The 138908-nt window shown below is 32.6% G+C and overlaps 1 protein-coding gene and 3 long non-coding RNA genes across 6 annotated transcripts; 3 read left to right on the forward strand and 1 right to left on the reverse strand.

The window, feature by feature from the left end:
- Nucleotides 1-16381: 16381 nt before the first annotated feature.
- On the forward strand, nt 16382-120923 carry LOC127700311 (C-Maf-inducing protein-like). 3 transcript variants are annotated; one of them, XM_052203724.1, is made up of 19 exons: nt 16382-16992; nt 40152-40292; nt 59134-59184; nt 65399-65470; nt 84788-84877; nt 93664-93771; nt 97575-97655; nt 99952-100055; nt 102493-102594; nt 104410-104499; nt 105468-105533; nt 106518-106544; nt 107808-107964; nt 108865-108978; nt 109568-109708; nt 112722-112916; nt 114170-114275; nt 114728-114798; nt 115355-120923. In XM_052203724.1, the coding sequence occupies exons 1-19, from the start codon at nt 16591-16593 to the stop codon at nt 115406-115408; spliced, it is 2172 nt and encodes a 723-aa protein (XP_052059684.1). In that variant the 5' UTR covers nt 16382-16590; the 3' UTR covers nt 115409-120923. The 3 variants fall into 3 exon arrangements, with proteins under 3 accessions (XP_052059684.1, XP_052059685.1, XP_052059686.1); XM_052203725.1 differs by having other exon boundaries at nt 112728-112916; XM_052203726.1 differs by having other exon boundaries at nt 40152-40280.
- LOC127700322 (uncharacterized) lies at nt 42395-55639 on the forward strand. The gene is made up of 2 exons (XR_007981550.1): nt 42395-42637; nt 55383-55639. It is a non-coding gene; the product is annotated as an uncharacterized LOC127700322 (long non-coding RNA).
- LOC127700319 (uncharacterized) lies at nt 66508-77222 on the forward strand. Its single transcript, XR_007981541.1, has 2 exons — nt 66508-66653; nt 75673-77222. It is a non-coding gene; the product is annotated as an uncharacterized LOC127700319 (long non-coding RNA).
- LOC127700323 (uncharacterized) lies at nt 67956-82506 on the reverse strand. Its single transcript, XR_007981551.1, has 2 exons — nt 82456-82506; nt 67956-68893 (listed from the first exon to the last, which is right to left on the reverse strand). It is a non-coding gene; the product is annotated as an uncharacterized LOC127700323 (long non-coding RNA).
- Nucleotides 120924-138908: the final 17985 nt, after the last annotated feature.

The following is a 138908-nucleotide window of genomic DNA, read 5'->3' on the forward strand; positions in this document are numbered from 1 at the left end:
TAAGTCGAAGAAAAACTGACAATGCCATGTTATCATACACTTAACAGATTTCATTAGACTAATTAGTTTACCGTTTGAGCTATTCTTTTAAGGTCTCGTTTGGTCATTGAGTTTTTCAAGTATTTATACGTCTCTGGTTTTCAAATGTTTAGTGTTGGGCATTCCTGACGAAGGTCATTCAAGAACATGCTTCGGTCGCACCAAATTTATAAATGATTTACTTTTTTAGTTTTGAGCAGTTTGACACTTGACCCCTTAATTCACTTGTGAACTTATGTTAAAAGGGCAACAATCTGTCAGATATCAGATTTCTGTCTTACATATTTGCAAAAATGCAAACCTGAAAACTTGTCAAAAGGGCATCATATTTAGCTCACTGTTATTAAAAGGTCCATGTGAGTTATTAGTTATTGGCATCACTTGTCGTCCGTCATCAGCGTAAACTTTATTTTTCAAATATCATCAGAATAAGAACCATTTTCTTATTGTAGACATTGCCCTTAACTGACGATGTATATCCGTTTTTGGGTGTTCTGGGTAATCATCTTGAAAACTAATATAGTTATAGAGAAAAATGTAACAGGAAAAATTATCAGCAAAATAAGACTCACAAGTAAAACATAACCGAAATTGACAATCGAGTCTCATATACGAGTTATTGTCCTTAAAGGAGGATAAGCTACAATTTTGACAAAAAATGAAGTATGATTTTCTTTGTTTCAAACATTAGTAAAAACGGGATAATGAAATAATAATTCGCTATAAGCATGCAGCCACTTAATCCTATTTGGTGAAAATAAGCTCATAAACATCGCTGCTATGCGATCAAGACAATGATTCGACCTTGTTTGGGTCCGTTTGCATGCAAACTTTAATTTTACTCTTAATTTTAGATGGATTGTGCATGTGATCCGCATGTTCAGTTATTATATTTAAAGGTAAGAATGTCAAAATTGAAAAGTGAGAAAAGGGAGCCATCAGGAAGAGCCATTTCGTTGACTGATTTGGCCCACATATACAAATCTTATACAGGTAAACGATTGATTGGCATATTTATTTAATCCATGACATCATATCGAACTGACCTAGACAAATCGTGATTGCTTGTCTAGTCTTAAAATACGCGATATACGCACGAGATACTGATACGATGTCATGCAGTCTATTGTTTCCTATAAACATTTTGTATAAAGTGGTAAATATTTTAGTATGTTGAAAATGAAATATAAGAGACTTGGTCAATTCAGTGGTAATGAATTTGGCATCTAATGTCTCCTTAAAACGACGATTTTAGCATTTTTGGCTATAACCTTGGTAATTACAATAAGTAGAGAGAAACTGTAAACAGCAAAAGTTACCAGCAAGACAAGATCTGCATTAAGAACAAAAGGTGATGGAAGTCGTCAATTGACTTCTTATTGAGTGTTAAACCATTGTCGTGACGTCAGCTTATTCATTTACCGTGGATTCTTTTTCTAGAATCAACGCTTCCTAAATCTGTCGTTGTACGACTTTGCCCCCAGCAGAGCTATAGAAAAACAGTACATTAACTGGTGTTACACGGACACTTTTTAGTTGTTACACGGACACTTTTTATGAATAGAATCACTCGTGCATGATCAGTGAGTTCATGGGCACTTTAAATTTCAATTAGATTTGAATTTTTTTTATTCACCGACATATTTCCTGTCTTTTTTATTAAAAAAATTACGTTGGCATCAATAACTATATTTTTTTCAAACAATTCCAGTATATTACTATTCATATCAGTACACTAAGGGATTGACCATTTAACTTCAAAAAGGGGTTATGGTTTTTTTCCTAACAAATATTCTGATCCCCAATTGTTATGAGAAAAAATATATTGGGTCAAGCAGATTACAAAATAAGGTTTTGATTCTTGATTTTCCGAATACCGTATATAATAGTGCTAATTTCGAAAAAAAAAATATTTGGGTGAAAGCGTTGAAAAACTATATAATTTTCTTACTCAGACAAAAACATACCCCCCCCCCCCCCCTTTGAAGGTAAATGGTCGGTCCGTAAATGTATATTTTTTTTTCAATATATGGACATGAATAGTATTCTGAACAATGCTGAAAGTAAAGAAATGCTGGTACCGACGTTTATATTTTAATAAAAAAGACAGGAAATATATACAAAAAATCAAATCTAATCAAAAGATAAAATCCCTATCAACTCACCAATGCACGATTGATCCTATAAATAAAAAGTGTCCGTGTAATACATGTTCAAATAGGCTGCAAATCTTGAAGAAAATCATTCAACTAATGTCACCAATTTTAGACGGTAAGCTGCGATTGGATCATATTGTGACACGTGTTTAATCCTGACCAACACTATTAGAGACATATAAAAACCTATAAGCATGAAAAATTAAAAAAAAAAATCCAAAATATATGCCTTTATATATCTAATAACAAGACAAAACACATTTTTATAACATTTCATTCACTAATGAAATAGGAAATTAATTCTTTTGATACATTTATAGTGTTGTTTGAATTCATATATATTGAATTCATATATTTGGGAGCAAACGCACGGTTTTGATTATTTTTTTAAAGGGGAAAGGGGGGATGGAATGACACATCCTGCATTTTTTCAACAAAAAAAGGATTAAGCCTGTTTATTTTTAATTTATTTTAACCCCTCCCCTTTTCCGTTTTTCCCCAAAAATATCAAATGTTAGATTGCTTACATCTGAAATCTTTTTTATACATTACTTACTTGCGAAGTTACATTTTAAAAAGTCGCAAATGTGTTCGGCATTCATCTTTTACTTGACAAGTTTTTTTTTTACAAAATTATAAGATTCTTGAATTTCTTGAGAAAAAACTCTCGGCTGAAGGGAAGTGAAAAAAAAATTTGTTTAAATTATAACTTACATTTATTTAACTGGTATATGGTCATTTAAGTTTCTAATCTGTTTAATTTTGCTATCTCTTCTAAATGCAAAATGTACCACTTCTTTCTTGAAACATCGTACAAGTTAGATACAAAACAAAGGTAACAAAAAACAGGCCGGAAACAAACTGCCGTATATGTTTTCTGCACTTGTAGTCAGGTCAAGGTCCTCGGCTATCGCCTCGGACCTTCACCTGACTACTCGTGCGGAAAAACTATTCGGCAACGGTTGTTACCGGCCTGTTTCTTTGTTACCTTTATATTGTATCTAATACTTAAAATGGACTCACCAAATTATATACAATTGTTTGTGTGTGTAATTTCATTAAGTTTGAATTGGCTAATTAACTGATTTCTGTTCACTAATGGAATTGATTTAACAAGTTGCTTTTTAAATAAAATAAGTCAATACGTGAACCTTAGAACTTTTTTATGCTAATTATCATTTCAACTGAATTGTAAATTATATCTCAGTATTTTCATTACCACGTGTGTGGAGGATAATATTCTTTTTTTTTATTGTAAATCAGGACAATCATGGCATGTTGAGAGTGGTGTTAAATATAAAGTAAGGAGATAAAGAATGTTTTTATTTCAATAGTTCATTTCTGGATGGTGTTAGCTTTCATTTTTACCAGTGTGAAAGGTCGAACTACTACCAATGGATGACACTTCTAGGGTGTTTATTGGTAGAGGTAATATTTCACATAGAATCCCTCAGTAATTTTATATATTTTTCTTTTTAAAATACATATTTCAGAGCAAGTACTATATTTTGTTTCATAAACTGTGAAAGTTTTATTCCTACCAAATAAGACAAAATCTACTTGCTTACCATCTTATTTTGTGCCGTAATATCCTGTTCCACCTTAGAAGTGGGTTTGGATCCAGCTAACACATTCGATTTTCTGCTTATACATGTATACTTAATAAACCTGTCCAAATCTGGAGACTTTTTTTTTTGTTTGCTTATTATCGTGTCTGTTTTTCGTTTTTTTTTTTAATTGTATAAAAATATTGCCATTGATTTATATCTTGTACAACACTGGTCAATTTGATGTCATTTAGCTCGCTTTGCTAAGACTCAACATTCAACGCCATATGTTTATTGAAAAGTTCTCTCACTGGCAAGCACAGTTTACCAAATATTATATAATCATATCAGTCGCAGGATAATTCGATTATTATGAAATGCGGTTCCTTCAATCAACATACGTAATAAATCTCAAAACTTAACAATGTTTTTTGCTAACTTATGTTTGTTGCCTATAATTCAGAAATTTAACAGTGTTTTGGGATTTTTTGCTTAAAGTTAACTTTTGAAGCATGGGTCCCTTTTCAAAAGTCTCCCAACTAATACCTCATATGTGATCTTAAGTATAGGGGAAATTTTGTTCGCTATGTTAAAGAAATCTTCAACTTGCTCTATTTTGCCTGTGAAGACCATTAAACCGTCATCTTTAAATTTACAGTGTAATTTGATGTTTTCTTTCCATTTGAACTTATCTAAGATATCTATTAATAGGACAGACAGATGCAGATATGTGCATGATGGTGAAAATATACCACCTTGGAGGGGGTGCTCCTATAACTTGTTTCTATAACTTTAAACTCAAATTTATTGTTTCTTAGAATTAATTAAACAAATGCAGTTTAATCTTTTTTGTTGAGAATCTATAAAGGATATTTGTTTGTGTCAATTAATTCTTCTGCATTGATAACTGTTTCTTTTAAATTGTCAATGATCATATTTGTGTACATTTACGTTTCATCGTAGGCAATAAGAATGCATTCCCTGTTTACCTCGTGTGTTTTATTAATGAAATCTTATGCCTCTTCAGAAATGGTTTTATATTAGATCATTTAATCTCTCAATGCGTCTCGTGGGAGAGTTAAACTTATTGATGATCAGTCATAAGGAACATTAATTAATGTCTCCTACTAGTTGACCATTTCGCAATGCCTCATTAATTATTTCTAGATTAATTTAATGACATTTTGAAAGACTGAGGTACATGTGTCCATGTTTTGAATCATTATTATTCATTAAGAATTATACGTATATATGGGAATCTATTTCTTTTTTTTCTATATAGATTATAAACTATATCTTTTATTACCATATAGCATATAAGTGAGTTAGCGATCTGTGTAAAGTTCTTTATTAATACCAAGTTTTAGATATCTGAAATGCTCCGTATAGAGGTGCTCTTAATTGCAGGAAGCTAATACAGATAAGAAGAATAAATGTTCCGAATGAACGATAATAAGGGTTTCGAATATTCCTCCATAGACTATATTTCTAACTAATTAATATGCGTGAACCCTCAGGGGTTCACGCAAAAACTTACCTTTAACTTTTATAATTTTTATATGCCTTCACTGGGAATCAAACCACTCCTTGAAATCTGTGTGACTGACATCAACACATCGACGAAACCTCTCGGCTACCAATGGGTTGCAATTTAGATGTCTATTATATATATATAAATGAACATATGAAAATATATAATACACAATCGTATAGTATAAGTTGGTAGCAGTGAGGTTAAGATTCATGAGTTATAGAGTCAAGTTAGAAGTAGAGACTTGTCGGTTTAGGTTCGGATCTCTGTTATCTTTGTGTTCTCCCTATTCTTTATAGTCTTTTCGTTTTTCTTATTTTGTATGTTATTGTGGATATATTTGTAATAATAGCGGATTTTCCCGTTTATTTTTGGATTATTATTGGCCAATTCACGTACTTGAAAAAAAAAGATTACATTCAATTTGTCCATTTTTGTTTTATAAATATAGTATGATTTCATCTGTTTAACTACATATCTTCACAAATGTTTATTCGCGAATACCTATGCGAGTAAATTGTAATGTGCCTAGAATTAGGTTTCTTGTTAGAAATTTCGGCGAGGCAACATACTTATTATATATACTTAAAATAAGTCCGAACATGTCTTATTTTGTAAATTACGGATAATATTACGATGCATAATAATTTAAAGACGGACGTGTTATGTTCTATTTGTATTTCTCTAACCAACTAATTATGGACTTTGACTTATTAATGCATCGTTGAACATGATAACAGGGTTATTTATACTCACTAACAATACCTTCCAATTAAGAAAATGCTTTATATAATTTTGAAAAGACATCAACACAATAGTTTAAGTTATAGATACAATGGATAAGAGTTGATTATTGTATCTATAATACTTCACCTTCTTTTTTTTTAATTATTCACAGAGTGGATCTGGATTAAACCTGGAACTAATCTTATTTAGCGTGTAAAAGATGGCCGACACTGTTGCTGATAATACGAATGTTGCATATTTTACCAAGTGAGCTTGGAGACTCTAGTTAAATGTTGTCGTTAATATTTAGATATGAAAATACTAGTATTGTGTTCCAAAATGTCTTAGACAAGATTTCAATTTACGTAAATTTCCATTTTAGTAACCCCAACTTATTGGATTTGGACGCCACTGACGATTTTTGTGTAGACGAAACGCGCGTCTGGTGTTTGGAAATTTAAACCTGGTATCTTTGATGAGTTTGTATGTATAATTTGACATATTTGATTATTATACTTCACGTCAAATTGCCATATTTTGATTGGCTAATACGAGGGTGTTAATTTATTTATTACCCTTCATGGAGACGCTTGATCAAGTGTGCGCTTTATTAAATACGACTCTATCCTATGGCAAATACTCTATTACCCTTCACGGAGACGCTTGATCAAGTGTGCGCTTTATTAAATACGGATGGTTGTTATGTACAAGACGTCATAGTTTATTACTTTGAATTTGAAATTTAATCGACAGTAATAACAGAACATTCAGTATAATAAATTAAATAACACATATCTGAGAGGGTGATAGAGCAGATTGTTACCCCTCGAAAAGACATTGTCAACCTTGGCTTCGCCTCAGTTGACAATGTTTTCTCGGGGTAACAATCTGCTCTATCACCCTCTCAGCTATGTGTTATTTATATATTGTTTAAAAGTGTTAATTAACCATTGTGTGACAAATTTGCAAATTTCGGGTTTTTTTTACATTATCTAGACTCACTGTTATTTCTGAGGCAAAATGTCACGTTTATATCATCCTTTTCATTTATCAATAAAATGAACAACATTTTTAAATGATTGAAGAATATTGTTATTTCTGTGATTTCACTGGCCGGATATATATGACTCATTGTCCCTCCATGTTGCTCTTCTTATTTTTTTATATATATAAGTCTTAAGGTTTGTGCAACGATATCGTAAGACTTTTATAATTTTGATTTTGAATAAAAGAATAAACGAAAAACAAATATCGCAGACAGCAACCAACGAACACAGCTAAATTACAGGCCCATGACTTTGGGCAGGCACAGAAACGGAATGTGGCGGGGTAAATCAATTTGTGGGCGCTCAATATCAACCTAACCCGGAACAGTGGTGTTATAGCACACCATAAGAACAAACTGTAAAAAGCAGTTGGAAGGAACCTGACTCGTCAGATCGGCATGAAGAACAAAGAAGCTGCTACCAAAAAGTTAAGATACAGAGTACTATTAGAGAGCTAGTTCTAAGCTAATTACAACCAATAAATAATTTATGTTTTATCAGACTTAACTATCCATCCGTACACATCCAACGTATTTAGTGCATGTAAAAACCTCTTAAAGAGTTTAAGACCTTGTGCAATGCAAAAATGAAAAGTATCGACAAGATGTAGGACCATAAGTATTCATAGCGGTAAAGCAATACATGGTTTTAGTTATGTTTTGATTCATTACAGACAAATTCAATGCAAGTACCGATAAAAAAAATCTAATATCTGACTAGTGTTAAATTATTCACCTTAAAAAATTTATTCTAAGGATCAATAAGTTTACATGATTCATATCTAAGTTTACGGGATCTATTAACAACATCACTGTTAAAGTAAGGATGGGAAAGTCCCGTTTGTAATCAGGTTTCTACGGGTACAGCCAATGCCCTTTAAAAGGATTCTGATAGTTACTGAAAACATGCTATTAACTAAATCTGCTCGTATAATTTCTTTACATTGACAACACACAATACAACATAATATTTAAGTTACTATGACCTACGTTGTAAAAAAAATAGTAGCCTGCCAGTGATGCAGTGTCATCGCCAAGCATTTGTGCTAACCCAGTTGATAGCTGTAAACCATTGCTTTTTATTGCTAATCTGTTATATATATCCAACGCAATCATAGGTTTGAACGTTGTTTTCAATTTCAAACCTATATATATACAAGTCTAAATTGAAAACAACGTTCAAACCTATGATTGTGTTGGATAAAAACCGCAATTTTTATACGTGTGCATGCAAAACAAATTTCTTGTTAGAGGTGTCTAAATACAGCACAAACAACATTTTCCAAAAGACCAAAAAAGTGAAAAAGTATATTTTAACAAAACGCACTTGACTAACAGGTCGAACAACAAATGTTCTTAAATCCTACTGACTGCCATTGGCGATTACCAAATAAACGGATCACAAGGTGTAATAAATGGATCTTAACTATAAATTTAATACCAAACAGAAAACAATAAACTTGCGGTAAAGATGGTATACCGCAAACAAAGGTGCAAAGATTTTCTGTACACCATATCCGGATTTCGACAATTAATGTCTCTTCAGTGATGTTAGGAATCGAAACGGTTATTGGAAGGCCACATAATTTACCTCAATTTAGGATAGACTCTTGAATTTTGAGGAGTCAAAATAGGATGAACTGATTATATAAACCCGAAGGCAAATATAATACAAGCCCAAACAAAAAAATATAAACAAGTCTAAATTGAAAACAACGTTCAAACCTATGATTGCGTTGGATAAAAATCGCAATTTTTATACGTGTGCATGCAAAACAAATTTCTTGTTAGAGGTGTCTAAATACAGCACAAACAACATTTTCCAAAAGACCAAACAAGTGAAAAAGTATATATTAACAAATCGCATTTGACTAACAGGTCGAACAACTGATGTTCTTAAACCCTGCTGACTGCCATTGATGATTGCCAAATAAATTGATCACGAGATGTAACATGGATCTTAGTTATTAATTTAATACCAAACAGAAAACAGTTAACTTGCGGAGAAGATGGTATACCGCAAACATAAGGTGCAAAAATTTGTACACCATATATATATATATTTAAGGAATGACTGTAATATTTTTTCTGTCTATGAAGAAATAACATAAAAAATGTGATGCACACTGAATAACCCGCGTAGCGGGTTATTTTAAAGTGTGCACCACATTTTTTATGTTATTTCGAATAGACAGAAAAAATATTACAGTCATTTCTTATAATTTAATTCTAAATTCCATTTTAAACCGGAGTAAACCATGAAAAATGTTGATGACGTCACGGTCACATGACAAAATTATGTCTATGAGCTGATAAACAAAACAACGTCAGCCAATCAGAAGACGCGTTATATCCAAAATTAAATTATATATATATACAAGAAATTTGTTTTGCATGCACATGTATAAAAATTGCGGTTTTTATCCAACGTAATCATAGGTTTGAACGTTGTTTTCAATCTAGACTTGTTTATATTTTTTCGTTTGGGATTGTATTATATTTGCCTTCAGGTTTATATGATCTGTTCATCCTATTTTGACTCTTCAAAATTAAGGAGTCTATCCTAAATTTAGGTAAATTGTATGGCTTTCCAAATACCGTTTCGATTCCTAACATCACTGAAGAGACATTAATTGTCGAAATCCGGATATGGTGTACAAAAACCTTTGCACCTTTTGTTTGCGGTATACCATCTTTTCCGCTAGTTTATTGTTTTCTGTTTGGTATTAAATTTATAATTAAGATCCATTTATTACATCGGTGATCCGTTTATTTGGCAATCGCCATTGGCAGTCAGCAGGGTTTAAGAACATGTGTTGTTCGACCTGTTAGTCAAATGCGTTTTGTTAAAATATACTTTTTCGCTATTTTGGTCTTTTGGAAAATGTTTTTTGTGCTGTATTTAGACCCCTCTAACAAGAAATTTGTTTTGCATGCACATGTATAAAAATTGCGGTTTTTATCCAACGCAATCATAGGTTTGAACGTTGTTTAATTTAGACTTGTTTATTTTTTTTCGTTTGGGATTGTATTATATTTGCCTTCGGGTTTATATGATCCGTTCATCCTATTTTGACTCTTCAAAATTAAAGAGTCTATCCTAAATTGAGGTAAATTGTATGGCTTTCCAAATACCGTTTCGATTCCTAACATCACTGAAGAGACATTAATTGTCGAAATCCGGATATGGTGTACAAAAACCTTTGCACCTTTTGTTTGCGGTATACCATCTTTTCCGCTAGTTTATTGTTTTCTGTTTAGTATTAAATTTATAATTAAGATCCATTTATTACATCGGTGATCCGTTTATTTGGCAATCGCCATTGGCAGTCAGCAGGGTTTAAGAACATTTGTTGTTCGACCTGTTAGTCAAATGCGTTTTGTTAAAATATACTTTTTCGCTATTTTGGTCTTTTGGAAAATGTTGTTTGTGCTGTATTTAGACCCCTCTAACAAGAAATTTGTTTTGCATGCACATGTATAAAAATTGCGGTTTTTATCCAACGCAATCATAGGTTTGAACGTTGTTTTCAATTTAGACTTGTATATATATATAGATTCTACCACTGCATCGAGTGTGATACGATATTTATCCACTCGAGACAGTTAAATTTTCAAATTTAAAACGCGAGGCTCGCCGAGCGTTTTAAATATTTAAAATTTAACTGTCGAGAGTGGATAAATATCGTATTACACGAGATTTGGTGGTGGAATCTGTTTCTCTAATGATTTTCAAACAATATGCAGGCAAACTTATTCCGTCTTTTCGAATGATCTGTAAAAAGATGTGTTCTTTCTATGTGACGTCATCAGGCATGGTCGCCTTTTTTCATGCCGTCACAATAAGAAATTCAGAGGAAAGCAAGTAAATTCGACGTCATAATCGGATTTTAACCAATGAAGAACTGAGATAAAACGAACCACACGTTGATTAAATTTTTTTATACTATGGGTGCAGAAAGGGATAAATTGACGAAGAATTAGAGAAATATATGTATATACAAAAAATTATATATTTGTTTGAATGTTTTTCCTTTTCTAATGCGTTCAATCACTGTGCCTTACTAACTAACTACCGTTGAATTATCAGTATATCTATTTTAAGCATTCAAGTCAGTTTCATTATGTTAATTTTTTTCGCTCACAGAATATTCTACACATAAAAATTGTCAATAGTCTGCAGCGGAAAGGTTTTTATTTTTAGATCCAAAGAGTCACGAAACACTAGCTGAATGTTCGATCTGTACAAAAAACAGAACAATTTATATATTTATTTATGGCTTGTTATGATGATAATGATTTTTAAACTAGTAACAGTAGTAAAAATTTAATATATTTAGTATTTTACGTGGGCATGTCAAAATGATATAAGCTAATTACTATGACGTCAGGACATTGTTTCTCAGTACACTATTTCAAAAGAATTCCAGGATCGCTTACTAAACATTCTTACCCAAAACCACGAACATTATTTTTTTTTTTTAAGATGCGATAGGCTACGATACAGGAATTAAAAAAAAAACGAAGGTTGAAAATTTATAGATGATTTAGGTTTTAAGTGACCTGTACCGAAATTCATCCGGTTCTTTTCATAGTACGTTGAACCACAGGCACTTGTTTCTGAACAAAAAAATTACCTATATACTTTAATGTTATATTAAAGTATATTGGTATTTTTTTTCAGAGACAAAAAAAGTTTAAGTTAGTTTTCGTTCTGTATGATTAAGGTAAAAGTTACGTAAATGTTGTAAATTTTATGCAACTTGAGCATTATAGAAAAACAATTTATGTAACATTTATAGTTTCCGATATTTGCAACTCAATATCCGGAATATCGATATAACAAATGTATAGAATACAAGTAAATTTCGCAAAAAGTGAAAAATTCTAACTTCAAATTGTCATAGGTCGCAACCATCTCCTATGAATCTTTAAAAAGATATGTTATTGACATTTACGTTTATTGAAGATTAATTTGTCATCCGTTTTTAGAGTGTCACAAGTACTATTTGAATCTTCTGATCAGCGTGGGAAAATGTCGAATAGGCAAAAATAAACTTGACATCGGAACTGCATTGTTCATTATGCATTGAATCTATATTTTCCAAATACATAAAGGACGCACGCGCCGGAAAAAAAAAGGGGGGGGGGACATTATGCTTTGTCCTCCACACACTTTTTGGCCCCCAAAAATATATTGCAAATATAAGAAGAAAATGATAGAGGACCCTGACTAACGACTACGCTATTGGACTATAGAAGGTTTTTTTTTTTGCTTGTCACTTTGTCACTTTCAGAAGTTTGTTTCCTAATCAATATGAATACGATCCCAAGAAGGAACTGGTAACTGCCATTTACATGCATTTCACAAATACGTATGTGCTACACGCAGCATCTAACAGTAAGACCAAAGACCGCTTGGCTAGGAGAATGTTTGCCTTTGAACTCTTATTTGGACTCTTACTTTGTAAGTTTGCTCCAGTTTAAGACCAAACTAAACGTATACATAGCATAAGTTTATTTTGATCGTTACATCACCATCACGAACTGGTTGACCGATACGATGTGTGTGTGTGTCCTATTCCAGATGGTGACATTTTGACTGAGTTGTGGCTCAGGCGCGGATCCAGGATTAGATGTTAGGGGAGGGACGCTCCTGATACTTAGGTAGTAGAGGACCTTTTTTGACGCAAAATTGGCTTTACATTTACCTTTATTACATATCGTTTTTCTTTTATCCATAATTAGCCCAGTGAAAATGAGTATTTACTATTATATCTACTATGATGATATGATCATGCTAATGCATCTACATTACTTTTATTCATATGTATAGTGACCGCTTACGGTTTCTGTTGTGTCGTTGTGTTACTGTCACATCTCTTCATGTATGTGCATAATGGCTTTTACCATGGTGTGCAAAATTTTTCCCATAGCTTTGTTGTCAGTGTGCAGCGGATATTAGCAGTCAAATTAGTGTAACAAGCAAAGAATGTAATAGATTTTTATTGATAAATAGTGAAAGTAATCATATGATTTTAGTTTCAAAATAACATTCAACTTGGACCAATACATAAATGTTCTAGTCCCATTATTAAGTCTGGTTACACTGATACATATATCAACAAATTTACTAAAAGGCATATATACTACTATTTCTCCCTAATTGCCACAGTAGACACTTTTTTTCTTCTCACCAGATATCCCAATGGTGCAAAAATTTTAATGCAGAATCTATATTTTTTTTTAAATGGACAACATCTTTTATTTTAAATCACCCGGAATAAATAAACCCTAAGCTGTCCAGGGCAGCTGACATAGTGGTCGGAGACGTCCCTGTTTATTTTACATATCCCATTTGGCAGGGAAATTCCAAATTGGTGAATAAAAATCGTCCCCGTGTTATACATTCTACTTACATACCTGCTTCTATTCCAATTAATATTCTATACGCATGTCCCAAGTCAGGAACCTCTGGCCTTTGTTAGTCTTGTATGTTTTTTTTTTATTTTGCTTCATTTATATGTTTTTTGGGTTTAGTGTGACGTCAATTTTCGCTGAACTAGTATACATTTTTGTTTAGGGGCCAGCTGAGGCCTGCCTCCGGATGCGAGATTTTCTCGATGTGTTGAAGTCCCATTGGTGGCCTTGGACTGTTTTCTGCTCTTTGGTCGGGTTGTTGTCTCTTTTGGCGCATTCCCCGTTTCTATTTTCAATTTTAAAATTCATTTAGGAATCGATATCAAGTATATACCAGTGTAGTTTGATAATATGCGTGATTAAATATATATGAAGTAAAACATGTACGTCAAGGCTAAAATGCACTTAAAGAACAATGATATACTTCCACGGATAAACATTGAAAGCGTTTCCGCTTTTATTTTCAATGGGGTCCTTTAAGTATGTCACGATCACTTAGATTAGATAATTAGTAGGAGGTACCGCATATATATTAGTTTAAACAGTATTTAATAATGAAAAACTATAACAATGAAATAGCACAATTTTACATAAAATTCAAATATGGGGTTCGGAAACATGTTTGCTGTTGTTTGCACCTGTCCTAAGTCAGACATCTGATGTTCAGTAGTTGTCGTTTGTTGATAAGTGTTTCTCGTTTTTTATATAGATTAGACCGTTGGTTTGTTTGAATGGTTTTACACTAGTAATTTTTGGGGCCCTTTATAGCTTGCTGTTCGGTGTGAGCCAAGGCTCCGTGTTGAAGACCGTACTTTGACCTATATTGGTTTACTTTTATAAATTTTGACTTGGATGGAGAGTTGTCTCATTGGCACTCATACCACATCTTCTTATATCTATTGGAAAAACTTTTATAAATCCGTTTCCCGCATATTGAATTTCAGTGACAAATAATGATTAACATTTATCATATGTTTAACTGTAGCTATGAAAGTGTCGTGGTCATGTATTTATTTTATTTAGAAGCACAGTCCAATCTTTAAAAGCATTGAAGAAAAAAAGATTTAGAGTACACTCTTTTAACTTTTGGAATAACAAAAATTGAATTGGCTTGATCTAGTGTTATACTATGGCATTCGTCGATATGTCTGTCATTTAAATATGCGGGACACCTTGAGCCTTGTGTTTTCTTACAATTTTATCCTCATGGGCGTAGGAGCTGGGGGAGACACAGGCGCGGACCCAGCCATTTTGAAAAGGGGGGGTTCCAACCCATGGAACACCATGAAATGTTCACATAATTAAAAAATATATATATATATATAGAATAAAAAAAAATCGAAAAAAGTGGGGTTTCAACACCCGGAACCCCCCCCCTTTTCCCCACTTGGATCCACCAATGAGGCAAATGTCCCCCACTTTCAAAATTAGAGAGGTTAAACTATGTCCCCAACTTTTTGGCAAAAAATATATAAATAATAAAAGCTGGAAATGAACGAGGACACTGACTAACTTCTAGTTTTTTTGTCACTTTCAGAAGTTCGTTCTCCCGGCCCCCTCGAGTCCCACCTTTCAGTATACACACAACAGGATTAGGTGTTTCACCTACCCCGAATTCCCCTATTATTTCATATAAAAACATATTTTGTAAAACATTGTCAAAAACTAATTTGAGGTCCGATTTTGATAAAAAATTGATTTTTTTATGATTATTGTGAAATATTTTTATGACATGTAATTACTGAGAAATGATTATTTATACACAAATATTGAAATAGAACGTCATTATTTCCTATAGTGAGTGGGTATGCCCCACTCATTTGGCGGGATATGGCAAGATGAAAATGGAACATGTCCCCACATTGTACGCTAGCTTATATTTGGGGTTATATTCTTCTGTGTTCCCACAGAGTTTAAATTGGGTCTTCTTTGAATGTACCAAAGAGACCGGTTCCTGAATTGGTCCCAGTTTGGAACTTAGGGTGTTCTCTTTGAATTTTATAATTAATAAGCTGCAATGGAAACCAAAGAGTTCTTGGGGGAATATTTGCTACGTATCGGGGCTCATTTTTCATACGATCTCTCTATTTAGCATTTAACGTAGAGGATTGTAGCTTTCATTGCCTACCAGTGAAGCACAGGCTTGCCAAAAATAATGGTTCGGCGGTTTATACGTTCATCTTGCCTTATCTTGTCTGCGCAAAAAATTAAAACTGTAGCCATATCATTCCAAGTTCTAGATCTTTGTTGATTATATTTATCCTTGAAAAACAAAAGGAGCCGAATTTATACATTTCACACATACTATTATGGTTCGAGAAAGGGTTTGATCGCACATGAGACATATTTAAAACGAAAGCAAAATTGGTTGATCGCCCATGAGCCATGTATATAAAATGAAAGCAGTTTTGATCTTTGATTAATTCCTATATTGCCATATGATTTCTTTTTGCAGAAATAAACAAATATAAATCAAAAGTTAAACTACATTTGCTAATTATTGCAAAAAACTGCCAACATTTCTGTATTTGATTTACTTGAAAAAAAATTATTCAATTTGGACGAAAAATATCTTCAGTAAAATTTATGTGTTTATATGAAATAATAGGGGAATTTCCGATAGGCGAAACCAAGGATTTGTATTGTAAGACTATACAAATCCTTGGTGAAACACTTTCGAAGTAGCGAACATTCAACTGCAATGATATTTAAACTGACTGTAAAATTTTCCTTTTTTTGTAGGTTAACCGTCGGCCTTCGTAATCATGACACAATTAAAGTTAATCAAAATCATTCACAAAGATCAACATGTTAACTTTTGATTAAAGAGAAATTTACTTGGATACAATGAATACACATTATGCTAAATATGAAAACAATGTCCCGTTTCACGTCACTAGTCACGTGATAAGGACAATATTGGATGTGTATTAGAATCACAATGGCTGTGTATTCCATCAATTAATGGAGAAATATTCGGGGATAATGTAAGAAAAACGACAGCTTCATTACGGGTGACACCGAAAAACGATCAAGCTGGCTTGTATTTACAGATATTGTAACCCTTTAGTGGCCTTTAGTGGAGTAACAGGGGAAAATATTGTTGAAAAGGGTGAAATAGTGAACATGGCGACCATTGGGATTGCAGATGTGTGCGAGGATAGCACAGCCGATGATGCGCCAACAAACAACGTTTCAAATGACGATGAAGAGGAAAGAGACAATGTTGAGGACGACGATGATGATGACCAGGAGGATGAGGATTGTGAGATAACACCTCTCGAAAATAGACGAATCTTTGAAAGAAATGACAGCGGAACGAGTTTCAGTAGTTTGATTTCACAGAATTCAGTTAACACAAAACCGATTCAGGGACCGCGTTATAAATTAATTAATGAAGGAGATATCCCAATTTGTAGATTAAATCACACACGAACGATTGTCAGTAAGATCATGAACTCCAGATATTTAAGAAGGTGGGAAGTTCACAAAATTTATCTGGACAAAACAGAGATATGTTCGGCCACGGTAAGTTGGTTTGTTTACAAGGGTGCAACTGGACCATGACGGTGAAAATATCTGTGTTATAAATATTGAGAAAAGTACAACTGAAGTTGACTTGCATAATAAGTTAATATTTGTTATTTATTAGCCAACAGATTAATGATAATTGCAGATTTCTAAACAAAAAATATTAAAGTTAAGTGTCAAATTCCATGTTGTTTACGGAAATAGAAACAGAATTATTAAGCCATTAACCATCCTTGTTTTCCCCATTAGTCCAACATATATAAATTGGCTTTTCTGTAGACTTACCTGGGACAAGTGGCTAAATGTATTAGTCCCAGGGCTTACACAATTGAATTAATGATATCTTTAAAAATAGTTTTCTGTGTATTCAAAGGCTATGGTGTCTGTACATGTGATGTGTGTTAGTCAAATCAAACATTTTTGTAGTGAACATATAATAATTTGTAAAAAATAAATTTTTGATAATTACTGAAATTTGCAAATTATCTTTTTGCACTAGTACTGCAGTCTTAAAATAAATAAAAACATTTTAAAATTCCTTCTGAATTCTATTTATTATTATAATGAATGTGAGAATAAACCAGCAGTTCAAGTGGAAACCTCCAAATATTTTATAAGAAGCATTTTAGGCTCCGGTCAATTTACATTATAGAATAGAATAGAATATAGAATATTTGTATTTCCCAAATTACAGGGCCCATAAAGGGCATTAAATCAGTTACAATTGATTGACATAATTGATAATTACAACAATAAACATTACAGTGTACATGTAAATGTATATTTACTCATTATCACTGTGATCATTATATTGGCTGAGAAAAAAGAACCCTCTTGATTCCCAAAATATATCCATCAGACACAATGCACATACATGACATAAGAGAAATTTAAGCACAAAAACAATTCAAGTGCAAACTGTATAAAACTGTTAAAGTATTCTAAAACTATTTGATTTAATCATTGTATCATTAATTTGACAAAGATTTCATTTGTAGCTAAGTTCTTAAGTTAGGTTGAAATTGGTAAATTTATACAATCATTAAAGTGCAAGTCCCTTAAGTTGCTTGTACCCATGGAACATTTGTTAAATCGGAAGTGCATATAAAAAGTAATGGCCTAATTATTGAAAGTTACAAATGTAGATTGAAAAGTTATCAATAAAAGAAGCTAAAAAAAATTAGATGTATAGTTATATCATTGTACAGGACTTATTTAAGCCCCCCCCCCCCCCCCCCCCCCCCCCCCCCAGTGTTGTTGTACATTTATTTTCAACCATGAGTTTGAATGTCCCTTTGGTATCCTTTACCTCTCTCTTATATTGTACTTGTGTTTGCTATCACATGATGAAAAAATAATGATCTGTTACAAAGGGATTTTTTTTTACATTTTTTGGCCGTGGTTATGATTGTAGTGGGTGAATTGTTTTATGGTCTGTGCGCCTGTTTGTCTGATCTCCCAGTCATGGCCAGCATGAGGCTAAAGTTTTGGTTTAATGTTTTGTGGTCACATAAACTAGAAACTATAAGTAGTACACATGTTTGATGTATCAATCATTATAATCATATATAATTTTGTTTTGATTGTTTAGGTAAGATACATGTAACATGGATAAGGGGCACCTTTTAAATTTTGATAATTGATAAAATTGAGAATGGAAATGGGGAATGTTGTCTTTTATAATGTGAACTATTAAAAATAAATGCCAAATAAGGGTTTTGATCCAGATTCCATGAGTTCACTGAACATGGTAATGTGATACTGCCAGTGTCTCATGACAACACATAATCTTCGTTAACCTTCAGTCATTGTGACTTATATCTTATTGGAAAATGTTAAAAAAGAAAAAGAGTAGGGTGTTAAAAATTGGGTAGTTCAGGTGACAATCACATGTAAAACACATATACTTTTTATACACCAAGCAAACAAAGTATTGGAGGGTATATTTACATGTAGGAATCACTCTGTCCGTCTGTCTGCCCATGTGCACTGTAAGCGCAACTCCTTCTAAACAGCTAGATTGATATTAATAAACATTTACACAATTGTAGATTAAAGAATCAAATTCACTGACTACAAAATACTTAAAATTGTGCTAATAGCATTTGGGCATGGGATCCTGATATCCTTTTGTGAAATTACTTACAGTTCTAGTTACTTTAGCAATTTACCCATTTTGTGCATAAGTTTAAATTGATTTAAATGATTGTGCCAAAAAATCCTTTTTATGTTAGGTGTTACTGTACATGTATATGCATTTGTATGTAAATTAAGAAAACATACAGGGCCTGCACATGAGGTAAAGTATTTTACATGGGTTTTAAAATGTTAACATGATATCTGTGAACTGAAGATTAAGTAATATGACAGATGTGAACGGAAACTGTATCTTCATGTTCAACAGAAACATACTTATCAAGGTACATTGGTATACATGTACACGTATATCCTGTGCTTAATTGTTGACAGTTTTACAAGTGACATCTGACATTAAAAGGAAATCTCAACTTATTTTTTCTGTAAATGAAAAGTTTTATTGTGTTTTTTTTAAACAATACATGTGCAGTATGTATTAATTCATACAATACAAGGTATTACAGTATTAATAAAAATTACAGAACTAATTAAAAGCTGTCTTTGTCATCGTAATGGCCTATTAATCAAATCAATGAGATCTTTTAATTTTTGATCATCTATAAATACACCGAAATTTTAATTAATCGCCTGAGTAGTGTATACGTACATGTATAAATACAACAAATGTACTTTAATGGAATATTAATATACTGTGACACATGGAAAGCTGTTTGAAAAAAAATGTCCTGCCAGTAATGTAGGCTACAGTATGTACAGATCGGACATTTACATTTGATATTTTTGGATATAAATGCTTTCAGGAACATTTGGTGTATAAATTTACTAAAATATTAGTTGGAGCGAGGGCTTTTTCAATTTCTTAGTTGTATATATCTGTATATGACAACAAATTTGATAGCATCAGTAATAAGTATATACTATTGATTGATTGATTGATGGTTGCTCAATGTCCAGTCAGAAATATTTCATGTATTGTTCAGGAATGTCAGGACGATGTATGTACTACAGTGAACTTGATTGAGCAGGGGTTAAAAAAATTTGTTACAGCTCACTAGCCCAGGACTTATTGGTAGCAGGATTTTACTAGCCCTGTTGAAAGAGCTGCTAGCCCATCAAAACTGACCTGCTAGCCCGAGCATACCTTACAAATTTAGAATGGGTGTCCTTTGTTTTGAATGCGGCATTATACACGGTATTTGATAAAATAAATCAAATAAATTTTTGTTTTATTAATTATAACAAGGATCTTTAGACATCTTTTTGGATATCCCTTGTACTATGGGTTGTTAAATATTTTCAGACACAGAAAACATGTTTATTGATCTTGTCATGTGAAACCAGTGGTTCAATTCGTATATTTGTTGTTCCCACATACAAAGCAGACTTTTTATCAGCGTGATCAGGAAAATAACGGCAATATTCACAAAACATCATCTCTTGTTTACCATCAGTAACAGTCGACCTTGCCCATGGGGAATCTTTCTGTCCATGACACTATAAATGTTTTTTTCCGCTTTTCCTGGTCGTATTTGGCATTTTTTGGGATAAATTTTCAGCCTCATTACCCCTTCATCTACCGTTTTTCGTTTTGAAACTGACATTTAGTTCCTGTGGTGGCCGTACTAAAATGTTTAGAAATAATTTGTGCATGGTTTCAAGCTCAAATTAACAGCTGTCCGACAAGACAGGTCAATATCGATCATTACATCATACACCCAAGTACCATTAATTGAAAATCTCGGCATAAGCAATGTACAATACCCCCTGTACTGAGAAATTGATATTGAAAGTACGTGAATTGCGATCAATACATGATACCTGTCCACCCAGAGTTAGTTGTTCTATTTTTAAAACATGTACAAAATCGGTTCAAATTCTTGGAATCCCGGATGACGTTACGTAATTGAATCTGATTGGCTAAGATAGAATAGTGATGAGGGGATTTTCCACTTACTATTTTGGAAATGCCAAGAACTGTTTGTTACTAGTCCGTCGGGCATATTCGGTTACAAGTTTTAATTGCCCGAAGTGTAAAAGTCTAGTCCCGGGCGTCGGGCTAGTGGATTTTTTAACCCCTGTTGAGGTATACATTGTTAAGTCAAATGAAATTTAAAGTAATTAGGGAAAAGAATGTTATAAAATATAGATATAATAGATTAAATTTTTTGAAAATAAAATGTTAACAAATAAAAAAAAATGCAAATGGCCATGGGGTCTTCTTTGCTGTAAAATTATTATGTAACTCTAATGTTTATATACCAAATATAGTAGTAAAGTGATATTTTGGTGCAATGTCAATTTCATGTCACATCACTTTTCTCCACAATCTGGGACTGGGTTTTTGGGATGGTAAATATTTTTGTGTTTACTTTTTAAAACTGTAATTGTAGCAATTTCCCAGTTTCTAAGACTCATACAAAAAGTTTATGTTGTTCAGACATTGACTTATAGTGTAGATTTAAGAGTATAAGGTATTTGTATACTTGAAAACAGGAAACGATTTTTTTCACTTTGAAGAATGAACTTTGATTGTAATAATGAATAAAAGATGAGTCTCTTATTGTTGAAAAGTTCATTTTTGAAAGCCAGTTCCTGGAAAAATTGTGAAATCAAAGTTCAATCAAATCCTTTGAAAATTCTCTCTCTGTCCATCATGTCCATATCAAAATCCATAATGACAAATGTTTAGGAAAAAAGTAGTCCACCTTCTAAAATTGAAATGTTAAAAGTATTTGCTTAAAAAGTTTTAAATTCTCCATCTTTGAACAAATTGAATAAAAATGTTATAGTAATCTTATGGAAACGAAAATTACCCTATGCCACCCAGTCAGGATTCTACCTTGTCAAAATTATCTCCCCATTACGCCAGATCATTTTTACAATCGTAAAAATGGAAGCCATTGTAGGGATGACGCGCTTCCAATTTAGCTCTTGAAAACCGATAAATTTATCCACATAGCACCATTACGATCCTTATATGCCAGGTGTATTTTAAAAGACAAATGTATCTACTAGCTAATGAGCATCAGTTAATGTACTTGTCTGCATTCAGTCAACTTAAAACTATTGTCGGATCGGTTGTCAGGTGGAATTTTCGGAAATTCATAAACATTTAAAAAAATTCTAATTAAATATTTCGTGGAAGGGCAGACTAAAAATTTTCAGTGGTTGAAGACTATAAACCCTAATTATCACACACAAAAAATGAAGTTTTTTCGAAGATATGCATTTTTAAGATCCAACTTAAAAGTCAGTCGTCAAATACTTTTAGTAAAAATTTGCTATTCGAACACACCTACTCTGTTTTTGTGATTCATTAGAAAGGTATTTCACTTGACCCATATATTTAATTTTTTAGTACTGTGAACTTTCGATGTTATAAAGTCAACCTGTAGCCTTGATATATAAAAATAATAGAATCTGAAGCGAGATGATGTATCAAATACACTTGCTTTATACGTTTTCAAGACAAAATATTTAACTCAAACAAGCCCTAACATAAAAAGGTGCACTCGATTTTATCTTTTCGATGCAATTGTTACCCATTTTTTTGAAGTTTTTCTTGAGTTACATAATGGAAGGGCAGAAATGAAAATTAAGGATCAAATAGATTGATATGTTCTCCGTCCGTGGTAAAAAAAATAAAAAAATCGGAGGTTATGCATTTTTTAGATCCAACTGAATAGACACCCATGTCGTCGACTTGATATCTAATTGTTCTGTTTAATTATGTAATAGATAAATTGAAAACTTATGCAAATTGTGTTTTTATGATAAAATACTTTGTAATTTAGCTGAAAACTGTCATTTTATTTGTTTCTATTAACTTTTTAAAATTTTGTTACTATAGTAAACATTACAGTAAGCATTTATTGCCTTCTTTAACAAAGAGCTTCGATTCTTTTGTTCTATTTCAACTGGGTTTCCGCCTGCACTATACAACCATTTTTATACGACCGCAAAAATTGAAAATTTTTTGGTCGTATATTGGTATGACGTTGGCGTCGTCGTCGTCGTCGTCGTCGTCGTCGTCGTCTGGCGTCGTCCGGCGTCGTCCGAAGACACATTGGTTTTCGCACTCTAACTTTAGTTTAAGTGAATGGATCTCCATGAAATTTTACCATAAGGTTCAATACCACGAAAGGAAGGTTGGGATTGATTTTGGGGGTTATGGTTCCAACAGTTAAGGAATTAGGGGCCAAAAAGGGGCCAAAAATAAGCATTTTTGTAACTTCCAGACAATAACTTGTGTGTAAGTGTATGGATCTCTCTGACATTGTACCACAAGGTTCCATATCACAAAGGGAAGGCTGTAATTGATTTTGGGGGTAATTGCCTCAAAATTTTAGGAATTAGGGGCCAAAAAAGGGGCAAAAAACAAGCATTTTTCTAGTTTCATGACAATAACTTGTGTGTAAGTGTTTGGATATTTCTGAAATTGTACTACAAGGTTCCATATCACAAAGGGAAAGCTGGAATTGAGTTTGTGGGTAATTGCCCGAAACGTTTAGGAATAGGGGGCCAAAAAGGGGCCAAAAATAAGCATTTTTCTAGTTTCCAGACAATTACTTGTGTTCAAGTGTATGGATCTCTCTGAAATTGTACTGCAAGGTACCATACCACAAAGGGAAGGCTGGGATTGAGTTTGGGGGTGATGAATCATAAGGGGGTTCAAAAAATTTGGGGGGGGGGGATTTTTTTTTTTTCTTTTTTTTTTCTTTTTTTCCTTTTTATACGACCGCAAAAAAATTTTGTGGTCGTATATTGGTATGACGTTGGCGTCGTCGTCGTCGTCGTCGTCGTCGTCCGGCGTCGTCGTCGTCGTCGTCCGGCGTCGTCGTCCGAATACACAATGGTTTTCGCACTCTAACTTTAGTTTAAGTGAATGGATCTCTATGAAATTTTACCATAAGGTTCAATTCCACAATAGGAAGGTGGGGATTGATTTTGGGGGTTATGGTACCAACAGTTAAATAATTAGGGGCCAAAAAGGGGCCGAAAATAAGCATTTTTGTAACTTCCAGACATAACTTGTGTGTTATTGTATGGATCTCTTTGACATTGTACTACAAGATTCCATATCACAAAGGGTCGATGATGGGATTGATTTTGGGGTTAATTTCCTCGAAATTTTAGGAATAAGGGGCCAAAAGGGGGCAAAAAACAAGCATTTTTCTAGTTTCATGACAATAACTTGTGTGTAAGTGTATGGATCTTTCTGAAATTTTACTACAAGGTTCCATTTCTCAAAGGGAAAGCTGGAATTGAGTTTTGTGGTAATTGCCCAAAACGTTTAGTAATAAGGGGCCTAAAAAGGGGTGAAAAATAAGCATTTTTTAGTTTCTAGACAATAACTTGTGTTCAAGTGTATGGATCTCTCTAAAATTGTATTACAAGGTACCATACCACAAAGGCAAGGCTGTTATTGAGCTTGGTTTGGGGGGGAAGGGGGGGGGGTGATGAATCATAGGGGGGGGGGGTCAAAAAAGGGGTAATTATTTTTTTTCGTTTAAGGATTAAGGGGAAAAAAGGTTAAAAAACTAGGGTTTCCATTTTAATAGACAAATAATTGAGTAAAGAACATTATTTAAAAGCAGTGTAAGGTTGGTAATTCAAACTCATTTAAATATCTCACCTGCACTATGTTTGAATTATGTAAATTGGAAATTTGCCAATTATTTTAGTATAATAAACTTCATTGGAAATTTGCCAATATAAAATTTTGCTGATGAAGGTTTTTTGTTTACCTTTAGTCTGACTATGATGTCATTTTCTATTTTAATAGCCTTATGATGTAGTTAAATTTTTTTTAATACTTTTATGATGTATTTTAATGCGCTTTTATGGTTGCAAATTTATTGTTTTAATATAATAAACTCCATTGGAAATTTACCAATAGTTTGTTTATTTTTAGCTATGACTATGATGTCATTTTCTATTTAATTTTAAGGTTACAAATTAATTTCAGTTTTAAATATTATTGTAAAATGTTTGCCCAAAACATTTATTAATAAGTGGCCAAAAAAGGGGGCAAAAATAAGCATTTTTTTAGTTTCCAGACATTAACTTGTGTTCAAGTGTATGGATTTCTCTGAAATTGTACTTAAAGGTACCATACCACAAAGGGAAGTGGGTCAAAAAATTTTTGGGGGGGGGGATTTTTTTTCCTTTTTTTTTTCTTTAAATTTTCCATTTTAAGTTGGTTAATTCTGATCACAAAGAGAAAGTTGGAATTGAGTTTGGGGGATAATTGCTCAAATGTTTAGGAATAAGGGGCTAAAAAAGGGGTTAAAAATAAGCATTTTTTTTTAGTTTCCAACAATTAATTGTGTTTAAGTAATTGGATCTCTGTGAAATTGTACTGCAAGGTACCATACCACAAACTGAAGGCTGGGATTGAGTTTTGGGGGGGCGTGATGTGTGAAAATTTTCCACTTAAAGTTGGTTAATTATTTCTGATTTAGATATAAAAGCAAATAATAATGATGTGGTTTGATTTTATCAAAAACTTAAATTGAAGTTATGTATATTGTAAATTTAGGTTACATTGGAATTTAAGAATTGGCTTTGGGGTAGGGTTATGGCTCAAACCTTTAAATAATAAGGGAAAAAAAGGTGAAAAAACAAGGGTTTCCAGGTTAATAGACAAATAAGTACAAAACATTATTTAAAAGCAGTGTAAGGTTGGTAATTCAAACTCATTTAAATATCTCACTTACACTGCTTTTAAATTATGTAAATTGGAAATTTGCCAATAACTTTATTGTTAATAAATGCATTGGAAATTTGCCAACAATTTTAGTATAATAAACTTCATTGGAAATTTGCCAATATAAAATTTTGCTGATGAAGGTTTTTTGTTTACCTTTAGCCTTGACTATGAAGTCATTTTCTATTTTTATAGCCTTATGATGTAGTTGAATTATTTAATACTTTTATGATGTGTTTAAATGGGGTTTTATGGTTGCAAATTTATTGTTTTAGTTTAATAAACTCCATTTAAAATTTGGTAATAAAAATCAATTTTGTTTATTTTTAGCTATGATTATGATGTCATTTTCTATTTTACTTTTATGGTTGCAAAGAAATTTTTATTTTTAGATATTACTGTTAAATGATGCTGATTAAGGTTTTTGCTATGTTTAGCCATGACTATGATGTCATTTTCTATTTTAATATCTGTCATGATGTATTTAAATGGGCTTTTATGGTTACAAAGGAATTTTATTTTTAGATATTACTGTAAAATGTTGCTGATTAAGGATTTTGTTTATTTTTAGCCATGACTATGATGTCATTTTCTATTTTAATACCTTTATTATGTAATTTCCATTTTTATACGACCGCAAAAAAATTTTGTGGTCGTATATTGGTATGACGTTGGCGTCGTCGTCGTCGTCGTCGTCGTCGTCGTCCGGCGTCGTCGTCGTCGTCCGGCGTCGTCGTCCGAATACATATTGGTTTTCGCACTCTAACTTTAGTTTAAGTGAATGGATCTTTTTGAAATTTGACCATAAGGTTAAATACCACAAAAGGAAGGTTGGGATTGATTTTGGGGGTTATGGTACCAACATTTAAGGAATTAGGGGCCAAAAAGGGGCCAAAAATGAGCATTTTCTAGTTTCCAGACAATAACTGTGGAACGGTGTATGGATCTCTCTGAAATTATACTACAAGTTTCCATACCACAAAGGGATGGTTAGGATTTGCTTTGGGGGGTTATGGCTCAAACCGTTTAGGAATTAGGGGCAAAAAAGGGGGAAAAACAAGGTTGTCCTGGTTAATGGACGAATACTTTAGTACAAAACATAATTTAAAGCAGTGTAAGGGAGATAAATCAAATACATCATTGAAATTATCTCCCTTACACTGCTTTTAAATTATGTATAAAGTAATGGTTAATGAACAATAAAGATAATCTAAAACAGTGTAAGGGAGGTAATCCAAATACAACGTTTTGGTTACTTCCCTTGCACTGCTTTTAAATTATGTTTAAAGAAATGCATATTTATAAAGGAAGACCAGTAAAAATATCTGCAAATGTTTTCATCTTTTTTTTTTACAAAAAAATCCATATGAAAGATTTGACACTATATTTTTATTAATTCTATTATAAAATAGATTAAGTTAGCACTATGGTAAATTTAAATGGGTAATTATGGTTGCCAACTCCATTGGAAATTTGAATTGAGATTATGACCATATCTTGAGGGAAAGAATTTTTTTGGGGGAAAAAGGAGGGGGGGGGGATAAAAAGAAATTGTGGGGGGCCAATTTTTTCTCATTTCAGATTTCAGAAATTAAAAAGAATTATTCTTCAAATATTATTTTTTTTTCAAATTTCAAATATTGAAAAATTTCAAGAAGTAATCTTTAATTGCACAGTATGGCGCATTAGATTTGTAAAATCTTTGATCACATTTATTTATTTGTTATGCCGAATCTAACAGTGTATTTAGATTTTTAATTTTGGGTCCAGTTTTCAAATTGGTCTACATTAATGTCCAAAGGGTCCAAAATTAAACTTTGTTTGATTTTAGCAAAAATTGAATATATGAGGTTCTTTGATATGCTGAATCTAAACATGTATTTAGATTTTTGATTTTTGGCCCAGTTTTCAAGTTGGTCCAAATTGGGGTCCAAAATTAAACTTTGTTTGATTTCAACAAAAATTGAATATATGGGGTTCTTTGATATGCTGAATCTAACCATGTATTTAGATTTTTTATTTGTGGACCCCGTTATCTAATTGGTTCATATTGAGGTCAAAAGGGTGCAAAATTAAACTTTGTTTGATTTCATCTAAAATTGAATTATTGGGGTTCTTTGATATTCCAAATCTAACCATGTATTTAGGTTTTTAATTTTGGGTCCTGTTTTTTAAATTGGTCTACATTGAGGTCCGAAGGGTCCAAAATTAAACTTAGTTTGATTTTAACAAAAATTGAATTCTTGGGGTTCTTTGATTTGCTGAATCTAAACATGTGTTTAGATTTTTGATTATGGGCCCAGTTTTCAAGTTGGTCCAAGATAGGGTCCAGTATTTAAACTTTGTTTGATTTCAACAAAAATTGAATATATGGGGTTCTTTGATATGCTGAATCTAAACATGTATTTAGATTTTTGATTATGGGCCCAGTTTTCAAGTTGGTCCAAATTGGGGTCCAAAATTAAACTTTGTTTGATTTCAACAAAAATTGAATATATGAGGTTCTTTGATATGCTGAATCTAACCATGTATTTAGATTTTTTATTTGTAGGCCCCGCTATCAAATTGGTTCATATTGAGGTCAAAAGGGTCCAAAATTAAACTTTGTTTGATTTCATCGAAAATTGAATTATTGGGGTTCTTTGATATGCCAAATCTAACCGTGTTTTTAGATTTTTAATTTGGGTCCCGTTTTTTAAATTGGTCTTCATTGAGGTCCAAAGGGTCCAAAATTAAACTTAGTTTGATTTTAACAAAAATTGAGTTCTTGGGGTTCTTTGATATGCTGAATCTAAACATGAATTTAGAATTTTTATTTGTGGGCCCCGCTATCAAATTGGTTCATATTGAGGTCAAAAGGGTCCAAAATTAAACTTTGTTTGATTTCATCAAAAATTGAATTATTGGGATTCTTTGATATTCCAAATCTAACCGTGTATTTAGATTTTTAATTTTAAGTCCCGTTTTTTAAATTGGTCTACATTAAGGTCCAAAGGGTCCAAAATTAAACTTAGTTAGATTTTAGCAAAAATTGAATTCTTGGGGTTCTTTGATATGCTGAATCTAAACATGTGTTTAGATTTTTGATTATGGGCCCAGTTTTCAAATTTGTCCAAGTTGGGGTCCAAAATTAAACTTTGTTTGATTTTAACAAAAATTGAATATATGGGGTTCTTTGATATGCTGAATCTAACCATGTATTTTGATTTTGGACATTGGACCATAATAGGTAAATTAAAAAAATTCAAGTTCTTAGACCACATTCTTTCTGTGTCAGAAACCTATGCTGTGTCAAATATTTAATGACAATCCAAATTCAGAGCTGTATCAAGCTTGAATGTTGTGTCCATACTTGCCCCAACTGTTCAGGGTTCGACCTCTGCGGTCGTATCAAGCTGCGCCCCAGCGAAGCATTTTATTAGATATTACTGTTAAATGATGCTGATTGAGGGTTTGAATGCTGGGATTGATTTTGGGGGTAATTGCCTCCAAATTTTAGGAATTAGGGGGCAAAAAACAAGCATTTTTCTAGTTTCATGACAATAACTTGTGTGTAAGTGTATGGATATTTATGAAATTGTACTACAAGGTTCCATATCACAAAGGGAAAGCTGGAATTGAGTTTGGGGGTACTTGCCCAAAACGTTTAGGAATAAGGGGCCAAAAATAAGCATTTTTCTAGTTTCCAGACAATAACTTGTGTTCAAGTGTATGGATCTCTCTGAAATTGTACTGCAAGGTACCATACCACAAAGGGAAGGCTGGGATTGTTTTTGGGGGTAATTGTCTCAAAATGTTAGGAATTAGGGGCCATAAAGGGGCAAAAAAACAAGCATTTTTCTAGTTTCAGGACAATAACTTGTGTGTAAGTGTATGGATCTTTATGACATTGTACTGCAAGGTTCCATATCACAAAGGGAAAGCTTGGTTTGAGTTTGGGGGTAATTGCCCTAAACTTTTAGGAATTTGGGGCCAAAAAGGTGCAAAAAACCCAAGCATTTTTCTAGTTTCCAGACAATAATTTGTGTTCAAGTGTATGGATCTCTCTGAAATTGTACTGCAAGGTACCATACCACAAAGGGAAGGCTGGGATTGAGTTTGGGGGTGATGAATCATAAGGGGGTTTCAAAAAATTTGGGGGGGGGGATTTTTTTTTCCTTTTTTTTCTTTAAAATTTTCCATTTTAAATTGGTTATTTCTGATTTATATATAAAAGCAAATAATAATGATATGGTTTGAATAGGTAAATTAAAAATTTTTAAGTTCTTAGACTACTTTCATTCTGTGTGAGAAACCTATGCTGTGTCAAATATTTAATTACAATCCAAATTCAGTGCTGTATCAAGCTTGAATGTTGTGTCCATACTTGCCCCAACTGTTCAGGGTTCGACCTCTGCGGTCGTATCAAGCTGCGCCCCAGCGGAGCATTTTATTTTTTTTCTTTTAAAATTTTCCATTTTAAGTTGGTTATTTCTGATTAATATTTAAAAGCAAATAATAATGATATGGTAGGAGATACACACCAAACAGGATGTGTAAATTATTATATAATAAGTATTGTGCAATAGCAAGAAATTTTCAATTGCACAGTATTGCACAATTGCAAGAAATCTTCAATTGCACAGTATTGCGCAATAGCAAGAAATCTTCTATTGCGCAATAGCAAGAAATATCCAATAGCACAATATTGCGCAATAGCAAGAAATTGTCAATTGTACAGTATTGCACAATAGCAAGAAATATTCAATTGCACAGTATTGTGCAAAAGAAGATACTTCGTATAAATTGCTTATTTCTTGATCAATTTCAATGGGGTTTTATTCTTGAATTCTTGGGGTTCTTTAATATGCTGAATCTAACCAAGTATTAAGTTTTTGGATTTTGGGCCCCGTTTTTAAATTGGTCCACATTGAGGTCCAAAGGGTCCAAAATTTAACTTTGTTTGATTTCATCAAAAATTGAATTATTGGGGTTCTTTGATATGCCGAATCTAACCGTGTATTTAGATTCTTAATTTTTGGTTCCGTTTTCAAATTGGTCTACATTAAGGTCAAAAGGGTCCGAAATTAAACTTAGTTTGATTTTAACAAAAATTGAATTTTTAGGGTTCTTTGATATGCTGAATCTAAACATGTATTTAGATTTTTGATTATGGGCCCAGTTTTCAAGTTGGTCCAAATCGGGGTCCAAAATTAAACTTTGTTTGATTTCAACAAAAATTGAATATATGGGGTTCTTTGATATGCTGAATCTAACCATGTATTTAGATTTTTGATTTTTGGGCCCTATTATCAACTTTGTCCACATTGAGGTCAAAAGGGTCCAAAATTAAACTTTGTTTGATTTCATCAAAAATTGAATTCTTGGGGTTCTTTGATATGCTGAATCTAACCATGTATTTAGATTTTTTATTTGTGGACCCGCTATCAAATTGGTTCATATTGAGGTCAAAAGGGTCCAAAATTAAACTTTATTTGATTTCATCAAAAATTGAATTATTGGGGTTCTTTGATATGCCAAATCTAACTGTGTATTTAGATTTTTAATTTTGGGTCCTGTTTTTAAATTGGTCTACATTAAGGTCCAAAGGGTCCAAAATTAAACTTAGTTTGATTTTAACAAAAATTGAATTCTTGGGGTTCTTTGATATGCTGAATCTAAACATGTGTTTAGATTTTTGATTATGGGACCAGTTTTCAAGTTGGTCCAAGTTGGGGTCCAAAATTAAACTTTGTTTGATTTCAACAAAAATTGAATATATGGGGTTCTTTGATATGCTGAATCTAAACATGTATTTAGATTTTAGATTTTTGGCCCAGTTTTCAAGTTGGTCCAAATTGGGGTCCAAAATTAAACTTTGTTTGATTTCAACAAAAATTGAATATATGGGGTTCTTTGATATGCTGAATCTTACCATGTATTTAGATTTTTTATTTGTGGGCCCACTATCAAATTGGTTCATATTGAGGTCAAAAGGGTCCAAAATTAAACTTTGTTTGATTTCATCAAAAATTGAATTATTGGGGTTCTTTGATATGCCAAATCTAACCGTGTATTTAGATTTTTAATTTTGGGTCCCGTTTTTTTAAATTGGTCTACATTAAGGTCCAAAGGGTCCAAAATTAAACTTAGTTTGATTTTAACAAAAATTGAATTTTTGGGGTTCTTTGATATGCTGAATCTAAACATGTGTTTAGATTTCTATACGACCGCAAAAAAATTTTGAGGTCGTATATTGGTATGACGTTGGCGTCGTCGTCGTCGTCGTCGTCGTCGTCGTCGTCGTCGTCCGGCGTCGTCGTCCGAATACACAATGGTTTTCGCACTCTAACTTTAGTTTAAGTGAATGGATCTCTATGAAATTTTACCATAAGGTTCAATACCACAATAGGAAGGTGGGGATTGATTTTGGGGGTTATGGTACCAACAGTTAAGGAATTAGGGGCCAAAAAGGGGCCGAAAATAAGCATTTTTGTAACTTCCAGACATAACTTGTGTGTTAGCATATGGATCTCTTTGACATTGTACCACAAGATTCCATATCACAAAGTGTCAATGCTGGGATTGATTTTGGGGTTAATTGCCTCAAAATTTTAGGAATAAGGGGCCAAAAGGGGGCAAAAAACAAGCATTTTTCTAGTTTCATGACAATAACTTGTGTGTAAGTGTATGGATCTTTCTGAAATTTTACTACAAGGTTCCATTTCACAAAGGGAAAGCTGGAATTGAGTGTTGTGGTAATTGCCCAAAACGTTTAGTAATAAGGGGCCTAAAAAGGGGTTTAAAATAAGCATTTTTTAGATTCTAGACAATAACTTGTGTTCAAGTGTATGGATCTCTCTAAAATTGTATTACAAGGTACCATACCACAAAGGCAAGGCTGTTATTGAGCTTGGTTTGGGGGGAAAGGGGGGTGGGGGTGATGAATCATAAGGGGGGCGGGGTCAAAAAAGGGGTAATTTTTTTTTTTCCTTTTTTTTTTGTTTAAAATTTACATTTTAAGTTAGTTATTTTTTATCACGAAGAGAAAGTAGGAATTGAGTTTTGGGGTTAATTGCTCAAACATTTATGAATAAGGGGCCAAATATTGGTCGAAAATAAGGATTTTTTTAGTTTGCAACAAAAACTTGTGTTCAAGTGTATGGATCTCTGTGAAATTGTATTGCAATGTACCATACCACAAATTGAAGGTTGTGATTGAGGTGGGGGATGATGAATCAAAAGGGGGTTGAAAAAATGTGTGGGGGGGTAGGATTTTTTTTTTTTCCTTTTTTTTTCTTTAAAATTTTCCATTTAAAGATGGTTGTTTCAGATTTATATATGAAAGAAAATAATAATGATACGGTTATATATCATGAGGAATTGAAATTTAAAATTATGTATATTGGAAATTTAGGTTACATTGGAAAGTAATAATTGGCTTGGGGGGGGGTTATGGCTCTAATGTTTAAGGAATAAGGGGGAAAAAGGTTAAAACAAGGGTTTCCATTTTAATAGACAAATAATTGAGTGAAGAACATTATTTAAAAGCAGTGTAAGGTTGGTAATTCAAACTCATTTAAATATCTCATCTACACTGCTTTTAAATTATGTAAATTGGAAATTTGCCAATAACTTTATTGTTAATAAATGCATTGGAAATTTGCCAACAATTTTAGTGTAATAAACTTCATTGGAAATTTGCCAATATAAAATTTTGCTGATGAAGGTTTTTGTTTACCTTTAGCCTTGACTATGAAGTCATTTTCTATTTTTATAGCCTTATGATGTAGTTGAATTATTTAATACTTTTATGATGTGTTTAAATGGGGTTTTATCATGTTTATGGTTGCAAATTTATTGTTTTAGTATAATAAACTCCATTTAAAATTTGCCAATAAAAAAATTTTTTGTTTATTTTTAGCTATGATTATGATGTCATTTTCTATTTTACTTTTATGGTTGCAAAGAAATTTTTATTCTTAGATATTACTGTTAAATGATGCTGATTAAGGTTTTTGCTATGTTTAGCCATGACTATGATGTCATTTTCTATTTTAATATCTGTTATGATGTATTTAAATGGGCTTTTATGGTTACAAAGGAATTTTATTTTTAGATATTACTATAAAATGTTGCTGATGCTGATTAAGGATTTTGTTTATTTTTAGCCATGACTATGATGTCATTTTCTATTTTAATACCTTTATGATGTAATTTCCATTTTTAGATATTACTGTTAAATGATGCTGATTAAGGGTTTTTATACGACCGCAAAAATTGAAAATATTTTGGTCGTATATTGGTATGACGTTGGCGTCGTCGTCGTCGTCGTCGTCGTCGTCGTCGTTGTCGTCGTCGTCGTCCGAAGACACATTGGTTTTCGCACTCTAACTTTAGTTTAAGTGAATGGATCTCCATGAAATTTTACCATAAGGTTCAATACCACGAAAGGAAGGTGGGGATTGATTTTGGGGGTTATGGTACCAACAGTTAAGGAATTAGGGGCCAAAAAGGGGCCAAAAATAAGCATTTTTGTAACTTCCAGACAATTACTTGTGTTTAAGTGTATGGATCTCTCTGACATTGTACCACAAGGTTCCATATCACAAAGGGAAGGCTGTAATTGATTTTGGGGGTAATTGCCTCAAAATTTTAGGAATTAGGGGCCAAAAAAGGGGCAAAAAACAAGCATTTTTCTAGTTTCATGACAATAACTTGTGTGTAAGTGTTTGGATATTTCTGAAATTGTACTACAAGGTTCCATATCACAAAGGGAAAGCTGGAATTGAGTTTGGGGGTAATTGCCCGAAACGTTTAGGAATTGGGGGCCAAAAAGGGGCCAAAAATAAGCATTTTTCTAGTTTCCAGACAATAACTTGTGTTCAAGTGTATGGATCTCTCTGAAATTGTACTGCAAGGTACCATACCACAAAGGGAAAGCTGGGATTGAGTTTGGGGGTGATGAATCATAAGGGGGTTCAAAAAATTGGGGGGGGGGATTTTTTTTTTTCTTTTTTTTTTCTTTTTTTCCTTTTTTTTTTCTTTTAAAATTTTCTATTTTAAGTTGGTTATTTCTGATTAATATTTAAAAGCAAATAATAATGATATGGTAGGAGATACACACCAAACAGGATGTGTAAATTATTATATAATAAGTATTGTGCAATAGCAAGAAATTTTCAATTGCACAGTAATGCACAATTGCAAGAAATCTTCAATTGCACAGTATTGCGCAATAGCAAGAAATCTTCAATTGCACAGTATTGCGCAATAGCAAGAAATTGTCAATTGTACAGTATTGCACAATAGCAAGAAATATTCAATTGCACAGTATTGTGCAAAAGAAGATACTTCGTATAAATTGCTTATTTCTTGATCAATTTCAATGGGGTTTTATTCTTGAATTCTTGGGGTTCTTTAATATGCTGAATCTAACCGTGTATTAAGTTTTTGGATTTTGGGCCCCGTTTTTAAATTGGTCCACATTGAGGTCCAAAGGGTCCAAAATTTAACTTTGTTTGATTTCATCAAAAATTGAATTATTGGGGTTCTTTGATATGCCGAATCTAACCGTGTATTTAGATTCTTAATTTTTGGTTCCGTTTTCAAATTGGTCTACATTAAGGTCAAAAGGGCCCAAAATTAAACTTAGTTTGATTTTAACAAAAATTGAATTTGTAGGGTACTTTGATATGCTGAATCTAAACATGTATTTAGATTTTTTATTATGGGCCCAGTTTTCAAGTTGGTCCAAATCGGGGTCCAAAATTAAACTTTGTTTGATTTCAACAAAAATTGAATATATGGGGTTCTTTGATATGCTGAATCTAACCATGTATTTAGATTTTTGATTTTTGGGCCCCGTTATCAACTTTGTCCACATTGAGGTCAAAAGGGTCCAAAATTAAACTTTGTTTGATTTCATCAAAAATTGAATTCTTGGGGTTCTTTGATATGCTGAATCTAACCATGTATTTAGATTTTTTATTTGTGGACCCGCTATCAAATTGGTTCATATTGAGGTCAAAAGGGTCCAAAATTAAACTTTGTTTGATTTCATCAAAAATTGAATTATTGGGGTTCTTTGATATGCCAAATCTAACCGTGTATTTAGATTTTTAATTTTGGGTCCCGTTTTTAAATTGGTCTACATTAAGGTCCAAAGGGTCCAAAATTAAACTTAGTTTGATTTTAACAAAAATTGAATTCTTGGGGTTCTTTGATATGCTGAATCTAAACATGTGTTTAGATTTTTGATTATGGGCCCAGTTTTCAAGTTGGTCCAAGTTTGGGTCCAAAATTAAACTTTGTTTGATTTCAACAAAAATTGAATATATGGGGTTCTTTAATATGCTGAATCTAAACATGTATTTAGATTTTAGATTTTTGGCCCAGTTTTCAAGTTGGTCCAAATTGGGGTCCAAAATTAAACTTTGTTTGATTTCAACAAAAATTGAATATATGGGGTTCTTTGATATGCTGAATCTAACCATGTATTTAGATTTTTTATTTGTGGGCCCGCTATCAAATTGGTTCATATTGAGGTCAAAAGGGTCCAAAATTAAACTTTGTTTGATTTCATCAAAAATTGAATTATTGGGGTTCTTTGATATGCCAAATCTAACCGTGTATTTAGATTTTTAATTTTGGGTCCCGTTTTTTAAATTGGTCTACATTAAGGTCCAAAGGGTCCAAAATTAAACTTAGTTTGATTTTAACAAAAATTGAATTTTTGGGGTTCTTTGATATGCTGAATCTAAACATGTGTTTAGATTTTTGATTATGGGACCAGTTTTCAAGTTGGTCCAAGTTTGGGTCCCAAATTAAACTTTGTTTGATTTCAACAAAAATTGAATATATGGGGTTCTTTGATATGCTGAATCTAAACATGTATTTAGATTTTAGATTTTTGGCCCAGTTTTCAAGTTGGTCCAAATTGGGGTCCAAAATTAAACTTTGTTTGATTTCAACAAAAATTGAATATATGGGGTTCTTTGATATGCTGAATCTTACCATGTATTTAGATTTTTCATTTTGTGGGCCTGCTATCAAATTGGTTCATATTGAGGTCAAAAGGGTCCAAAATTAAACTTTGTTTGATTTCATCAAAAATTGAATTATTGGGGTTCTTTGATATGCCAAATCTAACCGTGTTTTTAGATTTTTAATTTTGGGTCGCGTTTTTTAAATTGGTCTACATTAAGGTCCAAAGGGTCCAAAATTAAACTTAGTTTGATTTTAACAAAAATTGAATTCTTGGGGTACTTTGATATGCTGAATCTAAACATGTGTTTAGATTTTTGATTATGGGACCAGTTTTCAAGTTTGTCCAAGTTGGGTCCAAAATTAAACTTTGTTTGATTTCAACAAAAATTGAATATATGGGGTTCTTTGATATGCTGAATCTAACCATGTATTTTGATTTTGGACATTGAACCATAATAGGTAAATTAAAAAAATTGAAGTTCTTAGACCACATTCTTTCTGTGTCAGAAACCTATGCTGTGTCAAATATTTAATCACAATCCAAATTCAGAGCTGTATCAAGCTTGAATGTTGTGTCCATACTTGCCCCAACTGTTCAGGGTTCGACCTCTGCGGTCGTATCAAGCTGCGCCCAGCGAAGCATTTTATTGATTATGGGACCAGTTTTCAAGTTGGTCCAAGTTGGGGTCCAAAATTAAACTTTGTTTGATTTCAACAAAAATTGAATATATGGGGTTCTTTGATATGCTGAATCTAAACATGTATTTAGATTTTAGATTTTTGGCCCAGTTTTCAAGTTGGTCCAAATTGGGGTCCAAAATTAAACTTTGTTTGATTTCAACAAAAATTGAATATATGGGGTTCTTTGATATGCTGAATCTTACCATGTATTTAGATTTTTTATTTTGTGGGCCCGCTATCAAATTGGTTCATATTGAAGTCAAAAGGGTCCAAAATTAAACTTTGTTTGATTTCATCAAAAATTGAATTATTGGGGTTCTTTGATATGCCAAATCTAACCGTGTTTTTAGATTTTTAATTTTGGGTCCCGTTTTTTAAATTGGTCTACATTAAGGTCCAAAGGGTCCAAAATTAAACTTAGTTTGATTTTAACAAAAATTGAATTCTTGGGGTACTTTGATATGCTGAATCTAAACATGTGTTTAGATTTTTGATTATGGGACCAGTTTTCAAGTTTGTCCAAGTTGGGGTCCAAAATTAAACTTTGTTTGATTTCAACAAAAATTGAATATATGGGGTTCTTTGATATGCTGAATCTAACCATGTATTTTGATTTTGGGCATTGGACCATAATAGGTAAATTAAAAAAATTGAAGTTCTTAGACCACATTCTTTCTGTGTCAGAAACCTATGCTGTGTCAAATATTTAATCACAATCCAAATTCAGAGCTGTATCAAGCTTGAATGTTGTGTCCATACTTGCCCCAACTGTTCAGGGTTCGACCTCTGCGGTCGTATCAAGCTGCGCCCAGCAAAGCATTTTATTCTTCAGTGTCATTTAATTTTTTATCAATATCATTAAGCAACCAAATTAAGAGTTAGAAAAATGGTATATTTACAATGTAATTTTGTACATACATGTATAGAAATCCCCCAAAAATCAACCATTTACAGGTAAATTTGGTCCTCAAAGATGATTGTTTCAAGTTCCTTTATCTATCGGCCCATGCTTACTGAGGAAGTACAATAGTACACTTTTTTTTATAGGAATTGTTATTCGGTAATATCTTCTGTTTTAAAAAGTACACTTTAAACTTGAATCTATGGACAAGATTTGATAAAAATTGCTATGCAGATTTAGTGAGCTACTGACAGTTTGACACACATTTAGCTCATTTTTCTACTGATTTTTTTTTTATCATTCTGAGAACTGCAGTAATGCAGCTATAGGGTTTTTTTGTTGTTCACCTTCATACTTTAATGGAAGACTCAAATATGATTGAAATTATGCACACAACTCTTCCAATCATTCCAGTGATTTAAATCACTTTGATTTTTCTGCTTAGAGGCAGCAGCTGCTTTTGCTCAATGCACTTTTAGTTGATATATGAAAAGTTCTCTTAGACATTTGACCTTAAATTGCTGTTTTGAATACCTGAGCTGTGAGGTAATTATTAAAAATAGAACTAGATAAGGTATATTTATACTTTAGCCTAATGTGAAATTCACAGATGAAATCCTTGCAAATACATTACCATGAAAGTAAAAAAATTGTGAAATAGATCGTGTGTAGACTTTAGTGCTTAACAAATCTCTGTGAAAATAAGTATGGTTTATAGTAGTTTTTTTTGGGAAAAGAAGGCTTCATGACCTATATCATTGACTAGATGTTTGTTTCTACTTTCCAAGACACTCACTTTAACCATTTTGTGCTTTAAATTTTAAATAAGAAAAAACTCAGATTCTTCAGATTGTTCTGTTTTAAGGCATGTAAGGAGTACCAAACAGATTGAATTAAAACACATCTATCCTCATGTCTTTTCTAATATCCCATATTTTACATGTTTTTATTGTGATTCCAGTTACACAATGTTGTAACTACATATTGTGACTGTGTTCACCCTCTTTAAACAAAGAATTTTAAATCATTATCATTACTATTATTATTATTATTATTATAATGCAATGTTTACATTTGTAGCCATTAAACGAGGAAGATTCCCATGAGTAAAAATGATACAAAACCAAAGGAACTGACTTTAACAAAAAGATATGCTTCATTTGTGAGATTTCCTTAGTTGATATTGATTTTATTACTGATGCATTTAGCTTGCTAGTTCTAACAGGAAGCCATTTTGCTACATTGTTAGCGTTAACATCCGTTTTATGAAAGGAGTATTTTAAGTTCAGTCTTTTTCGAATTGCTATTTATACTTGAATATAAATAAAATTGCTCAGTGAAGAGAGTAAAACAAGAAATTTTAGTACAATGTCAAAATTTTTGTACGCTGAAGGAAGCACATATAAATCTCGGAAACAAAACTTCTCTGCCCCCTAATTTATTCTTTTTCAAGGGCACATATGTCATAAAAGAATTCTTACTTGAATTATCTTGAAAGGTAAATACAGATCATCAAAAGGTAATATTATCTTAGGAAGTCAAATCATCTCATTTGGTTTTGAGGGATGAACAACATGGGCACTAGCAGCTTTCATACTGATTAGCCCAGTTGAAAAATCTTTTCGTCTTAAACTGCATAATAAAATGTTTTTTACATTTAAGGGAATTGATGAAAAAAAACTGTAGTTTAATTTGTCAGAAGTCATACTCTCTTACAATGCAGGGTCATAAAATAAAGTATATAGGTATTATCATGATTATTACTTATTACTATAACCAAACCTCATATCATATTTTCAGCCTACAGGAATGATGGATAGTTCTGTTCTGTATTCTAGTATTGAGGATGTTCATATTGTATCCAGATGGAACGCTGGCCAAAAATTCTGTATACGAATCACAATACCTGACGGATCGTTGTTGATGCAGGTTTGTACAAATGTATGCATTTTTTCAGACCTACTTATATTTCTATGATGGATTACTCATGTTTAATCCTATTTTGATAGGAGTTTTTTCTGCCAGATTTTTCAGTTCCAGTGGTTTATAGTTTATATATCTAAACATGATAGGCTGTTTTCTGCTCTTTGGTCGGGTTGTTGTCTCTTTGACACATTCCCCTTTTCCTTTCTCCTTCTATTTTTGATCTTTTTGAATATTAAGTATCTTATGATTACTTCTCAGAAGAAAACATAAAACTTGTTTTTTAGAAAATTATGTTAAAAAAATTAACTAATAAAAAACTGACCCTAAACTTTAGATAAAGATTTTCTTAATTTTTCTAATACACTAAAACAAATTATCTAATGATAAATATTTTCAATTTTTTGCAAAGTTTTGCTTTTAGTTCAGGACATAAATCCAAATACATCATGTACATGATGTATATGGAAGTCCAAGTTATTATATAAAAAATAATTTAGAAAAGTGTTTATTTAATAAATACAATATGACTTTCGGGTTGTTATCAATCAAGATGTGAAGATTGAAAGTATACAATATTAAAGAAGAAAGTGAACATTGTATTATGTTTGTATTACCCTAGTATACATTGTAGCTGAGCTTGTTGATTAATCAATTCAGTTAACAGAAATAGCAGTGCTGCCCTCAAGTGTTTCATGAATCAATCTATTGCTGGTACAATAGAAAGCAGATAATGTGACAATTCAATTTCTGGAGTAATATAATTTGATCTGAGTTTGCTAACCTGTTAACCTATATAATATTTAATCATTAAAAAGGTGAGGTTACATGACAAAGAGAAAATCTACATTGCAGTATAATGTTTGCAGTTTAAAATTACATTTAGGTTTTTATAAAGGTTTTCCACCTGTGTTTTGGGGAAAATATAGGCAATATCAGGGAATTTTACATCATAAATGTATATAAATGTAAAGATATATTCACTTAAAACAGAAAGACTTCCTTTTGAACCCCTCATATTGATGGATTAAGCCTAGCCGTATATCAAAGGGGTTCAAAATAAAACCTTCCCAGTCATCAAACCATTCAGTCTACAGCAAATCTGCAGTGATCTACTAACAGCATGATTCAGTGGAAAGAGAGAGATATATATATCCTAGTCCTGACAAACATACCAAATGATGATACAAACAGACAAACACGATATTTATATCCTACTTTTTCATTTTCAGTAGGCATACATACATGCTGAGCCAGACATAAACTCATCAAAGATACTAGGCTTATAATTATGTACGTCATAAGACTCCTCATAAGACTCATCAGTGACGCTCCAATCAAAAAAGTGGTGCAAATAACAATTTGACTTTTGTTTTTCCTTTGAAAAAAAAGACATATTATTTCCATATGTTCTACAGCTCAGTAATCAATATTGTGATTTTATATCTGTTGACAGTTTTAAATGATCAGTCTTCTAAAAATCAATATCTCAGCTGTGCTGACCTCCCACATACCATGTAAGATCTATCATTTTCAAGATGGAGAGCCTACAATTTCTTTCAATTTAACTCAGAGACATCTTCATTAGTGATGCATATATTTGTTCTTCAGATGTTTAAAAGAACAAAAGAAATTTAAAGTATTATGTGTTCATTACTGTCAGCTTCCTGACAAATCTGCAAAGGAATAATTAATATGGCTGTAATTCCACTATTTTATATGCATTTTGTTTTTAGCAAAAACCAAAACTATAAAACAAAAAATAAAACAAGAATACAAAACAACAAGAGGCCCACATACTGTCTTCAATGATGGACAGGTTTCCAAACTATTACATGTTTCATTAATGTTTTTGGGTTTGGCACCAACAAACAAGTTTAACCCCGCCACATTCTGTGTGTGTCTGTCACAAGTCAGGAGTCTATAATTCAGTGGTTGTGGTTTGTTTTTGTATATCATATTTGTTTTTTGTTTATTGTTTGTACATAAATCAGGCCATTAATTTTCTCGTTTGAATTATTTTACATAAATTGTCATTTCCAGGGCCTTTATAGCTTACTATGTGGTATGAGTTATGCTCATTGTTGAAAGCTATGGGGACCTATAGTTGTTAACTTTTATGTCATTTGGTGACTGGTGGTGAGTTGTCTCATTGGCAATCATACCACATCTTCTTATTTTTATACGACCGCAAAAAAATTTTTGTGGTCGTATATTGGTATGACGTTGGCGTCGTCGTCGTCGTCGTCCGGCGTCGTCGTCGTCGTCGTCCGAATACACATTAGTTTTCGCACTCTAAATTTAGTTTAAGTGAATGAATCTCAATGAAATTTTACCATAAGGTTCAATACCACAAAAGGAAGGTGGGGATTGATTTTGGGGGTTATGGTACCCACAGTTAAGGAATTAGGGGCCAAAAAGGGGCCAAAAATAAGCATTTTTGTAACTTCCAGACATAACTTGTGTGTAAGTGTATGGATCTCTCTGACATTGTACCACAAGGTTCCATATCACAAAGGGAATGCTGGGATTGATTTTGGGGGTAATTGCCTCCAAATTTTAGGAATAAGGGGCCAAAAAGGGACAAAAAACAAGCATTTTTCTAGTTTCAAGACAATAACTTGTGTGTAAGTGTATGGATCTCTCTGACATTGTATCACAAGGTTCCATATCACAAAGGGAATGCTGGGATTGATTTTGGGGGTAATTGCCTCCATATTTTAGGAATTAGGGGCCAAAAAGGGGCGAAAAACAAGCATTTTTCTAGTTTCATGACAATCACTTGTGTGTAAGTGTATGGATCTTTATGAAATTGTACTACAAGGTTCCATATCACAAAGGGAAAGCTGGAATTGAGTTTGGGGGTAATTGCCCAAAAAGTTTAGGAATAAGGGGCCAAAAATAAGCATTTTTCTAGTTTCCAGACAATAACTTGTGTTCAAATGTATGGATCTCTCTGAAATTGTACTGCAAGGTACCATACCTCAAAGGGAAGACTGGGATTGATTTTTGGGGGTAATTCCCTCAAAATTTTAGTAATTAGGGGCCATAAAAGGGCAAAAAACAAGCATTTTTCTAGTTTCAGGACAATAACTTGTGTGTAAGTGTATGGATCTTTATGAAATTGTACTGCAAGGTTCCATATCACAAAGGGAAAGCTGGGTTTGAGTTTGGGGGTAATTGCCCTAAACGTTTAGGAATTTGGGGCCAAAAAACAAGCATTTTTCTAGTTTCAAGACAATAACTTGTGTTCAAGTGTATGGATCTCTCTGAAATTGTACTGCAAGGTACCATACCACAAAGGGAAAGCTGGGATTGAGTTTGGGCCAATGGGGTGATGAATCATAAGGGGGTTCAAAAATATTTGGGGGATTTTTTTTTCTTTTTTTCATACATGTAAACCTCCCGACGGTAGTACAATAATCCCGTTTTCAGGGGTCTCCTCCCGACCTCGCGTTGAAGAGAAAAAAATCCTGTGTATTCTCAGATCTGCAGTGACATCACAACATGTAACTGCCCAACATATCATCTCAGACATCTGGTGTAACTGACATCACCTGAAGTTATATTTTACCTGTAAATCAATTAACATGCATAATTATATGGCTTCACTTGTCAGCTTGGGTGTCAAACATTCTGGTAATCAACGATTTTTACCTCAGGCTAACTGCCGTTGTGTAATAAAAACTTTGTGTATTTATTGGGTTACTTCCCCTGATTTATCCTGTTTTAAGTTACTTTCCTTTAAATAATGTAAATTTTTAAAAGAATATAAATAAAATATAAATTGAACAAATAATCATAAAAGGATGGTAATTAAATGATTTTAAATGTCTTAGGACAAATCAAAAAATAATAATTTGAAAATTATTTGAGGGTTCTATACTTTCTTTCAAGGCTTAAATTGAATTCATATAATAACTATGACCCATGTTCTAAATTTAAATGAGTTTCTGATTATTCAAATAAAATCTAACTGCAAATGCAGATCGGTAAACAAATGATCTGATTGCAATGTTTGTCCTATAGAATAATGATATAAAAGATATGAATTGAAAAATTTAAAGAACATACTAAAAAAAAAGAATATTAGATTGAACATGTAGAATATTAAGATAAAGAAACTTTATAAGTACAAGGGTACTATAAACATAATACATAATACATTTGGATTGAAAGTTGAAGAAAACACACTTTAAAAGACAATTTTTACAGCACACGGTTACATTTACGACAAACTTTATGTCGATTAAAAACCTCCTGATCTGAGTCCTAATCTCCTGACCAAAATTTTCCAATCTCCTGATCTGAGTTTCACAGTCCATCACATGTATGTTTTTTTCTTTAAAATTTTCCATTTTAAATTGGTTATTTCTGATGTATATATAAAAGCAAATAACAACGATATGGTTTGAATAGGTAAATTAAAAAATTTTAAGTTCTTAGACCACTTTCATTCTGTGTGAGAAACCTATGCTGTGTCAAATATTTAATTACAATCCAAATTCAGTGCTGTATCAAGCTTGAATGTTGTGTCCATACTTGCCCCAACTGTTCAGGGTTCGACCTCTGCGGTCGTATCAAGCTGCGCCCCAGCGGAGCATTTTATTATAAGAATGTCAACCTTATCTTAGGTTGCAATTATGGGATGTCTCTGTTTTGTCTTGTTTGGTTATATTATAATATTAAAAGCCCAGTCCTAGATTGTATAATGTAGAAGGTCATGTTTTGGGAATGCCACATGTTAAAGTCCAGTCCTAGATTGTATAATGTAGAAGGTCATGTTTTGGGAATGCCACATGTTAAAGCCCAGTCCTAGATTGTATAATGTAGAAGGTCATGTTTTGGGAATGCCACATGTTAAAGTCCAGTCCTAGATTGTATAATGTAAAAGGTCATGTTTTGGGAATGCCACATGTTAAATCCCAGTCCTAGATTGTATAATGTAGAAGGTCATGTTTTGGGAATGCCACATTTTCTGGATAGAGAGTGTGTGCTTCTGTAATTGTAGAAATGATTATCCTCCTTAAATGACCTCTGCACCATTTTTGGATTTGAACCTTAGGTACCACTGTTAAAATAAACAACTTATTTGCCAACTGAGCTAAATAATAACTCTGGACTGTTTTTAATCAAGACTCCAATATGACAAACAAGTTAAGTGGTGGCTGTGTGGCTAAGAATTTAATATATATATTTATATATATTTTTACTTATTGATTTAATGGATAAAGATCTTGAAATAATGGCACATTTTCTCTTAGTTATGGAAAACAAATCTAAATGGGAATCAAGCGAAAAAGCAGTGATAATCTTCATCTAGGACTACATTTTTATGCCCCCTCCTTATATATATAGGCAAAGGAGGCATTAAGTGTTACCTTTGACTGTCCCTCCGTCCTCCTTTCTATCCATCCGTCTTTTTGGTGGAAGAAGACTTCAAGTCTTCTGAAAGCCTTTACTGCCGGCTGTAAAATCATTGAACCATTACCAGGTTGTATGCTGTATCCCTTTCTGTGTATTACAATTTCATTACAACTTCCGTAAGTGTTATAGTTTCTCATGTTTTAATGTAAAAATATATACCCTTTTATTTATGTAAATTATTAGATTTCATCTCATCTTACATGAACGTTATTTGTTTACTTGTAACCGGAAGTATTTAATGTAGATTATTGTAGTATGCATGCGTGAATTTGATATCGGGTCAGTTTACCCTTTTTAAATGTTCGCCCTTGGTCTGTTTGTCCTAAGTTCTTCCGCCCATAGAGTATGTTCACCCTAAGTTCCTTCTACTTACTTTTATCAATGACGTTTTTACGTCCTTTCATTATTAAAAAATATTAATATTAAGGGTATTCAATTTTAATAAACTAATTCAGATATTTATATGGTAGAAATTCTCGAAATTCATGAAAACACATGAAAAAAAATAATTAAAAGTTGATGGCTTGTCTTGGAGCATTTAATATGTCATGATAATAATTCTCTGATTGGTGTAATAATTGTCTTTAGTAGATTAATGATTGGAATTATCGGAATAAAACAACTGGATTATTCAGGTTAATCTAAACCATGTTGGTTACATATCTGCGCATGTACACAAATGGGAAATTTAATTGACAATTTGTGCGTACGAAAGTTTTAAAATATTGATAAACAGAATTGCATATATTCATACAATCCATCTTATGTTGTAGTCAAGTATCTGCGTGGAGAGTACGACTTCAAATCAATGATGCTTGAAAAAATACACGGATTGGGTTGTTCCGTCTACGTTTAGATCTTTAATGCAATCAAGTCATATTCCAGTTTTAGACAACATGTGTTTTTTAATACGAAAGTGAGAATATTTTAGTATGTTATGGCGATAATAAAGAGTCAAGCGCACACGTGAATCTGCTGGTGTGTTACACATCAAACGATGCACTGTCGGTCATTGTCGAAATGTCCCCAATGATTGTCTTTATTCCCTTACGATTCAAAGTTTTATATTGACCAAAAACGGGATCTTAACAACTAAATAGTCCAGCTCTTTACCGTTATTCGTCATTTAGGTACACCCATTATCGAGGCTCGAGTGCCCAAAAACCAATTCTTGGCCTGACACATATCTGCATTGAATATCTGTTTATAATGAAAACCCTAGTTTAAACAAACTTGACTAAAAACTTGGTAATCATTTTTTTTTAAGGTCAACTATCTACCTTTGACAGAAAACTTTTAAGTGAAACCAAATCAATTAATGTTATAATTGCTTTGCAAATTTGCATTGCATCAAGTTGACCTTTCTTAGACGAATGTATGGAATCTAGTTATAGAAAAATTAATTTGAATCAACAGTATTTGCAGATTTTTATGTTAAGTATAGTGAGTTTTGGTTGAGGTATGAGTCTAACTATTTTTTAAAGAAAAAAATGCGTCAAAAGCAATAATGGGACAAAGCAGACTGGTTTGGTGGGGCTGCTCTTATGGTAATTCAAGTTACCTTTTATGCATCTTCTTCCACCTCAGAGCAATCAGCTCTTTGATTTTGGTTTCTGCACTCTAAATTAAGTTTGCCTCATGCAAATTTTATAAAACTCATACACAGTGATAAAACCAAACCTCACACACACAGAGATCGAATTTTGGAGGTGAATCACCTACTGTTCTAGAGTTATGCCCCTTTATAACTTCTAAAATTGCAAATTTTTTCGTTTCCACACACTTAAGTTTTCCTCTTCCAAATTTTATGGAACTCATACATAATGCTAAGAACCACAACACGCAGACAGAGTTTGAATTTGGGTTGTAAGTATTTACCGTTCTAGAGTTATGCCCCCTTTAACTTGGAAAATTGCAAATCTTGAGCGGGGACATTTGTTTCCTCAGACACATTATTTATTTACATTATATTTGTTTTCTAGGTATATTAACTTGTCTATCTTTTCTGAAAAATGTGACACTGATAAATATTATTTAAAAAACTTATATAATTTACACACAGCAGTCTGCTTTGGTGAAATCATTTCAATTAGTCCAGAAATGGATTTATTTGTCAAGACCAACATTTTTCATTCAAGACATTTATATCATACCAATTAATGTCCTCTTTTCTTACAAATCCTACACTGGTTAATATGTAATGAAAAAGTTAGATAATTTATACACCGTTTGATGGGAATCAGTTCAGTCAGTCTGGAAATGACCTAGATAATTTATACACAGTTTGATTGGAATCAGTTCAGTCAGTCTGGGAATGACCTAGATAATTTATACACAGTTTGATTGGAATCAGTTCAGTCAGTCTGGGAATGACCTAGATAATTTTTACACAGTTTGACTGGAATCAGTTCAGTCAGTCTGGGAATGACCTAGATAAATTATACACAGATTGATTGGAATCAGTTCAGTTAATCTGGGAATGACCTAGATAATTTATACACAGTTAATGACCTAGATAAGTTCAGTCAGTCTGGAAATGACCTAGATAATTTATATACAGTTTGATTGGAATCAGTTCAGTTAGTCTGGGAACAACCTAGATAATTTATACACAGTTTGATTGGAATCAGTTCAGTCAGTCTGGGAATGACCTAGATAATTTATACACAGTTAATGACCTAGATAAGTTCAGTCAGTCTGGAAATGCCCCAGATAATTTCTATACAGTTTGATTGGAATCAGTTCAGTTAGTCTGGGAACAACCTAGATAATTTATACACAGTTTGATTGGAATCAGTTCAGTCAGTCTGGGAATGACCTAATTTGTTAGGACCAATGTTTTTCATTGAAGACATTTATATCATACTATTTAAATTCCACCTGAGAGCCAGCCAGTGATTTCTGTGTTTCAGTATCAGTAAAGAGCAGTCTGGCCCATTAATGTATTGTCATCATCTGATATCATACACCAGTTATGAATACAAATTATCAATGATGCACCAATTATCACAATTTTCTTTTGATGTGGTCCTATACCTATATTGATTTTGCAAAGGAATTTTTTTTTATCAGCAATAAATTTTGTTTGCAGGGAGTTTTACACAACAAATAGCTATTGATGTTGATTTATGATTAGGAAAAAGACATTTAGTTCCACAGAGATATTTTTTCTGTGGTTTTATGTCAAGTGTTTCTATCTGTTATGGAAATCGATTATGTAATTATTAGTATGTGCCGCTAGTTAACTTTACTAATTAATGTCTCTCTATCACTAGTATATAGCAGGTTATTGACTATACATTTTCTGATTCTATACTTAAATGGCTTTTGTCAATTCATGAAACCTAAAAAAAAAAATGTGGAGATACACAAATGGGGTAATCAAAAATCATAAGTCCAAGAAAAGAAGACAACAAATTGCATTGACAGATAAAAAAATGGGGAAAAGAAATTTACTCAGAAAACAAAGCATTGAGTAACATGAACACTAACAAAAACTGGATTGAACTGAGGTGCTGTAGAAGTATAAGTAGTTCTCTTGCTCCACTTCTGGTGCCCATTTTACTGTGATTAGTCACAGCTGATAATGACTTACAGTCTTAAACACAGTTTATATATTTTTTATTTTTGCCTTTTATCTTGAAAACTATAATAGATACAGAGAAACTCAAAGTTGCAAAAATGATTAGCAAGACAAGATTTACAAATAAGTATGCATGATCGAAATCATCTTTCGACTCCTGATTAGAGTTATTGCCCTTTGATAAAGATTTTTACCAATTTTTTGCGTTTTTTTGCCTTTTATCTGAAAAATTATAATAGATAGATAGAAAGTTAAAGAACCAAAAATTATCAGCAAGACAAGATTTTCATTTAAGACTGTATTGAGGAAACTTTTCGATGACCTTTTTATTGGAATTATTGCCCTTAATGACGATTTTTACTTTTTTTTTGCATTTTGCCTTATATGCTTTAAAAAACAAATAAGATCAGCAAGGCAACATCTATAAACAAGTCAAATTTTGCTGATATAGTTAGTAGACTGTTACTATTCATAGGAGTGATTGCCCCTAAATGAGGATTTTTTTACCCTCTTTTGTGTTTTTGAGCAAAAATTAAATAAGATAGAGATAAACTAAAAAGACAAAATGATCAGCAATACAAGATCAACAAAAAAGATATTTTTGTAATGAATTCTATTCTTGTCTACAATGTTGGAGAGAGTCCATTGTTGATTATGCACATAGACCAAGGTGAGCCTATAGTTTTATTTTGCATGTATTTGATAAACATTTTTAATTAAATTGAATGATAAATTACAAGAATATATATCATTTTCATGAATTTTCATAATTAACAATTATTTCCAAAATCATCCTGCTTAAGAATGTAATTTTAAATAAAATTACAATAAAAAATTGATTATATAAATTATATTCTTGTCAAAACTGCTTGTCACACAAAGATTGATTGTAAAACATTAATACAAAAAAACTATTTATCAATTTCATGAATTTAAGCTGCAAAATCAGATATTAATCATTTGTTACCTAAATTATCTTATGCAGAATGTTAATACATCTATCATTGAAATGATTTATAGAGAGTAGGTTGGAGTAACCAGTGCAATGGTTCACTTTCATAAGAATTAGTTTGGATAAATTTTTGTTATTTGAAGATTAAGAACAAGTATAAAAGTTGATACCGACCAAAATGTGGATATTATAGACATCTTTGGGATAACAGCAAACTATTGTTCATAGTTTAGTAAGAAGAGTGCGGCACTTTTTATGCCCCCGCCATAGTGGTGGGGGCATTAAGTTTTACCCTTGTCCGTCCGTACCTCCCAAAATTGGTTTCCGTTCTCTATCTAGAGTTATGCCCCTTCATAAATGGAAAAATTGCAAAATTTTTAGTTTCCATTCTCTAACTTAAGTTTGCCTCAACCAAATGTTATGAAACTGATACATAATGATTATTACCACAAAACACAGATCAAGTTTGAATTTTGGTGGCGTCACTGTAACTGTTCTAGAGTTATGCCCCTTTATAAATGGAAAAATTGCAAAAAATTTAGTTTCCGTTCTCTAACTTTAGTTTGCCTCAACCAAATGTTATGAAACTTATACACAATGCTTATTACCACAAGACACAGATCAGCTATGAATTTTGGTGGCGTCACTGTAACCATTCTAGAGTTATGCCCCTTTATAAATGGAAAAATTGCAAAATTTTTATTTTCTTCTGAATATCAAGTAATTTTTAAAATTGGAGTTATCTTCCTTTGTCCATGATAATAGTTGAATCAACAACAATGAATTCTTTATACAATGCAATGTTTAATTTTGACTTCCACTGATAAAACACAGATCAAGTTGAATTTGGGTAGTGTCACTTTAACCATTAATGAGTTATGCCCCTTTATAAATAGAAAGATTGCAAAATTTTTAGTTTCCATTCTGTAACTTAAGTTTGCCCAAACCAAGCATTATGAAACCTATACACAATATTCATTACCACAAAACTAAGATCAAGTACAAATTTTTTGTTTCCGTTTTCTAACTTTAGTTTGCCTCAACTAAATGTTATGAAACTTATACACAATGCTTATTACTACATAATACAGATTAAGTACGAAATTTGGTGGCGACACTTTTACCATTCTTGAGTTATTTCCCTTTATAAACATAAAAATTGCCGAATTTTTCGTTTCCTTTCTCTAACTTAAGTTTGTCTCAATCAAATGTTATAAAACTTATACACAACCGTTCTAGATTTATGAGGGTTTACAAATAGAAAAATTGCCAAATTTTTAGTTGCTGTTCTCTGCTTAAGTTAGCCTCAACCAAATGTTATGAGACTTACACACAATGCTTATTACCACAAAACTCAGATCAAGTTCAAATTTGGGTGGGGTCACTTTTACCGTTCTTCAGTTATGTCCCTTTATAACTATATGATATGCAAGCGGGGGCATCATCTGGGTCCACTATCCACATCTATTTTTTTTGTCAACAGATAAAGTATGTCAAGGACAAATAGTTTAAATATTTTTTATGCCCATGCAACAAAATGTCGAAGGGCTTATTAAGTTACATCTGTCCGTCCGTCTTTCCCTCTGGATTAAGATACATTGTTTGTCCGGCAATATCCTCCTATAGTTTTGGAGGTACAACTTTAATATTTTGTAGGTTGTTCATACACATAATGAAGATGTGCATGGCCACAGGATTTTGATTTTTTTTTCAAATATTCTGAAAATGACAGGTAGTTGGATTAAGTCTTTTTTTTGGTACTAGCTGCATAAAGAGTTCATGGTTCGTCCGGCTTTCTCCTCCTACAGTTTTGGAGATACAGCTTTAATATTTTGTAGGATGTTCATACACATAATGGAGGTGTGCATGGCCACAGGATATTTTTTTTTTTTTTCAAATATTCTGAAAATGACAGGTAGTTGGACTTTTTTTTTGTCAGAAGGGGGCATCATTTGTGACTTACAGACAGCGTAACAATTTCAAGTTGTATGCCAACATCACTGTTTGTCAAATCTAAAATATGTAGAACTATACTCATGCATATGGCAGAGCAGAAAGGGGGGGGGGGGCATTGTCCATATCTAGTTTCAAAGATACCATGCTTACAATTTATTACCCCAGATGTGCATCCAGTGTGCAGATTTCTAATACACTAACTGAATGAAAAAAACTTGAATAAGCTTGGATATTTTTTATGCCCCGCAGTAGTCAACAGAGGCATTATTAAGTGTTACCCTTAACCGACCTTTCATCTGTCCCATTTTTGTTTCTGCACTGTAACTTAAGTTGTCCTCATCCAAATTTTAAGAAACTCATACACAATTATAAGAACCAAACCTTGCAGACAGACTTCTAATTTGCGCAGTGAGTCACTTTTTTTTCTAGAGTTATGCCCCTTTATATCTTGGATAATTTTGCAATTTTTTTTGTTCCACACTATAACTTAAGTTTGCCTCATCCAAATTTTGTATAACTCTCGCACAATGCTAAGAATCACAACACACAGACAGTGTTTAAATTTTGGCAGTATGTCATTAACGGTTCAAGAGTTATGCTCCTTTATAACTTGGAAAATTGCAAATTTTTAAGTTTCCACACTCTTACACAAGCTTGTCTCATCCAAATTTGAGGAAACTCACACACAATGCTAAAAACCACAACACGCAGCTTGAAAAATTGCAAAGCTTGAGCGGGGGCATTCGTGTCCTCAGACACATTCTTCTTTTATTCCTACAAAATACTGGGCTTCATTGGCCAAGTGGTCTAAATAGTCCAACTACTTATCACTAGCCTGTCAACACTGAGGTTGGGAGTTCGAATCCCACATATGACAGTTGCTTTCGACACCAATCTTAATTGACTTGCATTGTCAGTTTTGTCGGTGGTTTTCTCCAAGCACTCCAGTTTGAACTCCACCAAAAAAACTGACCACCATGAAAAAGCCAATAGTGTTGAAATTAGCATTTAACACCAATCAATCAATCAATCAATAAATAAATTACACAAATATAATATAGCACAAGCAAGAACCATATTTACTTTTCAGGTTTCATATCTAACCAATACCTAAAAAATAATGAGTATGTGATGTGGATTATTATGTTCTCAATGCAAATCAAAAATATTTCTTATTTCAATTTTTTATAAAGAAGATTATTAAGTGTTAAATAAGGAATAATGTATTTGCTGTACAGTACATGATTAAAACTCATGATTAAAAGGGTTACTACAAATATGATTTAATATGAAATATATAGAAAAATTATCCAGTGAGGAAATGCTATTGATGAAAAATAAGGAGATGTGGAATTATTGCCAATGCGACAACTATCTATCGGAGTTCAAATGATGTGGATATGAGCAATTATATGTCGCCATATTGACCCATTACTATATATACCACAAATAATCTGTTAATAGAACACAACAAGTTTGGTACTACAAGACGGTCGATACCACTTCTTATGGACTAAAAGTCAGTGCTCTATAGTATTAGGTCATGATTGTTTTCTCAGTTGATTAATTTTTTGTGAATTTTTCAAAAACTGAAGTTGCTATTCCCTCTGGAAAGCTTATCATAGTTGGTTTTGGCTAGTCACTGAAGGCTTTCATATTTTTTAACCTGTTATATTTATTGCTTTTAAAACTCCCTGTCCAAAGTGCTTATGATGATGGCTATTTCAGGAATTGTGTCGACATGCACACAGAACTGGGTTCTTTCAGGAAACATGTCATGTGCATAGAAATGGGCATGACAAGTTTCTTTTTTGCTTCCTCAGCGTTCAGTATTCCTGATGAAGGTTAAAAAAAAAAACCCAAGATAAGTTAGCTTTGTCGTGGTACCCTCTTGTTGACATTGGCCTTTTGAGGAGTATTGTCAGTAAAAAAATATTATTGCTAGTACTGATTTGATTAAAAAAATCAGTTTCCACCATAAAATTGGAATACATAATGCAAATTGAATCGATAAGTATAATTATTGAATATGTTACACAATCATTTGAATGGCCTTCTATTGCCGTAAAACATAATTTTAATTGTGATATTTAAGTGTTTTGTTTATGACACTATATCTTAAAAATCAATTTCTGATAAGTGTTTTTATATTCTTGGAAAATGTAAACAAAAATGGAGACAAAAATCATTATTCTGTAGAAATTTGATATCAGTTTAGAGTAAAATTAACATTTTTGAGTTTTTGAAATAATTAAGAGCTATAGAATATTAAATTAAAAAAAAAATATTCAAAAATGTTCGATTGCAATCAGATAAATTAGCATAACACAGAAATAGAATGAAAATTTTTACTTTTATGTTTCACCCAGGGTGTAGTTTTTGTCTCGCCTTGACGGAGTCAAAAAGCGAGCCATAGGTATGCTGTTCCAGACCCTTGTCCATCTGTACGTACGTCCATCTGTACGTCCCAAAATTGGTTTCCGTTCTCTAACTTGAGTTTGTTGCTTATTACCACAAAACACACATCAAGTTTGAATTTTGGTGGCGTCACTTTAACCGCTCTAGAGTTATGCCCCTTTTATAAATGGAAAAATTGCAAAATTTTTAGTTTCCGTTCTCTAACTTAAGTTTGCTTCAACCAAATGTTATGAAACTTATACACAATGCTTATTACCACAAAACACAGATCATGTTTGAATTTTGGTGGTGTCACTTTAACCGTTCTAGAGTTGTGCCCCTTTATAAATGGAAAAATTGTAAAATTTTTAGTTTCCGTTCTCTAACTTAAGTTTGCCTCAATTAAATGTTATGAAACTTATACACAATGCTAATTACCACAAAACACAGATCAAGTTTTAATTTTGGTGGCGTCAATTTAACCGTTCTAGAGTTATGTCCGTTTATAAACATAAAAATTGCTGAATTTTTCGTTTCTGTTCTCTAACTTTAGTTTGTCTCAACCAAATGTTATAAAACTTATACACAACCGTTCTAGAGTTATGCCTGTTTACAAATAGAAAAATTGCTGAATTTTTATACGACTGCATAAAATTTTGACCGTCGTATATTGGTATGACGTTGGCGTCTTTGTCGTCGTCCGGTGACACATTGGTTTTCGCACAATTACTTTAATTTAAGTGAAAGGATCTCTATGAAATTTTGCCGTAAGGTTTGATACCACAAAAGGAAGGTTGGGATTGATTTTGGGGGTTATGGTACCAACAGTTAAGGAATTAGGGGCCAAAAAGGGGCCAAAAATAAGCATTTTTCTAGTTTCCAGACAATAACTTGTGGAACAGTGTATGGATCTCTCTGAAATTATACCACAAGTTTCCATACCACAAAGGGATGGTTAGGATTTGCTTTGGTGGGTTATGGCTCAAACCGTTTAGGAATTAGGGGCAAAAAAGGGGGAAAAACAAAGGTGTCCTGGTTAATGGACAAATACTATAGTACAAAACATGATTTTAAGCACTTGCTTTTAAATTATGTATAAAGTAATGGTTAATGAACAATTAAGACAATTTAAAAGAAGTGTAAGGGAGGTAATCCAAATACAACATTTTAATTACCTCCCTTACACTGCTTTTAAATTATGTTTAATGAAATGCATATTTATAAAGGAAGACCAGTAAAAATAATACGCAACAGCATAGTGTATTGCACAAAAGCCAAAAAAAAAAGTGGGGTAAATTTTTTTTAATTTTTTTTGTGGGGGAGGGGGTCAATTCGCAACAGCAAAGTGTATTGCACAAAAGCAAAAAATTGAATATAAATTCAAATCATATAACCAATTCTAAGTTCTTTGACTACAGTTATTCTGTGTCAGAAACCTTTTATGTGTCAAATATCTAATTACAATCCAAATTCAGATCTGTATCAAGCCCAAATATTGCGTCCATCTTTGCCCCAACTGTTCAGGGTTGGACCTCTGCGGTCGAATCCAGCTGCGCTCGGGGAAGCAATTTATTAGCTTCTGTTCTCTACTTAAGTTAGCCTCAACCAAATGTTATGAAACTTACACACAATGCTTATTACCACAAAACTCAGATCAAGATCAAATTTGGGTAGCGTCACTTTTACCGTTCTTCAGTTATGTCCCTTTATAACAATATGATATGCAAGCGGGGGCATCATCTGTGTCCACATGTGGAAACTATCCACATTTTTTTTAAAACACAAACATGTCTTTTTAAGTATTTGCAACTCAATGTCACTACATGTTATTGGATATGGCTCATTGTCATGTTTAATCCTGAAATAAGGCGAAATTTTTGAAAGACCTTAATTCTAAATGATTGAAAGCTTTCATTTTGCATTAATCATACCATCATAGTGTATTAGATATTCCCCATCAGGCTGACACCCTCATGGCTATATATCTTATACTTGCACTTTCATTACATAAAACAAATACTGATTGACAGTTTCATCATTTGAGACTAGTATTGATATAAATGTTAATTTTCATTATTTATTGCTGTGACTATGTAGACCTTTATGTCAATCATCATCTTCCTTTGAAATATTCCAATTTACCAGAAAGTCATAATTGTTCAATAATATTACAATGTAACACAATTGGATGCTCATTTAACTGTTCCTCTCTTGGAAATATTATATATATCTTTTCTAATATTACCCTGGAGTGTATTTTTACTTCAAAGTCAAAGCTCATTATTCTTTTGTTTGAATTTCCGGTGTTTACCAATACCCATGGAGATAAAACCCAATCTCATCCTTATACAGACAATTTTATAGCAGAGTTGTTATCAACAGGTAATACATTTTTCTGTAGATTTATTAGACAGGTTTGATTTGCTGTCTGTGTAATTTCTATTGAGAAAATATATGAAAGAATAATATTGAAAGAGCTGATCTTTAGGTCAGTGTAAATTCATCCTTTGAACACAGTAGAAAATGTTTGATGCCCACTAAATGCCATTAATTTGTGATCCTAGACTTATATGAATAACAGCAATGACAATCCCATAAATGTTTGATATTTATTTCAGTTTTTATCACAATTGTTTCGGAATTAACTTTCATTAATAGGAACTCTTGAGATCATAACTTTGAGAAGCCAAATACGGACTGAGAGCAGATCTTTGACAGTCTCTGTTGAATTGATCCACAACTTTTTGTAGACTCAGGGTGATTGAGATCTACATAGACATCTTTCTATTGTTGTCTAGATATTTTTTTTTATTAAACCCTTAGTTCACAGGCACTTGTTCATAAACAAATTTACCTCTATACCTTTATATAATTCATGTTACATAAAGGTATAGAGGTATTTTTTCAGAGACAAATGCCAGTGTCTTAGTTGACAATGTTATATTCAGAGTCTTTCTTCAGTAGGTCAGAAATTGCCAATGTTATAATCAAAGTCTGTGTTAAGTATGTCAGAAATTGGCAATGTTATATTCAGAATCTGTGTTCAGTATGTCAGAAATTACCAATGTTATATTCAGTCTGTGTTCACTAAGTCAGAAATTGCCAATGTTATAATCAGAGTCTGTCAAATATGTCAGAAATTACCAATGTTATATTCAGAATCTGTTCAGTATGTCAAAAGTTCTCAATGTTATATTCAGAGTCTGTAATCAGTATATCAGAAAATGCCAATGTTATTTCAAAGTCTGTGTTCATAATATAAGAAACTACCAATGTTACATTCAGTCTGTGTTCATTATATCAGAAACTGCCAATGTTATTTCAAAGTCTGTGTTCAGAATATAAGAAGCTACCAATGTTATATTCAGTCTGTGTTCAGTATGTCAGAAATTGCCAATGTTATATTCAGTCTGTTTAGTCTGTCAGAAATTGCCAATGTTATTTCAGAGTCTGTGTTCAGAATATCAGAAATTGCCAATGTTATATTGAGAGATTGTGTTCAGTTTGTCATTAATTGCCAATGTTATATTCAGAGTCTGTGTTCAGTATGTGAAAAGTTTTCAATGTTATATTCAGAGTCTGTTATCAGTATGTCAGAAATGGCCAATGTTATTTCAGAGTCTTGTGTTCAGTATGTCAGAAATTACCAATGTTATTTCAGAGTCTGTGTTCAGTATATCAGAAATTGCCAATGTTATATTCATAGTCTGTGTTCAGTCTGTTAGAAATTGCCAATGTTATTTCAGAGTCTGTGTTCAGTATATCAGAAATTGCCAATGTTATATTCATAATCTGTGTTCAGTCTGTTAGAAATTGCCAATGTTATTTCAGAGTCTGTTCAGTATATCCGAAATTGCCAATGTTATATTCAGACTCTGTGTTCAGTATGTCAGAAATGGCCAATGTTGTAATCAGAGTCTGAGTTCAGTATGTCAGAAATTTCCAATTCAGAGTCTGTGTTCAGTTTGTCAGAAATTGCCAATGTTATATTCAGAGTCTGAGTTCAGTATGTCAGAAATTGCCAATGTTATATTCAGAGTGTGTTCAGTATGTCAGAAATTGCCAATGTTATATTCAGAGTCTGTGTTCAGTATATCAGAAATTGCCAATTTATTTCAGAGTGTGTTCAGAATATCAGAATTTACCAATGTTTTTATCAGAGTCTGTGTTCAGTATGTCAGAAACTGCCAATGTTATATTCAGAGTCTGTGTTTAGTATATCAGAAATTGCCAATTTATTTCAGAGTGTGTTCAGAATATCAGAATTTACCAATGTTTTTATCAGAGTCTGTGTTCAGTATGTCAGAAACTGCCAATGTTATATTCAGAGTATGTTTTCAGTATGTCAGAAATTGCCAATGTTATATTCAGAGTCTGTGTACAGTATGTCAGACATTGCAATGTTTTATATTTAGAGTCTGTGTTCAATATGTCAGAAATTGTCAAGTTGTACTCAGTTTGTGTTCAGTATTTCAGAAATTGTCAATGTTATATTCAGAGTCAGAAATTCACCTGTAAACAGTTATGTGTATTTTTATTTTCAGGCACACAATTCCTACTTAAGAGATCAGTGGTTACACTCTATACTGTGGAAGGTAAGTTAGTTTTGAATTAAGGGGGTACAGAAAACCTAAGGCAATTAACTCTTTAAAAATAAGCTGAACGCTTTGTTCACATACTATTTATCAAGAGAAATCAAGCTTCTCAGTGATCAAAATTAGCAATTGTCAAACTGCCATTTATCCAATGAAATTATTCCTGTAAATTGTATGGTTCAAATTTTATGAAATTTTTATATTTTTGTCAACAGGTCATAGTAAATATTTTGTCAACATTTTATGAAAATTAAATGAGCCAAATCTATTTAAGTCAAAGTGTTGGGTACTTCCTTAAGGAAGATGTTGCATATATATTGGCTGTTTAATTGCAACAAAAAACTTAAGAGCAATTTTTTCAAAATTCTGTACAATTTTCACATATTTTTGAATACTAAAGTTAAGTTCTTTTTGTTTGATTCCCTTTGTCTTGCGTACTCTGCCATTCTTATCCACTAATACACCGTTATGGTGATACATAATACATAAAACTCTTACTGCTATCTAATTTATTGTTGTAAGCAGAGATTTTTGATAAATTCAAGCACAGTTTTATATAGACAGATTGGTACACTATATAAACAATAGCAGTTTTCTGTAAGAAATAAATTACAAGTGCATTTTAGTGAGGCAACACATGTTAGTTACATAAGAAACACTTCAATTGATACAACACAATAAATCACATTCCTTATTTTAAAGCTTTGCACAAAAGTACACCATAAATCATATCAATGTTTACCAATTTTTTTGCAACTGATCAATTTACTATTTTCATACAACCAACTTTTAACTATGGAGTATATAGCTTTTCGACAGGTTACCTACTCTGTGGAAGGACATTTTGCTACTCTGTCAAGTAAGAACAAGCTTACAATCAGTGCAAATTTTATGGAAAACTATCTGTTTTATGTTTTCTATACACAACAAATTTTTCAGAAACAGTTATTTTTTCCCCAAATTGTACTGATTGTAAGCTTGATTTTACTTTTTATACCACCGCAAATTTTTGCAGTTGTATAATGTTATGACGTTGCTGTCGTCATCGTTGTCATCGTCCGAAGACATTTTGTTTCCAGATGATAACTTGAGTATAAGTGTATGGATCTGTATGAAATTGTACAACTAGGTTCCATACCACAAAATGAAGGTTGGGATTGATTTTGAGGGTTATGGTCCTTATTGTTTAGGAATTATGGGCCGTAAAGGGGCAAAAAACAAGCATTTTCTTGTGTCCAGACAATAACTTGTTGATAAGTGTATGGATATTTATGAAATTGTACCACAAGGTTCCATACCTCAAAAGGATTTGATTCTTGATTTTTGGTGTTTTAACACCACTTTTAAGCACCGCTTTTTGGCTATTTCGTGGCGGCCAGTTTTTATTGGTGGAGGAAGCCGGAGTGCCCGGAGAAAACCATGACCTTCGATAGGAAAACTGACAATCCTAGTCAATTAAGTTTGGAGTCAAGTGCACCTGCACGAGCGGTGTTTGAACTCACAACCTCAGTGTTGACTGGCTAGTGATTACAGTAGTAACTACTTAGACCACTCAGCCACCGAGGCCCCCTACCTCAAAAGGAAGGTTGGGATTGATTTTGGGGGTTATGGCCCATATGGTTTAGGAATTAATAGCCAAAAAGGAGTAAAAAAAAAAAATAGGATTTTATGGTTTCTGGACAATATCTTGAGTATAAGTCTATGGATCTCTATGAAATTGTACCACAAGGTTCCATAACAGAAAAAGGGTCCTTTGATATTCTGAATGTAAACATGTATTTAGATTTTTGATTTTAGGCCCAGGTTTCAAGTTGGTCCAAATTGATGTCCAAATTTAAAATTTGTTTGATTTCATCAAAAATTGAATTCTTTGATATGCTGAATCTAACCATGTATTTAGATTTTGGATATTGGACCATAACAGGTAAATGTCCAATTTCAAATTTTTAAATTCTATCATTCATTCTGTGTAAGAAACCTATGCTATGTCAAATATTTAATCACAATCCAAATTCAGAGCATTTTATTTTAATTGCTCTTATTTGACCAAGTACCAGAATGTTCTATCACAGAGTAGGTTACCTGCTGGAAAATTATATACTCTGGAGTTAAAAGTTGGTAATAAGTAAATAGTTTATTTGAATTGAATTTTATCTTGAGCTATTTAAACAGCTTGTATGTATTGAAACCAATGTTGCACAGGTATATGATAATACAGCTGGCTTTGGTTGACTTTACTTTATAAACCTAACAGATTTCTATCTGAGCAACTTTTATATAAAAAAAATCTACTGATAAAATTAACATATAAGTAACCACTTGTAAGAAAATCATTAAACACAGATGATTTTTTTTGGTTGTAAATTGTATACAAAACAGAAGATTATGATAGTTTTATGAATATTTTTTATGACTATTATACAATGCTGTGAATTCAGAAATGTATGCATGCATTTATTATTGTGAATATGTGACCATTGGTAAAATGCAAAGTCAAATTATTGCGATTTCAAAAATTTGATGAAGGAACATTGCTACTGAAATTATGAATGCAACTTTTTATACGACCGCAAAAAATTCTCTATAACATTTTACCAAAAGGTTTAATATCTCAAAAGGAAGGTTGGGATTGATTTTGGGGGTTATGGTACCAACAGTTTAGGAATTAGGGGCCAAAAACAAGCATTTTTGTAGTTTCCGGACAATTACTTGTGTGTAAGTGTAAGTGTATGGATCTCTCTGAAGTTGTACCACAAGGTTCCATATCACAAAGTGAAGGCTGTGATTGAGTTTGAAGGTAATTGCCCCAAACGTTCAGGAATTAGGGGCAAAAAAGAGGCCAAAAAGAAGCATTTTCTAGTTTCCAGACAATTACTTGTGTTTAAGTGTATGGATCTCTCTAAAATTGTACTACAAGGTTTCATACCACAAAGAGAAGGTTGGGATTAAGTTTGGGGGTAATTACTCCAAGGTAGGTCAAAAATTTTGGGGGGGATTTTTTTTCCAATTTTTTTGGGGGGTTCATATTTTTTTTCTTCAAAATTTTTGATGAAATCTTCAATTGCACAGTATTGCGCAAAAACTAGAAATCTTCAATTGTACAGTATTGCCCAACAACACAGTATTGCCCAATAGCATAGTATTGCGCAATAGCAAGAAATCTTCAGGTGCACAGTATTGCGCAATAGCAAGAAATCATCAATTGCACAGTTTTGCGCAATAGCTCAGTATTTGGCAATAGCAAGAAATCTTCAATTGCACAGTATTGCACAATAGCAAGAAATCTTCAATTGCACAGTATTGCGTAAAAGCAAGAAATCTTCAATTGAAAATAAATACAAATCTTTTAACCAATTTCAATGGGATTAATTTAAAGTCTTTGATATGGGGTTCTAACCTTGTATTACTTTTTATAGGACCGCAAAAACATTTTGGGGTTATATAATGCTATCACGTTGTTGTCGTCGTTGTCGTCTGCGTCATCGTCATCCGAAGACATTTGGTTTCCGAACAATAACTTTAGTTTATGTGTATGGATCTCTATGAAATTTAAGCAAAAGGTTCAATACCACTAAAGGAAGGTTGGGATTGTTTTTGGGGGTGATGGTTTAGGAATTAGGGGCCCAAAAGGGTCCCAAAAGAAGCATTTTTTCTAGTTTCAGGACAATAACTTGTGTATAAGTATTGTGATTGCTCTGAAATTGTACCACAAAGTTCAATACCACAAGTAGAAGGTTTGGATTCAATTTGGGGGTAGTTGCTTAAACCGTTCAGGAATTAGGGGCCAAAAAAGGTCTAAAAGAAAGAATTTTTTTAATTTTCAGGCAATAACTTTTGTTTAAGTGTATTGATTTTTCTTATATTGTACCACATTTTACAAATAGAAAATTTCTTCAAATGTTATTTTTTTCCAATAGGGGTGGGGATTGTCAATTTTCCAAAGAAAAATTGGGGGTCACAATTTATTTTGCTAATTATTTGTATATAGTCTGAAAACAGATTTACTAAGTATTGCACAACAGCACAGTGTATTGCACAAAAGCAAGAAATCTTCAATTGAATATAAATTCAAATCATACAACCAATTTCAAGTTCTTTGACTACATTTATTCTGTGTCAGAAACCTATAATGTGTCAAATATTTAATTACAATCCAAATTCAGACCTGTATCAAGCTTGAATATTGTGTCCATTTTTGCCCCAACTGTTCAAGTTTGGACCTCTGCGGTCGTATCCAGCTGTGCCAGGCGAAGCAGTTTATTTGGATATTGGGCCCCATTTTTAAATTGATCTACATTGAGGTCAAAAGGGTCCAAAATTAAACTTTGTTTGATTTCATCAAAAACTGAATTATTGCGGCTGTATGATATGCTGAATCTTATTGTGCATTTAGATTTTTTTTATACGACCGCAAAAAAATTTTGCGGTTATATATTGGTATGATGTTGGAGTCGTCGTCGTTGTCGTAATCCGAAGACACATTGGTTTTCACACTCTAACTTTAGTTTAAGGAATGGATCTCTATGAAATTTTACCATAAGGTTCAATACCACAAAAGGAAGGTAGGGATTGATTTTGGGGGTTATGGTACTAACAGTTAAGGAAAAAGGGGCCAAAAATAAGAATTTTTGTAACTTCCAGACATAACTTGTGTGTTATTGTATGGATACACATTGTACCACAAGGTTCCATATCACAAAGGGAATGCTGGGATTGATTTTGGGGGTATTTGCCTCAAAATTTTAGGAATTGGGGGCCAAAAAAAGGGGCAAAAACAAGCATTTTTCTAGTTTCATGACAATAACTTGTGTGTAAGTGTATGGATCTTTCTGAAATTGTACTACAAGGTTCCATATCACAAAAGGAAAGCTGGGTTTGAGTTTTGGGGTAATTGCCCAAAACGTTAAGGAATAAGGGGCCACAAAGGGGTCAAAATTAAGCATGTTTCTAGTTTCCAGACAATAACTTGTGTTCAAGTGTATGGATCTCTCTGAAATTGTACTGCAAGGTACCATACCACAAAGGGAAGGCTGGGATTGATTTTGGGGTTAATTGCCTCATAATTTTAGGAATTAGGGGCAAAAAAGTGGCAAAAAACAAGTATTTTTTTAGTTTCAGGACAATAACGTGTGTGTAAGTGTATGGATTGTTGTGAAATTGTACTACAAGGTTCCATATCACAAAGGGAAAGCTGGGTTTGAGTTTGGGGATAATTGCCCTAAATGTTTATGAATTTGGGGCCAAAAAGGGGCCAAAAAGGGGCCAAAAAAACAAGCATTTTTCTAGTTTCCAGACAATAACTTGTGTTCAAGTGTATGGATCTCTCTGAAATTGTACTGCAAGGTACCATACCACAAAGGGAAGGCTGGGATTGAGTTTGGGGGTGATGAATCATAAGGGGGTTCAAAAATTTGGGGGGGGGATTTTTTTTTCCTTTTTTATACGAGAAAATATTCCATTTTAAATTGGTTATTTCAGATTTATATATAAAAGCAAATAATAATGATATGGTTTGAATAGGTGAATTATTAAAATTTTTTAAGTTCTTAGACCACATTCATTTTGTGTCAGAAACCTATGCTGTGTCAAATATTTAATCACAATCCAAATTCAGTGCTGTATCAAGCTTGAATGTTGTGTCCATACTTGCCCCAACTGTTCAGTGTTCGACCTCTGCAGGCGTATCAAGCTGCGCCCAGCGAAGCATTTTATTTATTTTGGGCCCTGTTGTCAAATTAGTCCATATTCTGGTTTGAAGGGTTCAAAATTAAACTGTATGATTTCAACTAAAATTAGATTTTTGGTGTTTTTTTTATATGCTAAATCTAACCATGTTGTTAGATTTTGGATATCAGACCGTTCTAGGTAAATTAAATGGATCACTTCAAATTTTTAAGATCTTAGACCACATTTATTTTATGTCAGAAACCTATATTATGTCAAAAATTTGATCACAATTCAAGTTCAGACAGTATCAAGCTTGAATATTGTGTCCAAACTTGCCCCAACTGTTCAGGGTTCGACCTCTGCGGTCGTATCAGGCTGCACTCAGAGAAGCATTTTATTATAATTGCAAACCTGATACTGTCCCATTTTTTGCATTAATAAAAACGTCATTATAATTTCTGAATGTACAGTAACTGTTGTTATACCTAAACGGACATAATTAACTATCAAAATTTGTTATGTAACAATCTGTTTTCTTTCTTTCCAGCGTCATATGTACAAATATGAGAAGATTTTAAAGAGTGCAAGGAGACCAGAAGTTTTATTAAAAGAAATTAAGGTAAAATCAATTGATTATTCCCCCGAGTAGGACTAAAGTATAATAAAGTCATAGCATATTATCCATACTTCAATTAGTATCAACAGATAATGACAGACCGATTTATGAATTGTCTTGTATCACTAAAACACGATCATTCTGTGTTATATCTGATTGGAAGATTTTTCAGGAATCCCTAACTAGTTTACAAGGAAAGGCCTTTTTTGAACTGTTGATGCATAAGGTTTTTGTATCAAAATATAATTACTGTTAGTTAAGCTGGTAAATGATTTCCTAAAGTATAGATGTGACTCAATACCAGCATAACAATTCTTAGAATAGCTGATAGTATTCAATTCTTAATCAAAATACAGGTAAATAGGTGAGGTTTGTTTACAAATGTGTTAGATTTCAATGCTGAAAGGATTCTGAAACTGGTAGATTATGCAGTCAAGTTTAAGCAACAGTCGTAGGAACAAATAATAGATGACAAGTTGTTTTACTAAAAAAAAAAAAATTATTTTGCAAATTTTAGAAGAAAAAACAAGTTTGTACAGTATACTTGTTTAACCATATATTTGAAAAATGAAAAGTTTGAAGCACAGATGGTAGAAATCAATGACAATGGTATTTTAGTACAAATTTTACTGCTAACAAGTGTTGACAATAACCAAATACTTCTAGCAAAGAGACTGGCAGTGTCACATACTAGTTATCTATCTGAACTCATGGCTTATTAAGAGACTAAATTCTCAGAAAAAAATCATTTTGCAGACCATGTAGTCCTCATTCTAGGTTTGGAGGCTATATTGCAGACCATGTAGTCCTCACTCTAGGTTTGGAGGCTATATTGCAATCACCTTGTCAGTCTGTCTTTTGATCTGTTCATCCATCAAATATTTTCATCAGACTTTTCTCTGAAACTACTCAAACAAATTGACTTCCTATATGGTCAGCAGCTTGACAAGGATAAGATATAAAGTGTGCTAACCATTGGGATCTGTCAGATATCTACTTTTTGTTTTCCTATACATTGAATTTTTAGGACTGAATAAACAGTAATTTTTATACGACCGCAAAAAAATTTTGTGGTCGTATATTGGTATGACGTTGGCGTCGTCGTCGTCGTCGTCCGAAGACACATTGGTTTTCGCACTCTAACTTTAGTTTAAGTGAATGGATCTCTATGAAATTTTACCATAAGGTTCAATACCTCAAAAGGAAGGTGGGGATTGATTTTGGGGGTTATGGTACCAACAGTTAAGGAATTAGGGGCCAAAAAGGGGCCAAAAATAAGCATTTTTGTAACTTCCAGACATAACTTGTGTGTTAGTGTATGGATCTCTCTGACATTGTACCACAAGGTTCCATATCACAAAGGGAATGCTGGGATAGATTTTGGGGGTAATTGCCTCCAAATTTTAGGAATTAGGGGCCAAAAAGGGGCATAAAACAAGCATTTTTCTAGTTTCATGACAATAACTTGTGTGTAAGTGTATGGATCTCTCTGACATTGTTCCACAAGGTTCCATATCACAAAGGGAATGCTGGGATTGATTTTGGGGGTAATTCCCTCCAAATTTTAGGAATTAGGGGCCAAAAAGGGCAAAAAACAAGCATTTTTCTATTTTCATGACAATAACTTGTGTGTAAGTGTGTGGATCTTTATGAAATTGTACTACAAGGTTCCATATCACAAAGGGAAAGCTGGAATTGATTTTGGGGGTAATTTCCCACAAGGTTTAGGAATAAGGGGCCAAAAAGGGGCCAACAATAAGCATTTTTCTAATTTCCAGACAATAACTTGTGTTCAAGTGTATGGATCTCTCTGAAATTGTACTGCAAGGTACCATACGACAAAGGGAAGGCTGGGATTGATTTAGGGGTTAAATCCCTAGAAATTTGAGGAATTAGGGGCCATAAAGGGGCAAACAAAAGCATTTTTCTAGTTTCAGGACAATAACTTGTATGTAAGTGTATGGATCTTTATGAAATTGTACTGCAAGGTTCCATATCTCAAAGGGAAAGCTGGGTTTGAGTTTGGGGGTAATTGCCCTAAATGTTTAGGAATTTTGGGCCAAAAAGGGGCCAAAAAACAAGCATTTTTCTAGTTTCCAGACAATAACTTTTGTTCAAGTGTATGGATCTCTCTGAAATTGTACAGTAATCTTACATGTGAACCTCCTGACGGGAATACAATAATCCCGTTTTCAGGGGTCTCCTCCCGACCTCCCGTTGAAGACAAAAAAATCCTGTGTATGAAATATTTCATGAATGAAAAATTTCAGCCCAACATATCTGGTGTAACTGACATTACCTGAAGTTATATTTTACCTGTAAATCAATTAACATGCATAATTATATGGCTTCACTTGTCACCTTGGGTGTCAAACATACTGGTAATCAACGATTTTTACATCAGGCTAACTGCAGTTGTGTAATAAAACTTTGTATATTTAAAATGAATGTTGGGTTACTTCCCTTGATTTATCCTGTTTTAAGTTACTTTCCTTTAAATAATGTAAATTTTTAAAAGAATATAAATAAAATATAAATTGAACAAATAATCATAAAAGGATGGTAATTAAATGATTTTCAATGTCTTAGGACAAATAAAAAAATAATAATTTGAAAATTATTTGAGGGTTCTATACTTCCTTTCAAGGCTTAAATTGAAATTTATATATTAACTATGACCCATAATTACAGTTTGAATGTGTTACTTATCATGCATTAAAAATCTACTTGCATAAAGATAAAAATAAAAGATCTACTTGCAGATAGATAAGCAAATATTCTGATTGCAATGAATAATGGAAAAAAAAGATATGACCTAAAAAATTTAAAGAACATACTAAAAAAGAAGAATGTTAGATTGAACAAGTTGAAAGTTTAAAAAGATAGAGAAAATTTATAAGTACAAGGGTACTATAAACATAATACATTCGTATGGAAAGTTGAAGAAAACACACTTTAACAGACAATTTCTACAGCACACGGTTACATTTACGACAGAATTTATGTCCATTAAAAACCTCCTGATCTGAGTCCTAATCTCCTGACCAAAATTTCCCAAACTCCTGATCTTAGTTTCACAGTCCATCATATGTACTGCAAGGTACCGTACCACAAAGGGAAGGCTGGGATTGAGTTTGGGGGTGATGAATCATAAGGGGGTTGAAAAAATTTGTGGGAGGGATTTTTTTTTCCTTTTTTTTTCTTTGAAATTTTCCATTTTAAATTGGTTATTTCTGATTTATATATAAAAGCAAATAATAATGATATGGTTTGAATAGATAAATTAAAAATTTTTAAGTTCTTAGACCACATTCATTCTGTGTCAGAAACCTATGCTGTGTCAAATATTTAATTACAATCCAAATTCAGTGCTGTATCAAGCTTGAATGTTGTGTCCATACTTGCCCCAACTGTTCAGGGTTCGACCTCTGCAATCGTATCAAGCTGCGCCCCAGCGAAGCATTTTATGATCACATGTTTCTCCAATACTACTGAACATAATGACTTCATATTTGGTCAGCAACTCAACAATGATAATTTGTAATGAGTGTGGGCCGTATATCTGTGTAGACACCTACTTCCTGTTTTCCGATACTTTAAATTACTAGTGAGAGTATGTTCAGCATGACAACCTGTGCATTCTAGTGGGTAAAGCTTTAGTTTTATACACATCACTGTTTTGTAATGTTAGCAGACAGTTTCTGGTTAAGAGTGTCAGCAGTTTGGATATTGATACATAGATCTGACATTACTACATGTAATGAAAGTTAAATAGTGTGTCCATTACTCAATGTAATGAAAGTTAAATAGTGTGTCCATTACTCAATGTAATGAAAGTTAAATAGTGAGTTCATTACTCAATGTAATGAAAGTTAAATGGTGTGTCCATTACTCAATGTAATGAAAGTTAAATGGTGTGTTCATTACTCAATGTAACGAAAGTTAAATGGTGTGTCCATTACTCAATGTAATGAAAGTTAAATGGTGTGTCCATTACTCAATGTAAATGTAATGAAAGTTAAATGGTGTGTCCATTACTCAATGTAATGAAAGTTAAATGGTGTGTTCATTACTCAATGTAACGAAAGTTAAATGGTGTGTCCATTACTCAATGTAATGAAAGTTAAATGGTGTGTCCATTACTCAATGTAATGAAAGTTAAATGGTGTGTACATTATTCAATATGGTTCTTTGTTGTTAAGTCCATTTCTACTATTTGCGATTTTGATAATAGATAAAATATTTTATCATACTTCAGATCCATATTTCTGGTACATAATTTGGGAAATACAAGTACGTTTGAGAGTTTCGGATTACATTACTGATGGTTTGACATGTCTCATGTGATTTGTATTGTCAGAATCATTAAATAGCAGGAGTTCTCAATAACATTTGTTACTAGGAATTAGAAATGTCATTTCTGTATTTGTCTGATTACATTGTCACCCAAAGGAAAAGACATTTAAAGAGTGGATCCAGAATTGTTCTGATTTTATAAGCATTTTCTGTCATAAAACTTTGATATGGAAAATAACATTGATAGATGTTTTTATTAATTGTATTGTCAACAAATGGTTCTATAAAAACAGATTTGCTATTTGTGTTTGAATTACGCAGTCACTTTGCAACTGGAATGTTTGAATCTTATTTTGCATCTACTTGCATGCTTTTATATTGGTATATATACTTGTGCTCATTGTACTCATCTATAAAAATAGAACACATGCATGACATAAATTTCTATGAATTTTTGTATCCTGATCATATGGATACACTTTGTATGCTTGGTTTAAGATTTCTCATAGGTGATTCCAGAATATCAAAAGATTATAATCTACTATTGAAAACTTCATTCATTTTAAATGAAATTTCATTAAATGACAATGATGTATACGTCATGTATGTCTTACTCCCTAGTCCGGTTTTTTTTTGCCTAAGTTTTCTAGAACCAAAATTAGATTTGCATATCTTGAGAATTTCAGAATACCAATTAATTTTGCTATTGGCAGAAGCATACAGGATTTATAATTAATTAATTACCGATTCAGTTTATAATTTATGAGATTGCACTGCTTGTAAGTTAATTTTAATCTTAAATAAGAAATATTCGACTTGTATAAATTTCTCCTCTCTATTTAAACATGTAACATTGATTTTGTTTAATTCAGCCATCCAAGCTGAAATTACTCAAATTAGCACTGAAACTTAGTTTACTTTATATATGATTTTTTGGAAATTTTATCAACAGCTTTCAAATTTTATGCTCCACATTTTTTTGGGGAGTGTATGACTTTGTCTATTTGTTCATCCATCTATCTGCAAGTCTGAAACAAATGCTTTCTGGATGAAATCTTGAGTTTCCTTTACTTGATTGGAACATAACTTAAACCAATGGAAGATATAGAAAAGGAGAATAAGCCTATTAAATTTGAGTACAGTAGGTCAAGTTCTAAATATGTTTAACTACAAAAGATAACCAGAAAAATTGTTTTCCAGATGGTCAACTGAGTTTCATATAAGGCATTATTTGTGGTTTCTTGGTAATTAATTGAGGTTTCCAGTTAAATTAGGCAAAACTTATACCAATAGAGGAAAAAGAGAGGCAAAAGATACCAAAGGGACATTCAAACTTATAAGTCGAAAATAAACTGACAACGCCAGACTAACAGACAAACAACAGTACACAAAACACAACATGAAATCTCTAGAAAAATACCATTTCTTTATTTTTGGACATGTTTCTCTCAATAAATGTGCATTTTGGGGAATATGTGTTGGGGTGCCAGCTCTACTGATATAAAAATACATTTCACTGATTACAAGAACATATGTTTAAGGTATCTCCTTGCTGTATTTTGCTTAAAAGTGTAAAAAGGTTGCTACTTGCTGCCATTAAAATATAAATATGTTAAGTAATTCCATTAGAAACAAAATCTTCTCTCTTTTGTTTACATCTGCACAGTGTTCCTGTATACAGTTTGAAGATAGATTTGTATGTTTATTAAACTTACAGATAGACAGAAGGCTTTGTTAGAGAAATGACTTAAGATTAGCCCTGTACACCACCTGCAAGTCAATCATTGGCAATTTGAATGTTTATCAGACAATTTAATCACTGTAAAATGGAATATACTTTCGTGGCAAGAAAGACTTCTAACAGAATAATCGATACAAAGTCAGCCATAGTTAAGCTGTGTCAATTGTACTCTAGATGTTGTCAGAAATAAAATAAAAACATGTCAATGATTTTAAAAGATTATCTGGTTTAGTGTTTACAGATGCATATAAATAACATGAGTACAATTTGTATCAGACCCAACAATAAATGATGCTTGTCTTTGTGAACTAATAACATGAGTATAATTTGTATACAACCGAACAATAAATGATGCTTGTCTTTGTGAACTTAATAACATTTATATGGTCAATCAGGTACGCTCTGAAGTATTAATCCCCTTCCTGATTTCAATCTGTTTTCAGTACAGCATCTGTGACTTCATTACTAAATGTAATTTGTCAGTTTTCTTTGAACCAGATTTCCTGTAGAGGATTGAGTAAAGCTATTCTGTAAATTATAGATTTTTTCCTCACTTATTTTATACCATATAAGACTTGGTATGATTGCCTTTAATGAAGACCAATTATCACTGAATACTTAGACAACCCTGATGCATATACAGGGAGTAAAACATATGTATAGAAAGTGTTTCTCTCAAAATAAGATACACTTCTACTATCATAAGGCAAAACATGTACATTTATTTAAGAAATATAGGACTGTTTAATTTCTTCTTAATGTGATGAAATATGGCAGAGAGCTATTCTAGTTACGTAGAAAAACAATCATGTCAATTGCCACAACAAAATAAGACAGTCAAAACAAAGTCATATTTATTGCCACTGTAGATGTGATGTGGCAAAATGACGTCCACAACAAAACTATGATGTCATACTAATTGCCACTTCAAAACTATGGCATGGAATAACAGTCATACTTAGTGCTTTGACTTATTCTGATAGATACAGAATAGTCATGCTAATTGCTGAAAAGATTTCTATCCTGTTTGTGCCGAGTACAAATAAATTTGATATCTGAGACGGTGTAGGATTATTCCCTATGTACTACAATGCTCAAAACTATTTGTTTAAAGTGACCATGGTGAATATTGAACCTGAAGCATAGTGTATAAATGCCATACATGAATTCCTTTGTAACCTCATGAATAAAAATCTACAGAAATATATTGTTCCGTCACAAACAAGGATTTATATGGTCAGTGGCTGTATATCATATAATGTGAATACAGTCAAAATAATTTAACTGGTGCATGGTTTATACATTCAGTAAGCGAGCAAGGCTTTATATGGTCAGTGGCTGTATATCATATAATGTAAATACAGTCAAAACAATTTGACTGGTGCATGGTTTATATATTCAGTAAGCAAGCAAGGCTTTATATGGTCAGTGGCTGTATATCATATAATGTAAATACAGTCAAAACAATTTGACTGGTGCATGGTTTATATATTCAGTAAGCAAGCAAGGCTTTATATGGTCAGTGGCTGTATATCATATAATGTAAATACAGTCAAAACAATTTGACTGGTGCATGGTTTATATATTCAGTAAGCAAGCTTTAGATAATTACACGATCTTAATTGTCTGAGGGTACAATACAATAAAACACTTACATTTTGTCATGAAAAGTACTGATTATAAGTATCATCCAGTGGTTATGAATATTGATTATTGGACATTTAATGCCCCAGTTGGGAAATGGGGTAAATTATTTAATTAGGGATAATTATTAGCCTATTAAGAAGGATATGTAAAGTTTGTTGGAGATTTTACATGTATGATTGGTGCCTTATGGAAGTGGTTTGTACAAATGATTAAGTAGATAGATAAAGGCAGTAGCTTTATATTAAAATATCGAAAAAACCCAGTTATAAATACAATTTTATTGTATGTATGTCTAGTTAACACAAGAGTTCCTTTATGAAAATTCTTGTGTTTCTTGGGACTGAATGAAAGACTGACCACCTATTAGAAAATGCAGAAATTTAAGTTTATAAAAAGGAGAAAAGAATTTCTGAATGTTAAGGGCCAGTATTACTTTGATTAAAGAAGTAGATTAGGATTATGCTAATTCTTGTCATTGGGCATCCATACACAGGCTCATTTTACCCTCCTTTTATGATCTAATTCATGTTATTGGGCATGGATACACTGTGAGCCATACACAGGCTCATTTTACCCTCCTTTTATATAATCTAATTCATGTCATTGGGCATGGATACACTGTGAGCCATACAGGCTCATTTACCCTCATTTTAATCTGAAGTAAACTAGATTTAATGAGAAAAATAATGTTTATATAAGGTTATTTATAATTACTGTTGATGTAGAGTGACTTAAAGTGATTACATAGATCTCCTTGATGACGTCAGTGATTTGATAGATGTGTTACTACAATAGTCATCTTGTCTATAATAACATCTATTTATCTCATGACCGATATACAAATTCAATTCTCACATTTTAGGTTAAATACGTTATTAGATTTAACATTTAAGAGAATATTTGATGTTTATGATCAATGTAACTATTTCAGTTGTAATATTAGTTTGAATTATATCTACGTCCAGTAATATAAATGAACTTCAACCTTTTTGTGGTAGGTTTGAGAAGCTGAGATGATGAGTACCCCACCCTTTGTCATATAGTTCATCTTAAATTCTCTACCTTATTACATATCATGAAGCTGGAAAAAGTGACCTATTTCAGGCTCATCACTACCACACATAACATAGTAAATGGCCCTCCTGAGCCATGACAATGTTATTGATATGGAAAAATCATCATTGTAAGTAAGTACTCACACACTGACAGTTATAATAAGAGGAAATGAAATATTTGTTGAAGATTAACTTCACCAATATCTTGGACTTATTTAATATTTTTAAAAGGGGGCTTATATCCCTTGGAAAAGAGTTATACCCATTAGAAATGAGTTGTAGTCCTTGGAAGGGACTTATAACCCTTGGAAGTGACTTATAACCCTTTGAAGGGAGTTATACCCATTGGATGAGAATTTTTATAATATGAAAAATCAACATTATTAGCCTTCTCATGCCAGTGTTACTCATTGAAGTTTGATGAGATTTATGAGCAAAACCCATACTGTATAATAAGCTATGAAAGGCCCTGGAAAGGTAAAATGTGAAACAATTCACTAGAGAAAGCCAACAGCCTAATTTATGCAAAAAGTAATAAACAAAATCAAATACATGTACTAGTATGACAAACAGCAACTAGATTAGCCTGGTATCTTGAAGTTTATTTACACAAAACTTGTTACAAATCATGGAGTATTTAACAAGAAGTCCATATAATATATTTATAGGATGATGCACATGGTATTCAGCTGATCCAAATGATACATTTTTTTAAATGGATAATAAATCTATGTTATAGGGAGGCTTTTAAATGGAATTGAAATAAGTCACTTCATCATACTTATTTGACTAGTCATTAAAAAATCAATAGCTTTGACAATTTTTTTTTTTTTATTGGTATAATTTAGTGCCTTCATTTATTTGTCTCGCCTGTGGCAAATGTTCCAGAATGCTGGACGTAGGTAAAGCTTCATATTTCAGAAGGTTAGAGAGCAGGAAATTTCCATCTGACATATGATTGTCTGTTGTCCTAGACCTTATTTTCATAATTAAGACTGTAGTCCTGTCAGGTTTAGGATTTTTTGTCAGATGTTCTGATTCCTTGATTTTTTTCCTACGTTACAGGGTAAAATATTTTGCCCTATATCACCCATTTTCTTTTCATAGAAGACTTCAATATCTTATAAAAGTAATTACCAAAATTTAAGCAGATTCCAGTCTGAGTCAGCCTTTTCCTGCCATTTTTTCAAAATCAAAATATCTCGAAAGGGAGTTCCATAACCTATCAATATTTTAGCTTATTTTGTTCCTTAACTAATGCTCTTCTGATTTATAGTATCAATTTCTTAATTCCAGATTTTTTATACGACCGCAAAAAAATTTTTGTGGTCGTATATTGGTATGACGTTGGCGTCGTCGTCGTCGTCGTCGTCGTCGTCGTCCGGCGTCGTCGTCCGAATACACATTAGTTTTCGCACTCTAACTTTAGTTTAAGTGAATGGATCTCATTGAAATTTTACCATAAGGTTCAATACCACAAAAGGAAGGTGGGGATTGATTTTGGGGGTTATGGTACTAACAGTTAAGGAATTAGGGGCCAAAAGGGGCCAAAAATAAGCATTTTTGTAACTTCCAGACATAACTTGTGTGTTAGTGTATGGATCTCTCTGACATTGTACCACAAGGTTCCATATCACAAAGGGAATGCTGGGATTGATTTGGGGGTAATTGTCTCCAAATTTTAGGAATTAGGGGCCAAAAAGGGGCAAAAAACAAGCATTTTTCTAGTTTCATGACAATAACTTGTTTGTAAGTGTATGGATCTTTATGAAATTGTACTACAAGGTTCCATATCACAAAGGGAATACTGGGATTGATTTTTTGGGTAATTTCCTCCAAATATTAGGAATTAGGGGCAAAAAAGGGGCAAAAAACAAGCATTTTTCTAGTTTCATGACAATAACTTGTTTGTAAGTGTATGGATCTTTATGAAATTGTACTACAAGGTTCCATATCACAAAGGGAAGGCTGGGATTGATTTTGGGGGTTTTCCCTCAAAATTTTAGTAATTAGGGGCCATAAAAGGGCAAAAAAAACATGCATTTTTCTAGTTTCAGGACAATAACTTGTGTGTAAGTGTATGGATCTTTATGAAATTGTACTGCAAGGTTCCATATCACAAAGGGAAAGCTGGAATTGAGTTTGGGGGTAATTGCCCTAAACGTTTAGGAATTTGGGGCCAAAAAGGGGCCAAAAAACAAGCATTTTTCTAGTTTCCAGACAATAACTTGTGTTCAAGTGTATGAATCTCTCTGAAATTGTACTGCAAGGTACCATACCACAAAGGGAAAGCTGGGATTGAGTTTGGGGGCGATGAATCATAAGGGGGTTCAAAAAATTGGGGGGGGGGGTTTTTTTTTTCCTTTTTTTTCTTTAACATTTTCCATTTTAAATTGGTTATTTCTGATTTATATATAAAAGCAAATAATAATGATATGGTTTGAATAGGCATACATGTGAACCTCCCGACGGGAGTACAATAATCCCGTTTTCAGGGGTCTCCTCCCCCCTCCCGTTGAAAAAATCCCGTGTATGAAATTTTTCATGAATGAAAAATTTCTGCCCAACATAACATCTCAGGCATCTGGTGTAACTGACATTACCTGAAGTTATATTTTACCTGTAAATCAATTAACATGCATAATTATATGGCTTCACTTGTCAGCTTGGGTGTCAAACATACTGGTAAGCAACGATTTTTACCTCAGGCTAACTGCCGTTGTGTAACAAAAACTGTGTATTTATTGGGTTACTTCCCTTGATTTATCCTGTTTTAAGTTACTTTCCTTTTAATAATGAAAATTTTTAAAAGAATATAAATAAAATATAAATTGAACAAATAATCATAAAAGGATGGTTATTAAATGATTTTAAATGTCTTAGGACAAATAAAAAAATAATAATTTGAAAATTATTTGAGGATTCTATACTTCCTTTTAAGGCTTAAATTGAAATTTATATAATAACTATGACCCTAACTTTACAGATAGAATGAATTTCTGAGTTTGCAAATAAAAACTATTTGCAAGAGAAAAAAAATTAAAAAAAAACTATTTGCAGACAGCTAAACAAATGTTCTGGTTGCAATGATTGTTTTATAGAATATGAAGTAAAAATTTAAAGAACATACTGGAAAAAAACAATGTTAGATTGAACATGTAGAATATAAAGATGGAGAAACTTTATAAGTACAAGGGTACTATAAACATAATAAATTGGTTAAAAAGTTGAAGAAAACACACTTTAAAAGACCATTTTTACAGCACACGGTTACATTTACAACAAAATTAATGTCGATTAAAAACCTCCTGATCTGAGTCCTAATCTCCTGACCAAAATTTCCCAATCTCCTGATCTGAGTTTCACAGTCCATCACATGTATGAATAGGTAAATTGAAAATTTTTAAGTTCTTAGACCACTTTCATTCTGTGTCAGAAACCTATGCTGTGTCAAATATTTAATTACAATCCAAATTCAGTGCTGTATCAAGCTTGAATGTTGTGTCCATACTTGCCCCAACTGTTCAGGGTTCGACCTCTGCGGTCGTATCAAGCTGCGCCCCAGCGGAGCATTTTATTTTAAATTTCACTTGACAACATCCTTAAATGACCCCTTTAAAAACTATGTAAGTAACTGGTCAACTATATTCTGTTGGAAAAACATTGTAATGTCTAGATGTCATTAGGCAGGGTTCATCTGACCTTCACCTCATTTTATGGATTGAGTGATCAAAGTTAAGTTTTCAGTTTTCCTGATTATAGGTCCATTTTTAGCTCACCTGGCTCAAAGGGCCAAGTGAGCTTTTCTCATCACTTGGCGTCCGTCGTCCGTCGTCGTCCGTCGTCCGTTAACTTTTACAAAAATCTTCTCCTCTGAAACTACTTGGCAAAATTTAACCAAACTTGGCCACAACCATCATTGGGGTATCTAGTTTAAAAAATGTGTACGGTGACCCGGCCAACCAACCAAGATGGCCACCATGGCTAAAAATAGAACATAGGGGTAAAATGTAGATTTTGGCTTATATCACTGAAACCAAAGCATTTAGAGCAAATCTGACATGGGGGTTAAATTGTTTATCAGGTCAAGATCTATCTGCCCTGAAATTTTCAGATGAATCGAACAACCCGTTGTTGGGTTGCTGCCCCTGAATTGGTGATTTTAAGGAAATTTTGCCGTTTTTGGTTATTATCTTGAATATTATTATAGATAGAGATAACCTGTAAACAGCAATAATGTTCAGCAAAGTAAGATCTACAAATAAGTCAACTTGACCAAAATGGTCAGTTGATCCCTTAAGGAGTTATTGCCCTTTATAGTCAATTTTTAACCATTTTTCGTAAATTTTTGTAATCTTTTACAAAAATCTTCTTCTCTGAAACTACTAAGACAAATTTAACCAAACTTGTCCACAATCATCATTAGAGTATCTAGTTTAAAAAATGTGTCTGATGACCCCACCCGTGAACCAAGATGGCCAACATGGCTAAAAAATAGTACATAGGGTAAAATGCAGTTTTTGGCTCATATCTCTGAAACCAAAGCATTTAGAGCAAATCTGACAGGATAATATTGTTCATTAGGCCAAGATCTATGTGCCCTGATCAGACCAATCAGGCAACACGTTGTGGGGTTGCTGCCCCTGAATTGGTAATTTTAAGAAAATTTTGCAGCTTTTGGTTATTATCTTGAATATTATTATTGATAGAGATAAACTGTAAACAGCAATAATGTACAGCAAAGTAAGATCTACAAATAATTCAACATGACCGAAATTGTCAATTGACCCCTTAAGGAGTTATTGCCCTTTATAGTCAATTTTTTACAATTTTCATAAATTTTGTAAATTTTTGTAATTTTTTACAAAATATTTTCCACTGTAACTACTGGGCCAAGTTCATTATAGATAGAGATAATAGTAAGGAGCAAGAATGTTCAGTAAAGTAAGATCTACAAACACATCATCTTCACCAAAACACAATTTTGTCATGAATCCATCTGTGTCCTTTGTTTAATATGCACATAGACCAAGGTGAGCGACACAGGCTCTTTAGAGCCTCTAGTTTATTGATAGCGCAACTATATTTGGTATATAAAATGATTGTAAGGTGTGCATTTCAGTATGACAGTCATCTATCCTTGATACCATTTCATGGTTTATTTGTCAAACTTAAGTTTTAGTTATATCTTTACTTAAGTATATAAAGACCTTGATTTTAAAGACTTTCAACATAATATTCAATCATGATCAGTAAAGTAGGCGTATGGACTTTTGTATAAATTATCAGGTGAAGAAAGATGTTAAAAGGATATTATAGATATTTGCTGAAGAAATAATCTTCTTGAGTAATAAATATTGTCTGATGGAAGGTTTATATATGTCGTTATGAAACTTAATTATGTTCAGAAAACAATCCTGTTTTTAAAGATTAACTTAATAACATCTAATGAGATGCTTTTCTTTATGTAAAGCAATAAGTGAAAATCTAAATCAAAACTTTGTCCTTTTGATTTTGTTGTTGTTTTTAAAGGATATCTGCAAAAATTTTGAATAAGGCCCATATTCTTTAAGCTAAAGACAGAACTTGAGAAGGGATTTTTAAGAATTTATGAAGGTGAAGGAATTAAAAGAGGATTTATAATGTGATAATATGGAATTAAAATGTGTGCTTGCATGAAACCTGATCCATAATAGAATCCAGGAGAAAATTATGTTAATGATATAACAACTAATCATAAATAGTCAGCTTTTTTTTAATCTGTATATCATGTTTCCTTCACAAGTTGCTGTGTCCTTGTCACACTATTTGGAACATGGTTACCTATATGGTAAAACGAATATGTGTTGGTCTTTTTTATTTTAAGAATTAAGTATAGAGGCTCTGCCTATAAATCTCATTATATTTCAATATGTGATCAATACATAGATGTGAAGCTTGTCATGCAGGAACAGTTCATTACACGGAGGATTTTTCAACTATTGTATGTTTGTGAAGAAAACTAAAAATTATTACTGCTTTGGATCATCATTGACAGATTTTTATACGACCGCAAAAAAATTTTTGTGGTCGTATATTTGTATGACGTTGGCGTCGTCATCGTCGTCGTCGTCTGGCGTCGTCCAGCGTCGTCCGAAGACACATTGGTTTTCGCACTCTAACTTTAGTTTAAGTGAATGGATCTCTATGAAATTTTACCACAAGGTTCAATACCACAAAAGGAAGGTTGGGATTGATTTTGGGGGTTATGGTACCAACAGGAAAGGAATTAAGGGCCAAAAAGGGGCCAAAAATAAGCATTTTTGTAACTTCCAGACATAACTTGTGTGTTAGTGTATGGATATCTCTGACATTGTACCACAAGGTTCCATATCACAAAAGGAATGCTGGGATTGATTTTGGGGGTAATTGTCTCAAAATTTTAGGAATTAAGGGCAAAAAACAAGCATTTTTCTAGTTTCATGACAATAACTTGTGTGTAAGTGTATGGATGTTTCTGAAATTGTACTACAAGGTTCCATATCACAAAGGGAAAGCTGGAATTGAGTTTGGGGGTAATTGCCGAAACGTTTAGGAATTGGGGGCCAAAAAAGGGGCCAAAAATAAGCATTTTTCTAGTTTCCAGACAATAACTTGTGTTCAAGTGTATGGATCTCTCTGAAATTGTACTGCAAGGTACCATACCACAAAGGGAAGGCTGGGATTGATTTTGGGGTTAATTGCCTCAATATTTTAGGAATTAGGGGCCAAAAAGGGGCAAAAAACAAGCATTTTTCTAGTTTCAGGACAATAACTTGTGTGTAAGTGTATGGATCTTTCTGAAATTGTACTACAAGGTTCCATATCACAAAGGGAAAGCTGGGTTTGAGTTTGGGTGTAATTGCCCTAAACATTTAGGAATTAGGGGCCAAAAAGGAGCCAAAAAACACATTTTTCTAGTTTCCAGACAATAACTTGTGTTCAAGTGTATGGATCTCTCTGAAATTGTACTGCAAGGTACCATACCACAAAGGGAAGGCTGGGATTGAGTTTGGGGGTGATGAATCATAAGGGGGTTCAAAAAATTTGGGGCGGGGGATTTTTTTTTTTCCTTTTTTTTTCTTTTAAAATTTTCCATTTTAAGTTGGTTATTTCTGATTTATATTTTAAAGCAAATGATAATGATATGGTAGGAGATACACACCAAACAGGATGTGTAAATTATTATATAATAAGTATTGTGCAATAGCAAGAAATTTTCAATTGCACAGTATTGCACAATAGCAAGAAATCTTCAATTGCACAGTATTGCGCAATAGCAAGAAATCTTCAATTGCACAGTATTGCGCAATAGCAAGAAATATCCAATAGCACAATATTGCGCAATAGCAAGAAATTGTCAATTGTACAGTATTGCGCAATAGCAAGAAATATTTAATTGCACAGTATTGTGCAAAAGAAGATACTTCGTATAAATTGCTTATTTCTTGACCAATTTCAATGGGGTTTTATTCTTGAATTCTTGGGGTTCTTTAATATGCTGAATCTAACCGTGTATTTAGTTTTTTGATTTTGGGCCCCGTTTTTTAATTTGGTCCACATTGAGGTCCAAAGGGTCCAAAATTAAACTTTGTTTGATTTCATCAAAAATTGAATTATTGGGGTTCTTTGATATGCCAAATCTAACCGTGTATTTAGATTCTTAATTTTTGGTTCCGTTTTCAAATTGGTCTACATTAAGGTCCAAAGGGTCCAAAATTAAACTTAGTTTGATTTTAACAAAAATTGAATTCTTAGGGTTCTTTGATATGCTGAATCTAAACATGTATTTAGATTTTTGATTATGGGCCCAGTTTTCAAGTTGGTCCAAATCGGGGTCCAAAATTAAACTTTGTTTGATTTCAACAAAAATTGAATATATAGGGGTTCTTTGATATGCTGAATCTAACCATGTATTTAGATTTTTGATTTTTGGGCCCCGTTATCAACTTTGTCCACATTGAGGTCAAAAGGGTCCAAAATTAAACTTTGTTTGATTTCATCAAAAACTGAATTCTTGGGGTTCTTTGCTGAATCTAACCATGTATTTAGATTTTGGATATTGGACCATAATAGGTGAATGTCCAATTTAAAATTTTTAAGTTCTTAGACCACATTCATTCTGTGTCAGAAACCTATGCTGTGTCAAATATTTAATCACAATCCAAATGCAAAGCTGTATCAAGCTTGAATGTTGTGTCCATACTTGCCCCAACTGTTCAGGGTTCGACCTCTGCGGTCGTATCAAGCTGCGCCCTGCGGAGCATTTTATTATAATTTGATAAGCCCTTCTTAATTTGGCATCGGTATTTTGGTTACTGAAAATTATTATGAGATTAAATGGTTAATGCCATCTTGTTGTGGCATTTGATGAGTTGTTGTCTGGATACTGTTTCAGTTAGATTAGTGTACGAAAGGCAAAATTAGATTGAAAGTATTAAAACATATACCAAAGATTTCCCAGTAGAAATGATATTTACTACATAGGAAAATTGATTTGTGTACATATTGAAATGCAAGACATTGTACTGAATTTTAGTTAAATATATATATAAAGAGCTCAAAAGTCAGTAGAAAATGTTTACGGTTTTTATACGCCCGTTTACGGGACGTATTATGGTATACCGTTGTCCGTCTGTCCATCTGTCCCTCCGTCCGTCGTCAACATGTCGGACATTAACTCAAAAAAGCTTTAACCAACTTGCAAGAAATTTTGGTGAATTGTTTATATCTATTGACATGAGCTCCTTTTCGATTTTTATAAATTTTAGATTTTACGTTTCCAAGTTACAGGGTTTTATTCATAGATTTTCCAGTTTTCGGACAATAACTATGGGCTTTTATGGTTGCAAAGTCCATTGGAAATTTTGAAAGCAAATTTAAATTTAAAGTATGCATTTAATTTTCCATTATCTTTTGAATAGCAATTTATATAAGACTGCAAAATTTAGTATAGGTTCATATAGTGCTATGATGTCATCATCCTTTGCATCGTCGTCAACAGAAAACACATTTGATTTCCGAACAATAACTTTAGTTTAAGTGAATGGATCTCTATAAAATTTTTATGCACCCGCTGTTGCGGTGGGGGCATTAAGTTTTACCCTTGTATATACGTCCCAAAATTGGTTTCCATTCTCTAACTTGAGTTTGCCTCAACCAAATGTTATGAAACCTATACACAATGCTTATTACCACAAAACACAGATCAAGTTTGAATTTTGGTGGCGTCACTTTAACCATTCTAGAGTTATGCCCCTTTATAAATAGAAAAATTTCAAAAATTTTACTTTCCGTTCTCTAACTTAAGTTTGCCTCAACCAAATGTTATGAAACTTATACACAATGCTTATTACCTCAAAACACTGATCAAGTTTGAAATTTGGTGGCGTCACTTTAACCTACTAGAGTTATGCCCCTTTATAAATGGAAAAATTGCAAAAGTTTTAGTTTCCGTTCTCTAACTTAAGTTTGCCTCAACCAAATGTTATGAAACTTATACACAATGCTTATTACAACAAAATAAAGATCAAGTATGAATTTTGGTCAGGTCACTTTAACCATTCTCCAGAAATGCCCCTTTATAAATGGAAAAAAATGCAAATTTTTAGTTTCCGTTCTCTAACAAGTTTGCCTCAACCAAATGTTATGAAACTTATACACAATGCTTTTTACCACAAAACACAGATCAAGTTGAATTTTGGTTGCGTCACTTTAATCATTATCGAGTTATGCCCCTTTATAAATCGAAAAATTGCAAAATTTTTAGTTTTCGTTCTGCAACTTAAATTGGCCCCAACCAAACATTATGAAACCTTTACACAATACTTACATGTATTACCACAAAACTCAGATCAAGTACAAATTTGGGTAGCGTCACTTTTACAAGTGCAATACCGACGAAGTCAAAGGGGACTTTAGGTTTGCACTCCGTCCGTCCACACTTTTTTTCTTCATGCTTGAAGACATTGATTTGATATTTGGTGTATTGTTTTGTCATGACAAGTTACAGATCAAGTTTGAATTTTGTTTGGGTCCGATGATTTTGTGCAGAATAATGGTCCTTTGACTTAGAAAATTCACTAAAATAATCAGTATTCCGCACTTTTTTTTGTCATTCTTGAAGATATTGATTTGATAATTAGTATATAGTTTTATCATGACAAGTTACAGTTCAAGTTTGAATTTTGTTCCAGTGTGATGATTTTGTACAGAGTTATGGTCCTTGGACTTAGAAAATTCACTTAAATAATCAGTTTTCAACGCTTTTTTTTGTCATGCTTGAAGATATTGACTTGATATTTGTTATATAGTTTACACCATGACAAGTTATAGATCAAGTTAGAATTTTTGTTCCAATACAATGAATTTTTAACAGGCAGGGGACTATGTATTGCCATGCAATACTCAAAGAATGCTTGTTGTTCTTGAGTAATGTCCCTTTATAATGTTGTATGCAAGCGGTGGCATCATCTGTGTCCATGGGGACACATTCTTCATTTATTTTTCAATTTTTTTATTGGAAGGAGGACAGAAGTATAACATTATAATTTTTCCTTTCAGAATATGATTGATGTATCTTTAACTACAAATATACAGGATGCCAGTATCTACCAGTTTCCTTTAGATCTGGTCTCAGATCTGTTACAGCAGGTCAGTATATGTACTCAATGAAAACATGAGCCTCTTCCTGAAACATCAGACAAACAATTATTCATCAATCCTTTTTGTATTAGTTTTAAATCAAATAACCAATTTTCCAATGACAATGGAAGTTCCAAAGACTTAATTATTTCCAATCATCCTACTCACTTTGTTATTTATAATTCCATTATTGTTATTCCTTGTAGTTATACAATGTTAACTTGAAGTCATTATCTCATTTTGAAATCCCTTTTCAGTTACCTAAAACCTATGACTATTCTTACTTTCACTTTCTATTTTTACTTATGTCAACCTTTCATGTAGTATGAAAAAGGTTGTTGGTTTGATCTAGCTTCCATCACTTGGTACATGTAGTATGATCAAGGTTGTTGGTTTGATCTCCTAGCTTCCATCACGTGGTACATGTAGTATGTGAAAGTTTGTTGGTTTGATCTCCTAGCTTCCATCACATGGTACATGTAGTATGAGAAAGGTTGTTGGTTCAATCTCCCAGCTTCCATCACGTGGTACATGTAGTATGTGAAAGGTTGTTGGTTCGATCTCCGAGCTTCCATCACGTGGTACATGTAGTATGTGAAAGGTTGTTGGTTCGATCTCCCAGCTTCCGTCACGTGGTACATGTAGTAAGAGAAAGGTTGTTGGTTCAATCTCCCAGCTTCCATCACGTGGTACATGTAGTATGTGAAAGGTTGTTGGTTCGATCTCCGAGCTTCCATCACGTGGTACATGTAGTATGTGAAAGGTTGTTGGTTCGATCTCCCAGCTTCCGTCACGTGGTACATGTAGTAAGAGAAAGGTTGTTGGTTTGATCTCCCAGCTTCCATCACGTGGTACATGTAGTATGCGAAAGGTTGTTGGTTTGATCTCCTAGCTTCCATCACGTGGTACATGTAGTACAGGTATGCGAAAGGTTGTTGGTTTGATCTCCTAGCTTCCATCACGTGGTACATGTAGTATGAGAAAGGTTGTTGGTTTGATCTCCTAGCTTCCATCACGTGGTACATGTAGTATGAGAAAGGTTGTTGGTTTGATCTCCTAGCCTCCATCACATGGTACATGTAGTACTGGTATGCGAAAGGTTGTTGGTTTGATCTCCTAGCTTCCATCACGTGGTACATGTAGTATGAGAAAGGTTGTTGGTTTGATCTCCTAGCTTCCATCACGTGGTACATGTATTATGCGAAAGGTTGTTGGTTTGATCTCCTAGTTTCCATCACATGGTACATGTAGTATGCAAAAGGTTGTTGGTTTGATCTCCTAGCTTCCATCAAGTGGTACATGTAGTATGAAAAAAGGTTGTTGGTTTAATCTCCCAGCTTCCATCAGTCGGTACATGTAGTATGTGAAAGGTTGTTGGTTTGATCTCCCAGCTTCCATCACGTGGTACATGTAGTATGAGAAAGGTTGTTGGTTTGATCTCCTAGCTTCCATCACATGGTACATGTAGTATGAGAAAGGTTGTTGGTTTGATTTCCTAGCTTCCATCACGTGGTACATGTAGTAATAGAAAGGTTGTTGGTTTGATCTAGCTTCCATCACGTGGTACATGTAGTATGTGAAAGGTTGTTGGTTAGATCTCCTAGCTTCCATCACATGGTACATGTCGTATGCGAAAGGTTGTTAGTTTGATCTCCTAGCTTCCATCACGTGGTACATGTAGTATGAGAAAGGTTGTTGGTTTGATCTAGCTTCCTGTTCAATACAATAAGACTTCCAAATTTGTATTAGCTGCTTTTGTACTAAGCATGCAGTATTGAGGAATAAAAGCAAAGACTGCTTTCCTCATCATTAGAATAATGGGTACATTTGAAGTGATATACATTCCTATGGACTGTTGCTCTGTGAGCTGGTATATAAAAAAAGGGCTGAGTGTGTTAATTTAGTACACAACAGGCCTAGTGTTGGACATCAAACATTCATTCATTCATCCATTCATCCATTCATCTTTTATACTTTCACTTGGACAAGTTTGTCTGTGAAATTATTTCCTTGTAAAAAGAAAAAAATCTTGTGTTGTTGGGAACAATACATGCATATGCTACAAATATGAAAAAATGTTGATAGTTTACAACAAGAGCTCCATATCTTACAAAAATGTTATAGATCTTTGAAGTATGATTGTTTGGCATGCAATTAAGCATTTTATTTAATTTATGAAATACTGGATATTACATGCCATACAGAAAATAGCTCTGTTGATTGATTACAAAATGTACAGTGTGGGAAAAATTACGTAATTACTGTTGATCTAAGAATTACCCATCATCCTCTGATCACTGGTATAGCTGGACAGCCAAAAACTATCAAAAATGGTGTATGTTTTGAATCAAATGTAAATATATGTGGAATCGGTAGCTTCTTTGTTATTGAATGTTGTCGAAAGTTTGAAAAACATGGTTATTATATAAATGGTAAAACATTTGATTATCTATATGTTTATATATTGATCCAGGGGACACTAGGTTGACAATAACAAGGAATGTATTATTAACCCTGAAGTCATTGTATTGACACAATTTGAGATATTAAAAATTAAGTTTCAGCATTTTATACTTTCCCCATATTAAATGCATGGCATGCATATACAAATTTGATTGATTTTGAAGGTTTTAGTTTGTATTAAAATTAAGATGGAATCTTCAGCATTTCTTCTGAAGTAATTTAATCTTTTATTTCATGAATAGAATATTGATTAAAAACAGCATTTTTAAGTTCCCCAAACAAGAAATAAGTGCATTTGATTACTGTGAATGATTTCTGGTCATTTATGGTCTGATTCTAACACTGCAGAGAAGATCCTTTACCTGGATAGCTAGGAAAAAATTGAGGACTGGTATGATTGCCAATGAGACTCCAGCAGTGTCTAAAGGACTAGGATGTAAGCAACTATAGTGCACTGTATGGCCTTCAAAATGAGCATATGTATAGTAAGATACAAAAGGCACCATTACAAAATGTGAAACAATTCATACAAGAAAATCAATGGCCTAATTCATGTCAAAAACAATTAATGAAAACAAATATGACAGATGGCAACCAACGACAACCACTATATTACAGGCAGAATTGGGAGATGCACATTAAGAATATAACAAAATGTATTAAACATGTTTGTAGGCGCTTTACATCGCCTTAACCAGGGAAAGAGATGTAACAGCACAGTGGGGGTTACACATGTTCCCTTTTCTCATCTTTTCTTCATTTGGTTGTTAACTGTTTGAGGAGGGTTTGGTTCGGCCTGTTGACAGTTCTTATAAGTTTTGATGTGGTGAGAGCATAAATTCTATTTAAAATGAGGAATTTAGGTTAAGAAATTTAGTTAAACGATTTGAAACAACAATAGTTAAAGTCATATGAAACGAGTTTCTTGTAATTTCAATGTTTATCGAAGTTATTGAACCAACGCATACATATTAACTATTCTAAGTCCTATATGTACATTCTTTTATGCCCTCACCGTAGGGGTGGGGCCATTAAGTTTTACCCTTGTCCGCCTGTACGTACTTATGTACGTCAGTCCGTACGTCTCAAAATTGGTTTCCGTTCTCTAACTTGAGTTTGCCTCAACCAAATGTTATGGAACTTATACACAATGCTTATTACCACAAAACACAGATCAAGTTTGAATTTTGGTGGTGTCACTTTAACCGTTATAAATTGCAAAATTTTTATTTTCTTCTAAATATCAAGTAATTTTTATACGCCCGTTTACGGGACGTATTATGGTATACCGTTGTCCGTCTGTCCGTCCGTCCGTCTGTCCGTCCGTCTGTCCGTCCGTCGTCCACATGTCGGACATTAACTCAAAAACGCTTTAACCAATTTGCATAAAACTTTGGTGAATTGTTTATATCTATTGATGTGAGCTCCCTTTCGTTTTTTATAAATTTTAGATTTTGCGTTTCCGAGTTATGGGGTTTTATTCATTAAAAAAAGGGGGATTTTCCAGTTTTCTGACAATAACTCAAGATTGCTTTCACCAACTTGCAAGAAATTTTGGTTAATTGTTTATATCTATTGACATGATTTCCCTTTTGATTTTTATAAATTTTAGATTTTACGTTTCCAAGTTATGGGGTTTTATTCATAAAAAAAAGAGGGATTTTCCAGTTTTCAGACATTAACTCAAAAATGCTTTCAGCAGTTCTCATGAAACTTTGATGAATTGTTGATATCTATTGATGTAAGCTCCCTTTAGAATTTTATAAATTTTAGATTTTACATTTCCGAGTTATGGGGTTTTATTCATTAAAAAAGGGGGATTTTCCAGTTTTCTGACAATAACTCAAGAATGCTTTCACCAACTTGCAAGAAATTTTGTTTAATTGTTTATATCTATTGAAATGAGCTCCCATTTGATTTTTATAAATTTTAGATTTTACGTTTCCAAGTTACAGGGTTTTATTCATAAAAAAAGGAGGATTTTCCAGTTTTCCGACAATAACTCAAAAATGCTTTCAGCAGTTCTAATGAAACTTTGATGAATTGTTGATATCTGTTGATGTAAGCTCCCTTTAGAATTTTATTAATTTTAGATTTTACATTTCCGAGTTATGGGGTTTTATTCATTAAAAAAGGGGGGATTTTCCAGTTTTCAGACAAAAACTCCAAAATGCTTTCAGCAATTCTTATGAAACTTTGGTGAATTGTTTATATCTATTGATGTAAGCTCCCTTTAGAATTTTATAAATTTTATTTGTTTATAGTCTGACAACAGATTTACTAAGTAATGCGCAACAGCATAGTGTATTGCACAACAGCAAGAAATCTTTAATTGAATATAAATTCAATTCATATAACCAATTTCAAGTTCTTCGACTACATTTATTCAGAAACCTATAATATGTCAAATATTTAATTACAATCCAAATTCAGACCTGTATCAAGCTTGAATATTGTGTCCAATTTTGCCCCAACTGTTCAGGGTTGGACCTCTGCGGGCGTATCCAGCTGCGCTCAGCGAAGCAGTTTATTTAAATTGGAGTTATCTTCCTTTGTCCATGATTATAGTTGAATCAACTACAATCAATGCTTTATGCAATGCAATGTTTAATTTTGACTTCCACTGATAAAACACAGATCAAGTTGAATTTGGGTAGTGTCACTTTAACCATTATTGAGTCATGCCCCTTTATAAATTGAAAGATTGCTAAATTTTTAGTTTCTATTCTGTAACTTAAGTTTGCCTATACCAAACATTATGAAACCTATACACAATATTCATTCCAACAAAACTAAGATCAAGTACAAATTTTTTGTTTCCATTTCTAACTTTAGTTTGCCTCAACCAAATGTTATGAAACTTATATACAATGCCTATTCCTACATAATACAGATAAAGTATGAAATTTGGTGGCAACACTTTTACCATTCTTGAGTTATGTCCCTCTATAAACATAGAAATTGCTGAATTTTTCGTTTAAGTGTATGGATCTCTCTGAAATTGTACCACAAGGTTCCATATCACAAAGGGAAGGCTTGGATTGAGTTTGGGGGTAATTGCCCCAAATGTTCAGGAATTAGGGGCAAAAAAGGGGCAAAAAACAAGCTTTTTTCTAGTTTCCAGACTATAACTTGTGTTTAAGTGTATGGATCTCTCTGAAATTGTACTACAAGGTTCCAAAGGGTCTAACATTTAACTTTGTTTGATTTCATCAAAAACTGAATTATTGCGGCTCTATGATATGCTGAATCTCATTGTTCATTTAGATTTTTTAATTTGGGCCCTGTTTTCAAATTAGTCCATATTAAGGTTTGAAGTGTCCAAAATTAAACTTTGTTTGATTTCAACTAAAATCAGATTTTTTTTGTATTTTATTATATGCTGATTCTAACCATGTTGTTAGATTTTGGATATCAGACCATACTAGGTAAAATAAATGTCCCATTTCAAATTTTAAAGATCTTTGACCACATTTATTTTGTGTCAGAAACCTATATAATGTCAAAAATTTGATCACAATCCAAATTCAGACAGTATCAAGCTTGAATATTGTGTCCAAACTTGCCCAATCTGTTCAGGGTTTGACTTCTGCGGTCGTATCAGGCTGCGCTCGGCTAAGCATTTTATTTTTATTTTTTAAATTTGAAGTTTCACATGGCTTTAATATAGTAAGAAGAAGATGTGGTATGATTGCCAATGATACAACTTTCCATCATTTAAGCATATTGAAATCACTGATGATATTCTAATTAGATTGACCATAACATACTTATTAATTTCACTTATGATTACCAAATGACCTTAAAGTTAGCAACCATAGGTCACTTTATGGCCTTCAAGGATAAGCTATACCCATACTGCTAAGAAAGCTTTAAACATGATAAAAGACCTTGACATGACAAATGTAAAACAATACAAAGGAGAAAACTAATGGCCTGATTTATGTACAAAACAGTAAATGAAAAACAAATATGATATACAGGAAAATAACAAACCACCAGCCGACCGTGTGAGACCCTCATGGGTAGTCAAGGTTGTTAAACACCCCTTAGTAGTAGTACAACAACCACTAAATTACAGGCTCCTCCTGACTTGGGACAGGTTCATATTAAACACCTATAGTTAATGTGCACAGTCAGTCTCTGATCCATTTAAGGTCATGTGTGCAACTATAGACTGATAAGTCACCCACTGTATTCATTTTACATGTTTGTGATAAATAATTATATTATGTCACTGGTGATGGAAATTTACCAGATGTTTTAGCTGAAAAAGGATATTTTTATTGCTTATATTTTTAATCCATCATAATAGAATTTTAATCAAGGCTGACTGCCATAAAAAGTCTTTCCCGTAAGGTAGTCTGTTTAGTATGGTTTAATGACCAAAGAATGTAGCTTTTGCTGATAAATGATAACACCTCCAGGAAAGAAGATTTATATTTAATGGTTGAGTTTATAAGTAAATTAAAGTGAGAAATTCAGTGCTTTGGTAATTGCCCTTCTGTGTCTCTAAGGACTGGTCATCTTTTTTATTGAAAAAATGGGGACTCATTTTCAGGTTTTTATGCTCCCTCGTGGCAAAGGGTGCATTAAAAGAGGGACGAAAGATACCAAAGGGACAGTCAAACTCATAGATCGAAAACAAATTGACAACGCCATGGCCAAAAATAAAAAGACAAACAGACAAATAATAGTACAGATGACACAACATAGAAAACTAAAGACTAAGCAACACGAACCCCACCAAAAACTGGGGGTGATCTCAGGTGCTCCGGAAGGATAAGCAGATCCTGCTCCACATGTGACACCCGTCGTGTTGCTGATGTTATTACAAATCCAATAAATAGTCTAATTTGGTAGGTCAAATTCGTGAAAAGGGAAGGGTATTGTAGTTACGACATAAGGAACATATCCAATAGCATCTGTCAAACGGTTATTCCAACAGTCAACCAACTTGTGATGGCGTCCGTAAAATTTACGAAGGGATGATTTCAACTTCACCATTTGGAACTCTTGGTTTAATAGCTTCCTTGTGAGCAGCAATCCTCTATCAAGGAAATCATGATAGGAAATACAAGCCGGGGAATATCGTATCAATTGGGAGATATATACTCTGTATGCAGGCGCTGCTGGAATGTTGCTACATAGAAATGGAAAGTTCACAATTGGGAAGCTGAAATCATCTCTTTTGTCGTAAAGTTTTGTTTTCAACCGACCCTCATTGTCAATTTCTAGATGTAAGTCAAGATATGAGGCAGACTTAAGTGTTACCCTTGTCCGTCCATCCTGTCTGTCGCATACGTCACCAAAATTGGTTTCTGTTCTCTAACTTTAGTTTGCCTCAACCAAATGTAATAAAACTTAAACACAATGCTTATTACCACTAAACACAGATCAAGTTTGAATTTTGGTGGTGTCACTTTAGCCATTCTAGAGTTATGCCCCTTTACAAATGGAAAAATTGCTGAATTTTTCGTTTCCGTTTTCTAACTTTAGTTTGCCTCAACCAAATGTTATGAAACTTATACACAATGCTTATTACCACAAAATACAGATCAAGATTGAATTTGGGTGGTGTCACTTTAACCGTTCTAGAGTAATTCCCTTTTTACAGAGAGAAAAAGTGCTGAATTTTTCGTTTCCGTTCTCTAACTTTAGTTTGCCTCAACCAAATGCTATGAAACTTATACACAATGCTTATTACCACAAAATACAGATCAAGTTTGAATTATGGTGGTGTCACTTTAACTGTTCCAGATTTATGCCCCTTTACAAATGGAAAAATTGCTGAATTTTTCGTTTCCGTTCTCTAACTTTAGTTTGCCTAAACCAAATGCTATGAAACTTATACACAATGCTTAAAACCACAAAATACAGATCAAGTTTGAATTTTTGGTGGTGTCACTTTAACCGTTCTAGAGTTATGCCCCTTTACAAAGGGAAAAATTGCTGAATTTTTCGTTACCGATCTCTAACTTTAGTTTGCCTCAACCAAATGCTATGAAACTTATACACAATGCTTATTACCACAAAACACAGATCAAGTGTGGAAATTGGTGGCGTCACTTTTACTGTTCATGAGTTATGCCCCTTTATAAACATAAAAATTGCTGAATTTTTCATTTCTGTTCTTTAATTTAAGTTTGCCTCAACCAAATGTTATGAAACTTATACACAATGCTTATAATAACAAAATGGTCTTAACTATGTGAATCCTGCATTTTTATGTTGAAGTTGACTCATGCATATTTACAAGCTGGGGCATCTGTAGCCCATAGACACATTCTCCATTTATTTTCACCTAACATATATTTGTTTTTTTCTCACAGAATGCAGACTTCATCACGAGAGTTGCTCATGAAAACATTATTGTTGCCTTGGCACCATTACTGGAGAATAACCACCCAACACAGGAAATTTGTGACTTCTTCAGTAAAGTAAGTATTAATGGTTAACTGGGTTTCCATAATTGCTGAAAGATAGTGACATTTCTTCTCTAATGCAAAGAGCCAAGCTTTTTATACGCCCGTTTACGGGACGTATTATGGTATACTGTTGTCCGTCTGTCCGTCCGTCCGTCCGTCTGTCCGTCCGTCGTCAACATGTCGGACACTAACTCAAAAACGCTTTAACCAATTTGCATAAAACTTTGGTGAATTGTTTATATCTATTGACGTGAGCTCCCTTTCGTTTTTTATAAATTTAAAATTTTACGTTTCTGACTTATGGGGTTTTATCATTAAAAAAAGGGGGATTTTCCAGTTTTCAGACAATAACTCAAGAATGCTTTCATCAACTTTCAAGAAATTGTGGTGAATTGTTTATATCTATTGACATGAGCTCCCTTTGAATTTTAATAAATTTTAGATTTCACGTTTCCGAGTTACAGGGTTTTTTATTCATAAAAAAGGGGGATTTTCCAGTTTTCTGACAAAAACTCAAAAATGCTTACAGCAGTTCTTATGAAACTATGGTGAATTGTTTATATCTATTTAAGTAAGCTCCCTTTAGAATTTTATAAATTTTACATTTTACATTTCTGAGTTATGGGGTTTTATTCATTAAAAAAGGGGGGAATTTCCAGTTTTCGGACAATAACTCAAAAATGCTGTCAGCAATTCCCATGAAACTTTGGTGAATTGTTTATATCTATTGATGTAAGCTCCCTTTTGATTTTCATAAATTTCTAATATGACATTGAGAATTAATTGAACTTTATTTGTTTATAGTCTGACAACAGATTTACTAAGTATTGCGCAACAGCACAGTGTATTGCACAACAGCAAGAAATCTTTAATTGAATATAAATTCAATTCATATAACCAATTTCAAGTTCTTTGACTACATTTATTCAGAAACCTGTAATATGTCAAATATTTAATTACAATCCAAATTCAGACCTGTATCAAGCTTGAATATTGTATCCATTTTTGCCCCAACTGTTCAGGGTTGGACCTCTGTGGGCGTATCCAGCTGCACTCAGCGAAGCAGTTTATTTACTTTTGCTGCAATGTAATGGTTGTTAATTGAAGTTGGAAGTCATTGATGAAAGAATAACTTATTGGTTGAATCATTGTGATGTTTAACTTAGTGCTGGAAAGTTTTGATGGAAAAATGTGGAAGATTTAAATAGAATAAAATTCTGTGAAATTTCATGAATGAAATGAAAACTCTAAAGCTAAAGGTTATTACTTTACTTGTTTGCTTCAAATTTGGATAATATATTGTAAAAATGAAGTTTATGAGGAAGGTGTTGTATAACTTTTTATTCTCTTGCTGTAATAGAAAAATTTTTAGATTTCAATTTTGGAATTGATAGTAAATAGAAGCCACAAATGACAAAAAAAATGCTTATTAAGAATTGCAAATGTTTGGGTTGTAAAATATAAGTTCTATAGGTTATTGATGTGTAAACTGGGTCAATAACTCACATACTTCACATTAATGTTCTTTTGCACTATGATGACTTGATTGTGGTTCTTCTATAGCAGTTGGTTAAAATCTCTGACCAGTTGAAAAGTTTGCTTTGATGAAACAAATTGCAATTGTGTGAGAATTTTGAATGAACTGCAATAGGTGAAGAGAATCCTGTATAATCAAGTCAAAGTAACAAAAAAAAAACAGTCTAAATATTATGACTGTAATATATATACATTGTTTACATACATATCACTGCAGGAACTATATATACATTGTTTACATACATGTCACTGCAGGAACTATATATACATTGTTTATATACATGTCACTGCAGGAACTATATTTATACTGTTTACATACATGTCACTGCAGGAACTATATATTTATATTGTTTACATACATGTCACTGCAGGAACTATATTTATACTGTTTACATACATGTCACTGTAGGAACTATATATACATTGTTTACATACATGTCACTGCAGGAACTATATTTATATTGTTTACATACATGTCACTGTAGGAACTATATTTATATTGTTTACATACATGTCACTGTAGGAACTATATTTATATTGTTTACATACATGTCACTACAGGAACTATATTTATATATTGTTTACATACATGTCACTACAGGAACTATATTTATATATTGTTTACATACATGTCACTGCAGGAACTATATTTATATTGTTTACATACATGTCACTACAGGAACTATATTTATATATTGTTTACATACATGTCACTGCAGGAACTATATTTATATTGTTTACATACATGTCACTACAGGAACTATATTTATATATTGTTTACATACATGTCACTACAGGAACTATATTTATATATTGTTTACATACATGTCACTGCAGGAACTATATTTATATTGTTTACATACATGTCACTACAGGAACTATATTTATATATTGTTTACATACATGTCACTACAGGAACTATATTTATATATTGTTTACATACATGTCACTGCAGGAACTATATTTATATTGTTTACATACATGTCACTACAGGAACTATATTTATATATTGTTTACATACATGTCACTGCAGGAACTATATTTATATTGTTTACATACATGTCACTGCAGGAACTATATATACATTGTTTACATACATGTCACTGCAGGAACTATATTTATATTGTTTACATACATGTCACTACAGGAACTATATTTATATATTGTTTACATACATGTCACTGCAGGAACTATATTTATATTGTTTACATACATGTCACTGTAGGAACTATATTTATATTGTTTACATACATGTCACTGCAGGAACTATATTTATATTGTTTACATACATGTCACTGTAGGAACTATATTTATATTGTTTACATACATGTCACTGTAGGAACTATATTTATATTGTTTACATACATGTCACTGTAGGAACTATATTTATATATTGTTTACATACATGTCACTGCAGGAACTATATTTATATTGTTTACATACATGTCACTGCAGGAACTATATATACATTGTTTACATACCTGTCACTGCAGGAACTATATTTATATTGTTTATATACATGTCACTGCAGGAACTATATATACATTGTTTACATACCTGTCACTGCAGGAACTATATTTATATTGTTTACAATGTCACTGCAGGAACTATATTTATTTATTAATGGGAATCTTCCATAGTTAACTAAAATATGTCAGAGATATAATTGTGTGACATCTAATCTTTTATTGCAAACTGCACTATTTGAGAAACTAATGCAATATAATTTGGTCACAATTTTTGGAATCAATAAAAACATGTGATTAATATCTGAATTAACAATATATCATTCTGTGTCAGTGTAAATGGTAATGGTGCAGTTTACCAAAGCTGTTTTATGTCACTAGATCATAATACAAACAAATGTTATTATGTTTACATGTCTGCAGTAGGTCTTTCAGACTGGAAAAGTCAATGACAGATATTTGTAATGACCTAACAGATTTATATTACATCTGTGGAAAGTGCATTCTAGGAGAAGATGAAAAATAGAATTTGAGTGAGATATTCTCAGTGAACAGATAAAAAAGATCACATAAATTTCTGAATTTAAAAAACTTAATGCACACTTGATGTACATTCTACCACATTTTTGTCCTTGACAAGGATTACAACTACATTTCTATGATGCTGTAGGGCTTTAGTATGAAGATTTTCTAAAATCATAGGTTTTCTTCATATGATAATTACAGTTAAAATTTAGATACAGGTAATGTTAGAATATATGAATGCTTTTTAGTGGTAAATTAATACAATGATGACTGCTATTTTTATTTCAGCATTGTAAAAACAGTCCTAGATCAAGTATAGTGATAGAACTGTTCACACCAGTAGTAACAAGAATACTAAAACATAACACAGTAAGTTCATAATAACAGTTCACTATCAGCTCATACTAACAATACACAGTCAGTTCATACTAACAGTACACAATCAGTTCATACTTACAGTACACAATAAATTCATACTGACAGTACACAATCAGTTCATAATAACAGTACACAGTCAGTTCATACTAACATTATATAATCAGTTCATACTAACAGTACAAAATTAGTTCATACTGACGGTACACAATATATTCATACTAACAGTACACAGGCAGTTCATACTAACAGTACACAGTCAGTTCATACTAACAGTACACAATCAGTTCATACTTACAGTACTAATCATTCATACTAACAGTATATAATCAGTTCATACTAACAGTACAAAATTAGTTCATACTGACGGTACACAATATATTCATACTAACAGTACACAGTCAGTTCATACTAACAGTACACAGTCAGTTCATACTAACAGTACACAATCAGTTCATACTTACAGTACTAATCATTCATACTAACAGTACACAATCAGTTCATACTAACAGTACACAATCAGTTCATACTTACAGTACTAATCATTCATACTAACAGTATATAATCAGTTCATACTAACAGTATGCAATAAGTTCATACTAACAATACACACTTAGTTTATGCTGACAGTACACAACTGATAGTACACAATCAGTTCATACTAACAGTACCCAATGAGTTCAAACTAGCAATACACAATTATACAAACCGTACATAATTTGTTTATACTGACAGTATGTAATTAGTTCATACTGACAGTACACAATTAATTTATACTGACAGTACACAATTAGTTCATAATAACAGTGTACAATCAGTTCATAATAACAGTACACAATTAGTTCATACTGACAGTACACAATCAGTTCATGAAAACAGGGTATAATCAGTTCATACTAACAGTACATAACATTCTTACAGTACACAATTAGTTCATACTGACGGTACACAATATGTTCATACTGACAGTACACAATCAGTTCATGCTAACAGTACACAGTCAGTTCATACTAACAGTATGCAATCAGTTCATACTAACAGTACACAATTAGTTCATATTAACTGTACACACTTAGTTCATACTGACAGTACACAATCAGTTCATGCTAACAGTACACAGTAAGTTCATATTAACAGTATGCAATCAGTTCATACTTACAGTACACAATAAGTTCATACTAACAATACACACTTAGTTCATGCTGACAGTACACAATACGCTCATACTGACAGTACACAATTAGTTCATACTAACTACACAATATGTTCATACTAACAGTCCATAATTAGTTCATACTGATAGTACACAATCAGTTCATACTAACAGTACCCAATCAGTTCAAACTAGCAAAACACAATTATACAAACCGTACATAATTTGTTTATACTGACAGTACATAATTAGTTCATACTGACAGTACATAATTAGTTCATACTGACAGTACACAATTAGTTCATACTGACAGTACACAATTAGTTCATAATGACAGTGTACAATCAGTTTATACTAACAGTACACAATTAGTTCATACTGACAGTACACAATTATTCATACTGACAGTACACAGGCAGTTCATACTAGCAGTACACAGTAATTTCATACTGACAGTACACAATCAGTTCATTCTAATAGTATACAGTAAGATCATACTAACAGTACAGAATCAGTTCATACTAACAGTACACAGTAAGATCATACTAACAATATGCAGTGCACAGTCATTTCATACATACTATGATATCACACAAGAGTTTCATTGTGAGTGAACAGAAAATAGACCACAACAGAGAATTCAGATTTTGAATTAGAAAACTCCACATGAAAAAGTATGATCATGTTCATGTCTGATTAGTACTTCTAATGCAAATAGTTTAAATACCAGATACTAAAATGATATAGGTACTCATAGAATCACTAATAGAAATATTTTGTAGCCCATTAGACTCATTACATGACACATTTACGATTGGAAACCTATGTGTTAAGTCTAGGTGATAGACTTTTTATTATGCTCATTAACAGATAGAATGTTTGACTAATTAGCACATTTATATATATATATATATATATTTATACTAAAGTTACTGGATAGTATCAATTAAAACATCAGGAATGTGAAAGAAAACAAGTTTTACATCAAATAAGAAAAAGGAAAGACTAAAATACCATTAGAACATACTATTAATATACTTATTTTATTATTAATTTGTATCAATAATTAACATCAATGAAGATATGAGTGGAATATGATATTTTATATTTGATTGTCTAAATTCTTTGTTTTATTAGGATTTTGGAAAATTTCCAAGAATGAGGGGATTTGTGCAAGAATACATTTTGGCATTGAATTGTCAAAATGATGGTTTCAATGTGGTGCAGAATTTTATAAGATGGTAAGAAATTCTTTAATGATAAAAACTAAGGTGGAGTTCATAAGATTTATTTTTCATATCTGACTATCAAACTGAAGATAGGTCAAACTATTTGGTTAGCCCATTATAGGTAAATACAGCTGTTTCACAAACCACACCTCTTTTGGGGAGATATATAATATACATAGATATTTTGTTTGTTTACGTACTGGTTCCCAGATATGATCTCTATGTTTCATCTCATAGAGACATAACTTGGGAATGTTACCAGTATATTTACACGTGGTAGCAGGGAATTTTGAATTCTGAGGTTCACCTAAAGTGAAGGTAGGAGTAGTACAGAACTTAAGTATAAGTTTAAACTCTTAGAAGTTCGGGGCATATAAATGTTGAAAATATGCTGCACAGCCCTATGTTTTGACCTTTGAATCAATTAGTAGTGCATATCAACTTTCCATTCTAGGATATAATTTTTCACGAAACTTCATAGTAAAAGTGGCACAGTTTTAGCCGTAAAGGGAGTTCCTATGGGAAATTGCATTGTCTATATTTACAGAAATACAACCTTTAGATCTAGATAAAAAACTGTCAGGATGCATTGAAATAGTTATACCCACTCAAAAGTGAGAGCTATATTGCAATCATCTTTTCCAGCCATCTGTGTTTTTTCGTCCATCTGTTCATTTGTAGCTCAAAAATCTTCTCCTCTGCAACTACTGGACCAAATTTAACCAAACTTGGCCACAATAATCATTGGGGTATATAGTTTTAAAAATGTGTCCGAAGACCCGACCAGCCAACCTAGATGGCCGACAAGGCTAAAAATAGAACAGAGGGGTAAAATGCAAGTTTTGTCTATTATTTTGAAAATTGACATAAATAGAATAAATCTGATGAGGGCAAACATGTTCAGAGTAATGAGTTCTACTCATTGTTCAATGACGTCAAAACTGTCAGGCGACTTCTCATAGGCGTTATTGCCCTTAAATGACAAATTTTACAATTTTTTTTTTTCATTTTTGCCTTTTATCTTGAAAACTATAATAGATAGAGAGAAACCTTTGGGTGCAAAAATGACCAGCAAGACAAGATCTACAATTAAGTATGCATGGTCGAAATCGTCAGCCGACTCCTAATTAGAGTTATTGCCCTTTGATGATGATTTTACCAATTTTTCACATTCTTGACTTATATCTTAAAAATTATAATAGAAAGATAGAAACTTAAATAAGCAAAAATGATCAGCAAGACAAGATCTACATTTAAGACAATTGAGAGGAAATTTTCCAAGGACTTATTATTGGAGTTATAGCCCGTAATGACGATTTTTACAGTTATAAGTAAAAGAAATTATTTTAGAAGCAGTAACAACAAATTATTCACTAAAAGGGAAGCATTTTATGTCCCTCTTTGGAGCCTGGCATAAACTTAAGTTTTACGTAAGGACTTATTGAAACCTCCATGGAGTCAGTAAACTTTTATATGGATAGTTCATTCAGTTTGAGCACTTCAATTACTCATTTATTATCACATTTTTGTCATAAATGTGTGATAGTTGCGCCAAAATTTTGATTTATTGGTTTATTGGCCTAAAAAGTTGAAATTTTGAGGAAATGAGAGGTATAAATGGACCAAATAGGACCTTATAATGAAGACAAAGAGGTCCATTAGTGGTATATATCATCTTAGAGTCATCTTTTATATCATATTCAACTGTTTGTATGTAGATGAGATGAATATTTGACCATTAATTGGTCCACACTATATCCTAGATACAAAGTATAATCTGTTATAAATTCGATTGTCTGAGTTATGTCAAAGTTTTATTTTGAGAATAAATCAAACACTGTCTGTATTTGTAGTTTTTTCCATATGAACATCCACATCATTTAAACGAGTCAATAAAATAAATTGCATTTCTTTATTAAAATTTATTTCAGTAAAATCTATACCCATAATTTTCCATCCATGATTGTGGAATACTCTCTCTTATCATGCATAGCCTGTAATATTGACTCACTGTTGATGATAGAGCCAGTTAGGAACATAAAAACAAGCTTGCATTTATAAGATGTTAAGACAATCTATTAAGTATTGAGTTATTTTCTGAGATATGGTGGGAATCATTTTAGATATATCAATGAATTCAGAAATTTGTTTTAAATTGATTTATTATTATTCATGTCAGTCATAATAAAAGTTATCTTATTTAAAATGAACCCATAAACCTTATTGATTTTATCTGTATATCACATTCCTGTCAGTTTAGTGATTGTTTATATTATTTGCGTATTCACACATGAAAAAGAACTGACCTGCCCTGAATCAATTCTATTCTGTCTTTGTGACTGGTAATAAAGATTGGACCCAGGCTGCTATACTAACTTAAGGTATTTATTAAGTGTAAATGTTTTCATGACTAGTGTGACCATTAAGAACATATTTTCATGATTTACAGCATGCATGGTCCAGCATTAGTTTGTCCACATCCAAGAGTGTTACCTAATCTGGTTGCTGTATGCCTGGCAGCTGTTTACAGTTCATTTGAGGACAAGAAATTGTATGTATTTCACACAATTCTATACATTATATCAGAAGTCCTTATATATAATACTCTTTGTGTTAAATATCTATGTTTAAAAAGCATAGTAATTGAAGCCTATAAGCACATTATCTACAAGATGAAATTAAAGAAAAATTAATGTGCAAATATCTTCCACATCTTCTTATATCTAAATATAACAATTTTGAATTAAAATTTATTTATAACTATGAATTCCGTTTCAAAGATTGAAAAAAAATGCAAGTGTTATTTAATGAATGGCTTTCGCGGATTATGTAAAATGTGAAGAGTCAAAAATTAATTTTATGGTTCAATAAATTCAAAATAAATAATAGCCATTCATTATAAATAAATTTCTATCAAAAATAAGGCTCAAAGAGCTTTTTATATTATTTATATTAACAACAACAACGTACACACAAAAATTGACAAAATTGAAAATAAAGGTAATACTTTTATCCAACCAGAAGACAGTAAATACACCAAATTTATTTATTTGTTAGTATTGTAATCTGAATATTATGACAAGTTAATCTAATGTTCCATTTATAGTTAATCTAATGTTCCATTTATAGTCTTTTTGTTTATTTACCATGATTGTAGTTTTAGCAATATTAGAAGATAGGCTAAAATCGCCAAATTCACAACCAACTGTGCAAAATGAAAAACGTTAAACCTTCCATGGTATAAAAAATACCTAGATATTAACTGACAATTAAACTCGACAGATATACCTGATTATCTGTAATTTTTACATTGTCTGTATGATCCTACTGCCTTATATTTTCTTAGATCACGGACAGGATGTGATACTAAAAAAATGTTTGGCATTGACAACATATAATAATGCAGCAACTTTATGCTTTTCATATCCATCCTCACCAATTTACCAATGATATGCACACTTTTCATATCCATCCTCACCAATTTACCAATGATATGCACACTTTTCATATCAATCCTCATCAATTTACCAATGATATGCACACTTTTCATATCAATCCTCATCAATTTACCAATGATATGCACACTTTTCATATCCATCCTCACCAATTTACCAATGATATGCACACTTTTCATATCAATCCTCATCAATTTACCAATGATATGCACACTTTTCATATCCATCCTCATCAATTTACCAATGATATGCACACTTTTCATATCCATCCTCATCAATTTACCAATGATATGCACACTTTTCATATCAATCCTCATCAATTTACCAATGATATGCACACTTTTCATATCAATCCTCATCAATTTACCAATGATATGCACACTTTTCATATCAATCCTCATCAATTTACCAATGATATGCACACTTTTCATATCAATCCTCATCAATTTACCAATGATATGCACACTTTTCATATCAATCCTCATCAATTTACCAATGATATGCACACTTTTCATATCCATCCTCATCAGTTTACCAATGATATGCACACCACTTGATTCATTCAAAACCAAACTACTATCCCCATGTTTTGTGGGCATAAAATGAATTTAAAAAAAATTTTTTTGTAATTTTATATTCTACCCCAGGAAACATACATAACTGATGAAAATGATAATGGGATTTTAATTTTTATAAAGTCTTCATCAACTTAAATATAAGCTTTCCCTAGCGGGCTTGCAAGATTTTCTTGCTGGTAAAGTCAGTATCAAAAACAATAATGCCATTATTCTATATATATCCATCAGACAAATATTTAACTTTTTCTACTACCAAGTCTTGATAGATGTCAGCAATATTAATATCCTCTAGTACTCTTGCCTAAGTAACATTTTGATTTATGTGTATTTCAGAGCCATGCAGAATAATACACTTATTCCATCATTTGACCAGCAGGAATGGGAGAAAAGACTTAGACTATATGTAGGAATGTTGACAACAATGTAAGATATTACACTTATTTTGAGAGATTTTTTAAATTCTTTTTATTTTTGTTTGATAATGTTTGAATATGCATGAAATAGATTTCTAAGTGTGACTTGAAAATAATGAAATGAAAACAAGTTGATTAGGAATAATATAGAATATATGATTATTGTTGTTGCTTTATTAAAATAAAAAGATTGCATTACTGTTTCAAAAGAACAAAGTACAGACCACAGCTTTCAAAGACTACAGAAGTGTATAAAGAAATCTTCCAACATCTGTCAAATCTAGTTATCATTTGTTGTAGCACTTGTTAAAACTTATCTTCTATATACCTTTGTACCTGTGCTTTGTACATATATTCTTCTAGGGAAATCTTGTCTAACAATGAAGGGGGGACATGACACTTTCTATTACAAGTGATTCCTAAAATATATGATATTGATGTGGGAATCTATCAAGATATATAGATGAATGTTTTTAACGTTCTCTATTTTTGTAGTTTATTTTGTAAGCATTAAAAACACATGTTATCTATGATGACTTCATTTTAAGTAAAAATTGTCTTTGTATCATAATTTTAATTTCCTGGTGTCTAGTCGAAACATATCAAATTAACTATTTTGAAAGCACTGTCTATTTACAGATCAACATGTGGCCAGGAAAAGCCCAGGGGTTCTTTTTACAAATTATCTTATGACTAAAATAGATCATAAGTTATTCAGATATGTTCATGACTTGCAAGTATTTTTTGTTGTAAGATTTTTTGTGAAATGAGTCGCAGAGCCATAAGTTTTGGAAGCCAAAGAGGTCTTAAAAAGAACAGATTTTTTTTTTTATATATATCTAAAGTACTAGTACAAGTAGAATAGATTTTAAAGGTTTATTTAAAAATTTTAATGAAAAGGTTGGTAAATTATAATTGAACAAATAATGTAACCCTATATACTTGACAAATTAGTGAATCTTTGATTTTTTTTCCCAGGTCAACATTTGAAGACTGGAGACACATACTTGGGAGTTTACTTCAACCCATTCCATTTCCAAATGAGTATGCTTATTATTGAATATTAGATAAATCATTAATTTTTGTTTATTTTTGTGTTGCCCGATACCGTACAGTTTTGGTGAAACAAGGGTTAACTTTTGTCATCTTTTGCCACAGTAGTCATGTCATCTGCTGTGCCGTCCTTGTCACATTTTGTTAATTCGCAACTCCTTCAAAGCTGCATGACCGATTTCAAACAACTTGAACAAATTCTGCTACAGGAAGTGAAGCTGTGCACCTGCTATTTGAATATTTGATTTGAGTGATCTTTTGGGGTTCCTATACCAAAAATATGGACTTTGCTTTTTGTGCTCATTGAAGTTGTCTTTTAAAAAGTAATATCTTTGTACCTGCTGGTTATATCCATGATTATTAAAACTGTTCTTGGGCATGATTCTTTATTCTGTCTGTAAGGTCAAAGTTCCGGCTGATAAATGTGTTGAGACTGAACAGGTATACCTCAGTATTGCTGGCTTGATAAAAGTAATATTTTACACAATTGGTGAAGATCACTTATGTACAAAATGTATATGTCATTAATCATGGTAGATCTTTGTACTTTGTACTGAAATGGTGTTCAAACTGTAATTTGTACTTTCTGCTTGTTTCTTGGTAGAACTTCACACCATTGTTGTCATTATTGTCATCATATTTGTCCAAGGTCATATCTTCTAAGTTAGTATCAAACCCAGTAAATGTGATAAAAATATTTCTTGGTCATAATTGGTTTAATAATATATTATTGGTATTTATGACTCAAAGCATGCTGTAATTTTAAGTTGACTACCAGTCACAGCTTTAAATTTTTTTGGTATTTTTGTCAGAACAGCACCTAAAACAGTTGGCTGTGGGTACTGGACACACTTAAAAACATATTTGTAATATTCCTATTGAGTGGACAGTTTTATAATTTCCACTGAGTAAACAGTTGAGTTGTAATTTTTTTATGTATTAAATGTAAAATTTGTTTTAATTTTTAATTTTCAGTGCTATTGTGGATGAAACCTTCACATCGTAAGTATTATATAAGATAAAATCTGATTAATCAAGTGGGATAGTCTCAAAACTATGCAAATCTTAAATTAAAACACTTCTTATTCTTCACACTGGCTGTATTTAATGATTGACACAATGTAAAATTTAAACTGAAAGTTATTGATTGCTTAGAGTCATGGGAGAATTATAGGATAGAAAATGGATAGGATACGATAAACCAACATTGATCTAGGGAATCAATTGAAAAGATGAAATATTACATTGTGGTCATAAAATACTAGTATGTTTAAATTTAATATAGAAACAGAAGTGTTATAAATGTGTCATATTAGTCAGACAAAAATGTTACAGTTAACAAACGAGGTCTAATTAAATCACAGGTAAATTATGGATAAGAAATTATTTGTACATTTGTGTTTTTTTTATACATACAAACCCTTACTTAATATAATTCATTAGTGTGGTTTTTTTATACCTCAGAAAAGACTGATTCAATTCTAATGTATTCCCATGAGAGACTAAAAGTATTTTTCTTAGAAACGTAGAAAAAGCTCAAGGGATATATTTTCATTTAAACAACTGTTTAGTTCTCATCTTTATAGGTTTAAGTTTGTAACTAGTGAAAAAGCATTAACCTTATAGCTATTTGAGATTCTGAGATATTTGACCTATTAATGTCAAATAAAAAATTGTTTTTGCTTTGTGACAGACATTTTCACTTGTGTTATCAGAATTTTATGTCTGTGATAACCTGAAATGTCAGAAAAATAGGAAAAAGGTTTATTGAAGAAAGGTTATTGGCTGTCATGATTTGAAGCAAAGTAAAACTAACACATGCTAAAATATTACAGATTTCTATAGAATTAAGTTTTAAAAAACAGGGCAAGAAAATGTTTGTGGTATTAACACATAAAATACTTTTGGGTAACATTATTTTTTATAAAAAAATAAATTTTGTGAGGAGAATATGAATTAACTGAGATAGATAGTGTATTAGTAGTTAAAGCAGAAAACCTGCCAAAAAAATAAACAAAAAATATCTAGAGTTCAACATATAATTTTAGAAATAAAAATAAAAAAGACAAGGGTTTATACAATACGGCAAGCTCTATATTACACGAGTGTAGAAATGTATGTGGTATATTGATAGGTCATGTGAGTATAGGACAGATTTACTTCATTTCTAGGATTTCTTCAGTAAGTTTGTAAGCAACTTCAATAACTTGTTAATTGTTTATTTATTTTGATAAGATTTAACAATTTGAATAAATATTATTTCAGAAAAATGAAAGATGTGATGCATAATATAGCCTCCGACACACACTGTGATGTACACTCGACGATTCTTGGAATACGTGAGGGAAAAGAGGGGTGGTTCCACCTTTATATACCCGGTAGTATTGGCTGTGATGATGAAGGAGAACTCTGGGGAGTTATGGTAGGTTATACTTGAGAGAGAGAGATGGAGAGAATTCTGGAAATTCGTGAGGGAAAAGAGGGCGGGTTCCACATTTATATACCCAGTAGTATTGGCTGTGATGATGAAGGAGAACTCTGGGGAGTTATGGTAGGTTATAGCTGAGAGACGGTCAAGATGTGGACTGGTTACTTCATAAGCCTGTTAGTATAAGCTATGATAATGATAGAAACTGTGAAAGGTTTTAGTAGGTGATGGAGAGAGATAGACCCAGGTTGTATATCCTATGATAACGAAAGAAACCAGAGAAATTTAGTAGGTAAATTCCACCTTTATATACCTGGCTGCATAGGCTATAAATACGAAAGTAGATTAACAGAAAAGGAGAAGTGGATAAAAGGACTGGTTCTATCTTTATAAACATGGATGAAGAAAGAAAATTGTGTAAAATTATGAATGTGGAGTTAAGGATGGTGAAGAGATAGATTGGTAGAGTTGAGGAAGGATTGAATATTTGTATACTTGGCATTATATTTCTTAATGATGGCAAACTGGGGATAAGTTATGATAGGTATAGAGAGAAAGAGGGAATGAATAATATGATGTATTCCTCTTTTTAATACTTAGCTGTATTGATGCTGGAGAAATTGAGGATGTTGTGCTAGGTAAAGAAAGATGGAACAAGAGAAATGATTTGACTTTTGTTTAGAATAAGATATTATGATTGATGAGAAAGAGATTTTTTAATGATATTGTGTGAAGACAAATTGGAGAAAACCATGCAATATTTTTTTATTTCCCCCCCAAAAAAAAACATTGCTTCAGACTCCAAACAAAAAGAAACAAAATCAAAACTTGGAAAGAAAGAGAAAGAATACATGATATTGTAAAAATTTTGCACTATGATCTTTAATGTTTCAGCTGAAAACACTGATACATTGTTGTGGAAGAAGAAAGAAGTTCCTACAAGGATTAAACAAAATGTTAGGACCAGTAATGTTGCTGGCTTTACGGGAAAATGAAGCTGCTATGGAGGTAGGTTTTTTCTTTTGGAAAATATAATTTATGTTTAGTCCTTTAATGTATGGAGACCATTTATTTAGTTGCTAACATATATTTATATATATTTCTCTTAATCTCACCCAATTTATACTTTTCCTGACTGATTGAAATTTTTTTATAATCAATGTGTGATTCGTTTGATCTCAGTTCTTCACTCATTAAAAATTCAATTATGACTTAAATTTTTTTTGCTTACCTCTGAATTTCCTATTTTATTACATCACGAAAAAAAGGCCACAATGTCTGATGATGTCACAAAGAACACATGTTTTTTTAGATCATTGAAAAAAGGATTTGTCTGCATATCATCTAAAAATCATTGGTTTAATGGATTCCACCACCGAATCTTGTGCAATACGATATTTATCCACTCTTAACAGTTAAATTTTGCATAAAAAAACTCAACCAGCCTTATGTTTCAAATATTTCAAGTTTAACTTTCTGGAGTGGAGAAATATTTATCAAACTCAATGCAGAGGTAGAAAAACTATATATTTAATTTTTAGAGTTAAAATGTGTCATTTTATAGTTTAAGTTATATAATTCTGATACACTGTTTCAGGTTTTATGTGCAATGTTAGAAATGGATGTAGTAGAGAACAATGATATGAAGATGCAGATAGTAACAACTCTACAGAGTACCAGTACAGGAAAGAGACTGTATGCTCAGCTTTGTGACAGACAGATAGCTCTCAGGGAACTGGTTAGTTGTCATTCAATATCACTTATTTTGTATATAGAAATAAAGAAATTGTTATAATTGCTATTTAAGTGAGACAACTTTCCTTCAAGGACTAAGGACAAAGACAACTAAAGACACTGTATGGCCTTCAACAATGAGCAAACCCAATACTGCATAGTAAGCTATAATAGGCACCTGAATAATTAGATTAGAAACAATGCAAAAACGGAAAACTAATGGCCTTTTTTTGAAAGGTAGAAACGTTAAAAGTCTAACAATTAAGGCAGATAGTAACCAATGACAACCACTGTAGTACATGCTCCTGGTTTTGGACAGACAAACTGATTGGTTGATATTAAATATGTTTGTTAGCAGTCAACCCTTCCCCACCCTGGGACAGTGGTGTAACAGCACAACATTAGAAAGAACTTTAAAAATCATTTCAAAAGGGCTTGAATCTTCAGATCAATACAATTGTCAAAAGCAACTGACAAAAGACATACCAATCTTAAGAGTACTCACAGTAACTGAAAAGGGGGCCACTTACTATATAATGTATGGTAGGGATGAGGGGCTTAAATGGGTTGCATGGTATGTGATAGGGTTGAAAATTTAAGATGAAATATATGACAAGGTCATGAAGGTTGCTGATTGAATCATAAGTATCTGAAACTAATCACAAATTTTCACAGATGCGATTAAAATTACAGTCATGAATACATCAGAATTTTGTCAAAACTATTCATCTCTCCATGAAATAGTGTATGCATCATAGCAATAGGTATATTTTTTGTCAAAAAATATATGATAGAGTATGTATTTTTTGTTATTTAAAAGATATGAAAAGGGTGAAGTATTGGATGTCTTAGTTGCTCACCCCTACCTCAAAAAGGTCAAATATTCATTTTTCTTTGCCTGTTATCTTGAAACCTATGATAGAAAAACACTTTAAACAGCATTAATGACCAGCAAGACCAGATTTTCAAATAAGTTGACATGGCCAAAAACACCAGTCACCTTTTTAAAGAAGTTATTGCTCTTAAAGGGCAATTTTACTAATTTTTGCTTATTATCTTTAAAACTATTAAAGATAGAAAGAAACTTTAAAAGCAAAAATGATCAACATGTAGTTATGTATATATGTACCGATAGATTCCTCCATTATTCGGAGCGCCCCTCGAGAGCTGTAAGGGTACAGTGGAACCTGTGTACACTCCCTATAGGGATTAATTGAGATGTGTCACTAACATATTTACAACAATATTTACAAGGACAATCCCTACCCCAACACAAAGGGTGTGCTAGGACACTGAGAAGTCTGTTATTATGTTGGAGGAAGACGAAGTACTCTGATGAGAAAACCACCTGGATGCTTGACGTGAAGAGACAAACCATAAAGATATCAGCAGATTGATCTCCAGCTGGTCAAAGTCTGGGGCCCCCAAAGTACCCATCCTAGTTTAAGCCCTGGTCTGGGTACCAGGGATTTGTGTGGGAGGATGAAAATCACCCTTCTGATGTATTGAATTTTCCAGCGCCCTAAGTCAGAATCAAACATTGGACCTTCATCACTGCAGCCATAGATCTTAACCACTAGATCATGAACCCACCAATCAAACAAGGTTCATAGGAGTGACTGCCCTTGAATGATGATTTTTACCCAATTTTGTGTAGATAGAAACTAATAGAAAAAAATGTCAGCAAGATTACATCCTTCAACAATGAGCAAAACCTGTACAACAGTACTATTTTCACTAACATTTAGTTTTTGGAGGTTACATTATCTACATAGATGTCAACTCTTCAGGCATTGCTTGTAGCTTCTAAAATATTTGATTTTTAATGTGGAAACTTTCCCTATGAATACAATCTATAAATCAAAGGATTTACAATGGAAAAAGCAAGTAAAAGGAATAAACATAATTTTCATTATTTAATTGATTAATCATATCAAAACCAATGTTTTTTTGTCAAATACCCATATTATTTCAAACAAGTCACGATATTAATTCAGACAATGATTATATTATTTATGCCTCCATAAAAGACTTTTTATGAAAAACAGAAATAGAATAAAATTCTCATTAAATATAGTATTTGTAAATATTGGTTTGATACGGTATTCCAGTATATCTGATTTATAACATCATGACTGTCAGAAATCAATAACAAAAACATAATTACCATCTTCTGACAGAATACAGATGATCTGTTATAAAAATAGACTTACCTTTTGATGTTTTATCATGAATCCTGAAATATTTTTATAATTAGACTTCATTTTAAAATGTTTTACAAAAAGAAAATTACTCATCAAGTACATTTATGTTATTTCATCAAAATATCAAGTTACTGGAAATCCAGACTTCATTATTTCCTATAGGAAAGTTGTGGGAATATGTATATAATTTCAGAAGCATATAAGATAACATTTATATATCCTATGTAGGAAGTGAAAAGTGTCAACAGTTTCACAACCTTTACCTGAAAAGGTCATTGATAAAAATGAAAATCTAGTGGGTAGCTACATGTATGTAAGGCAAAATATAGGAATTGTTTTGGTTAAAATGTATTATTGGAAGGTATACTTATTTTACTTCATGACAGTCACGACATTCCTGTTTCTAATTAGGTTGGGTGAATTACTATTTTCAATTGAGATAGGATAAAATAATTTGCCATTTAGGAATATGAAATAGTTGGGATAATATTTTGAAACACACTCTGAAAATTTGTGATTGGATTTTAACAGCATCAGCAATGAATATTAAACCAATGTCATAACTTAATTTTATTATATTCAACAGGCAAAGCATTTTACCTATAATCTTCTGAATAGATTGACTGCAACATAGTAAAATTGCAAATGGTGTTTTTTTTCTCTCATTTTGCACAATTTTACTTTATTTCAATCTTATGTATAATGAAATTGGAAAACTGTCTTACTTATCATTTTGGTGTCCACACCTTTTACTCATTGTTTTCTTCTAACCAAATAATTAATTTCTTTACTTGTATCTATATTTTTTTTAAGCAACAGAAAGGTGGACCAAAAAAGTTGACACTGCCCTCTAAATCAACAGACGCAGACCTTGCCAAAATGTTGAGTTCTGGATCATTTGGAAACCTGGAATGTTTGAGTTTGGCTTTCACCCATGTAACTAGTGCCTGTGCTGATGATCTCATCAAACTGCCATCTTTACGCTACCTGAATTTATGGTCAACACAGGTTAGTAGAACAGTGTAGAAAAAGTGGAATACATTTCACAGTTAGTTCAGGGTTGAAATAGGCTGACAGAAAAATTCCCTGGTTCTGAATTTTTAGCCCCACCTAGGGGCATTATGTTTTTCGGTCTGTACATCCGTCCGTTTTTCGTTCATCCGTCCGTCCGTCCGTCCTGCTTCAGGTTAAAGTTTTTGGTCAAGGTAGTTTTTGATGAAGTTGAAGTCCAATCAACTTGAAACTTAGTACGGTACACATGTTCCCTATCATATGATCTTTCTAATTTTAATGCCAAATTAGAGTTTTGACCCCAATTTCACGGTCTACTGAACATAGAAAGTAATAGTGGGAGTTGGGCATTCGTGTACTATGGACACATTCTTGTTTGTAATTAAGTATGTTGAAAGAAATAAATAAATGCAAATTAAAACATTAAAACTGTAAAATTTTGGATCAATTGGAAACTTAAAAGGTAGGATTTTGGCTTTCACTCATGTCACAAGTGTAGATGATCTCTTCATACTACCATAATAACTGATTCCTGAATGTATGGTCAACACAGGTTAGTGGCTCAACAGATAACTAGGTAGATCTTTCAGTACAGCCGATTTCAATGAGTGTGTAGGCAAAGGTAATATCTTTGGTTAGCTTGCTTGCTAGCTGAACCGTGAAGTCATTGTTAGGTTAGGTAAACTACCCTCCTTTAAGAGTAGACTAGTCCGACAGATAACCAATTTATCTGTCTATTGGACTAGGCTACTTCGAACGGAGGGTTGTATACCTTACCTAACAATGACTTCACGGTTCAGCTATCAAGCAAGCTAACCAAAGATATTACCTTTGCCTACACACTCATTGAAATCGGCTGTAAACCAAGTCCAAAAACTGATTTTGAAGTAAAAAGTAAATGGCAGAAGAGTTGTTTGAAGGAATAGAATTAAGGGAAGTTAAAAATGATACCCTTTTCTACATCTCTTTATGAGATAAAATGGTGTATGTGTAGTGTCCTCTCTTATAATAATACTATTTATTTCATAGTGCTATAGTTAAATATTTCAATATAAGGTGAAGCAGATTATACAACAGATATGAATAAAATATTCAATGTATTTAAACTAAGCCTATATATAAAAAATGTAAAAATAAACCTGTACATATAAAAATGTTTTAATGGTTACATTCTTTTACTGTCTTCCTTTTACAGTAGTGAGATTTTGTGAAATGAATAAGAATAATGTGATAAAATAATAACATTTCAGTTTGGAGATAATGGACTACAGTTGATATCAGAGTATCTGCAGAAACTACAGGTCCTAAACTTATGTGAAACACCAGTAACCGATAAAGGGCTTGTCTGCTTGTCGTGTAAGTTTTGAGTGTACAACTTTTACACAACTTATCTCCACTCTCTGAAAATTCAATTTTAATGTGTTTATGCCATTTTCTATCATGAATGTTAGGATTTAAATAATTATGATAACTTTCAATTATGGTTTTAGAATAACTTGCTTATGTCAGTTTTATGTTAGATCAGAGTTTAAATAATTTAGTGAATGCTTTTAAGCTTTATGTAACTGTTGATCAAATGATAAAATTGTATCTAGACTACTTATATTTAAGTTGCATTTATATATTGTATTAGGGATTCAAATTTATATATACAGAGTAAAATTACTTATGTTATTATGCTAATAATTTGTTTACTTCTTTTAAACATTAGAATGGAACTAGCTATAAAGTTAGTTCAAGTTATACAAACACAAAGTATGGTGCTTTACATTCATGACATTATTTGAAAATATTTTTTTGCTTTTCAGCTCTCAAAAACCTAAGGAAGTTGAATTTAAACAGTACAAGTCTGTCAGCACTTACATTTGAAGGATTAAAGGTATGTTTGTATTCATGTTTTGTCCTGAACATGCATGAACATGGACATTAAACAACCAACAATCAATCAATGTGTTCATGTTTTATATAATGTCTCCTCACTCAGAATAAAAGTTACAAGCCACTGATAAACATAAGATTAATTGCAGACTGTCAGTTAATAGAAGAAATTGATAATTTTCATGTGTTATAATTAAATCTGTACGTCCTTTACTGGGTAATCTTGCATAAAAAAGAACTTTTGTTTACTCTTAAAGTGTATTCACTCTGTGACTGCATACTTTGCTGCATATTTGGTGAGAAATTTTGAAATAGAAGCTTAAATTTTCAGAAGAGAGTTCTAAGGAAATTGATGACCATCTGTAATTGTGGCATAGAAAAGAAGGACTGTATTACAAGTAACCACTGTATTAAAAATCTTGACTTTAATATAAATTTGTTGGTTTGAGATATCAGAAATGTTGAGCTTTTGTTAAGTCTTAAATTTTTGTCCTCTCAAACTGAACACACCTTACAAAGTTTGCCCACCAAGAAGTTTGCTGTTTTTTCTGTTACAGGAGAAACTACCAGCATTACAGGAGTGTGACGTACGTTATACTGATGCCTGGTAGATGGAGCAGAGATGTCTTGTTTTGTTTATATGTAGTGTCATTGTTCCCAAGGAATTAAAACACATTTATTGGAGACATTATCTTCAACTTACAAAGCTTTCAAATGAATAGACTATCTTGAGAACTTATTTATGGAGAAATTCATGGAAGCTTTATGACTTTAAAGTTGTTTGAGTTAACATATTAATGATTCTTATCTGTGGAAAAATATAACGTTCCGTTGACAAGAAAAAATATTGGAACACAGTTGAAAGTGAAATGTTTATGCTTAAAAACTAATGAGCAGAACCTACATATTACTAGTTAAACTGTTATATGTAATTCATGGGAAAAAACCTAGTAATTCGTGTTGTGTATTTGTATGTTCAGATCACCATTTCATTTGGATTTGTAATGTCGGAGGGTCAAAGGATTGAGCTTTAATTCAACTACAACACAGGATTCATGGAACCATTTTACCATTGACATAACCATGGCAACTAGTCCTTCAAATATTTCTGCCATTTATTTTGTTATGAGGACAATGGATCATTGTCATGTAAATTTGTAGAATTGTAATCAACATTTTATTGTTGGTATATTCTTTTCCATCTAACTGAAGATTTTATTGTTTTTGATCTATTTTTGATCAGACTTGAATCATTTCTGTCCCTTATCATTATGTCAACCCACAATGTTCTTGAGCCATAAGTTGTGTATCTTTGTCTGTTACCCTATCACATCATTTTGATACCAGACTCTAAGCTTTGTAGAAGTGTGTGCATGTGGATATGAATGTATACTGCCAAGATGCCTTAGATTTTATGTTTTTCTTTGTGTATTCTGTAACAGTATATAGATTTTGATTCTTTCCAAATACACACAAGTTCATTTCAGAACCATGTTATTATTCCAGATATATTTCCTGCCACATGTTATTTTGATTATAAACCCTCTATTTTGTCTACACATAGGAAGCATTTAAAGTTACTATTGAAAGTATTAATATACCTTGCACCAATTTGTGAGTCATTGTATTTTATTTATCTTATAAGACCAAAACGCAGGTTTAAATATGATGAATAATTTTCAGTTAAACATTGTAATACTGTAAAGAAGCAAATGTTTTTTTTTAAGAAACAAGTCATAGATATGGAGTATCTTTCAAAAAAATATGAATGAATTACAAAGTTTGAAGAATTGAAGGCATAATTTGTAGTCTATTTCATGAACTATGTTCTTGAGTCTAATCTAAATAGAACATAGACCTACCAGGCAGAGCTCTTGAACTAATTTATTTAAAGGTCACAATGATACAGATTACTTCAGCATAGGAGATTAGAGCTTTGAGATGTTGCGCTATCTACTCTTGCATTGCATCCTTTTTTGTTATCAAGAGGGCATAAGAACGTTGGCGTTAAAATAATGTTTCCTATATGACACTTATGTTCTTACATGCAACCTTAATCAAAACATTTTAAATAGTTGCCTGATGAAGAGCTTAAACCTTGTGTTATTGTAATGTCTGGGTCAAATATCAAGTTCAAAATATGGTTTAAGAGATTTAATCTTACAGACACAATAGGTCCAATCTTCATTAAACATCATCTTATGTCTTTTTGTTAGGAATGCTGAACCCTATTCATTTTCAAGGTCACAGGTCAAGGTCAAGGTCAAGGAAACTTAAATGCAATTTTAGGGTTTACATAGATATAAGAAAATAAAATTTGGAATGAGTCTTTTTTCTACAGATATGAATAAAGAGTATTCTTTTTTAAGTTTGTAAACAACAAAATTGAAAAATTTATAATGGCATCCATCATGGATTTCTTGCTATGGAACTATTGAAGTTGCAATGTTATTTTTAGAATTATTGGTATATTTTATTTATCAATTATTCATGGTAAGCTATAATCTCTTTCTGTTCAGACTCATTTATGGCTTTAATTTGTAGATCATATTTCTTTAGATTTTTTCATTTTCTATTTGTTGTTCAGAAAATATTTTATATATAGAGAGACCAATTTTAGTGTTTTGTTGTTGTTTTTGTTTGTTTGTATGTTGAACAAGATTGATGTTATTTTTTTAATTTTAGAAGCCAATTTATTATCAAAAGTTATTCACAGCTTAAAATGATAAAGATTATAAAGTTAAATTGTTAATTTATTTGTTGAAAAAATAAGAGCTAAATGAGGCCTATTTATATTTTTTGGTCCTAAACCAAAGTAGATACATGTATTTTTGTGTCTAAACAATGAATACACATATTTTCCTATAGAAGTATTACTGCTTTCTTTGCTGTTAAGTTTCATTATTTATATAAATATCTGAAGCATTCAGATTTTCATACCTTATAAACTAAATATATGTCAAATGTCAATTTGCAAACTTTTAATTAAAATGAATTAATCCGTATTGCAGGAGTAGCTAAATAAAACAGTAGTTATTTTATTGTACAGTCCAGCTTATGCTTTTAAAATAGTCTTAGAAAAAAGTCAACCAATACATTTAACATGTAGTTTGTAGCATTAAACTGTTTTATCTGCTTATTATTTCAAATGGTAGGTATTCACCAGTGTTTGCGTAATTAATCTTATTTTAGAGGATTATTTTTAAACAACAAGAACCATGTTTGTTTATTCTTTTGGAATAATTTTGATACGATCCCATAGAATATTTTTACATGTTAAGTTTTTGCTACAGGAAGTATTAATTTTATATTGTTAGGTTTGTTGTTAAAATTGACAATAACATTTCAGATGTTTTAGGCCCAGTAAGTTTTATGACCATAAACAGTTTTTTTTTAAATTTGATATATATATCTGCCTACCTCTTAAATAGATTTGTTTTTTTAAAGGGCACATTCATATTGTTAAATGTACACTGATTTCATTATATGAGCCTTAATTTGAATTAATAGTATGGTACTGCTGTTTTTCATGATTTGTCATGTAAATACTTTTGATCTGGTTGACTGATAGTCCAAAAATGGTTCTTAAGAAATAATTAAATGATTTTATTTTTTACTCTCTCACTAATGGAAAACCTTAACTATAATTTATTTGTGGTTACAGCTCTAACAGTTTCTGAGGTTTACATGGAAAAGGGAAGCTATTATACAAGGTGTAGAAATTTTCCCTCAAGTTTTGACAGAATTTGATTATTAAACCTGGGAGGTTGGTTCTCTTCATGAAAGCTTTCAGTAGCCAACTAATATGAACTTTCAAATTTTCAGTCAACATGTTTTATATAGTTTTAATCCAGTTTAAAAGGGATTGTGTCTCTATGAATCCCCTTGATGAGGGATTTAGATGGAATGCACCAAACACACTGTGGAACTGTTGTGGTTTCTTAACTGTAATTGGCCAAAGGGACAGACAGTAGTTTCACTGTTGGGGGTCTTCATGATGGGGTTGTATCATTCTGCATGCTGTGCCATTGGTAACCCTTTATTTCCAAATTGTCAAAGGAATTATAAGTATTATTAAGATAATTCAATTTGAAGCTGTTGAATTTTGATGTAAACAAATTGTTTGAAAAAAAATGTTTCAAAGCTCTCTGTTCTATGTATTATGTGGCATAGATATGTTTTTTTATTTGTCAAACTAATATTACTCTGAAATGTTTATAACTACTTGCAGTAATTGATGAATAATTGTTTATAATGTTTATTTGTGTTTCATTTGTATATTGCCTTCTCAATGCATGTAATCATTCTAGTTTCATTTCCTTAAACTTGATGTTTTGATACTGTAATGTTTCTGATGAAAATGAAACTTGATAGAAAAACTGTGTGAAAAAGGTTTTTTCGTTATCTCTTTGAATTTCAGTTTTTTTATATATTTCATTTTTTAATTTTGTGAAATTATTTAAATTTAGATAAATTACGTAACATTTTACTGTGGAGAACATTTGAATCTGTTTAAGACCCATTCAAGTACCAGTATGCTCAAAATCATAATATGTGAAGCCGAATATACAAACACATTACTGTAAGCATTTCAAAAAGTTATTATTTTGTTGCAAAGCAGTGAATATAAGAATTATTTTTTTGTCACCTGGAAATAGTAAAATTATTCAATCCTTACAATTTTATGTTTTTTATGATGAAGAAATAGGCTGATATTGTCTGACCACTTTGGCGATGAAAATATCATTTGTGGTGTATCTATGATGTCATTAACATTTCGGATATTTTATTCTAAAAATATGCATTAAATCAACATTGCTGTTTCAAAGAAAAAAGTTAAAAATTGTAGTGCATATTTAAGATCCCAAAACTTGTCCACTTTTTACAAAAAACCTTGTTCATAGTTTTACATATTGTCTTGTTTTTTTCTGAGTCCAGAATGAGGACATGTCTTGTTTATTTTTAGTCCAGGATAAGAACTTTATTGGTTTTTTTAGGTGTGATATAAAAGTGCTAAAATATCCTAGGTTTGTAAATATTCTGTTTATTTATATATTTATTTTATTCTCATCAGCATTATTACTATTTCTGTTTATATCCCACAACAGTCTTCATTATGATCCTTACTACGTAATTTTCTTGTGCAGTTTATTCTATTATTGTTATATTGAATTACTTATGAAATGAGGCCTCTAAAAAAAAGTTGGAAATTAGTAGAGGAAGAAAGTGATTTTATTTACTAGAGGAAGTTTATAGTAGTTAGAAACATATTGGAACATTCTGGTGGTATGTGATGATATATTTATTTTCTGTTATAAGACTTTTTATTAAATGTTCTAATAGCTATCAAGACTTTAAAAGTTTTGTTAGAATTTTACTCTTTATGTTTGTGCAATAAAATATTTTCTCATAATTCGACATTAAAAAGACACTTTGCAATCGTGAGCATGCAATCAATGCAATATTTAACATTCATATATAAATGATCTTAGATGAGATAAGGTAAGAAATGTAAAATCTTTGTCCACAGGTATAATATCTTTGTTGTTGACTGAATAGTGCCATCGTTTCTTGTCAGATTTTCTACAAATTTGAATGAAAGTTTACTCTTATCAGAATTTGAGATATTTTTTTATTTTGATATCAGAAATGGTGAACTATTATTTGGGGAAGTGGATTTCCATATTATATATTGATATAGCGACAAGGGGTATATGGGCTTCCTCATTAAAATTCTATCATTATGTAAAACTGGTAATAATTTTGTATCAATTGGTTTAACTTCTCTAGGCACTTAGCTTTGTTTTGATTTAAATGTTTTAATTACGGTAGAGTTTTAATTTAATTCTAGTGATGGACCAAACAATATGTTTCTAAAGATAACCAACAGTCTCATGAAACACAACAAACTTTTTTTGCTACTAAGTAAGTCAGAAAAAAAAAACAAATTAAGTGTATATTAGCAAATATCTAGTTCAAAACATTTTAGTTTGTTATTTACAGCTATATTGGTAGAAAAATTCTTGTTTATTTTGTATGTTAGTGATGTTACAAATTTTATATTTTTCATTTCAAGCTTTTTGCATTTGTGTGAAAGAATGAGAAATAAATGTGATATTTGTAGAATTTTGTTATTTGTTTATTTTCTTTAATTTTATGATGTAGAACATACTGGCAAAAAAGTTACTTTACAAGTCCTGAAATTACTGGAAACTGAAACTTTTAGGGTTTCAGTTGTCCTCATTGAAGATGAAATTTGGAAAGCGTTTGTTTTGCTTTCAAGGAAAGTTGCTTGTAGTGAGACAAAGATATTACTTTTCAATAGGTGGCAACAACAATGGCCTTGGGAGTAAAAGGTATGAATATTGTTTTCTAAGTCATGCAAAATATACATACAGTACATGTACGCTTGTAAAACTTTTGTGTGTCAACATATGACATCTTTACACTAAATCCATTGGATATTGGATGTGTACTGATTGATATTTTAGTCTTAGATACTTGAATTTTTATGCCCCCGCTGTAGTGGAGGGGGCACTAAATTTTACCCTTGTCAGTCTGTACGTCCGTATGTCCCAAAATTAGTTTCCGTTCTCTAACTTTAGTTTGCCTCAACCAAATGTTATGAAGCTTATCCACAATGCTTATTACCACAAAACACAGATCGAGTTTGAATTTTGGTGGCATCACTTTTACCTTTCGAGAGTTATGCCCTTTTACAAATGGAAAATTGCTGAATTTTTCGTTTCCGTTCTCTATCTTTAGTTTTCCTCAACCAAATGTTATGAACTTATACACAATGCTTATTACCACAAAACACAGATCAAGTTTGAATATTGGTGGAGTCACTTTAACCGTTCTAGAGTTGTGCCCCTTTATAAATGGAAAAATGCTGAATTTTTCGTTTACATTCTGTAACTTAAGTTTGCCTCAACCAAATGTTATGAAACTTATGCACAATGCTAATTACAACAATACTCAGATTAATGTTTGAATTTTGTTGGCGTCATTTTTACCGTTCTAGAGTAATGCCCCTTTACAAATCTCAAAATTGCTGAAATATTTGTTTCTGTTCTCTAACTTTAGTTTGCCTCAACCAAATGTTATGAAACTTATGCACAATGCTGTTTATCACAAAACACAGATAAAGATTGAATTTCGGTGGTGCCACTTCTACTGTTCTAGAGTTATGCCCCTTTAAAAATGGAAAAAATGCTGAATTTTTCGTTTCTGTTCTCTTATTTAAGTTTACTCAACTAAATGTTATGAAACTTATAAACAATGCTAATTACCACAAAACTCGGATCAAGTTCAAAGGAGTAGGTCCAGTAAGGGCCGATTTTGGCCTCAAATTTCAGGTTCATCTAACGAAAGATTTTAGACACTTTTTAAACACTGAAGTGTCTATTTCAATTGATTCAATTAGTTTATGTGACATATTTTAACTGATGTAGTCATTAAAAACGCTTCGATTCAAGCTAAAATATGAAAAATCTATCAAATATGCCAGAAAATGTCACTTTTCGGATGGTTTTTGTCAAAAATGAAAGTGGCCGCATCCGTGTTCATCCTCAACCTTTATATATGTTATGTATTATCATCAAATAGAACTTACATTTCAATATTATGAATGAACACGAATGCGGCCACTTTCATTTAAGATGGAAACCATCTAAAATCTAACCAAAATGCTAAAATTGTGAAGATTTCAGTAATTTAGCATGACTTCATGATGCTAGTACCCGAAATATGTGCATTGTATTGTCAAAAACAGTCCATATTTATGTAGTAGAAGCATTCTACTTTCCAATAAATAGCTAAAAGATTACATTTTCAAAATTTTGTAAAACTGCTATATTTTGGGGCCAAAAAGGGGTCTTATTGAACCTACTCCTTTGGGTAGTGTCACTTTAACAGTTCTTGAGTTATGGCCCTTTATAATGTTATATGCAAAAGGGGCATCATCTGTGTCCAATGGATACATTCCCTATTTATTGTTAGATGTTTTATGCTCCCGCCATAGCGGAGGGGGCATTAAGTTTTACCCTTGTCCGTCTATACGTATGTCTGTGCGTCCCAAAAATTGGTTTCCGTTCTCTGACTTGAGTTTGCCATTTAATAAATGGAAAAATTACAAATTTTTTAGTTTCCTTTCTCTAACTTAAGTTTGCCTCAACCAAATGTTATGAAACTTATACACAATGCTTATTACCACAAAACACAGATCAAGTTTGAATTTTGTTGGATTCACTTTAACCGTTCTAGAGTTGTGCCCCTTTATAAATGGAAAAATGCTGAATTTTTCGTTTCCGTTCTGTAACTTAAGTTTGCCTCAACCAAATGTTATGAACCTTATACACAATGCTCATTACCACAAAAATCAAATCAAGTACAAATTTGGGTAGCGTCACTTTTACTGTTCTTGAATTATGTCCCTTTATAATGTTATATGCAAAGGGGGGGGCATCATCTGTGTCCCATGGACACATTCCCCATTTATTTTCTTTTTGATGAAGCCAACACCTTTAAAAACTAAGCTTATATTAATTTTGTCTGTTAATAAACATGTATTTAGATTTTTGATTTTGGGCCCAGTTTTCAAGTTGATCTAAATCCGGGTCCAAAACTAAACTGTGTTTGATTGCAACATAAATTGAATATATATGCGGTTCTTTGAAATGCTGAATCTAAACCTGTTTTTATACGACCGCAAAAATTGAAAATTTTTTGGTCGTATATTGGTATGACGTTGGCGTCGTCGTCGTCGTCGTCGTCGTCGTCGTCTGGCGTCGTCCGGCGTCGTCCGAAGACACATTGGTTTTCGCACTCTAACTTTAGTTTAAGTGAATGGATCTCCATGAAATTTTACCATAAGGTTCAATACCACGAAAGGAAGGTTGGGATTGATTTTGGGGGTTATGGTACCAACAGTTAAGGAATTAGGGGCCAAAAAGGGGCCAAAAATAAGCATTTTTGTAACTTCCAGACAATAACTTGTGTGTAAAAGTATGGATCTCTCTGACATTGTACCACAAGGTTCCATATCACAAAGGGAGGCTGTAATTGATTTTGGGGGTAATTGCCTCAAAATTTTAGGAATTAGGGGCCAAAAAAGGGGCAAAAAACAAGCATTTTTCTAGTTTCATGACAATAACTTGTGTGTAAGTGTTTGGATATTTCTGAAATTGTACTACAAGGTTCCATATCACAAAGGGAAAGCTGGAATTGAGTTTGTGGGTAATTGCCCGAAACGTTTAGGAATAGGGGGCCAAAAAGGGGCCAAAAATAAGCATTTTTCTAGTTTCCAGACAATAACTTGTGTTCAAGTGTATGGATCTCTCTGAAATTGTACTGCAAGGTACCATACCACAAAGGGAAGGCTGGGATTGAGTTTGGGGGTGATGAATCATAAGGGGGTTCAAAAAATTTGGGGGGGGGGATTTTTTTTTTTTCTTTTCTTCCTTTTTTTTTTCTTTTAAAATTTTCCATTTTAAGTTGGTTATTTCTGATTAATATTTAAAAGCAAATAATAATGATATGGTAGGAGATACACACCAAACAGGACGTGTAAATTATTATATAATAAGTATTGTGCAATAGCAAGAAATTTTCAATTGCACAGTATTGCACAATTGCAAGAAATCTTCAATTGCACAGTATTGCGCAATAGCAAGAAATCTTCAATTGCACAGTATTGCGCAATAGCAAGAAATATCCAATAGCACAATATTGCGCAATAGCAAGAAATTGTCAATTGTACAGTATTGCACAATAGCAAGAAATATTCAATTGCACAGTATTGTGCAAAAGAAGATACTTCGTATAAATTGCTTATTTCTTGATCAATTTCAATGGGGTTTTATTCTTGAATTCTTGGGGTTCTTTAATATGCTGAATCTAACCGTGTATTAAGTTTTTGGATTTCGGGCCCCGTTTTTAAATTGGTCCACATTGAGGTCCAAAGGGTCCAAAATTTAACTTTGTTTGATTTCATCAAAAATTGAATTATTGGGGTTCTTTGATATGCCGAATCTAACCGTGTATTTAGATTCTTAATTTTTGGTTCCGTTTTCAAATTGGTCTACATTAAGGTTAAAAGGGTCCAAAATTAAACTTAGTTTGATTTTAACAAAAATTGAATTTTTAGGGTTCTTTGATATGCTGAATCTAAACATGTATTTAGATTTTTGATTATGGGCCCAGTTTTCAAGTTGGTCCAAATCGGGGTCCAAAATTAAACTTTGTTTGATTTCAACAAAAATTGAATATATGGGGTTCTTTGATATGCCTAATCTAACCATGTATTTAGATTTTTGATTTTTGGGCCCCGTTATCAACTTTGTCCACATTGAGGTCAAAAGGGTCCAAAATTAAACTTTGTTTGATTTCATCAAAAATTGAATTCTTGGGGTTCTTTGATATGCTGAATCTAACCATGTATTTAGATTTTTAATTTGTGGACCCGCTATCAAATTGGTTCATATTGAGGTCAAAAGGGTCCAAAATTAAACTTTGTTTGATTTCATCAAAAATTGAATTATTGGGGTTCTTTGATATGCCAAATCTAACCGTGTATTTAGATTTTTAATTTTGGGTCCCGTTTTTAAATTGGTCTACATTAAGGTCCAAAGGGTCCAAAATTAAACTTAGTTTGATTTTAACAAAAATTGAATACATGGGGTTCTTTGATATGCTGATTCTAAACATGTGTTTAGATTTTTGATTATGGGCCCAGTTTTCAAGTTGGTCCAAGTTGGGGTCCAAAATTAAACTTTGTTTGATTTCAACAAAAATTGAATATATGGGGTTCTTTGATATGCTGAATCTTACCATGTATTTAGATTTTTTATTTGTGGGCCCGCTATCAAATTGGTTCATATTGAGGTCAAAAGGGTCCAAAATTAAACTTTGTTTGATTTCATCAAAAATTTAATTATTGGGGTTCTTTGATATGCCAAATCTAACCGTGTATTTAGATTTTTAATTTTGGGTCCCGTTTTTTAAATTGGTCTACATTAAGGTCCAAAGGGTCCAAAATTAAACTTAGTTTGATTTTAACAAAAATTGAATTTTTGGGGTTCTTTGATATGCTGAATCTAAACATGTGTTTAGATTTTTGATTATGGGACCAGTTTTCAAGTTGGTCCAAGTTGGGGTCCAAAATTAAACTTAGTTTGATTTTAACAAAAATTGAATTCTTGGGGTACTTTGATATGCTGAATCTAAACATGTGTTTAGATTTTTGATTATGGGACCAGTTTTCAAGTTTGTCCAAGTTGGGGTCCAAAATTAAACTTTGTTTGATTTCAACAAAAATTGAATATATGGGGTTCTTTGATATGCTGAATCTAACCATGTATTTTGATTTTGGACATTGGACCATAATAGGTAAATTAAAAAAATTGAAGTTCTTAGACCACATTCTTTCTGTGTCAGAAACCTATGCTGTGTCAAATATTTAATCACAATCCAAATTCAGAGCTGTATCAAGCTTAAATGTTGTGTCCATACTTGCCCCAACTGTTCAGGGTTCGACCTCTGCGGTCGTATCAAGCTGCGCCCAGCGAAGCATTTTATTAAATTTTGGATTTTTGGGCCCAGTTTTCAAGCTGATCCAAATCAGGGTCCAAAATTAAACTTTGTTTGATTTCAACAAAAAATTAATTTATGGGGTTTTTTGAAATGCTGAATCTAACCATGTATTTAGATTTTGGATTTTGGGATCCGTTACCAAATTGGTCCACATTGTGGCCCAAAGGGTCCTAAACTTAACTTTTGTTTGATTTCATCAAAAAATGAATTTTTGGGGTTCTTTGATTTGCTGATTCTAACCATGTACTTAGATTTTGGATATTGGACCATAATAGGTAAATGTCCAATTTCAAATTTTTCAGTTCTTTGACCACATTCATTTTGTGTCACAAACCTATGCTGTGTCAAATATTCAATCACAATCCAAATTCAGACCTGTTTTAAGATTAAATGTTGTGTCCATACTTGCCCAACTGTTCAGGGTTAGACCTCTACGGTCGTATCAAAATGCGCCCAGCGGAGCATTTTATTCTCATTGTTAAAGGCCAAACAGCTGCCTATAATTGCTTACATCCACTTTATTAAAACTTTGGTAGATAGCTGTCTCATTGGTAAAACATCTCCTTATTTTTATACGACCGCAAAAAAATTTTTGTGGTCGTATATTGTTATACATATGTTGTGGTCTTATTATGCAATGCTAATCACATCCATTTTACTTTATTACATTAATGATTTATAGACATGGTCCTTTAACATTTAGGTCATCAACTCCAAAAAACTTAGCAGGCTCATATTATCACTTGATGGTTGATTTTTAAATTAGTTTCCATTCCCATCCTTTCTAAGATGACATGTCCAGAATTTTTTGGTCATTCTACAATTATCATTCATCACTAAACTTAACCTTGACACATGAAAATGAGGTCAAGGTCAGACGGAATATTCACCTTACAATAATTCTACCCACCAAATATCAACAGTTATTCAACAGGAAACCAATTACTTTCGAATCATGAAAATACATGTATCATAAAAACATTTTAGTAGGCCTATGATATGGTATCACACAACACAGTAGTTCAATTCAATAAACAATTTTAAGAATTATCAAGGTAGAAATTTTAAAAATGTAATTGCATAAAATTAACCCTAAACTAGTAAATCATAATATTACAACACACTATTATATTTATATATTGTATATAAAAGAACTGAGTGTTTACCGTGTGAAAACCAATCTTGAAGTGAATATTGCAGGTATGTAATTTAATAGGTAAATGCAAGTGAGTAGATTTCAACTGATGTTTCAATTCGAAAATGTATAACAAAACTTTGGTAAACAATTTTGAAACAGTGAAGTAGAAAAATCTTGCAAGAATGTAAAATTCTTTCTCAGTAATTTATCATTTTTATTAGAATAAAAATTTCCAAATTACTTTCGAAATCATAAAAATATTTTATTAGGCTGATGATATGTTATCACACAACACAATAGTTCAATTCAATACACAAATTTAAGAATTATCAAGGTAGAAATTCTAAATATGTAATTGCATAAAATTAACACGCCAAACCGAAGGTCAGCCAAAAAAAAGAAATGTCAAACTAGTACCGAGAAGGCACACTATATAAATGGTTTATATAAACAGAGTCAGCTAACAAACAAGCCTCCTTAGTGTCCATAAAGGATATAATTAGGGATCTGCTTAAGTCAGCCCTCTGAAAAACCAAAAGAGAAATTTGCTACAAAACTCTCCCCTGCTATAAAAAGAGGTCAGAATTTAACAAAGCCTTTCTCGTAAAAAGTTGCCTCTCAACCTAGTTCTAATGAGCACGATTAAAATAACTCAATGAGGGGATTAGCCAATAAAAACTGTCATGAAAGTTCATGAAGTTGTGAATTAACGTTATGCACTAAGCTTTCAGAATATTTAAAATCTACTGTTCTAGGTAAAATAAATGATAAAACTATACTTTTATATGAAGAGTTAAAACTCATAATTTCTCAACCTAAAAACTGTCACTAGATTACTAAAATATTCGCTTAAATTCAATGTGCACATACACCTTGCTTTCAGGCCTCCTGACTTCTTGTTGTTTTTCTGGTTATTATAACTGCTCTCTTTGGACTCGGAAATGGACCCCGACATCAAATGTACTTCTTTCTCTAGCTGCCTTATGCGCTCTCTGAGTTGGTGTCTTCTTCAAACATCTCTCTTTTTCTCCAATAACTGCACATTTAACTCTAATTCTTCATCACTGTTGTCAAGTTTTTCTGCTAATCTTCTTTTGAAATTATCGTATTTTTCATGATTAAGGCCCCCCCCCCCCTTTCCAGCTCAATATCAGAAGAATGAGCAGGACCAACAGCACCAGGACACGTTTCTTCACTAAAGTCTTCTTGTTCTCCTGGTGTAGATGATAAATTCAACAGACCGGTGTCATCCATGCTTTCAACTTCAACTTCAACTTCATTACTCGTCAAAACCCATACTGGACATCTACAAAGGGCTTTGCTTAAATGATAACTGAACAACAGAATCCGATGTACCAAAACTGTTGATATATTTATAATCCCATCGCGGAACAGTTCGTGTGGGTCTACCGCTCATGTTTAAACAAAGCATTTGCAAAAAAAAACAGCTAAAGTAAATTCAAAAACTTAAAATACATCAATATGCAAAGTGAGTAAAACATAAACAGCTGATCAAAAATTCAACTAAAAATTACAAATTTGTATTAAAAACTATTGAAATTGTTGTTCAACTCGAACTTCAAAATTTCAAATCTTAAATTTTTCTCTTAAATCTATCGAAATTGTTGATCGACGCTTCAACTCGAAATCAAATACATTTTATATAAAAGAACTGAGTGTTTACCGTGTGAAAACCAATCTTGAAGTGAATATTGCAGGTTTGTAATTTAATAGGTAAATGCAAGTGAGTAGATTTCAACTGATGTTTCAATTAGAAAAGTGAAGTGGAAAAATCTTGCAAGAATGTAAAATTCTTTCTCAGTAATTAATCATTTTTATTAGAATAAAAATTTCCATGTGGTTACAGTGAAAGTATTGTGCATATAATTTTTGGTGTTGAACAGGTTATCGTCATCACTAGCATGAAATGCTACTATTGGACCTTATAAGTAACAATGACTTCTACTGTTTTCAAACTGGACAATCTAAAACTGAAGTAGCCTTACTATTCAAGTTTATCAGAGCACAATTTCGTCCTCCCTGTCATATTTCAAGAATCACTACTCTATCCAAAGATCTGTATATTGCAATGTTCCTTCTCAGTAATCAGGGGCCTCGGTGGCCGATTGGTCTAAGTAGTTACTACTGTAATCACTAGCCAGTCAACACTGAGGTTGTGAGTTCGAACCCCGCTCGTGCGGGTGCACTCGACTCCAATCTTAATTGACTAGGATTGTCAGTTTTCCTATCGAAGGTCGTGGTTTTCTCCGGGCACTCCGGCTTCCTCCACCAATAAAAACTGGCCGCCACGAAATAGCCAAAAAGCGGTGCCTAAAAGTGGCGTTAAAACACCAAAAATCAAATCAAATCAATCTCAGTAATCAAACTATCACTTATTACAACTGCTGCTGGTTTCCAAGGTTTACAGAGAATTTTTACGCAGAGCAGAATTTGGCCAAGAAGACCATGTCTTGGACCAGTTTTGACTTGGGTATACATACTTACTTTAAGCTTTGAGCTTTGAAACACATTTTTCCCTTATCTAAAGGTATAATGGATGAACTTGGGAATACAGGCATTAAAATGAGCGTTTCCCGCTTGACTTTGTATAGGAAGTATTTGTAGTTGAAGTGCCATGATGTGGGCAGCAGTATCCTTTAACTGCAGAAAACTAGAGACTCTAAAGAGCCTGTGTCCCTCACATGCATCTTCAACAATAGCCACTTTTTAGTATAAATCATCATTAAAGAGGAATAACTCTATTAAGAGATAACTGACAATTTCAGTCATGTTGACATATTTGTAGATCCTATCCTGCTGATAATTTTCGTTTTTAAAGTTTCTATTTATCTGTAGTTTTCAAGATGATAAAAAAAAATGCAAAAAAAATGTTAAAAATTATCATCAAAGGGCAATAACTCCAATATCAAGTCGACTGCAGATTTCTGCCATTTTAGCTTATTTGTGGATCTTGTCTTGCTTATCAAGTTTCTATCTATCTATTACTGTTTTCAAGATATTCGGCACAAATGTGAAAAAATATAATCAAAGGGCAATTACTCCAATAACCAGTCGACTTAAGATTTCGGCCATTAGGCTTATTTGTAGATCTTGTCTTGCTGATCATTTTTAGCTTACCTGACCCAAAGGGCCAAGTGAGCTTTTCTCGTCACTTGGCGTCCATCGCGCGTCGTCTGTTAAATTAACTTTTACAAAAATCTTCTCTTCTGATACTATTGGGCCAAATTTAACCAAACTTGGCCACAATCGTCATTGGGGTGTCTAGTTTAAAAAATGTGTCCCATGACCCCGCCTGCCAACCAAGATGGTCGACATGGCTAAAAATAGAACATAGGGGTAAAATGCAAGTTTTGTCTATATTTTTGAAAACCGTTATAAATAGAGAAAACCTGACAGGAGCAAAAATGTTCAAAATGTTGAGCTCTACTAATTGTCCAGGATTTATTGCCCTTAAATGACAAATTTTACTATTTTTTTTCATTTTTGCCTATTATCTTGAAAACTAAAATAGATAGAAACTTCAAATCGCAAAAATGATCAGCAAGACAAGTTCTACAAATAAGTCCACATGTTCGAAATCGTAATTCCACTCTTTATTAGAGTTATTGCCCTTTGATGACAATTTTAACCAATTGTTTGCGTTGTTACCTTATATCTTAAAATTATAATAAATAGATAGAAACTTAAATAAGCAAAAATGACAAGATCTCCAATTAAGACAATGTGGAGGAAATCTTCCAACAAACCCTTATTGGAGTTATTGCTCTTAATGACGATTTTTACCTTATATTTTCACCCTTTTTCTGAAACAATAGTGTAACATCACAACATAGAAAGACACACTATAAAATATCAACTTAAATAGCTTAACTCAATCAAAGGACATATTAACACCATTGAACATACACTGAACAAATAAATTTGACCTATGATACAATGTAAATACAAAAATAAACTAAGGGAAGAATAATAAAAGTAACATGTTATGTATGAAAGTTTGAAATTGTGTCAAGTTTATGTGAATATGCATGTATTTTTAGAAAAAGTCTATGTAAATATGTGTAATCTTTTAAAAATGTCGCAAAGTACTTTTACGGTTTCTTTTATTCACTTTTATAGTTTTTATTACCAAATGTTGGGTTTTAAAAGAAATTGTTTTACGAATATATTGACATTTTTAATGATAGTGATGTTTTTATTTGTGTACACTGTATTTATAATATTTATAGTTTGTATGACGCAAACACTAATACCCTGTTGGTGTTTGCCCCCGATGTAAAGGGGTAGTTTCTCAATAAATATATATATATATATATATATATGATAAAATTTAAGTGTAAAAATAATACAAAACACACATGAATTTGCAGCAGAAAACTCAAACTGTTCTTAAGAAAATAGTAATTTTAAGAATTATTAAAATTAACTATATTACAAGTGTTTGCACTGTAAATGATAATTTATATACCCTTGTATATTATGTTTTATGTATTTTGAGAAAAAAAATTTATAATAGACAACTAGACACTTTAAATAAAAAAAATGATCATCAAGGCAAGATCTACTATTAAACAAGTCAAATTTTTGCTGATATAGTTAGTAGACTGTCACTCTTTTTAGGAGTGATTGCACTTAAATGAGGATTTTTTTTTACCCTCTTTTGTGTTTAGCATTACAAGATCAACAAAACAGAGATTTTTTTTCATGAATTTTATTCTCGTCTATAATGTAGGAGAGTGTCCTTTGTTGAATAGTACATGCACATAGGCCAAGTGAGCGACACAGGCTCTTTAGAGCCTCTAGTTGCTATTTACAGTTTCTATCTATCTAATATAGTGTTTAAGATATTAGGCTTAAACCTAAAAAAAATTGGTGAAAATCGTCATTATAGGGCAATAACTCTGATAAGGAGTTGACTGAAGATTTCAGCTATGCAAACTTGTTTGTAGATCTTGTCTTGCTGATCATTTTTGCTATTTAAATTTCTGTCTATCTATTATGATTTTCGAGATAATAGGCAAAACATTTTAAAAATGGTAAAATTCATATTTAAAGGGAAATAACTCCTATAAGAAGTTGTTTGACAGTTTTGACGTGAATGAACAATAAGTAGAGCTCAACATTCTGAAAATATTTTGCTACTGTAAGATTTTCTCTATAGCTGTTTTCAAAAAAATAGGCAAAACTTGCATTTTACCCATATGTTCTATGTTTAGCCGTCGGCCATCTTGATTGGCTGGCAGGGTCATCTGACACATTTTTATGTCCCCGCCGTAGCGGAGGGGGCACTAAGTTTTACCCTTGTCCGTCTGCACGTACGTACGTCCCAAAATTGGTTTCCGTTCTCTAACTTTAGTTTGCCTCAACCAAATGTTATGAAACTTGTACACAATGCTTATTACCACAAAACACAGATAAAGTTTGAATTTTGGTGGCATCACTCTAACCGTTCTCGAGTTATGCCCCTTTACAAATGGAATAAACTGCTTCGCCGAGCGCAGCTGGATACGACCTCAGAGGTCCAACCCTGAACAGTTGGGGCAAAAATGAACACAATATTCAAGCTTGATACAGGTCTGAATTTGGATTGTAATTAAATATTTGACACATTATAGGTTTCTGACACATAATAAATGTAGTCAAAGAACTTGAAATTGGTTGTATGATTTGAATTTATATTCAATTGAAGATATCATGCTGTTGTGCAATACACTGTGCTGTTGCGCAAAACTTAGTAAATCTGTTTTCAGACTATATACAAAGAATTAGCAAAATAAATTATGACCCCCAATTTTTTTCTTTGGAAAATTGACAATTTCTTAAATCTTGTTGAAAAAAAAATTGACCCCCCAATATTTTTTTTACCCCCCCCCCCCCCCCAAACCCCTTTTCCAAAAAAAATAATTTTGAAGAAATTTTCATTTTGTAAAATGTGGTACAAATTAAGAGACATCCATACACTTAAACACAAGTTATTGTCAAGTTATTGTCTGAAAACTAGAAAAATTCTTGTTTTAGACCCCTTTTGGCCCATAATTCCTGAACGGTTGGGGCAATTACCCCCAAAATGAATCCCACCCTTCTACTTGTGGTACAATTTCAGAGCAATCAAAATACTTATAAACAAGTTATTGTCCTGAAACTAGAAAAATGCTTGTTTTGGCCCCTAATTCCTAAACGGTTGGAATCATCACCCCCAAAAACAATACCAACCTTCCTTTTGTGGTATTGAACCTTTTGGTTAAATTTCATAGAGATCCAAACACTTAAACTAAAGTTATTGTCCGGAAACCAAATGTCTTCGGACGACGCTGACGCCGACTACGACGTGATACCAATATACGACCGCAAAAAATTCGTATAAAAAATTGCTGAATTTTTCGTTTCCGTTCTCTAACTTTAGTTTGCTTCAACCAAATGTTATGAAACTTATATATAATGCTTATTACCACAAAACACAGATCAAGTTTGAATTTTGGTGGCGTCACTATTACCGTTCTAGAGTTATGCCCCTTTACAAATGGAAAAATTGCTGAAATATTCGTTTCTGTTCTCTAACTATGGTTTGCCTCAACCAAATGTTATGAAACTTATGCACAATGCTAATTACCACAAAACACAGATCAAGTACAAATTTGGGTATCATCACTTTTACAGTTCTTGAGTTATGTCCCTTTATAACGTTATATGCAAGCGGGGGCATCATCTGTGTCCCACGGACACATTCACCATTTATTTAACTAGATAACCCAATAATGATTGTGGCCAAGTTTGGTTAAATTTGGCCCAGTAGTTTCCGAGAAGACTTTTGTAAAAGTTAACGACAACGGACGACGACAGACGAAAGACGCCAAGTGATGAGAAAAGCTCACATGGCCTTTCGGCCACGTGAGATAAAAACCTAGTGTTTGTCCAGGCATATTTAAGGTCTTAACGTTCAAGAGACGATATTATGCAGCCGCATATGCTCAAGTTTATTGACCAAACATAGGGAGATGTTTTAGTAGGGCAATGCCTTGCCCTGTACCAAAAGAGAAACCATCGATCTCTGAACAACATTAATGTAATGTTTGGTCCTTTAAGTCACCTTATTATTTTCCCATAGAACATCTTTGGGGCAAACTTGATAGATGTCAACGGAAACCCACATCACAAGCATTGGACCAACTCAGTCAAGGGTTGCAACATGAATGGCAAAGGCTACCATGGGTCCGAATAGAAATTTGATTTGATCTATTCCAAGGAGATGCAGAAAAGTGTTAGTCGCACATGTTTGTCACGAGCAATAGTGACTTTAATGTCATCAGAAATTGACCCAATTTATAGTATGTGATGCTTTTTTCCAAAGTCTTTATTTAATATCCTGTATGACAATCGTGTGAAATTTTAGCTCAATATACCAAAGCATTGTTGAAAAACTTGATTTGAAGTCTATGGATTAAAAGTATGAATGGATGGATATACATATGAGTAAAACCATCGGAGCAACTATCATAAATGAATACACAAACATAAACCATTCAGCCTTTTCGTTGTAATCAATATCATTTTCAATTGTGCTATTAAAAAAAACCTGACTGTTTATGACATTAAGAAATCATTTATCAATCAACCAGATTTCCCTCTGGAAAAATCATGATAATGACGAATGCCACACAAACAGTCCATGTACATTTCAGACTGAACTGAGAAACAAGAAAGTCTAAAAACAGTAACTTGATGGAGTCATTTCTTTTTCATTTGTATATATCACTTACATCTTTGTACTAATTCAACCAAATTAAAAACAAAACACTCAACATGTTTTCAATTCAATGGAGCATGGAAAATAAATGGGGAATGTGTCCATGGGACACATATGATGCCCCCGCTTGCTAAAAATATTATAAAGGGACATAACTCAAGAACAGTGAAAGCGACGTTAACCAAATTTGTACTTGATCTGAGTTTTGTAGTAATAGGTATTGTGTATAAGTTTCATAACATTTGGTTGAAGCAAACTAAAGTGAGAGAACAGAACTGAAAAATTCAGCAATTTTTCCATTTTGAAAGGGGCTTAACTTTAGAACAGTAAAAGTGACGCCACCAAAATTCAAACTTGATCTGTGCTTTGTGGTAATAAGCATTGTGTACAAGTTTCATAACAATTGGTCGAGGCAAACTAAAGTTAGAGAAAGGAAATGAAAAATTTAGCAATTTTTCCATTTGTAAAGGGTATAACTCTAGAACGGTAAAAGTAACGCCACCAAATTTCAAACCTGGTCTGTGTTTTGTGGTAATAAGCATTGTGTATAAGTTTCATAACATTTGGTTGAGGCAAACTAAAGTTGGAGAACGGAAGCCAATTTTGAGATGTACGGACGGACGGAAGGACAGACGTAGACGGACAAGGGTAAAACTTAATTCCCCCTCTGCTACGGCAGGGGCATAGAAAGCTTCAATTCAATACAGTATATCGAATCCATTTTCAACTATAACTGCTATGATTACCATGACTAAAAGGACCTCTGCAGTGGATCTCTAAATCATTCCTGGGGCCTCGGTGGCCGAGTGGTCTAAGTAGTTACTACTGTAATCACTAGCCAGTCAACACTGAGGTTGTGAGTTCGAACCCCGCTCGTGCAGGTGCACTCGACTCCAATCTTAATTGACTAGGATTGTCAGTTTTCCTATCGAAGGTCGTGGTTTTCTCCGGGCACTCCGGCTTCCTCCACCAATAAAAACTGGCCGCCACGAAATAGCCCAAAAGCGATGCTTAAAATGGCGTTAAAACACCAAAAATCAATCAATCAATCTAAATCATTCCTTTAAGCTGTGGTCGCACCTTACCGGATAGCTCGAACGGACGCCGAACGGATGAAAAAAAAAGTTTTCCGTTGACAAAATTTTTATCCGTTGGGAGTTCGTTAGTGTACTGACCAAATAAAACGGACACGTAATGAATGGCTAACGGACACACACAGGATATGCAATGTACGAGAAACGGAAACGTACCGGACAGAAGGGATGTCGAACGTACATCCAACAGACGAGTACCGCATAAAACGGACACCAAACGGAAGAGTACCGGATAAAACGGATGAACAAGATAAGCGGAAAATTAAAGGCGGCAATAATAATACATGTTAATCACATACACATGACCTTAATAATTAATTAATGGAGTAGTACTTCTTGTAGTTGAAGTAGGTGGACCCAAAACCAGGTGGACATTTACATGTCACATGTTTACCATCCAAGGCCCCCAGTGCATGAGGGAAGTTCCACTTCTCCATAAATCCTTCCGTGATCCGCTTCACGTCATCCGCTGTGCTTGGGAAGGGCATGACTTCATCCACATACTCGTCGATGATTGCTTGGCACACCTGAAATAATATACATGCAAACAACTGATGGAACCCAACTTGTAAAAAAGTTTTGCGCACTGTTGTCCCTAGCGATGATTGGAGAGTGTCATATGGACATGGTATACCAGTATGAGTCATCCGTTTATTATAATATTTGCTTTTGCGTAAGTGGGGTCAGAAGGACAAAGTTCAAGGTCACGCGTACCAAACAAATAGAACAAGTAATCCGATTTTTTTTGAAAGGCAAGAGACACCTTGGTGCACTTGTTTAGTTGATTTTATTTTTGTATTACGTTTTGTTTTGCATGATATGTGTGCAAATATAGCGCTACTCTGATTCGAAAAATTTTGAAGCAATGTAGTAATTCATTCTTTTAAAGTTGAAGTTGATATTTTAAATCAGTTAATATTATGTATTTCTGGTATAAAAACGGATATGGTGTTATGCGGAACTCTCCATCTGTACTGCATGCTACGATATTTTGCTCCAGAAGCAAGGTGTCTAAGTGAAATTGCTAACTTGAGTCCTGGTTTTAGCGGATTTCTGTAAAATGTGTTCTGCTTTGCTATGCGAGGGCCGACCCGCTGCAATATCTCGTCGAACATCTCTGGGGGCATTCGAAGAAAGTGTATAAAGGACTGCCGATCCTCCCGCCTCAGTTCGGTCATGAGTTGGTCATATAGACAAAAACTGCGTCGTCTTTCAGGACTAAGCCATGATCTTGTCCACCATCTCCTTTGTCTTCTCCTTTCGACAGCTGGTAGGTTTATATTTGCAACATTTAAGTTCAGTTAGGCCTGAATAAAAGCTGCTTGATAGTGAAGAAGTGCTCTTACTCCAAGATCCATCTTGAAAAATAAACATTCATGACACTCAAGAAATCTGACATACCAATAATTGGCATTTCTGACGCGAAATTTTCAATTGCCATTTATCCGTTTTACATTCAGTACGTATCTGTTTTATCCATTATCCTTCTGTTCATGTCAGTTTCACATCCGTTCAACATCCGTTTTATCCGTTATACGTCCGGTAGAATTCCGTTGGTGAATTGGTCTACCGGACCTCCAACCGATGTATAACAGACAAGTAACGGATACAAAAACGGAAACGGATGCCTATCGGACGTTCAATGGACACTTCATCCGTTGGACATCAGATCAAAGTTTTGAACATGCTCATCGGATAAGGGATGTCTAACTGACATGAACGGATTGAAAAAAAGTTATCCGTTCGGCGTCCGTTCGCGCTATCCGGAAAGGTGTGACCAGGGCTTTACAGTTAGAGAAAATTTTGTATGTAGTTAATTATCTTGCTAACACTTTTTAATGCGCTTTTCATATCAGTTCACCGGTTCACCAGTTCTTTATCTTTACGTGTGATTAAAGGCAATCTTGTAATGCTGGTTTTTGGTTATTAGTTGTTTCATGTACTCCAGCTTTTTCCAGCAATCAAAAATGTCAATAGTAAATTGGATAAAATTTCCAGTAGTAGCAAGAGGAAGTTTTTGGACAGGAAGGTCAAAAGTCAGCTTGGGATTTTGTGTTCAAGTGGATAAAAGAAACTGATTGAGGACTGAATAACATATTCTATTCTGTTGGATTTCAAGACAAAAAGGGATATAATTAAACCTTCAGGAACTCAAAATCACTTGTAACCACTTGAAGTTGCTGTTCAAAGTCAGTAAAACTCCTAAATAATGAGTTGAGACTTCTATTGTAGTCTCAGATGTGAGTCAATGACAGTGTGTCCCTTTATTTGCATAACAACTTTGTTTAATTTAAATTCCATATTGTAATCAAATAATGTTTACAATTTCCTGTTTTAAATAAACCATTTTTGAAACAGAATAAATTACCAAATACAAGTCATTTAAGGCTCTGACTTATCCGATTCTTTGTTGATCATGACAGCTGTCAATCATTCTGGCATTGTATCAGTACTCCTACCAATTAAAATGACCAAACTAGCCAGCAAATTGACAATACTAATTACAATTATACTTGAACAAA

This window comes from Mytilus californianus, unplaced genomic scaffold (assembly GCF_021869535.1).
Source record: "Mytilus californianus isolate M0D057914Y unplaced genomic scaffold, xbMytCali1.0.p SCAF_5, whole genome shotgun sequence".
In the NCBI taxonomy this organism is placed as follows: domain Eukaryota; kingdom Metazoa; phylum Mollusca; class Bivalvia; order Mytilida; family Mytilidae; genus Mytilus; species Mytilus californianus.

What these genes read in the sequence shown, in the direction of transcription:
- LOC127700311 (XM_052203724.1), top strand. Translation starts at nt 16,591, where the DNA reads ATGGCGACCATTGGGATTGCAGATGTGTGCGAGGATAGCACAGCCGAT. An exon ending in TCATTTGAGGACAAGAAATT is followed by an intron (nt 102,595 to 104,409) that starts GTATGTATTTCA and finishes TGTGTATTTCAG; the next exon opens with AGCCATGCAGAATAATACAC. An exon ending in CCCATTCCATTTCCAAATGA is followed by an intron (nt 105,534 to 106,517) that starts GTATGCTTATTA and finishes TTTAATTTTCAG; the next exon opens with TGCTATTGTGGATGAAACCT.